Source organism: Pieris napi, chromosome 19 (genome assembly GCF_905475465.1).
Source record: "Pieris napi chromosome 19, ilPieNapi1.2, whole genome shotgun sequence".
Taxonomy (NCBI): Eukaryota; Metazoa; Arthropoda; class Insecta; order Lepidoptera; family Pieridae; genus Pieris; species Pieris napi.
Genome location: NC_062252.1, coordinates 4,002,483 through 4,135,853, shown reverse-complemented (window position 1 = coordinate 4,135,853; position 133,371 = coordinate 4,002,483). Strand labels below are relative to the sequence as shown.

Genomic DNA, 133,371 nt, shown 5'->3' with positions numbered 1-133,371 from the left:
AATTGGTTCTAGTAACCAATTACAAGATTATCTAAATTGATAAAATATCGTGATTGGCATTTAAATATGGAATAATATATTACCTGCAGTCAAACTGCGTAAGCAGTTTTGCGGGGCATGGTTTGATTTAAGGTGTAACTTTTTTGTGAATAAATATATTTAAAATAAAAAAAAAATCTATAAAATGTAAATTTTGTAGTTTGAGTCTTGATAAAACAAAAAGAAGGGTTTCAGCTAGCGCGAGCGCATCATACAATTGCATTAAGTTTAGACATTATTTCCGTTAGCGGGTTACATCTGCCATTAAAGGCAAAAACTCAATAACTTTATTCATTCAACAGTACACTTAATGAATATTGTAAATAAAAATAATACCGATGTAGCCGGGGCGGGGTAATTAATATAATGTATCATGTTTTTTTGTAAAAATTTCACGTTAGAAAAAGTCCCTGGACACAATGGCAGGGGAGTTTTTTTATTATCAATCAAAAAAAATCACTTATGAAAGTCAGAAAAGTTAAATTAATTTTAAATTTACATTTAATACCAGGTTGCAAATCAAGGGCGTAGAACGGGCAAGACTTGTCTATCCTAGTTGACTCTGTGGCTTGGGTTAGAACTTAACGCTGTTTGTTCCATTCACGGTGTTCCAGGGGACCAAGTCTTTTATAGATGCTAAATTGTTTAACAATTTTTAGACAAGTTATTTGCTATTGACGCGTTATGTACGTAAAAAAAGTCTGATTAGTCAAGTTGCTATTTTAAAAATTAAATGAACATTCTGTGACTATGCAGACAATATTGCCGACGGTACATACGGCATAAATTATTACGTAATTCGTATTTTTACATGAATTTTATTAACATTTCTGGAATTTTTGATACATTTTCTTTAATCAATTCTTCAATTTTCGTATGTTTTAATAGTTACTCTGCTATTCGGGACAAATCATGGATTTTGATTTGTTGTTTTGTCTCCATCCCAAAAAAGAAATTTATCAAAAATTCCAGAAACGTTATCAATATTTTTAAGCACTCAGGAAATGGGCTTACTCAGTGAAAATAGAAAGACAAGAAGACGCTTAAGAACTATTGCGTGACTACATATATAATACTTATAGTTTTGTTACGGGGTTTGTAATATTTTAGAATCGCAAATTTAATAATATTTTTCTATTTATTTATTTTACAGAATAATACAATCTAAATCATGGTATATTACATTTTAAAACTACTGTGGTTTGTATAAATGATACAGTCTTGTTACGAGCACGACAAATACATATAGAAATAATTCTTCAACTTCTTTTTTATGTTGCTTAAGCTATATAATAACTGGCCGGCTAGTCTATATTTTAGCCGCGGTAGTAAATACCTCACCTTCTTTCACCATAGACGTTATTTGCCCTCGAATCGGCCGAACCTGCTCAAATGTTCAATCCGTTTTTGTTTGCCATAATAGTGCTATCAAGCAATAATAGTGTTACCCATCTCTAGATGATAGGTTTAAACATCGGCAACCAATGGAATTTTCAGTATTTGTACATTTAAGACTTGCTCGTACAAAGGAAAACATCGTGAGGTAACCAGGACAGCTAAGATCAAGGGTTGTAGCACCACTTGTTTGATATTTTTGCAAGAAATGGTATATCAATGGCAATATATTTTTATAGTCTGTCATAATTTTAAGAGATTACCAAATTGAACACACAGAACTATCAGTGATCTAGAAATAGATAAAATCATTTATAGAATACAAATGTATAAATAACGGTAATACCATAATAACTAACATAATAGTTAAAATCTCCCATTAGATCATGCCAAGAGCAGACCATTGTTGAACAACTCAACCCGTGACACGAAATTAATATATAATACTATATAATAAGTAATAAACAGTGATCTATGTTCAAGTTTTCGCCTATTTGATGAAGCATAAATCTACAAACTCAATTTCAAAACATAAGGCTCTTTCTCCACTGCTCCGGTCCGGCGTCGGAAGCCGGAATGAGTCATGAGAAAAATATCGGAAGGCCGGATTGCGCTTCTCCACTATATCCGCTCGACAATAATCGATCAGTAAAAATAAGCACCCCGTCGCCCCATTTTCTTTTCATACATTATTTAGCGATTATTCGTTCGGATTAAATTATTGTTTTTCGATATTTATGCTGTAGCCAGGCTTGGAGTTTATATTTGGTTTGGTTAGTTGATTGCGTTCGAAGCTTAATACAAATTGTATAGAATCAAAATCCCCCTAAATCAATGTACCTGAAAAAACCCTTGGACATCTTGTTTTCCCCTAAATTTGTACAAGGCATCACTGTCGATCACTTCGGACCGATAAAACACCGCGTTCCGATCTAGCAAGTTATCGGATCGTTAAAAACCGGATGCCGGAGTAGTGGAGAAGTACGTAAGTACTGTTGTGAGTTTCTAAATCGGATCTGTAATTAACGTTTGCCGGACCGGAGCAGTGGAGAAACGGCCTAACTGTTAAATTCTATTCAGCAGGTTTAGTATATGCTTTAACAACACAAACGGTAAACAAATAAACCCTAGGTGAGGGTATAATGTCGGAATAATCCCTTCTTTATTAAGAATCCCCTTTATTAAGTGTTTAGTGAAGCATTAATTGGTAATCATAACAATCAAAAACACATTAACTACAATTTACTTAACCTACGTAGTAATAATACAAAAATAAAATGAAAACAATTTTAAAAAGTTTGGTCCTTGTGGCAGTGTACCGTTAACGCTGGCAGAATTTCCTCGCTGTAGTGCAATAAATATTAGTATTTAGTAATACTCAAACATTTTAATAATGTTTTATCATGCTTGCTTCTTGACAACACGTTGTTAAAATAAGATTGTTATATTTTGTTTTAAAATACATAATATTAGTATATTATGTTAATAAAATAATGAGTGTCTCAAATAAATTGTATTTTCCGTTAACCTTAGGTTATTATTACGTTTGGCAAAGGTCTTTTCCCGGTAAAACAATAAGATTAATGTAACAAAAATATGTTGCAAAAAGGTCATAATTATGACGAATCATCACGCAGACACACGAGGGTGCGGCAGCTTCAATACGTCACAAACATTTTTCAAATAGGATTTTTTCCAAAACAAATAGTATTAATAACTATAGTTTAAAAAAAAATAAAAAACACGCTTTTAAAGCACATCAAACTAAAAAGTTAAAATTTTTTCCTAATTTAGGCTGAAAATGGTAATGAACAAAAAATACTGGTATTATTGTGAAAAAGCGTGACGCGCTCTGTGCCATATTTTTCGTCTATCGAGGAACCCAAATTATTCAGCCTAAATTAGGTATTATTTTTCACTTTTTAGTTTGATGTGCTATAAAAGCGTGTTTTTTAGTTGTTTTTAACTATATTTATTTTCCACTTTTTAGTCCTAGCAGCAATACGTGTTGTCTCAATTTAATCGTATTGCTTTGTGGACTTAAAAAAAAATTCATTGTTTTTTCGAGATAAACCTATGAAATTATTATATTGTCGCTGATTCTTTATAAGTCTACAAATTTTTCAATTAAATCTGTCCGTTTAATGTGGGTCAAAATCGAGTCCAAAGGAGTCGGTTACATACATACATACAGGTGAAGCTAATATAAAGCGTGTAAAAAGAATTAAGTTATTCACTTATGTTATGATATGGACACGTCTGTGTATTACTATTATTGAACACAATTTTGTCAGGACACATCGCTTATTTTCACACCATATACATGTTATATACGCCAGCAAAAAAAACTAAAATAGGCAGCAATTATTTCTGCATAAAAACATTTGAATTTAAAATATATGTTCCCGTGTAAACACTACGCATAATAAACTTCATGGAATTTGCTTTGCGGTTAGAACTAACCTAACATATAGTACAGCGATGGCCTGGTAATGCAACGTGCTATTTTCACAGAGTGCAGTCGTCAAAACTCACTGTTATTACTTAGTTTATTGCAAGGACAATTTCCACACGATCGTAATTGTCGCATTACCACTTTGATAATTAATATGTTTGAACGCATTAAGTTAAACTAGGATATTGATTTGGTTGCTAGGAAACGCAACTACAACCCGAATATTAATATAGACCACTAGGCAATGGTCATTTGTAGTAAAAAATTTAGTTCATAAATAAGACTATTATTATTTTAATTCATATATATCCACTTAATAGTTTGACAGAAAGTAAGCTCAGGGTTATATGTATCCCTGGAGTCGATTACCGGTGAAACAATAACGGGATAGAAGTTATATGTTTATAAAATAACTAGCTGATCCGGCAAACGTCGTTTTGCCATGTTTATCATTTATAATAAAAAATAGGGGTTGATCGTAGAGGGGTGAAAATTAGGGGTTGTATGTATTTTTTAATGCTGTATCATAAAGAAATAAAGTTTTTTTTTATTTAAAATAAAAAAAAATTAGTGTAGACTAGACTACCCTTAACATTTAGGGGGATGAAAAATAGATGTTGTCCGATTTTCAGACATGCCCAATATGCACACAAAATTTCATGAGAATCGGTCGAGCCGTTTCGGAGGAGTTTAACCACAAACACCGCGACACGAGAATTTTATATATTAGATACATAACCGACATATTATGTGTCTCACAGAACAACTCTTCTCTCAACTAGGTTTTGCTGATGTTTGCATATGTTAATGCAAAAATCAGCAAACCTACGCATGTTGCAGTGTTGACAAAACTGACCTATCGAATAAATTGAATCTAGGTCAAGGTGTAGCCTTCACATTTTTAATTTTGTATAATTTAGTAGCCCACGTGACTTTATTATTTAAATACGAAATACATAAAACAGTATAAATAATATTTGAACTGGTTAATGTATTTGAATAATTATCCATAGATCACAAGTATATGACTGTTTAAGTCATAATAAACAAAGAATTATTGTAAACACGTTTAGGTCTAAATAATTAATTATTAGTTTTAACATTGTTTATATAATTCTCATTCGATATATAATCGAACCTCGCTTGGATAGCTTCAGTCCAACGTACCAAAAAGATGGGGTCGCTTGTGGCATGAGTCCGCGGCAGTGGGAAAAGCAATATTCGCATGATTGCAGACATACTGACTGTTCGTTAATGAAGATACTAGTTAGGAAAATATCATCCTCCTTAAATTTAAATGTTATGTCACGTTTTAGATTTTAATCTCTACTGTAGGTTTAAAGTAAATTTTCTGACACCTGCGTACAATAATTTAAATGTAAATAAATAAAATACACAAATGTTTACATTACTGTTTCTTAGTTTCTGTCACTGTAGAAAGTAACAAATATTCAAAACTTCTTACTACTCGAATTGAAATGACTGATCTGGCTGTACCATCTTTGGCGCCTTTTATCTAATTTCTGCCGTTGTCATTGATTTAAATAAAAAACACTACAATGTGTAAGATATGGGAACCCTTTTAAGTAAAAAATACCTTTGTTCCCAGCTCTTCCATAACAAACTTAATTATAAAGTCCTCAAAATATATTTATATATAATTTAATTACATCTTTTATTTTTGTTTTTGGCACGCCTGAGTGTATGAGTGAGTGTGTGGGTGCAAATGTGTGGATGAGTCACTGAGTCAGTGAGTGAATGAATAAAGTGTGTAACTACATATTAGGTCTCAGAAGCATATCTAACACTTCTCTTGATGTATAGTAGTGCAAAATTTACTATAATAAAATATTAAAATATTCGTTCTATTTTAACAGTAATACCGTTTTAATAGCAGTGTAGTTATACATTTTACAAGATAATTAAATAATTAAACTGTTCCAACGTTTTGCGTACTTAACAGCCTATGTAATGAGTCTGTGATTCATTTAAAACTGGGTCTTTTAAAATACTCGTAATAAATATAAAAGGTTACCGTCTATCAGATTTTTTATCAGAAAATATATCAAGCTTTATTCCAATGAAAGGGAAAAATATTTGCCTTAGTTTATTTACACAGAAAGTTGACAGTCACACTTATATGTGTGAATTGCTGTCGCTTTCTGTTTCGCGCTTATGAAAACGCGAATGTCAGACGGTATGGTATGTTTTATATTGTGTTTACAAACTGCCATATCTAAATGTATTTCTAAGTATTACTATTCTAAGTATATTTCTAGTAATATTCCAGTACTTACAAGTTAGCCTAGTGCTTAAGGACGACATTAGAACTGCCTATAAATAAATAATCAAAAAATCAATAATTAAAGAAATAGATGCATAAATCTTAGGTAATAATATTAATAACAACTTATAGTTAAGAAACATCGTATGTGATAATTATGAAGCAAATGATTTGTGGGGAATACAAATCATTTGCCTCTTTCTTCCTTATTCAAGAAAAAATATGAATTTATATGGTAAGAAACCGCACCGAGAAAGTAATGTAGCTATTAGGCAATAAAGAAAATTCTCTTTTGTCCAAGATGTTGTAATAGTTACGACACAAAACGTTCCACGGGATGTCGTAAGGTCATCGTGTAAACGAACTGTTGCGAAGGTTAACACCATTGTTTATGCTTATCGAAAGCGAAACCAAATAAATTTTAAGGCTTTAAAAATTAACTCTTTATTTTATTTTCTCATCAAACTTTGCCAACTTACTACAGCTCTAAGGTTGAAATTCAGAAACAAATCTTGGCGTGAACCATGACTTCTGTATATCAAAATCCATATTTTAGATACATATATTGAATTAAGGTTTATTGATTTTAAATTGTAAATATGTCGTGACGATTCATTGCAAGCATTGTCACCTTGACTCAGTCAACCGTAACCTTCTTGCGTTTTTACTAACGCTAAAATAATATTATATTTGTGACTTTAGTTCCCTTTGATTAGATATTTAAGAAATTCTCTAAATATTATATAGCAGTAATTTCAAAGACAGATTAGAATGCAATAATCATACAATATTATTATTTAGTCTTTCCGTCGTTACTAGTTAAGTTTTATGTGAAAATTATTAGGTTACAAGAATTTCATGTACTTGTTTTGACTGTATCGTAAGAAAAACATTTGTCATATGTCAAATAACAAGTTATAATTTGTTTATTTTATATACACAATTTATATACTAACTATGTTGGCTTGTTTGAACATTTCATTTTTATTACTTAAATTTAGTCCCAAGTAATCTAATGAAAGGTGTCGCAACGTTGGACTGAAAAAACTCAGATCTATTGTCACATAATATCTCTTTTATTTTTAATATAATCAATTAATAAATACAATTATATTACAGTTACTAACTACTATGAAAAATTATAACGTATTTTATATAATATAAAAGTCTGTATAAGTCGATAATATACACGATATAGGACTACGTGTCTTAGAATATTAATGAGTCCAGCTCATTGTCTTGGTCCTGTATTAGATTCCCAGGAAAACAAATATGGTTCTATATGTACGAAGGGCAAATTTTTTCACATCAAATTTGTATATGTTTTGTAAAAAAACTTTTGTAAAGAGAAAATACAAAATTAGTTTTCATACAAAAGATATATATTTTCTATAGTTTCAATTTGATTAAAGTATTACAGAAACATGTAAAAAATTTCATTTCAACATAAGCAATTGTTCATGTATAAAATTACCTCCAAAGTTAGGAGGGCATAAAACGAATTTTACTGCCTTTGTCACAAAGATAAGACATTCTATTAAGTTGCCCAATTTGTTGGTAAAATTTATATATTTTACTGGCAACGAACACACTACAGTGGAAAAATAAAAATGGAACTTTTTAAATTAATTAACTGCGAATCCATGGGTCCCGGGTTCGATCCCCGGCTAAGACGAACATCGATGTGATGAGAATTTGGTGTTGTGCTTAAGTCTTGAGTGTTTAAATATGTATTTATATGTATATCTATCTATCTATAATATGTATGTATATTGTATATCCGTTGCCTAGTAGCCATAGCACAAACTTCACTACAATTGGTGTGAATTGTCTTTAAAAAAAAAATGAATGAATTTAACTTTAACACCTAAACAGAACATACGTCTTAACAAAATAAAACTAGAACTGAATAGTTTATGGACTATTGTTTGATTATCCATCAAAGGAATTAGTTTGTTTGGTTTTGGGAATATAAATATTTGGACTGACGACGGACGAATGCTATTCTCGTTTCCAGACTGGTTTATCCAATAATGCTTGGGTACACTTTCCTCAATTTGTCCCCTAAACATGATAAATTTGTGACAAGGTTATAAAAGTTAGTATTATGTGTGTATTCAAAACGTGTCTCATATAATTTGACGTGATCACTGTCAAAAAACTGTATAAAGTAAACAGTTCATAAAATTGTGAGTTACAATACGCGCGTACATTCCAGCCTCAAGTCACGCATTTATTTTATATTAAGTCGCTTTACCCTAGGTATAGGTACACAATATATATCATATTGTGCTTTAAAAAAACCAATGGCGCTACAATCTTTTGTCTGGTTTGGCCCTCAGATTTCTATATAGGCAAGTAGGTGATCAGTCTTCTGTTGCTGACGCACGCTGTCGACCTTTTTGGGTCTAACGCTCACTATGTTGTCTGTTGCCGTACAATCGAGTGTTAAATGTACACATAGATAAAAAAGTTAATTGGTACACAGCCGGGTTTAAATCTACGACCTCAGGAATGACAGTCGCACGCTGAAAGCACTAGGCCAACACTGCTGCTGCTGTAGTAATAATATAAGTAAGGATATGGCATAAATATTAATATCAATTATGCAATTTCTAAGAACTGTAGAATACTTAAATTTCAATTCAACTATCAGACTTTTTGACATTATCAATACAATCGAATTAATTAATTTCTAGGTATTCAAATAGAGCAGAACTTTGTGAGCTTTGAAACCATTTCGACAAACTTATATAATTTAATTTCGAATAGAATTCGCAAAATTGAAGTATTAAAAACAACGTAACAACAGAAATATTCATACATAATTCCCCGAACTCGCTGTACTTCATCGTATCGGGTACACGATATTGAGATTTCTCGAACTATCTCAAAGTTTCAGTCAAAGTATACATAATTTGATATTGTGTAAATAAGCAGAGTCGGCAACTATTTATTATTAGTAAACATTATTGAGCTCGCGAACCGTTTCAAAGATATGCTTGAACGTTCGCAACACTACGAGTATTCCATCGTAAAATAATTTGGATTCAGTAATTAACTAACGATACCATATTAGGAAGGAACCAAAAGTACCCGAGGCGTGGCAAATTTGTGTCGGTTCTCGTATGGCCAAACAGATATCGAGGTTTTTGTATGGAATTTCGCTGTAGTTCTCGAAATATTCATTGCGCTGATATTGCAACCTAAGGATCGCGCCGTACAAAAACACAACATTGACGACGCTGCACGAAGAAACTGGTAGACGCGAACCCTTTAATTTTTTTTTTTTTTTTTTAAGACAATTCACACCAATTGACCGAGTCCCATGCTAAGCTGGTGAAGCTTGTGTTATGGGTACTAGGCAACGGATATACATACATATTATAGATAGATAGACATATAAATACATATTTAAACACCCAAGACTTAAGCACAACACCAAATGCTCATCACATCGATGTTCGTCTCAGCCGGGGATCGAACCCGGGACCCATGGATTCGTCAGTCAGAGGTACTAACCACTAGACCAATGAGTCGTCAACGTCTATTAATTTCGACGACAGAGATGAGAGAATATGCCATGTATCGCAGTTTACTCGCTACTTGATTTATTACGTTACCCTGTTACGTAGCTGCGTACGCTATACTAACGTAATACCAAAGGAATGCATTCGTAAATTGTGATACAGAAACGGCTTTTTTCTCCTTTTTTTCTATCAAAGGCAGGCAAAAAAAAATCGACTTTACCGCCTTGGTACCGCGGGTATATAAAGATAGCTCTTATTAGCATCGCATGTAATGCAAGTAATAGTATAATATGCTAGCAAATATAACGCATTGTTAAAATTATTGGTCATGATTTTGCGGACTTTATGTCGAATATAATTTAAACAGAAATAAACTATGTGCTTTGATGTTATCTAAAGCTTCTGTGGCAACTAAATAATTTAAAATAAACGACATTTTAAGACGTTTGCTATTCTATAACTATTTATATAAAAGGATTTAGAAGTTAGTAGCTCTTATTTTCCTCCTAACTTATATATAAAGTATGTAATAAGTGTCCTGACCTTTCCTCAGAGACCTTCGGTGTTCGTGATTCATAAATAGTTTATATAAATATCTATTGTGTATGAAAGAAGATAGTTATTTCCAAACAAATATGCAGTATTTACAATATCTTAACCTACATTGTAATAATAATAATAATTAAAAAATAATGTTTTTACACGCAACAAAAATAACGATCTAACAGATGTATTTAAATAATTACAACATACGCTAAATATAAGATTACGTACCTACACAATAACTACCATTAAGGTTACGAAAATTTTTCAATACCTTTATTTGGAACGAAAATAAGACGAATTTTAAGAATTATTATGTGATATTCCGTTTTATGGCTTAAGGTTAATCAAACAGAAATTATATAACTGCGTGGCCTCAAAGTTTTTTCAATAGACAAATTTGTTATAGCTTTTAATTTGGACTTCTGTGAGTAAGCCTAAGTTGAATTTAGCTTATTAGCTAAAAGATATATTTTTCGCCTTATAAGCCGAAAAATATTTATTTATTTATTTATTTATTTATTTATTTAATAACAGCACAATGGCCAAACTTAGACTAAGAAACACAATAAACAATACAATAAAATACAATTAAGATTTACAACGCATTACCCCCTTATCCCCTCCAGGTACACTCTGAAAGCACAGTATACCACCCCCATAAGCTTCCCAAACAGGTCGCTCTCCGGTGAAGAGTCGAGAAACCCATTAAGCAGTGAGAGTAGCCGGGGAATGGGCGCTTGTTGTCGCTGGACAGTGCGAGCCGAACGCACAGCGAAAAGGTTATGTTTCCGGCAGCGGTAATATTTGTCCGGGACGTATAGCCTCATGATCTCTTCCAGCAAGTATGCGCTTTCCGTTTCATTCTTAATTACACTCAAACCAAACCTGACCACCGAGAAATCCCTACGAAGTTCTAATGAATTATACCCTAACACCCCCATCAAGAACTTTGTAGGGTAGAGGTAAGGAAAGAAATTGTATCTTCTTTTATACAGATTTCTCAGGAACTTCTTTTGAACTCGTTCAATCATATCCCCATAATACCTTTCATAAGGGGACCATATGACGCAGCTGGTTTCGAGAATTGGCCTTACTAATGATGAATATAGCACCCTAGTGGCAGTGTCCGTCAGACCAACCGAATTTCGCAGGACAAACCCTAATCTCCTAAAAGCAGCATCCGTAATCGTCCGAATATGCTCCGCAAATGAAAGATCGGGCACGAAAAGGACACCCAAGTCGCGGACTCTGTCTACGCGCCTAATAACTTTCAATCCTATGCTATAGTCGCAGAGTATTTTATTCGGAGAGGCACTAAAGGTCATCACTTCACATTTGTCATAGTTGAATTGGAGTTTATTTAATTCACTCCAATGCAGCAGTTCATCCAAATCAAGTTGCATACACAGACGATCATTGTCAGTCTCAATTATTTTAAAGACCTTAACGTCGTCAGCAAATAATAGTATTTTGGAATATTTGATAACGCTTGGAAGGTCGTTAATCATTATTAAAAATAGCAACGGTCCCAGGTTTGAACCCTGGCTAATACCAGAAATTGTTGGATAAGGCTGCGAAATATATTGTCCATATTTAACATATTGGTTACGATTTGATAGGTAACTAGAAAAAAACTTAAGCAGAACAGGTCCACACCCAATTGCGGCCAGCTTTTGGAGAAGAATGTCGTTGTCTACTCGATCAAACGCTTTGTGGAAATCCAAATACACTACATCCACCTGACACCGCCTATCAATTTCACGCGATACCATGTCAGCCAAAGTCAATAGATTAGTATTAACTGATCTGCGTGGAAGAAAGGCGTGCTGGCAAGGAGTGATGTGGGGAATGCATTTAGGCAACATTAATGAGTGTAAGGACATTTCAAACACCTTCGCCAGCGTACACAGAATCGCGATAGGCCTGTAGTTTTCAGCTCTGCTTCTACAATCAGCTTTAGGAACTGGGGTCACGCGGGATGTCTTCCATAACGTTGGGTAGACCCCTGAATATAAAATAATATTGAAAATATGCGATATAGGCAATATTAAATATTCTGCCAGTCCTTTAATTATATAAGCCGGAATCATATCTGGACCCGGAGGTGTATTAGATTTTAGTTTATTTACACTACGCATAATAACTTCTGTTTCGAAATTTTTGATATCAAAATGATTAGAGTATGCTTTTGGATTATGATTGGCAGTTTCTGGAATTAGTTTCGGGTGATCTGCCAGAAATACCGATTTAAAGTGACTAGCAAATGCCTCTGCCGCGTCACAACCATAATATTCAACATCATTATAAGAAATTGCAGACTCTTTAGCTTTTGGGTTTCTAAGAGAACGAATATATTGCCAAAATTGCGTAGGTTTATTAACCAAATTTAATGAGATGGTATGTAAATAGTTAATGTTAGCTTTGCGAATGTCGTTCTTAATGATTGACCTAAGACGTTTAAATTCTAAACATGCGTTATTATCATTAAGAAATTTCCACTGCCAATGGAGCTGCGCTTTAGTTCTTAATTTAGCGATGATTTCATTATTAAAATATACAGGGTAGACCCTTTGTTTAGTTAACTTTCGAATTTTTCTAGGAAAACATTGATCAAAAGAGCTATATAGAATGCTATTAAAATGTTCCACCGCTTCGTCGACATCATCAATAGCAAGTAATTCTCTCCAGTCTACGTCCTCTAGAATATAAAATAATGACAAAAAATTTCCTTTATTAAAGTTCCATTCATTTACGTTAGTAATATTCGATGGTTCACGGGTTTGCGCAGGCTGGTAAAAATTGTAATTAAGAGTTACTTTTAAGGGTGGATGATGAGCGTCAATTCGGGATAACTCATCACCTGAATCTACCGCTACCACATTCACACTGCTGTAACTCGACTCTTCACCGGTAAGGACTGCATCTAATACCCTGCCGTTCTTATTCAATATTTTATTGAACTGAGTTAAGCCCATTTCAGCAAGGAAACAGTTAAAATTCATTATACAACTTTCACTACAGCTATAAAAATTGAAATCTCCTAATATTAAAATCTTATTGCTATTACTAACTACCTTTACAATATTACTTACATGATCAAACCAGTTTATATACAATTTTTCAGAAGTTGAAGGTGGTAAATAGACAACACAAACGTATACGTACTGGCCCATAAAATTAAACCTAGCCCAAATATCTTCAACATCGCTGCTTTCATATTCAGGTAAACGCGTCAAATGTAAGGGTGATTTTGACAAAAGCATAACACCTCCTCCACGACGCCCACGGTCTCTGCGAATAACAGACCAGTCGCCATCAATGACTTCGGCGTCACATACAGATCCATCCAGATTTGTTTCTGTTATAGCGACCAATTGAACACCGATAAGCGTTATTAGGTTCGTTCTGAATGTTAGTAATTTTGTTTTAAGGCCTCTCACGTTCTGATAATAGGCAACCAGACTTGATTTATCATTCTTATTATATAGTGTGTTTATTAAGGGAGTCCTATTTTTCTTTTGATTTGCCACGAAAATTAGTTTTCCAAGGCTTGACGCATATTTTATCCGCCCAGCTCTCTTCCGCCATGACTAGGTTGCCACACTTGGCAGGAACTCCAATTTTAAATGATGCGTAATTTCCGCGGGCGTTAAGAGCTTCTACAGAGATATCTTTGGTCGTACAGATGTTTTCAAGGTGCTCACGAACCTGTTCAACGTTTGTCCCATATTTTAAATAAAACAAATGGTAATAACTCATTTTCTCTGAAGCCTCGAGAGTTGTTGACCCCGGCAGTGCAGTACCTCGCACAAGATAACGAGTGCTCAACCGTCGACGATTGACCGGCAATTTTACCTCCGTGCAGTTTACATGATTACAGGAATTCGTTGATCTCTCTGTGTTATTAGGTGATTCTATATGTCTCTTAGGAGCTGCTGGCTTGGGCAACTCCTTCACCTCATCGATGGGAGAGGTATGAGTAATTGGAGCCGTTGATGCATTTTTGCGTTTTTGCTTCCGATTTTTCTTGGTTGGTATTGGATGTAGTGTAGTACTTGCCTCGCTTTGCTTATTTCTATTTGAATCAGTTAATATCGGCTGGCTGGCAGTTCCAGATACGAATAGTTTATCTTCTATGATCTTTAACCGATTATTTAATACTTCAAATGAGTTGTTTAGAAGCCTCGAAATATTATCAGTTAGAGCGAAGACTGCACGTTTAATTTCTCCAGAGACAATTTCCTCAATCATTACTCGCAATTCGGAACCCGAAAGAGATGGCAAAGTCAGCAGTTCTCGATGACGTCGCTGGTTAAAAACTATGTTATCAGTAGAAGCACGACTTGGGTAGGACATATTTAAATTGTCAAGGTTATCGTGGTTCTTACATATTGCACATATCCACGAATTACTCTCGCTAGTACCCTCCGGACTGGCCAGTGCATTGTTAACACATCTAATGTGATACTGTCGTTGGCAAACTGTACATTTTAATGATTGGTTTACACCAACTATTATATCGTTACACTCATAACAATTCATATTTCAATACCCTTTTTATGTAGATATCCCAATTTATGTAGGTAGATAATATCAACAATATTGTACCCAAGATCCAAAAGTGGGTAGACTCGGGTCCAAGAATGTTATTATTTATTCGTTATTTAAAGATTCTCCAATTCTGACCACTATCACGAACTCTGTAGAAATATAATATTATTACGCTGTAGATCACTAATTAGCACTTATTTATTGGTTTTTTGTTATACACAGACGTCGAACATTTTACACTTCAAAGCACTTAAATGCACGTTCTTTTGAACGGATAACACTTTCACAGCATCCCGTACGCTAGGTGATAACATAAATGTACTTTAAACTATAAATCTCAAGTAAACAGATTTTAAAATGATTAAATACGCGGACCCGATATTGTTGTATTAAATGTTGGTATTATATATCTTTTGGTAGGTACAGAGAAAGAAGATAATTGAGATACTAAAAACTAATTTGTCTGTTTTATGCTCAACGGGAATTTGTAATTCACTCGTTTTTTTTCTCGAAACAAAAGTTTTTCATAAAAATCGTAGGATATTTAATCTATTGTTTATTGCCCTATTAGAAAAACGATTGTATAGTAAACTGGATATGGTTTCAATAAAGAAATATTTTTCAGTGTCAATTGAGCAATTCATAATAAATTTGTACACAATCAATCAATTTGTAATCCTCTTCATTCAAAATTTCTCAGTGATTTAAAGCTAGCAACGTGAATAGTAATCCGATGGCTTGGAATATATTCAATAATTTCACATTTCTATGAGTTTTTATTGAAATTTATTTATTTGAGATTTGTTGGATTTGACGATTTCAAACAATCAATTTTATTTATTTAAAAAAATATCTTCTGTATAGGCCTGTCAAGTTTTGTTTTCCCATAATATATAAAAATACCTTTTACACCACTTATACTTACGTATCTTCAATTTGTGTTGTCGCCTTGATTGAGAGACTGGAAACTAATAGTAAAAAACGTAACTTCGTATGAAATTTAACGCATACGAACGCAAGTTTTTACATAAATCGACGATTTAGGTGCTTTAACTCTTAACTCAAACTCAAAATAACTTTATTCATAAAGGTAAAGGTAAGTACAATCATGAACGTCAACAGAAAATACGTTAAATTGATTCTAAATTAACATTTACTACCAGTTCGCAAGTCAAGGGCGTAGAGCGAGCAAGAAGAACTGGCAAGAAACTATCTTTTAATCGCCAAGTATTGAGTCACACAAATTGTTTGGACTGGAGCATATAATTATTATAGTAGTGATTTTGTATATATGAACTTTAATATATTTTCACTCCAGTATATCTCGGAGGTTGGTGTGCCTCTTGGCGAAGGCCTCCTCTAACCCTTTCCACTGTTCTCTATCTTTTGTGACTCTTCTCCAGTTGTAGCCTGCTGTTAGTTTCAGTTCGTGCTCCCATCTCTTGCGTGGTTGGCCTCTTCTTCGTTTTCCGTCTCTAGGGTACCATTCCGTCAATATTTTGCCCTCTAACAAAAAAACAAGGATTAGGATCATTTAAATAATCGTCAAATTTATAAGCAGCGTATATTTATAGCAGTCTTCTCCAGCGAGACTGTCAGTCTGCCAGTCACTGCCATACCGTTCCTGACTGAATTACTGCTGATAAGCATCATGTCTACTGATTTAATGTAATATAAGTAGTCTTATTTAAATATATAGTACTTCCATTAACCAATGTTCACGTCTTTCTGGTGATCAATATGATTTGCTTTATGACCTATATTTATTTTATTTACAATATTTAATAATACTGAATTAAATTACATTTATGGCACCGTTTAAAAGATCTTTTTCAGCATAAACAAAAATTAAAATTATATTTTATATAAATTTATTAATATAATATCTCTATATATATACCGTAATTAGTATGCACTCACCGAATGCCTTTAAAAATATATATATTATCTATTCAATACTTAGGATAAATGCACATACCTACTGCGTATCGAACGTTTTAGTTCTTATCTCATGTCAGTGATAATCTAATATATAAAATTCTCGTGTCGCGGTGTTTGTGGTTAAACTCCTCCGAAACGGCTTGACCGATTCTCATGAAATTTTGTGTACATATTGGGTATGTCTGAGAATCGGACAATATCTATTTTTCATCCCCCTAAATTATTCTTTTTTAATTTTAAGATACTTCTTTTTAATATTTTTGTATGATACAGCATTAAAAAATACATACAACCCCTAATTTTCACCCCTCTACGATCATCCCCTATTTTTTATTTAAATGATATACATGGCAAAACGACGTTTGCCGGGTCAGCTAGTATTATTATATAAATTTATTAAGTTGAGATACCTACCAAAACTACAACAACAAGTGCTTTCTATAAATAATTTGGTCAAAATAAACCAAGAGTACTTTCTGGTTTATTGTCAACGCGTATTACGTGATTGAGAAATAACAGAACCATAATTCCTCTCTCATTTTCCAAGGTTAACTAATTACATTAGTAAAAGAAATTTTACTTTATTTACCTGTCTAATTGATACAGTCAGGGATTCGAATCAGGCCAGCATTACAAATGTTATAGCTAATATATAAAATTCTCGTGTCACAATGTTCGTTCCCATACTCCTCCGAAACGGCTCGACCCATTCTTATGAATTTTATGCATATTTAGTAAGTCCGAGAATCGGCTACTATCTATCTTACAAACCCCTAAGTGATAAGGGCTGTCCATCCGAAAATATTTTATTTTTATTTTTTAGACAAAATTTTTTGTTTTTATTTTTTTATGATACAGCATTCAAAAATACATACAACCCTTAATTTTCATATACCCTCTACGATCAACCTCTATTTTTTACTTATAACTTGAACTTTCCTTAAGGTTTATATATGGAGAAAAATCACAGAAAAACCTAAAAAGTTTTCATTCCGGAAAACCAAACAGTTCTTGGGGTAGCATAGCAAAATGTTCCACGTGTGTATATACTAAAAAGGTAGTCTAAGTAAAATCACATTAAAAAGCAACGAACTTCGAGGGGGCAGCTAGTTTATTTATATTAAAATTACTGCTTTCGCTATAGTAATAAAAATCGAATAGAAGATATTCTAACATACACATACACATTATTCGAAGTTTCGAGTGCTTTTCGGCAATCGTCGCCAGTGAGTCTCTCAAGTTTTTCGACGTCCGTCGTTCCACAATTGAGCGTTTTCTGAGGCAGTTTTTGCCGCGCACCACCACTATGTGGAACCAGCTGCTCACAGAAGTATTTCCGAACCAATTCGACTTAGGGTCCTTCAAGAAAAGAGCGTACCAATTCTTGAAAGGCCGGCAACGCACTTGCGAGCCTTCTGGCATTGTGAGTGTCCATGGGCGGCGGTATCACTTAACATCAGGTGAGCCTCCTGCCCGTTTGCCTCCTATTACATTAAAAAAAAAAAGTTATCGAATTATGTAAATAATGTAATAAGAAGTTTTACTTATATATTCTAATACGAAGTCGTAAAGAGCAATATAGGCTAGACACTGCTTGTCTATGTTTTTATTAACCGTTTTCTTTTCACATGTCGGTGGTCAATCTTCTGTATTCTTAACCAAACATTATTGTTTATACAAAATAATTGTTTTGCAGAGAACTACGGTAGCCCACTGCGCAAAATGTATAAACATTAAGCAAAATAAACTCCGTTACAAAATGTTCCGGATTCGAAAATATTAAGTTCGAAGAAATCAATCTGGGGGTATGGTACAAAAAGGGCCGCTTATTGGCCTGGAGATACCTATCCCAGTCACGCGACGTTTTATTTTCCTGTACCTGAGGCGATTCTCAATTCAATTATCTAAATCAATGAGTACAAGAGGACAGATATAATAATATAACACATGAATGTAATATTCACATTACAGTACATTTCCAAGCCACATTCTAGTTTGTAAATTCGATAAGTATTGTATACTACTAATATTACTATGTACCTATATTTAAATAGTAAGTTTGAGAATATTTGTTTTTATTATTATAACATAAAAAAAACGAATGGCACTCGGGGACTGCCGCGGTAAAGCCATTATTGTATAATTATTTTATATTGATGCAGTAGGTACTTTTATTTCTCTTTGATATTAATTCAATCTACCACTCTACCACTCAGACTAACACGCCTATATAGTCTGTCTCACTTTAACGCGTACCGGCTGCACCGGCCGCGCTTACGCTACTTCATCGATCTCGTCAGAGAGATGTGAATACGCAGTATGCGTTCTGTCCCACTCTAACGCACTCTGCGCTACGTCACCGATCACGCTATAGGCGTAAAATCGCCGTAAAATGATAACATCGTGTTCATTAAGTTTAACTTAACCAGTTTTTACCAGTTAAACGTATATAAAAAATTGCATTATAAAATTTTATTACAAGGATGTACTTGTGTTTCTAGTAAAAACAAGAAAGAATTAACCAGTGAGGAATCCCCAGAGATTTCTTAGCGATATTTCGGGAAACAAAATATGTAGATGACGCATGGTTATTTATAGAGAACATCTACCAGGTTCTATTTAAAGCTAAGTTGGTAATCAGCTGTTTGCGTAGATAAAAAAATTATGAAAAAACTGTTTAAAATTTTGGAAATCAAAGCCAGGACCAAGAAACTAAGAAACGAACGAAAGAAGGCGTAGAAGAGTGCGCACCACACGACTATTTAATTTAAAGGTAAGTCGATTACATGACATACATAATTCGACATTACGTCCGTTACATAAATGTTATAGAAAAGAAAAAAAAATATATAAAACATCTTATCATTACTTATAACCGATCAACTCTTTGGTTACATAACCATAAAATATATAAAAACAGATAATTATATATGCATTCTTCTGTCTTGTAAATAATACATATTAAAGAAACTTCAATGTTTGTATCAGAATAGAGGCTATAAACAACAATTATTTCAAAATCCGAGAACTAATCCTGCTAAAACGAAATGTATATTCTAGGTCTACTATGAATGAACATTCAAATATGCTTTTATATTCAGAGTGTTGAATAAGGCGACTGGGAATAGAACAATCAGGACATGGGTTCTATATTTAAAAGTAGAACTATTTGTAGATAATTTTCTTGTAGCTATATTTTTAATTCATTTTATTTATGTTGTCATTATGAAAATATGTTAGATGTCAATCCTATGAAAATATGTTAGAAAATGCATGTACCCGTAGAAAAATTACATGAGGACTTAAGAAGGCGCAGCGCTAACCAGATACATACCACTTCAGTAGCGCGCAATGGCGTAACACAATCAGACTTTTGTGATTAAAATATGTTTTGTGCATATATGGAAAGAATAAGAATTCGGCCGTTTGTTACTTAAATTACATTACAATAACATCCTGAATTAATTACTATATATACAACACAAAGATAATTTTTGAATGTAAACCTGGGTAACTGAGATAAAAGGAGAGAGTATAATTGGATGGAGTTTGGTGGAGGTAGTTCTTTTAAAAGCGCCCCCCCCCTTGCGCTTGGAATTGGGGCACACACGGGCGTCTTGCTCATCCACTGTGGACCGTAGCAATGTGTGCTATAGGTGCGGAAATGCATTCCCCTCAATTAAAAAAAACTGAGATAAGCGGCAAACATTGTCCTGTACACAGGTCTAAATACTAAAATTTCAAATCAATAAAAAAACATGTAGATAAATATAATATATAAATATTAAATATATAAGGCTTTGCATTTTAAGACGAAGTCCGCCTATGGCCCTGAAATACATCACATACTTTTTACGGATCACTAAGTTTTGAATTGGCAATTCAACTTCAAGTCGTAAAAAGTGACATAGCGCGACTCAGAACATGATACCAAAGCGTAATACGTGAGATTCCTTAACTTAGACTTTAACTATTATAGAATATTATTAAATAGAATACAGATAAGTACGTGATGATAGCAAATACAGTTTATAAACCAAATTCAATGGCTTAGTAGGTATTCAATAAAAATGTTCTACTTTTAAAAATATAACTTGAATTGCTTCGAAAATCAAAAAAAAGAATGTTAAATATTTTAAGGAACACATGTACGGTTTTTCCAGTTACCTTCTATTAATAAAAAAATATTTTAATGCTGCTTCTGTATTTGATAATTTTTTTGTAATTGTTTAATGTAATTTCTAGTCTTATTCAACATCCTAATCATGAATTAGATGAAATGGAAATTAAAGTTATAAAAAATAAAATAAAAATAAAAAATATTTTATTAGAATTTGCATAAAAATAAATTTAAAATAAAAAAATTGAAAGAAATTTAAGTTCTATTTATTTAAATATATTTTAGTGTAAGATCCACAAAAATTTTGGATATTATTAGGTTTAGTTTGATTCTAAAAAATATAATAAAAGTAAAAAATCGTAATTCAAGTTGAAGTCTATGTAGTTTACATTAAAATGTTGAATTAGTATTAAATATAAATAAAAAAAGTATAAATAATTTTTCATGAGTATTCCCAGCACCTAGACAACTATAATATAATATTTAATATTTTTATTTATTTATTTACACTTCGTTGCAATAAAAATAAAAAAAACACAAGACATAAAAATTATAAGGGAAGCAACGGGCGGTCTTATCGCTAATAAGCGATCTCTTCCTGGCAACCCTAGTTAAAGAGAAAAACTAAAAAAAAAGGAAACATGATGAGTGCGAGAAGTGAGATTTTTAATGCGATCTATTAGATTTCAAAAGACACAAATCAGTTTATAGTAGATTCGCATTTATAACCTTGCCTACTAAGTAAGTCATGGCTGCATTATTATTCCAATAACAAGGATCTAAAACAGAATTTTTAAACAAGTTACTGGACAAAAAACAATATAAATTATTTAAAGTCCATCTCGCTAAAGTAAAAATTGTTTGAGTTTATCTCGTCTTCGTCACTTATTCAGGAACAATTTTTATCGTAGGCGTCGACAATTTACATTAAAGTTAAATAAAACAGTGTTCTTAAAGTATAAATGGAATATTGATCTATCTCATTTTGCGCCTGTTTTAATGTTTCATTTAGAATTCTAGCCTTCTAGATTTTAATAGGAACTACTGAAAAGCTTCCTTAACTTATTAACGAGAATTTGTTTCCTTGTGACTACAATTGTTTAGAAACATTCATTTTCATAATAATTTATTCTAGTTTGGTTTACTTGCGAAAGTGTCTTCTTAAAAAATAAAATTATTCAAATAAATCAGGTTACTTTGATCAAAATTATCCTTGAAATTTGATTTCAATTAATATTTTGGACCGCGCAATTAAAAAGTCCGTTCTCAAATTGACGTGTGCAACATCAGCGCACAGCGAGTGTACAATAAGTTTTAGATAATAGTAGTCGCTACGCATGCAATGGTACATACTCCTTAGTATGTTTTCCACGCGAACGCAATCCCGCGCGGGCTTGTATAGAAGCCTAGTATACAACATTTTAGTAATATAAACAAGAATTGACAAAACAACATAATTTTAAACATAAAAATAAAATAATATACATTGAAATAAATAACTAACCTTAACATAAACTAAAATATATTATTAAAATGAGTCCCTTTAGGCAAGGTTCCGAAGATACTGGCAGCGTTCCCCCTTTGAATCGCTAGACTAATTCTTTGTCCGAGGTAGCTGCCAGATCTTCGGTCTCCTGTGATGTCGACTAACCTTTTTGATATTTCTTTAAAAAGCCTTAAAGCGCTAGGACCCCACGGACCAAGGGTCTCGACACCGAATGGGATAAAAAAAAATTTAGTAATTCAAAATCTCGACGACTTTACATTTTTGTAACTTAAATGACTTGATTTTGGTGACAGCACTTAAACGTTGTCAGTCAAGTTTTTGTACACTCATCAATTATACTACGTATAACGAGGGCAGACCATAAAGCGAAAGGCCGAACCGACCTGATTTCGTGGACCAAACCTATAGGACTGAGAATCGAGACAAACTACTTTTTTCAACCATTTCTCCCAAAGTCGATGAACCCACAAAACCGAGGAATAACTTTAAAATCGCCAAATTAATTATAATGGACGTCCAGTTTGTATGACCCACTTTTTCCATGAAATAAGCCAATAAGTGCATAGGATCAAGGGTCTTGGTTAACTGGTTGCAGTCCTGCGCGGACGCAATGTATTTCGCAAAGCGGGTGCACGCTTGACTATAGTGCCGTTTCGACGTTTAAGTGAATCGCACGTGGCGTGCTAGTGCAGTATTGGTTTTATGAGATCGATGGATTAACTTTTCAATTAAAAAAAATCAAGTAAGTTTTTTTTTAATTACTTATATATAGTAAAATAATAGAAACAAAACTAACTTGGAATTAAAAATAAAATATTTTTTATCAATTAAAATGTTAAAATATTATTTAATTGATTAACTCAAATTTATCGCAATTTTACAAAACAGTCTTTGACTATTATTTAAAACTAAATAACAGAGATACTAAGTAAACTTTCCGAAGCTATATTAAGAGACCAATCTATGTATTTCCCTAGTTTTAGTGAGTAGACTTAAAACCTTTACTTATTATAGTTTTAGAATACTTATTTTAAGTTAGTAACTAAATAGTTTGTTTTCTAGCACTTGAAATATTTTGACAATACTAATATGACGGTACTTATCTTTCTTAATAGTTCAAGTCAATCAGCTATCCAATCATAAATAAAAACTAATAAAGTATAATCGTGATTTGAAAAGATATTAAAAATCTATTAATTTTAACATTCGTGGCTATATAACATAACACTATAATAAATAAATATTTTATAAAATTTCATTATTACACATATTTTGTAAGATTTTTATATTTTTTGATGGCTAATAAATAATTTACGTAATACGATCAAAACCGATAAATTAAAAGAAAATACACAATCAGAGGATTTGTCACAATCCTTAAATTGAAATTAAATCAAAATATCATCTTAATATTATATAAAACAAAGTCGGGTTTGTTCGATAAATCAAGAGCTGCTGAACCGATTTTCATGGTTATTTTTAAAAATCCAATACAAAATACTTATGGGTTTCGTAACTGTCAAACATTTAATGTTGAACCCGTAAATTCTCCCCTCAAATTAAAGAAAGAATTTAATATGTATTTAAGAGTAATGTGAGCAATGAAAAAGGATTGAAATATATTGGTTAACATTTTTTGTGTAAACTAAGGCTTTATATATAAATATACAACAAACCAAGGCACATTATAAAGTTGAGTATCGCAATTCGGTGGTAGAAGTGAACTTAATTTTTTTGGAACGAAGTTCCTTATCGCGCGTTATGAAAGGGGGCTAGACGGAATAAATTCTTACGAAAAGTTGTCACGACACTTTTTTGCTATTTGCTATTGTAATCCACCGGTTCTCGTCCGATCACCGAAGTTAAGCAACGTCGGGCGAGGTCAGTACTTGGATGGGTTACCGCCTGGGAACACCTCGTGATGTTGGCTTTTTTTTTTTGGTGTCGAGAAAATCTATCATACTGTTATGATACCAATTAACATATAAATTAATCGAAAGGAATTTCGTTCCATCCGGGTGTCCCTTGACACCTCTAAATTTTTTTTAATATAATACTTTCATAAAATCATAATTTAATTTTAGCTAATCTGTAACACGATATTCATGGACGATGGGACAGCTACTTTATTGATGTAGGTAGCTTATTGTAAACTTATAAACGTCGGTTAGTTCTCAAATCAAGGGCGTAGAACGGACGAGAATAACTGGCAATAAACCCTCTGTCACTCTGTTAAATCGCCCATATTTTTTTACAAAACGTTTGTAGCACCTGCAACCACTGTATAATGCTCTTCATACATTAAAGCAGTTAATTATTGTAATTAAACAATTAATTTACAAATAAGAAAACCAAACTTTACACCTTTATCAGCAAGGCGCGGTGAAATAGGAGCATGCACTCACATTACTGTGGGAACAACACGCAATTAATTATAAATATTTGAGTAAATATTCAAGAATTTTTTTTTATTTAAAAAATTATCGAATGAGTTCTAGTTTTGCTACTAACTTACCAAGGCAATAAGTGTCTATGGGTGGCGGTGACTGTGTTTTATGACTGATTCTTGGGCAGATCTGTCCCTATCATACAAAAAAAAAACAAAATAGATCTTAGTTATCTAATGGAAATAAATTATTATTCGTATTATGTGGTTTATTAAAACCTCTACGCCTTATAGCCGGTGTAACGTCACTGCCCCATCTTGATACCCTCAAGAAAAGTCACCATATATATATTTTTTTTAATATTATAGTTATTACATTATTTCTTCATAGAACAACTACATTTGTTCGATGAAGAAATAATGTATCTTAAATAACACCATTGGTAATTTAATACAAACAATTATGTCTCCTTTTTAATTAAAAAAACACTATTACACATTACACGTTATAATTTTTACTATTAAAATATTAATTTATAAAATCATAGCAGTTATTCGTAGCTTAAATAGAGAGACTTGTGTTGCGGCTACGCACCTTGAAATTCCGCATAATTAGCCGATTTGTGCAAACTTCATTTACATCGAAATCATTACTATCACATCGATGTATCATTTGAACTCGGTGAACGACGAATATAAAACCCTGATTCATAAGACTCGTTGTTTTGCGTGAATCGGTACTTTAAAAATTGGTTTAAATTCATACATACGTCAAATAGCGAACGGTGGAAACTCCCGGTAGGGTTCTCCCTCAAAGGCCGGCAAGGCACCCATTAAAGTATCCATGGGCTGCGACAACCGCCTTTTTTGGGCGACCCGTCGAGTCGTTTGGTAATACACCATCATAAATACACCATCTTAAAAACAGTTTGCGCGTAGAATCTTGCATTCTTTGCTATTTGTTTCTTATGATTAAAACAATATCGATTTGTTTCGAGATGCTTTTTAAACGTTCAAAAATCCTAAGAAGGAGGTATACTGTTCAACGCGTATGTGTTTTTGTGTATATGTAGAATATCACCTTCGTCTAAAGACTGACCTGAAAATTAAAGGTGTTAAGTGTCGGATCTACGAATTCCATAGTGAGCGTTTCATACTCCCTTGGATATTAATTAAAATGGCCACGCAATTAAAAAAGGCAAAATTAAACAATCTCTTATTCCACGTCATTAAGTTTGAATAGGTAGACATCCCTACTCATCGGTAAAGCAGACAGAGAGTGTAGGCTGAGATAAAAAGCTGGCGTAAAACACTTTCGGTACTCTTTTAAAATAGCAAATCATCAAACAACACTTATTTTAAAATAAATATCGCAAATTAATTAGAAGTAGCCTGTCTAGCACTAGTCCCAGTCCCTTTAACTAGAAAATCGTAAGCAAAAGCATTCATAAAAGTTATATTATAGCGCAAATAAATCTAGCGGCCTCTACCGCTTCAACTTTAAATTATAAACTGAGAGAAGAAAATAACTCTGGTCTAAGTTACGTAAGCGATTAGGACCTTTACCTTTATTCTTTATGAATCACCACTAAACAGGTGACCTTCAGACTCTTCTCAAATTTAGTGTGAGTTTGTATGACTCAATACGAATATGTTGTATTACTGCGTATCATAAAAACGATAAAACATCAATTGAATATTTTATTCACACAGATAATGCAATAAAAATGCAAATTAAATTCACTCAAGTAATTTTAATGCAAGTTAAATGCACAAAACATGATCAACGACCCCAATATGTCGAGTCCTATTTCAATTTATATCTTTAATTTGTATACCTGTTTGTTTCATACATAATTTAGATATCTTGAATAAAACAACCACTAAAGAAATGTCTTCGATATACTTCTGGATCAACGAGAAAACATTATAAGCTGTCAGGGCGGCAGTCTAAGGCTATGTTCAGATGGCAAAAACTTGACGCGCGTTTTCAAATCGCGCGACTAGACATTGTGGTATTTTCATACAACTGTTCACATGAGCGCGCGTTAACGCGGCTCTCAGAGAAAAAGTCTCTAGACGCAGGTGATCGCGCGTTGACGCGCGCTTTGATATTAATGTAATGTCCGTATGCTGTTCAGTTGAGCACGCGCTTTCATCGCGATCGCATGTAATTTTGTTAATTTTCGTATTTATATTTATAACAAACTGGGTCTATTTTTCAAAATTGGATGAACCCAATGTGTACGTTTTCTTTTTCTATATTTTTCTTTATAATATAACCACTAAATAATAGCCTCTTCCACGTCCATTTTCTACGTTCTACCGAACTAAACTGACGAGTACTCTCGCAACGCGCATTAGCGCTCATCATCTGAACTCTCTTCAAATTTGATCGCGCGTTGACGCGCGTTACATGTAAACATAGCCTCACTGAGACAACGCGGTTCATAGCGGGATTAAATATAAAACCTGCAACATTTTAGGCCTACGCCTCAGGTTTCTTTATCTGTTTCGTGATCATTTATTTCTAATAGGCAAATAGGCATCAGCCTTCTAAGACATGCCGGTTTCCTCTCAATTTGCATTTAAGATATTCAATAATCTGATTGATTGCCCGAACCTCCTATCTAAATTTAATTTTCGTGTACCCTCTCGATACCCCAGGCATCCCATTGTTCCATTTGTCCCTCCTTTCCGTAGAACGCGCTTTGGTCAAAGCTCACCGATGTCCAGATTAAGCATTCTTATAAACGAGCTAGGTCTGGATATACATAGTTGCTCACCTCACAGTATAAAATGGATTTTTGTTTAGTTTTTTGTAATTAGAATTTTTTCTTTGATAAGTAATTGTTTTGTTTTTTTTTTGTTTTGTAATGTTTGCTTTGTTTAATAATCTCTATATGTATGTCATGTTTGCCTTTAAGTGCTTGTCACATTAAAAATTGTATTTTGTGTTGTTTTTACCAATGTCTCAGTGTGCCAAGCGTTGGCAAGCTTTTTCTCAATTAAAAAAAAAAATTTTTTTTCACCGTACAATCTTGTGTTAAATGCACACATAGACACATATCCATTGGTGCACAGCCGGGGATCGAATTTACGACCTGAGAGATCATCTCTCGACCATGCGACCCTCATGGGTCGCATGATAAAGCGACTAGCGCAACACTCTCTGCTGATAATGCGTCATAGACCCTGGTAGAATGCGAGACTGGCCCTAGGCCCTACTGCAACCATGTTGTAACTACCCCAGGTTGTAGGGAATAAGTAAGTAAGACTAAGGGAAGACTGTTATAAATATTGCGAAAGTATATACATATGTACTATTCATATCAACACGGCGTGTTATTTTTCATGTTATACAATTTATTTCTTATTTTGTTTGGGAGATTGATTTTTGTAGTAGTGTAATTTCACACTCCTAGAAACTGCATTGTATCACTGATTTCACTTATTATTGAAATTTAACCATGTCACAATAATCTATATAAATAAAAAGAAATCGCAATATTTGTTGCTAAGTACAAACCGTTTCAAATTTTTTTTTATTTATTCCTTGAACCCTGAGAAAGCTTTTTATTAAGAGAAAAAATGATCGAATAGATAAAAAGGTTTTATACAGTACTAAGGTTATTATTCCGGAAAAGAGAATTCGAACGTCTCTATGGAGACGGTAATAAATAAAGGTAGGCTAAGTTAGCTCAATCTCGTCTTTCATTAAATGCTCAATCAATCCAAATTGCTATTGTAAAAATGGCACCTCTACCCAGCTCTGGTTGGTAATTCGGACCATTATTCGAATTCTTAAACTACATAATGGTTTGATGATATGGTATGCTATGGTATCTCTGCTTACCCGGACAATTCTCGGATTTCTAATTTCGGGACCCTTCGAGTCTTGGCACATACTATCGGATTAAAATTGCCTGACGCAACCACAAATTTATCTCCACACTATCGTATTTAATTAACCTATATAAAATTCAATATTAATTACTTGCGAGAAGGCGATATCTTGAGGTTAACATAGCAGCCCCACGGGACCACGACTGTTTATAGAAGGACTAGGAATAAATTCAATACACTCAGACTCAGTGATGAAGTGTTAGCTTTACTCGTCGAGAATGCGTCATTCCATCTTTTTCATTATATTACAGTTAAATAATTATTGTCGTGATTAGTGAGTTACATAGCGATAACCTTGTCAGACAATTAGGGTGCGTTTCCACTGATGCGGAGACGAGCTGAGGTCATAACTGGCTGTGACGAAACAAATATGATTTGCTCTATTTAAAATACACGTAAAAGAATAGTTATATTATAACACTTCGAATTAAACCTATTAAACAATGGTATAAAAAATAAGTGCTCAAAAAGGAACATTGTTTAAATTTTAAATGCAATCGTGATTACTGGTACCAAGCATAAATAGGTAAAGCTAAAATACCAAAGATATAAAAATAAGAAAGTCACTCTTACGGGCCTTATCAAAATCGTATTTCATTTGAAATATAGTCTTACTCCTGACACTGGTTGTAATATAATGTTAAATTTTGTGATAAATAGAAACGAATGTTGAAAATATTTTATTTTTATTAAACATTCTGTTAAGATATCCGTCACCTATAAACTTACCGTAATGGTAGGGGAGCCCACGATGCTAAATGGGGATTTACTCGAGCGTCGTAGAGACCTATTGGGATGCAAAGCTTAGATAAAAAGAAGAAAAAAATGTTATATGATAAATTCCATTTCATCGGTGGGGGAAGCGGCTATAGATAGTTAAATATGTAAAAAAAACTGTTGCATGGACATCCTCGAGCGTGTCAGATATTGAGAGCATCTATGCCCTACGTATTTTTAATAATGTACGTATGTTAATCTGATCGTTTGCATGATGCGGGTGGTTGTATTTAAGGGTTGAAAATGAAAAAAAAAAATTTTTATCGAGCGCGTCAGATTTTCTAAGGGAGTGTTAAGTGCACCAAAAAAAAGCTCTCATTCACTAATCTGACGATTTCGATGGGACGCAAACCCACGGCCATTTTCATAATATGCAAAAAAAAATCGCAATTTTGAAATACTCAAGCGCGTCAGATTAAGATATATGTGGTTCATCTTTATGTTCTAAACGTACTGTCTCATAATCTGACGATTATCTAGAGGGATTCGCCTGATCTGACAAAAAAAATTTAGAAAACGATTCACCGAAAGGGCCATTCCTGCAACTTCCCGCTACTTCCATTCCTGGGCGCTTAAAATTGATATTTTGAGCTCGCTGAGTTCAAAGAGATAACATGTCTATGCATTTGAGCTCTCCCAGCTCGAAAGTCTGATAGAATTTTCATAGAACACTATTTTTGGAATTTTCAAACCGCAATAACTTTTGAATGGATCAAGCAATTTTCACGAGGTTGGCGGCATTCGACGCAGTTTTATCATCATCATAAGTAATTTTGCAATTTTAATTGATAGAACCACAAATTTCTGAGTAATCCCGAAAAAACACTTTTTGGGGTTTCTTTCGTTCCCGATATCTCTCGAACTAATCAACCGCTTTTGACGAGCTTGGTGGCGATCGACGTGGTTTTTCAAGCTCAAAGGCGGATTAGTTTTTGAAGTTGATCAATAAAGAAACCACTTTAAAAAAAAATATTTCTTATTTTTTTAAGATTTTTCAAAATTTCTCAAAATCTATCGGTCCGAATCGGTTCAAATTCACAGGAAATGTAATTTTGAGGGAAATATTTAGAACGCCGTTTAGTAGATTCCGATCGGTTAAAGGAAATGTAGGCATCACGCAGCTGCACGCATTTAACTTTATCGACGATTTTTTGTTATTTCGGCTTGCGGAAATCGTCAGATTATATATTTTTCATTATTCTTGAATTATTTCCTTCAAAATAAAAAAAAAATTAGCTACGCTCGAGAATGTCGAGATGACGGTTTTTTTTTACAACTTTGTTGCCCTCCCCTTTTTTTCCGTCACTCTCAAATTGTCAGATTAGTGGAATATACACTTTTTAGGATGTAATTAACTCACCCTACCTTGATCTGACGCGTTCGGGAATTTCTGATGGTCAATTTTTTTTTACTAATCTGATCCTGTCTCCTTCACGGGCGGCCTTATATATGGGCCTCATATTTTGTGGAGGTACTTAACCGGGTACAAGGTATCCCCCTATATATTAATCTGCCGCGCTTTAGTAAATCCCGAAATCCCCTCTTGGGCTCCCCTACCATAACTTCCATTTCAATTTGTGTTTTTGTACATACTTTTAAGTGTGAAATCGAACAAACTGCATTGAAATTGGGCTCCACCGTTAAATTAAAACTGTTATTTCAACAATCGTTCCTATTTACAAAAATCACAAAATGATATTACAAGTGTCAGGAGTGCGACCATATGTCAAATGCAATACGTTTTCGACGTTCGCCGTTTTTGGCGCCAAATAGCAGAATATGCGCATCCTTTCGCATTAATATTCAACATAAATATACAATCTGTGCGTACATGATTTTATAAATACATAAACTATTTTGTCACCACCTTGTAGATGAATCGGTAGGTTTTATAATCGCTGTGATGTCGAGATTACAAAAACGTCGCCAAATGATGAATTCGGTAGGATAGTATCGAAATCCATAGAAGTACCAACTTCCTACAATTATATTTAAATTTTTAAAGAATTCATGTTGTAAAATCTCAATAATAAAAGTATAGAACGCATGTAAACTATTTATTATGACAATAGCTAATATGAAGAAACGCAAAAAAATACAACTAAGATGAGTTCTTACAAGATTTTCACACGTACCTAATAGTTAAGTATGAACTATGTACGTAATACAGGTTAGTGGCGCAAGAATATGAGTTTAATGTGAATTGTTTGTTTTATGTTTTGTAGCCTTTGTTAATTCATATTATGACGTATACATTAGTAAATTATACCTTCAAATTTGGAACGACATCAAATTTGACGTTATTATAGGTATACTTAGAATTACAACCTTTTGAAGAATTCTATATATTGTATGTTTATTTATATATATATTATATATTATTTAGTATGTTTTTATTGATAACATTTACCATATAAAGGATGTTTTATTTCCGCGGTCATTTATTTATGTATTGAATAACTTTTTGAGTAAATTTTCATAGTCGTCGATTTATATTGGTTATATCTCTTCTAATATATACTTTGAGCTATTAGTTACGTAAAAGATATATCTACCTTAACTGATTTTTTAAAATTTGAATTGAATATTGCTTTAAATGTCAGTTATCATGTTCATTAATTCAAATTATTTCGTTTAGACAGTCCGGAATTTTATAATTCAACTACTTTCGTGTCATAAATATAATTAATAATAAAAACTTAATTAACTTTATTGACTAAAAGTAGTTGTATACGATTCAGCTGTAATATTTATATAATGATCTAATAAGATACTCATAACAAAACGTTTGAATTGTGACGACATTCTATGTTCATTCATGGAGTACCATGACTCATTGTATAGAACCTTGCGCCGACCGGAAAGGCTTTTAGGCAATACATAATGGCACTTTCGGTTTTAATTTACGTTTGAAACGAAAGTGTTTCGCTATGGACATATAGTTACGGAATAAATATATCTAATGTATAATATTTTTATCGCCTCCACTGCTTGCGGTGAAACAGTTTTTATTAAAATTTAGAAATGAAAGCGGCAGAGAATATAAGCATAGGGAGCGTTCAAGTATTACGTAACGCAATTTTTGGAGATTATTGCCCCCCCCCCCCCATGTAACGCGCCGTAACGTTTTTCTGTACTCAAGTATAGTAAAACGTTTCGTGACCACCTAGTGACTCTTTATACCTAAAAGTCTCCATTATGTGGCGTAAAGTACTGGAAAGTCGAAAATAATATTAACATTAACGCATAATTAAATCCCCGTCCCGCATCGTAACGTTTTACAAAAGGAGTCCCCCCCCTCCCAAAATTCGTACCCAAAAGCAGTAAAAACTTACATTTATTTAGTGTAATAACATAATGATTAACAGTTTAAATATCTTTTTAAATTACCGTAAATCTTTTACATTCCCGTTTTATCCTTTAAGACGTTTTTCTTGTGTGGTAATTATGTAAATCAAAAACAGTTTCTAAAACGTACAGATGGCTTCTTGTCTATGAAGAGCATGATAATTAGCTGTCCGTGTGTTCTTTGGGACTTCAAATCGTCAATGTTTAATTTTAATACAAAACAAATATTTTGCTATATCTTTGTTAATCATTACGAAAAAACGGTACATGTTTTTTGAAAGGAGTTTGTTTACCTTCAACATTGCAGTAACAAAATCTGCATGACTCACACTCTTGGGCAATTCCAAAACAATTAATGATTCATTATCATATTTTTTCTTATAAAGTTAATAGTATTGGAACAACCCTGTATAGGTTTTGGCATCTGCATACGTTTCGATAAGAAGGTTTGCATCACGATTGTTATCGATAAGTATTTGATAAGTTTCCAACGTACGAAAGTATTTATCTACTATATAAAAATAAGTCGGGTTTTCCTTCCTGACGCTATAACTCCAGAAAGCACGAACTGATTTCCATGGTTTTGCATTCGTTGGAAAGGTCTCGGGCTCCGTGAGGTTTATAGCAAAGAAAATTCAGGATAAATTTCAACAGAAAAGCGGGATCACCAAACGAAATGTTACATAAAACGAAGCCATCTGGTGGCGAAACGGAGTTCGCCGAGTTTGCTAGTCAGATATAAAGAAAAATATTGGTGCAAAGCTGTAGTCCGAACGCACGACCTTTGGGGTCGATAGCTTCGATAAATGGTTGTGCCTATCTGTCTTTATATCAAAACGTTATTTTAATTGCTTTATTTAATCAGTTTATGTAGTATTATATAATAGTTTCTATTTATATAAAGTATAGGAGACGGAAAACTGCTATAAGTTAAACTGCGATTTGTCCCTACGTTCTGTTTATTACCTCGTAAGCGTAAGTTGGTAGAAAGAGATATACAAAATTGTAGGTTTTAAAGATTATTTTCACATTTCACATTACAGGGTAAGGGGAGGCCTTTATTAAACAACTCATAACAAAACCTTATTAGAAAAAAATGTTTTAACTAGTAGATACGAAATATTCATCTCTGTCAAAGTGCTTACGCTTAAATTGCTTAAATAACTGTTACTGATTAAACCTATTTAACAACATAAAATTAACTCAATGCTTTAATTCTGACCGGATGAGGTTAGCTTTAACAATATCCGCATGACATAGTAATTCCTTATTTGTCTTGCAGAGTGCAACATACGGCATTAACGTACAATTAACACATAAAGTCGAAAAGTTAACGTAATGGTAAAAAACAGTGAATTTATTGAAAGAGCTTGAGAAGCGTGTACGCTATATTAAAGTTATTTAAATTACTTTGTTCGGAACTCAGTAACGAAAGTGTTTTGTTATCTGTATCGCGGAATTATCGATGTTCATAACTATTAAATCTCATATCAGCCTAGTCTAAAATTTAAGTCTTAATTTGTGACAAAAACATTTTAAGATATATTTTTCTATTATATTGCTTCCAATTTTTTCCTCGAATTTCTGTTGTTACTAATGACGTAGTCTGACGGTATAATTAGAATTTAATGATATTAGCCTAATAGACATCAAAGCCATTCACTATTCAATGATATTTCATACTATTGAAGAATTATGGGTTTGTGTTACGTATATAAATTGATATCTAATGAATCCTATCGATAAGTTGATTGACCTCAATCGCCATCGAATATATATCCCCAAATTTCGTAACATATATTATCAGATACTTTTTAAAAATGCGATAAAAGAGATATTTCGTAATTCAAACTTAGATTAATTTATATACACATAAAGTAATAAAAAAGTTTCATTATGACAATTTTAATATCATTTATTAATAATAGAATAAAACTGTCTTCACTATGAGAGTGCCGCATTTGTAATCGCATCTTCACTGTTTCTTACTTGCAGGAGACCCTTTAGCGTTGGATTCATTAATCATTTATATGATTTATAGGCTTTTGGCTGAAGAAACTAGTTTTTACTGTAGTTTTTCGGAATATTTCTAATTTCGCACAAAGGTGAAAAAATTAGGTGCAAGAGCGAGGTTTGAATGCATGACCTCAGAGTTGAGAGGCGCATCTTAATATTTTGAGTATTTTAACTCACTCTCTTTAAAAAAAAAATAACCGAAATGCAAACAATAATGATCCTTATTTGTTTTGATTGGATTTGTTTTAAGTGAGTTAAATATATTAAGCGATAAGTCATTAAATTATACACGAAGGTTAAAAATCGTATTAACGTAATTTGACATTAGAAACGTCGATCATCCAGATCGAGCAACGGGACATCCAATCCTTCTTCGGATTTTTTCAAGTCGGTTAAAAACTGTCAAAACATTTAACTAATGCTTAGACTGATATATACGTTATTTTATGTTATTAAAGCTTTAAATCGATGCAATTTTAGATACAAATATAACAAATTTTTTGTATAATTTTATAATTGAAATGCATTGAAATTCTACAATAAATTTACTCTTAAATATTATTAAGTTGAGAATTAGCTACAGTTTAAAAGCAAAGCAATATTGGATTCGTTCTTTACTAGAGTAGCTACTAATACAAAATTCTCTTTTTAATTAATTCCGTTTGTTCATTAATTTAATACTACTTTAAGTAATAGCACTAAAGTGAATATCTTATTTTGCACTCCTAGATTAAACTACGTATGGACATATCATGAGGTCTCGGGTTCAAAACCCATGACTGTGATTTTGAAAGCTTTCGTAACAATGTCTGGAAGAAGAGTTACATATCTATCTTTTAAAGTTTATTCATTAATACCTTTATACCATTAAACCATTTTTTCGTTAATTGAAAGGTGTTCTTATAAATTTGTTGTTGTCCCACATAACTATTGAAATTGCGTATCATACATATATTTTTGCGTACCATACATATATTTTTGACTGTGGTACAGGGGTAAACGTGTAAGTGCGCAAGTGCTAATAACATTTTTTTTCTATACAATCGAACCTAGGACTTCCAGTTTAGGGATATGCTCTCACCACTAAGCTAAGTGGTCCGTTAGCTGTACATATTAAACTATTACCCCAAATTAAGTACTAAAAATACATTACCTCTAATTACTAATTATTTAAAATAGTTAAATTATTTAATGTTAGTAGTACATGGTCGAAATGTATGAATAATGAATGCCTTCTTTAGAACCGGTTTTACCAACACCTTCACTGCGGCTGTGCTAGATTAAGTCTGACTTCCAGTGCTATACTAGTCACATACTTCCCTTATCAAGAATGCCTGATATGCGTTACGACGTCTATTTTCCCGTAGGTAGTCCTGACTTCAAACCTCCACAGAGACCACATGGATAGTCCACAGCAGATTTTTTTTGTTTTACCAATCAATAGGTTACATCCTTGTGTATACACAGCTGCAGTCGCACGGGGTTCTAAGTAATATCTTAAAAGTTACAGGTATTTTTTAAAACGGTTGATTTTACGGGAAACTACTTGTCGTGGCGCATGCAACAGTCATATTGCTAGGGATGGGGTGTAATAAGTAAAATATTTTTCTGTTTCAATTTTATAATTGTTTATTCAGGTCGTACAATCAACGGAATCAATTTTTTAACAAAATTAATAATTAACTATGTTAACAAAAACAGTAACTTCTTATTTTATATTACTATTTATTTTACTTATGGTCGTACACAAACAGCGAAAACTATTTTTTTTTAAAAATAATAAGTAAATAACTATATTTATGTTAACTTTTTAACAAAATCAATAAATTCTTATTTTATATTATTATTTATTTTAGGTATTATAAAAGCTAAATTACAAAAAAAATATCTGATTTATTTATCTTTTGATTTTTGATATGATTTAATTATTTATTGTTGTCCAGAGATAATGAATCAGGATCAGTCTTTTTATTTTCATTAATTATTCCTTTTTCTAATAATCTAAATTCCCTTCTTGTCGATGGAAAATGAACTGGGTTTTTTTGTACTAGATGGTTTGGGATTCGATAAACTGCAACCACTACTCTGCACAATAATGTTTCTAACCTCTTCACCATCTGTCTTTACACCTTTTCCCATAATAAGTTTTTACGTGAACGTTTCATTGTTTATGTATGTTTAACTACATACACGTGAAGAATAAAATAGCGCGTTCTGTAAAAACGTATTATCTGGGCACAGCACTACGCCTAGCTGAAGCTCCGCGCGCGTTCAGTGCGGTACGGGGTTTAGAATACGGCCAACTAGTTCCCGTATCGCACTATTGTAAAATAATTACCTTTCTGTGCGTTACGAAAAAATTATTCCCGTACATTTTTATTCGTAAATTTTAATACACTTCAAGTAAAGACACCGGCAATATAGGTGTCTCTTTTTTACGTGTACGAATACTTGAAAAAATCACCTCCGCACGCAGGGCAAAACTAGGACAACTAGCTGCCGCACAGAACGAAACTCAATTACAACCAAATACTTCCCGTAACGCAGTGAAGGTGTTAAAACAACTTATTATTCGCTATGCAAATTGGGATGCATTCATTGTCTTGGAATAATATCTATCTATTTAGATAACCCCCACTGGCTCAAACTTCCAGTCTGAAACTATCTAAATTAATTTCTTTATCAACACATAAATAAGTTTTCATTTTTAGTTTGTAATGCATCAACACTCCACGACAGATCTCAAATGTTTCATCAATATAAAGTTAATTGAAGAAATTGCGAAAACGGCACACAATTTATTTCCTGTTAAGAACTCCCCTTAGTTTATTTGAAAGCACTATCTAAAGATCGATCTCTGGAACTACGGCTCCGAATGAATATACATTTTTTTGCTGTTTAGTTTTATGGAAGGCCTATTTGCTGGCGCGTTGGAGTATGAATTATTTGAACTACGGGAAGATCAGCAATCTACATGCACTAGTTGTTCGAGGGGTAGACTGCATGGACTCCAACATGGGCTCTTTGTTTCGTAGTGTTTTTGATTTTGTTTGTTTGCTGTGTCAGAGCTCACGAACTATCCTCTCATAATTCTTAAAATTAGGTTTTAGTTTTTTTAATTTAGTTAGTTTTGTAATTTTATTTTTGTTATTTTAGTTATGCACCTTTTGCACTTTACCATTAGTCTTTCTTTTTTCTTATTACTTACCCTAGTAAGTAATAAGAAAAAAGCCTATAATTGCCTATAATTTATGTCACTTGATTATATTATGTACTATTATTTATTTTACATTAAAGCGGGCCATAGACGGACCGCATATTGCAGTCGGTCTTGGTTTGCTCAGGAACTGCTCGAGCGGTCCGTGTATTGCGAATATGAATTTAGTATGGAAACTGCAGATCGCCGTGCGGCGACCGTATATTGCAGTCGGTCTTGACTGCAACATGCGGTCCATGGCCCGCTTTAATGTAAAATATATTTTGTTATTGCTTTATAAATAAAAAACAATTGCAATGCAACATAATAAGCGCGAAACACCACGGCACAGCTCGTTATAATCCTTTTGTCTGTTGTCCCTCACCGTATGACCAACAATTACTTGTGGAAATAGGTGCAACAACTATCCGACACAAAAAGGTCGGTAGGGAGCCCCGATTGACTAACCCGCAACGAAGCAAACGCGGGAAAAGTCCATTCAGACCGAGCTACTATCACCAAAAGCCAGCCCAGCCGTCAAGGCCAATCAGGCCAACGGCGAACATTCAAAGCAACGCACGATCACAGGGTTGCTAATCACACGTCTAACCATTAGGCTAAGCCGACAATATTGTTTTCATGAATCATTTACTTTAGAATGCCATTGAAGTTGAATGAGACAATCTACTAGTTATGACTCATATTTAAATTGGCCGTTTAATAAGTTCAAATATCTTACATATTTTGTTTTTCTACGTATATTTAAGTTACAATTTTCTGATTGGACATTTTATTAACCGAGAATCGGACTGAATGGGATCCGTGCCTCGTACACTTACTCGATATAGACCACTTGTTATTTATTAAAGGAAAATACTATTTTCAATCGGGTTCGTATATATTTCGCTTTTTTAATATAGTTATCTAGGATACATTATTCAGGAATATGCATTCTAATTGTGAAATCGGTTGTGTAGTTTGCGAATTTATTTGTTTCATACAAACAAAATACATATTCCTCGTTTTTCTAATATTAGTAAGGATTACTACACATTATATATCTAATTGAAATTTGGTTTTATAGCTTGTCAATAGTATCGAATACTGAAAAGTTTTCATCGCACTAGACTTCAATAATCCAATCAAATAAATATCACAAGTTACAAGACGGTTATGTAAAAAGATTCTTTGTTCTCCTTAAACGAATTACCGCAAACAAGTCATTTTCTTTCAAAGAACGCGACAGTGAAGTTATGAATATAAAAAAATTCAAATTGCGTCCGTCCTGAAACGTTTTGTAAAGTCGGTTAAATTCAAATACTTGATGCAATGACAGTTAAGTATTCATCGATACCGAATATATAATTTATGCTATTTTTATGGACAATTACTTAAAAACCTGGAAGAATTCGAAGTACAAACACTTCTGTAATGTGACTCAGTTTATATATGTTTAGGTCTGAAGTAAATAGCTGAGCTTTCAAGGTAAAACCTCTCACTTCGACACGATTGTTCAGATAAGCGTGCGGGTTCTATTGCGTATTATATCACAATTTACAGACCTATGGAGAAAGTAAAAGCTAGTTGTGGTTGACATTTGCGACCTATCTCATGTTTTATAGTGTATTGGTTGTCGAAATGATATTAGATATTTGCGGTTTATTCTGATTAGCTTCAGCCAGTATAATTTTTGTCTCTTTTTTAGACATGAGATCGATAAGGACATAACATTGTATAGCATATTTTTAATTTATTATATTTGGTATATTGCGTAACGCCAAGTTTCCACGGATTCTTTTATAGTCTAGTCGACAAGTTGAAAATGGTACAAAATAGAGATACTGCTCTTAAAATTATGTGCGATAGCTCATTGGATCCGGAATGACGTCTAGAAAAATGTGCCAAAAGCGTGTATTAGCACATAAAAAATTGCAAAAGTTATAAACAATTAAAGATGAAAAAAAAATGGCATTTCGTCTTTTGCCAATATTTAACAAACTATTAATATTTAAGAAATTTCAATAAAAAACTCTTAGCTCTCGGAACTCTATCTCTATTATTTATAATTTTAATTTAACGCTGAAAATAGGTCTGCGCGTGACATTTTTAGGATTCGCGCGTGGCGTAAAAGCGACTACGGCACATTAATTAATTTATTTAAGGTATTGCATATTTTTTTTTAAATTTGAAAAAAATATGGTGTGTTCTGAACACTATAATTAATTTATTCGCGTTGGAAATTTTACTTAAAGTTAATTTTTCAACAAGTTAAACAATTGTTAACTAACGAAATTTTCTCGAACTACCGTCTTAATTGTAAGTGAAAAAAAATGTTTAAATAATGGTCGTAAAAAAATTTCGCTTCGTAGAGCCTTTCTTACATTAATATTTAACAAGATCGTGCCATAAAAGTTAATAAAATATTTATACTTTGTTTATAACAATTTTTTTACTTTAAACAACTAAAGTAGTAAGGTAGTCATCTTTAATTGTTTATAACTTTTGCAATTTTTTATGTGCTAATACACGATTTTGGCACATTTTTCTAGACGTCATTCCGGATCCAATGAGCTATCGCACATAATTTTAAGAGCAGTATCTCTATTTTCATCTTATATTTTAAAAGGTTAATAATTAGTAAGCTTTTAAAGTTCGCATTACACTGCAAAATTTATTTGTACGAATTTGTCTGTAGCGAAATTAATTAAAATATACGTTCCATTTGTTTACTATATGGATTTCTATCTGTTTTATATAAGATTCACGTGTAATTAAAAAGTCTATCGGTCTAGCGAATTGTTTATGATAAGATTTGTTTCTATATAAGTCAATGATTATTGGCTATAAAGTGAGCTATTGACTTGCTTACAAATTATTATTTAGGTCCATATATACAAATACAATAATAACGATATTTATTCGCCCGCACCAAGGACGTCTATTCAATCTTGAATAGCACTGAGTGTTTTGAATTCTAGAACCGATTAAACCTCAGTATTGGAATGACCTAAAACCTTGTTTTTTGGTTGGTGGTTAATTGTTTTTAGGTTTCAACACTAATTAAAAATTAATTAATAGCGCAAAGAAATTCGGAACATACCTCATATCTTGCTTAAATTGTAGGTTTCAGACTTTTCATAGAAGCGGATACATTTTTGTCTCCACAAGCCTCCACTATACGTTACAGGATCTGAAAAATCATGATTTTTTTCCATTATGTCTGGTCTTAGTTTCCTTTGCTATATTTTAGTCGGTCTTTTTATCTATGTAATCTTATCAATTACTTAACATATTACGCTTGTACACCTTCCGCACCTATTATCGAGGCCATACATTGGTTCTAATTTGTATAACTTGTTCCTTTTTTTTCTCTTACCAACACAACAGCCTTGTTAGTGCCACTACCCCTACTACTAATTAATAAATATATTTGTTTACCCCTGAAATTGGTGATCACGCTGTGCTTCGTCAACCCAATATAATACTCATTCAAAATCAAGCCGGTATATCACTACAGATTATTCGTCGTGTAAGCCACACGAGACACTAATAAAAAGAGCGTTTTTTAGTAACAGTAATGAACTTTTTAAAAATGAGGTTTTTAGTAATACTAGTGGATCGGCCAAAGGTTCATAATTAGGGGGTGAGACTAAAATGAAACCGAAAAATTCATGTTTTAGTCCAAAAACAGAGAAATGCGAAACAGCGAAACAATCTATCTTTCGTTTTAAGTTCAATGAAATCTAGCGATTTACGTAACAGAATTGTACTATTTTACAATAAAACTTCATATAAACAAATTAAAGGCCAGTATTGGTAATCATTACTTACAAATACTTTTGACATGAATGCTGGATTTACGTTCATAAATTTTATCAATGTATAATTTTGTCTAGCTTCATTCGCTCTAAAATAATATATAAAACCATAGCGAAGCGAAGGTGTAATGTAATGATTGATCGTTTTAGAACTATACGTTTACAAGGTATATTTTAACAAAGCGGATTTAACTCTTGTTACGGACTTTTCGCTGTCCTTCTGATCAGTGTACCCAACCGTATAATAATCGTGCATGTGGGATGATTGTATAACGATGTACACCAGTCAACTGCGTAAGCAGCTTGTAAAAAACATACATACATACATATAAAAAGCAAAAAACTAGACATAATGAACGAGTGTGTATTTTTAGGTATAACTATAGATAAATTTTGTAGTTGAAAAGCACATATTGAAAAATTTCAGAACAAAATAGACAGTTTTGTTTTTGTGTTAAAACGACTAAGGGAAACTGTTTACCATACTACGGTATTTATTAGCTGCTTATTATGCATGTTTCATCTATACTTAGATATGGAATTATAGTTTGGGGAAATTCGGTCCAAGTAAATAGGGCTCAAAAGAAATGTATTAGAGCAATTAGTGGACCAAACTGTCTTGATAGTTGCGTACCTTTATTTAAGAAGCTAAAAATTTTATCTCTTCCATGTATTTATATTTTAGAAATACTCTTATTCGCGCACAGAAACATACATATTTTTAAGTCGAATGTAAAAGTCGAAGTAAGAATGACATGGGGAGAAATTGGCTGTGCCAAAAATCAATCTGGAACTGTTTCGCAAAAACACCTTTTGTTTGGCAATTAAACTTTACAATAAATTACCAAAAGAATTAATAGATCTTCCGACTAGAGTCTTTAAAAAGCGACTTCTGTATTACTTTTGGAAAAAAATGTACTTATCAACAAACGATTATTTGCGTGAGACACTGTAATTGATATAAATTTAATAAAGTATGATATGTACGATACAGATAATATAAGAATTGACTTTGACTAATAATGTAAAATTCCTTAAGACAAATTTGCGTGCCATTGTGTGTGGCAGAATATGCGAACGATTTACGATTATACCACCTTAACATTTTTGTACCATATTCTTGCAATAAAGAAATTATTATTATTATTATAAAATAATTGTTGAATGTATGGATACATAAAACTGGTGTACCCTTGTGGATACGATACTTTTACGGTCCTGGTCGTACCTGGCGTAAATTCGTTGCTGCCTTCTAGTTGTGCACCCTGTATCTTTATGCCTGTCAAGAATACACAATATAATACACAAATATATATATATACTCATTATACATCATATGGTAGTCAGATAATATTAAGACTATGGGGGGGGAGTTTTAAGGGTAAAAAACGGTTTATCTCGATTTTCCGCCAAAACTAAAAGTCCTATCGAAGAAAATTAAATGGCAAAGTTGTAGGCAATAAAAAGATCTACAACTTTTTTATTTGCAGATTTTTTACATAACCTCAAAATTTAGGTGAAAAATTCAAAAAACCAACTTTTTGGTTTTTTATTTCTATCTTTTACAAAAAATTTTTTTTTTTAACGAAATTTGGTGAAAACTTACCTTATTATGTCCCAAATATACTGTAATTTATTTGATTAAAATATTTATTTTTTCACCTTATTTTGAATTAATATCGAAAAAACACCCTAATTTTCAATCGACTATTCTGACGTCAAAATTTCAGCTTTTTTCAAAAAGTTGATGTGCTTTCAGTGCGTTGAAATCTCTACTTTCCTATGGTAAAAAATATATATATATTACCATAGTAAATCTTCTCAGAAAATGCAAAAAATCGTATGCAGTAACGCCCAGACCCGTCATCCCCTTCCCTACTTCTCTATGAAATACGAAAATTTTAGCCCATCTAAAGGCTAAAAAATTTTTTTAGGTCACTCAGGTATATATTACTATATAAGTTATCTTAAAATAGTAATAAATAGGCATCTAATTATAATTTAAAGAAGATTCATAGATAATTTGTAATGCGAATATTAAAAGCTTAATATTAATTAAAAATTAATTTTTATATAAATTATTGTATATTATAAATTAAAAATTGGTGCTAGCCGTGATTCGACGACGGTTAACGGCATGCTATAGCCTAAACAATTACTTGACAATCACTGCTGTATTTTTTTTATTTTTTTTTTGACAATTCACACCAATTGGCCTAGTCCCATGTTAAGCTGGTGAAGCTTGTGTTATGGGTACTAGGCAACGGATATACATACATATTATAGATAAATAGACATATAAATACATATTTAAACACCCAAGACCTAAGCACAACACCAAATGCTCATCACATCGATGTCTTGTCTCAGCCGGGGATCAAACCCGGGACCCATGGATTCGCAGTCAGGGGTACTAACCACTAGACCAATAAGCCGTCAAATATCACATAAACGGCGATTATTGCTGGTCATTTGACGAAGTGATCAATTTACGATCTGGCGACAACATACCAGGCTGTTTTTACATTCATACCATTGAGTTAATAAAAATGTTTCGATGCGGAACTCCGAGAACTACATCATCAAGATTCTCTGGTGTAACTGTGAAAAAGTCAAGGTTGGTGGCAACAACTTGGTTGTAAATGGCCTAGATGGCTAAGGATTATTATACACGTATTGTGGTTCTGTTTTATAAATTTACTAGCTGCCCCCGCGAACTTCGTTTCTCCTTATTGTGATTTTACTTAGCCTACCTTTTTAGTACATACCAACATGGAATATTTAGCAGAGACTGTTCGGTTTTCTAGAATTACATTTTTTTAGGTTTTTCTGTGATTTTTCTCTATATAAACCTCAGAGTTCAAGTTATAAGTTCTTAACTAACAAATAAAAAATAGGTGTTGATCGTAGAGAGGTGAAAATTAGGGGTTGTATGTATTTTTGTATGCATATCATAAAAAAAATATTGGGGTGGACAACCTTTATCACTTAGGGGTTAGAAGTATAGATAGTAGCCGTTTCGGAGGAGTATGGGAACGAACATTGGGACACGAGAATTTTATGTATTAGATAAATCGGACAACGGGCAACCTTATTGCTTAAAAGTAATCCAGGCAACCATCATAAGGAATAATAAAAAAAAAATTATCAAGTGTACGAAGTCCTACAAAGAATTCAACAAGTACAAAATAAATGTAGTTCGCATTCGAATTAAAAACTATTTTCCTGTTGGATGAAGGCTATATCGCGGTTTAACCGAATTAAGTCACAGTCGAATTGTAATACCCCATTTGAATACCGCAGTTGAGAGCTCTGCAAAAAAAATAGGAAGAATATAAAATTTAGTTTTAAAACACAAATTCAAAGTCATTATATACGACCTTACCTCAACAAACTGCATTGTTTGCTTTTAGTTTAATTATTGTTTAACAAAATTAATGTAGCTTTGTATTGTTTTTTATATTTTATATAAATTAATGTCAACCAATTAAGATTGAGCATAATATTATTAAATTAGTGCTTTGTTTTTATTCATTTTGTTGCTTAAGGTCAAATTTGTTTTTATTATGTATTTAGCTCTAATTACTTACTAAAAATAAGTAGTTGACATATCTTTAATTATTAATTTTAAAATATACACACAAATAGCAATTAAATAATCAGAAAAAAAACTAACATAAAAATTAAAAACCCTAAAACTAATTTTTGTTTAAAGTAATCTCGTTAAATTTGTTACTTAATAGATTATGATGCCATAGATTCAATGAATAAAGTATCACAAACTAGACATTATATATTCAGGAGAAATTAGCTAAATTTGCAGAGATTGATAAAAAAGGTTTTTTTTATTTTAATTATCCAGGGGAGTGGCAAAATCTAATTCCTACCAAGCTGTTTAACCCAGTACTAATAAAAATATAAAATAAAAATATAAAACGGACTGCATGTTAAAATATGAAAATTTGCAAAGTGATAATTTCAACGAAACCTGTACATAGATACGTACACAACAAGTTTTCAAATAAACAACAATATATTACAAACTTTCAACCCATAGTCTCCTGTGAATTCTTTTATGAGAAGTTCATAGGAATTTATAGGAAAAACTATCATGTGTGAGTGGAAACATACGCCACATGCCACTCTAAAAGGTACCTAACATTCACCAAGTTCCACTGGAACTGGAAATCTTATAGAGTTGAATAGAATAAATTCATTTTTAAATTCATCAATATATACAGAAAATACAATCTAACGTTGATAAATAAGTTTAAAGACCAACTCCATACGATTGGCTACCTCTCTGTCATCTTTTAAAACTCTTCTGTATGATCATTTCCTAACCTTATCCTATTCTGATCAATCGTTACTTGTGTAATTCTTATGTTTCCTTTTGTATCACTATTCGCTGTTCATGAATTTGTAAGATTAGCTTTTAAGTTTTTAGTCTGTTATTTATATATTTTTTTTGTATTACTTTAGATTAAGGTTCTATGTATATATATTTTTATATAACATTTGATTCTGCACTTCTCGCACGCATCATGTTTCTTTTTTTTTAGTTTTTCTCTTTAACTAGGGTTGCCTGGAAGAGATCGCTTATTAGCGATAAGGCCGACCGTTGCATCCCTTATAATTTTTATGTATTGTGTTTCTTTTATTTGCAACGAAGTGTATATAAATAAATAAATAAAGGACGGTTAAAAAACTGTGAGGGAATGATAAACTACTAACTTAGTAAGACACATTGCATAGTGTATTTAATGTCGTGTAGCATCTGTCAAATTAACCTTCGGCGCCTCCCATCGACCTTTATGTTTGTGGGAGATCTGTGCGTTTAAATGTAAACAACTATAAAAGTAAAGGTTTCCGAGAATTCAAATTATGTATGAACCATAAGCCTTGATAGATCTTTACATAATGACAAGGATCTATGTAGTCATCAATTTCAATACCGCGTGTTCTTCCGCATACAATAAAACAAAGATTAGATTTATATGTTAATTTGTATAATATATAATCAAGCTGGTCTAGCGAAAATCTTTTTGTCTGCAAGTCCTTTGTCAGCGAAGCGATTTTTGACGTGACAACGTCTTATAAATCGGAGCCGGCTGCACGCACGAAAAAACATGACTCATGCGGCGTTACCTCGCTCTGAGGCGTTCCATTTAAGGCTTTCAGCGAGAGCGCGAAGCGACAGAGAGGCACAATCGGACTCCGTGCTCTTCAGCGTTCGACATCTGTCTCTCTCCTACTTGAGTGAGCGATTCGTGACGTTGTCACGTTCAACTAGCGTCAGTAAACCGACTTTACAGACAACCGATTTTTTTATAGTTAAATGCGTTTTTATTATTAAAGTATTATTGAATTCTTTATTATTATTAATATTTTGTGAAGTTATGTGAATATTTGGTAAGAAAACTTATTGGTGAGTTATAGATAAAACCGAAGAAAACTTTCTAAGTCAAACTACCTCCATACATGGCGGCAAGTTTCCTAGTATTATTTCCATTTTCATATAGCTGCGTAAGACCGTAACTCATTTGTTCCCGTACTGGTTCGGTAATGTGATTATTACGTTAAATAAACTAAAGCGCAAATACACGCGCTTCCCTGCTTTCATGTCAACTAACACTTTAAAAGTCTTCATAAACTCCAGAATTTTAAATTATTGTCGTTCAAAGAAAGGAACCAATTGAGGACCTGATAACTTGACGGATTAGCTCAAAACGGCACCTTAGAAAGGTTATCTAAAAATCCATCAAGTGGCACTACCGCCCTTTATGGGTTCTGGCCTCCTCCACGATAATCCTCCACTTCCAATTCGTAAACTTTCCATTCATCATTCTTAATCCTCTCATGTCCAGCTCTTGGCATTTTCTGCTGTTGTGTTCACTGAGTCATCTTTGCAGACTAGGGCAGTCTCCAGTTTTCTTTGAGCTCAATTATCCTTCTCAGAACATTCCTTTCAATAGCCAGTCTCCGCACTGTCTTTTATAGCGTCCACGTTTCACAGTGATAAGTAATTATGTGAGTAAGTAATGCAAAATAAACAGGAACCAGATATGTAATAAAACCGACCTACTTCAGATGCTGCCACTATCATGAGCTAAGAGAGGGGTATCAGGTAGTCTCATGTCATTCATTGCCATGCCGATAATCGTTAATACACGATCAAATATGTGTAAGAGAAAAGCCAGGTTTTTCAAAAAGATCGGGATAATCGTACACTTTACCACCTTGATTGTTTATAATTAATTTCTCTTGGAAACTATTTCTTTTAAACATCACGTTGCGTTTTCCTCGTTAATCTTACAAGCACGGCTTGTATTTTAAAAATCTATGAACGTGATTTTAACCCATTTTTCTTACCGTTCATCATAATAAAATAACTGTTAATATTTAACTCTTTTCTGATTAATGCTAAAAGTAAAAGTACTCGTACTTAAGAAATATGTGATATAAATGTATTGAATTATGAAGATATTTGAAAATAGCCATACAATAAAGGCAAAATTACATAAATAAAGAAGATCTTGTGATCGGTTTCTTCAAGAACTTTGAGGCTTTGTATCCCGCCTCTGGTGGGTGGTGAAAAGTCTTCCAAATGTTAACCCTGGCACGTACCGTGCAATATTAGGTCAAATATGTCAAATCCAATTCCCTTCAGCAATTCCCTTATCAGTCGTAGACGGGTTAAAATAATTTAGTTTTGGTAGTCCAATACCCAAGTCGGAGGCATAATAACGACATGTGTATTACATATTATTTTATTAAGAACATAATTAATGGAATGAACGAATAATATTTAAATAACACTAATTTTTAACGCTTTCGTTACGGACAGAACATCTGCTGTTTTATAGATTTTCCGCTAATGAATATTCAGATGGCGCTGAAAGATTTTGCTTGTGAATATAATATTTGGGATTTTTTTTCTTTACCAACGATTATTTTTTACACTACTACATAACGGTAAGTTATGCACTAGTAAAGAGATCTCTTTCAAAAAATATCGAGGAAGATTTTATGAACCGTTAAATATAAGTAGTGATAACATTAATTAAAAATGGAATAGATTTAAAGGAGTGGTTGTATATTTTACTGATACATCAACGGCTTGAACTTATTTAACTTTGATGTTAATTTATACATACACAATGGCAGCTGTAACTGTAGCACTAACGTTTTTGCTGCGACAAAATAAATTATTTTTATAAATAATTATTATTAATGTAACTTGTTATTGAATACACAATTTTGGATTTTGAATTTGAATTTTTGAATATTATTTGGTTATTTATAATTAAACAGCTGAATTAAGTCACTTGTGCTATCAAGAATATACCTAAACTTGTTAAGCCTCGTTATCTAAATAAAAAACAGGAAAAGCTGAATACCGTTTATATATGTATATAATTTGTATATTAATTTAAAAATAAAAAATCTACATCCATACATTTATGGCTTTAAAGAATACCGAGGGGTCAATCGACATGTAACTTTTAATGATAAAATAATAATAACAGTCCGGTGACGACAACAGCGCTACAACCTTAGATTGCATCTTTTACTTTGATCATATTTTTATAGACATACTTTACGGTTTCCTCGCAATGTTTGCCCTAACCGTATGAGCAAGTATTAAATGCGCGCATAGACGTAAAATTGCATTGGTTCCGTGATTCGAATGCCAGGCCTGAAAATCATAAGAAAAAAATATTTAAAAAAAAAAAATTTCACATTCACATGTAAATTTAGTAATTCAGACCCTAGTCAGTCATAGTATCAAATAATTATTAACTTAATGTGGATCTCGATCGAGATTCTGAAACTCTAAACGGTAAGTTATGCAAATAATTTGTGATTAATTCTGACAATAATATTATTAGTAGCGCATATGTTAATGCCAGATAGGTCTAAACCGAGATTAAATTAAAACCAAAAAAAATGAAACAAATTACTATACATATGCCGTTGTTAAGAAGAAACATTAGGATGAACAAAATTATTTAGGAAAAATAAAAATAGGAAAATATGAGAAAGCCTACGATTGTCTAGCGTCATCGCGGAAAATATTTAAGACGGTGTTGGATTTTCAATGGCTATGATAATAATTGTTAATTGTTGTATTCAAATTACTTAAAACTTATATACAACGATTAACCCTAATTGACGGATATAACTTTTCAATGTATTATCAAAACAGGACATTCTTACATTCAATTATACCTTTGGTATATAAAAATATAAATTAGATACCTTAATAAAACAAAGCTTACAAAGAAGGCCGTTTATAATTACGTTTTATAATTGTACTCATGTCAGTTTATTTTTCATCCTACCCTCATTCAATTATTGTCCTAACTAAACTTACTTTATGAGTCTACCCACCTTGAATATGAATGAGTTAAGTCAACAGGCTATTACATTTGTGGAACCAAGTTCGATTTACCTTCAAAGAAACCGTTTACGTTCTAAAATTCACGAAAAATATTGAAATAATTTGATTTGTTGATTTAAAATAGAAAAGTACCAAAATGAAAAGGTTTCATCAGTCAGAAAGGCGGTCCTCTGGCTATTGGAATCATCAATTGTAATGGGAAGTCTTCGAAATATATAAAATCCGTCAAGTTGTTGGATATAACGACTACGAATAATCCAGTCTATTCTTAATTTTACTAAAACAGCATCGTTATAATATTTCAATTTTTTAATAACTAGTTTCCCGGAAGTTTCTCGAATATTTTCAAGAAATAGTCAGAGGAAAAACATGCCTTCAATGTTTTAAAAGTCTAGTATTTCTATCTAAGTGATCAACACATAGTAGCTAGAAATTGTATTCAAATTGTAATTTTAATCTATCGTATCTAAAGGCCCTTTTACAAGGTGGCCTTAATTTTTCATAATTATTATATTGTTTTAATAATATTTTACCAATAATAAATTAATTTTGTTTCCAGATAGAAATATCAAAATGGGACACGGCGAGAAAAAGGGCACTATAATTCTTGACAATTTCAATTCGACGTAAGTAACCTGTTTTAAATTTATTAAAGTTATATTGTTGAGTATGAAATTATTTTTTAGTTTTTTTTTAGAACAGGGTGCAAACGGGCAGGAGGCTCACCTGATGTTAAGTGATACCGCCGCCCATGGACACACTCAACGCCAGAGAGCTTGGGAGTGCGTTGCCGGCCTTTTAAGAATTTTTACGCTCTTTTCTTGAAGGACCAAGAAAATATCGGCTACGGTGGACTGCGTTATTTTCTCATAAGAAAACGGGAAAAAACCTCTTTCAATAATAATATGATGTTTTAAAACAAATGCCGTCAATTAAGTCGTTACTTCTGAAGAAATATGCAATGTAGAATGCATATAGCTAAATGCATAGTACCTATATGCCAAAAATTCAAACAACAAAATATGTTAATTCCTTTGTACGTCTATTACTTATTATGGCTTCAACAAATTAATCCTTGTTGCCAAAACAATAAATTTATTGATAAAGATTAGAAAGACCCTAGTTAGTTTACGGGAACCACTGTCACCCCTTTACCCGCCGTACATCACTACGCCACAGGCCATTAAACAAATTTGGTAAATGAGTACATTTTATTACATTTTATACATATATACGCGAGAACTCGAGAGAACTATAATGATTCTTGTGAAGTCACCGTATGAAAACGTATTAAAAACCTGAAATATATTGTCTCCCCTTTTTAAGTATCTTTACATTGACGTTCATAAGTGTACATAGTAACCAATATAAGTAACTCAATATTCAATACATTTGAAGGCTGTTTCGAACGTTAGGCTTTCATGAAATATTGCCAATAACAGATATTACCTGTGGTTTTTCCGAGTAACACACATTAAAATACTTCTTCTTTAGCAAATATAAATGAATAAAGACTTCACATAATTTGAGCGTGTACTTCGCGAATGTCGTTGTAAAGCCCTTGAGCCGAGATATGTACAGAATAAATAGGCATTAATATTCGTATTTAAATGATGAAAACATTTCATAGGCGTTAAGGCTTATTATCTTTACAGTCAGCAAGAAGAGTACCACGTTTTATTGCGAACGTCAACCATGAAGCAACACTCAAATATATACACTTATGTTTTTTCATCGAAGCAATACGTGATACGTCACAGTCTTATAGACTTGGAAATGTTCTTGAGTAGTTTCGATCGGTTTGTTCATTTGTACAAGGGGTCAGCACTTATTTATCATTTCTTGCACTTTGTTTTTACATTTTTCATATATATTTTATTATAAATTAAAACGAAAAGAAATAAAGTTCTAAAGAAATTATTAACGCCTAACGTATTGTATAACGCAAATAACGCGAAGTAAGGAATAAGTCTCATTTGTTATTATAGAAATCTACATATAGATTAGAGCTGTCATTTTTCTATGATTTCCCAGTCATCACAGATATTTCACGAGTTATATTTACTGAATTTTTCCGTTTTCTTGGGTATGGGCAAATACCATGCATAAAGCTAATTAAATACTTTATATTTTCAGTTCCAACCTCACATCCAACCCTGGTTTCCAGTCGACGTTAACTTTGGGATCAAAAGATGCTATTAACGAAAAGGCTTATAATCCCTTTGAGCACAGAAAAGTCGAACATCCAAATTCGTGAGTATTGATATTATACTAGCAGACCGGCCAAACGTTGCTATGGCTAAGGTTTTTGTTATAATAATTAGTAGCAAACTATTCAAGTAATAAACAAATATTTATATATATATATATATATATTTATTACGGGTATAAGCTATCCTATCTTTTAAGTTAGATCAAACGGTGTGCAAATTTGATTGAAATCGGTTAAGTAGTTTAGGAGTCCATAGCGGACAAACAACGTGACACGTAATTTATATATATTAAGATTTAGGTTAGCAAATTGTATGGCTCGTTTTAACTTGTACGTACTTTCATATAAAATTGGTAAATTTATTTTATATTTCTTTAAGAGCTAGTAGACAAAGAAGAGCTTTAAGAGAGTAAGATTAAGAAACGAGACATAGAGAAAAGTGTGACTTCCGTTAGTCCAATGTATTGGATTTTGACATACTCGAATCATAGTTAATTCCGTCCTGTTGCTGAATCATGCCTCTACTGTATCCTGGCTATTAATGTTTATACTGCAAACAATAAGCACAATGTTTATTTATTTATTTTATTTATTTATAAAAGCTTGCCAACGCTCGGCACACCGATACATTGATAAAAGAAAAATAAAATACAATTTTTAGTGTGTCAAGCACTTACAGGCAACATAGCATAATATAAGAAACAAAATAATTTAAATAAACATTAAACGAAAATCGCTCTTAAAGTGTGAGGGGAGCAACTATGGATGTCGAGATCCAGCTCGTTTAACAGAGTGCTCAATCTGGACATCGGTGAATTTTGGCCAATATTTGATTAAATTTTTATCCATTTGCTTGATTGCTCTATTCACTTACCATATTAAATGAACAATAATTAATATGTTTTTACAGGAATGTACTACCTAAAATATTATGACAAAGTTAAATACCTTATTTGTATACCTACATAAAATTAGGTTAATATTGCGTCTGTGTCACTGAACAATAAGTGTCCGTAAAACCGATTCTAATTCTCAATGACTATAATTAGCTGGTATAGACATTCTAATAAAGTGCCATTTAAATTATTATGACATCATCTGACGACGTAACCATCAAAGTAAGCCTTTCAAATTCTGTAGCTCTGTCGCAATTTTGATATTGAGGTATCAAAATTACACATAAGACTCCATCAACAAATCTAGTTAATAAAAACTATACCACAGTGATAGCTTATATAGGTACGCTTAAGAAAGAGAATGGATTACCACTACTCATAGTGCAAACATAATATTGAAATTTAAATTGCATTATCACTGGTTTTCTGGTCTTCTAAGACGTGTTAACAATCTAGATAACAAGTACGATTTATTTTGACTGTTCTGAAAACTCTATAAAATACGTTTAATAGCTTTAAAAGTAAACATAAAACTTCCCAACGCCTCGACTAAGAGCAATCTCGAAGTTCCAAGACGTTAAAACACTTTTAACTTCCCTAATGGTGATATATTCTCCCACATTGCAATAGCTAGAAAATAAAGTTTATATAACAATAAGGAATTTATAAAACACCAGTGAAAGTATACAAAGCAACAAATTATAAAACTTTAAATAAAAAACATTATTTTGAATCAACAATTAATGAGTTATACATATAGATCAACTGCATGATTTTATTATGATTATATTAGGCCTACAATTTGACATTTCACTATTTGATATCAAGTCCCAGGTGTATAGAGCCGTTTAAATATGTATTTAAAACATACAACATTATTAAAAAAAAATTTTTTTTTAATAAATACCAACGTGATTTTTATCTTAACAACTTATAATCTATGAGCAAAAACGTTTCAACTGAATTTGAAGCTTTATTCACAATACTTTAAAATACTTTTCAGCAATCGTGATCAACGACAGACTGTTCCTTGTGATATTTTGATTAGATCTCAGGAGCTGGAGAGTTTTTGATTAATTAAAATTTATATTAAGCCATCCTATCGTGTTTCTTATACATTTTCACTATTATATAAATTATTCAAAAGAGCATTCGATGCTAACAACAAATATCATGTCATACTATAAATTGAATTAAAAAGATAAAATTAGACGGAGACCAGAAACCAAATTAGGGCCAGTGATACAAATAAAAACACTAAGCTTAGACCCAAAATGGGGACGGCGTGTTTGTCAGGCATAGAAGACTGATCTTGTTTAATAGAAAACAAATGAACACGAAACAGATACAGAAATCTGAGAACCAGATTTAAAAAGGTTTTTCAAAACAGTTTCACAGCTTAACATAGTAATAAGAAGTTTACTTTTGCAGGACAATTGGTTCTCTGGCGCACCTTTTGAAATCCTCACTCGGCTCGGGGATCTTGGCTATGCCGGCTGCCTTCAGGAATGCTGGATTGGCTGGTGGGGCCTTTGGAACGATTGTCGTTGGATTTATTTGCACGCATTGCGTATATGTACTCGTACGTAGTTTTTAATATACCTATTAACTCACTGATTATTGAAATACGATATGATGTAAGCTAAAACGACAACGCAATCGCAAGGGTATGCCTTCACAGTCTTCGTGGGCAATGGGAATCATAAAAGTTCAATCTTTTTTGGTTATATATTTTTATTTTACACCAAGACAAATCATTACGTAATTAATACACACAACAAAAACAATATATGTAGTAAAGGTTTCATAGTTCAGTCCTCAAATCCCCGAATTTCCAATAACATTATTTTTTTATATGTCTTATCTATATAATAAATGTATGGCGCAACCAACTAGCTTAATTAGCCGTTCAATCAACAGCCTAGCTTCTTAACTAAACAACAACATATATATAATGATCAAACCACATTAACCACGTTTCCTAAAGTTATTAAAAAAACAAAATCGAAATATATATAGTATACAAAAACGAACCTTAACAATAAATTTTAAATGACAAAGCTTTTTAACGCTAGTACGAGTCTAAATAGATTGATAAATTTACATATTGACATAGATGATTCCTTAGAATATTACAAAAAAACCTTTAAAAAAAAATATATTTTACCTTACACGTATACCGCTATAGTACCTACTTGAATTATAACGAAAAGCACAAACCTCGTGGAATAATCTTTTTACAAATTCATTTACATTATTTTTCTACTTTGGTTTAAAGAGAAATGTAAAAATTCTATGCATATTTTACGGTTTGTTCACGAATGTATTTAACTTCAAACGTATTTAAATATAAATCGTCTAATTTTCTTTCTAAATTCATTGATGAATATATATTTTATTCATATAACACTAGACCGGCATCGGGACGTGACGATCGCATCGCCCGCTGGTAAAATAACCTGTGAGAGAGGTTATTTCACCAGTGCAATCACTCAACATCCTTCCTAATAGGAGTGCACTGCTGTTGCTTTCGAGCTTCAGCCAAATGGCTGGCCCGACTGGGGCAGTACCGCTGTCTCACGCGTGAAGTGATGCAATAGGTCCAACTTATTGTACTCGCGTTTCGTGGGGTGAGAGTGACTCCTGTAGCCCATCACCAAAAGTATGAAAGTGCAGTTTGAACAGAGATTACCCCAGGTGTTACCCTTGTTTAGTTTGCCCCCTTTTCTATAAAAAAAAACTAGATACGAAAACCAACTGTCTTTTTATACATAGAAGTATCCGTAGAGCAACGCCATCAATTGGCGATATTTAAAAAGCTGAATGATAAACAGTTTACCCATTCATTACATGATATGACATTTGTTCTTACAAAATAATCTCTTATATAATCTTGTATCAACGTCGTAATCGACCGAATATAATTTCGTTAGACACGCGACAATCAAAGTCTCTCGCAGACATAGACTTCTGAACGTCATGTAACAAATGAATCGCGTTTATATCCGTTAAAATTGTTAAAGGGACGTTAGGCTAATGATGCAATATCTTAAACAACGGAAATATAAACTAATATGAAACACGAATCAACTTTTATGAACCCTGAGAGCCTTATTAAACTATGATGTTAACAAAGTTGTTTTCAGAAAATTCAAAATTGTGTGCTGGATAAATTTATCTTGGCTCTTTCCAACCTACTGTTTTATACGTTTTTTTCTGAAGACTGCATTAATAATGCCTCCCGCTAGAATGATGCGACATTATTGGTGTAAATAATATATAATACTTAATTATTATTTTTAAACCTTAAATTTTTTTCTGGAGTCCTGTTGTTTTATCAGGAATATATACAAGGTAGACACTCTACCGGGATCACATTGGTGGCCAGTTACGTCTGGCCTTTTTGTGTATTACGCACTAGATAAATGATAGAGAGACTGGGCAGACATAGCAACCAAACAATTATAATATATTACTAAAGAGTTATTCTTTAATATGTTTCTCACTGGATTTCAGGTAAAAACATCACAAGAAGTATGTGTAGAAGCAAAGAGGCCTTCAATGGGTTTTGCGGAGACTTGTGGAGCAGCCTTCGAGTTTGGTCCTAAAAGATTAAGACCGTGGGCGAATTTTGTTCGGTGTGTATTTTATACAAATTCAAATACATTACCACTACGACGATGCTTTACGTTTGTGAAACTATTTAGTCATTTTATTTTACTTTAAAACCTGTTGATTTTTGATTTCAAAACATGCCTGTTTTTTGGGAAGATTCTATCTCACATACTAAAAAAAATCCTTTCCATCTGTTTTTAGAACATCGGGGATCGAGCTCACGATATGTGGTATTAAAAAAAAAAAATATTGAAACATATTGGTGTGCAAATTTAACTTAACGTTTGGTTTAGCCAAAATATTTACTATTTCAACTATAAACTTTATATCCATCGGAAGAATCAGTATATAATAAAGTTTAGTATTCCTAAGTTTATTAACAGGAAATATAAACAAGTTCAGTTACCGCTATCATAATTATTTCATCTTTCTAATCGTTTTTCTTCACAGGTTTTTATATTTAATAGTGCCTTTATATTTATTATCAAAAAACGCCTAGGCGCTACAACCTCTAGGCATCTGACTTCTGTGTCTGTTTCGTTATAATGTTTTCCTTTAATTGGAAAGGTAAAAAACGTATTTAGCCATCACACGATTTCACACGCAGATTTCACACGCAGCTGAAAACTTATATATTAGCAAATGTATATATATTAGCAAATATATATATATTAGCAAACTTATATATATGCAAACTTATATATTAGCAAACTTATATATTAGCAAACTTATATTAGCAAACTTATATATTAGCAAACTTATATATTAGCAAACTTATATATTAGCAAACTTATATATTAGCAAACTTATATATTAGCAAACTTATATATTAGCAAACTTATATATTAGCAAACTTATATATTAGAAAACTTATATATTAGCAAACTTATATATTAGCAAACTTATATATTAGTAAACTTATTAGCAACTATAATTTAGTATCTAGTACCCATATATTATTATTGTTCAGTACGCATTTTAGAGAAATAAAGAATTATGTATTGTTTTTGTTTCAGAATCTTCATAGACTGGGCTTTGACCTGCACATATTTAGCCGCACTCAGTGTTTATATTGTATTTATCGCAGAGAATTTTAAAGAGGTAAATTTTATATTTTTTACTAGTTTGTGTTGACCTGTGATTTCGGGGTGCGACTCTAATTCGTTAAGTCGTGGGTTCGATCCCCAGCTATGTGCGCATTAACAATGGCTCGTACGGTGAAGGAAATCATCGCGAGGAAACCAGACTTGTCTTAGACCCATAAAGTCGACGGCGTTTGTCAGCACAGAAGCCCAATCACTTCTTGCTTATTAGAAAAAACAAATGATCAAAAACAAAAATAAAGATATAACTGCACTCACTACGTATTCTACGGAGACACTCAAATACTTTATCATCATCAAAGCGCTAAATTAAGCCCATTTTGTTAAAATGGGAGAAGTTTTGTTTGTAGTTGAAGTTGAAGTTATAAATTAAAGGCATGACAATGCCTGCACCGATACTCTTTAATTCTTAAAAGCAATCGCAATCCCGAAGAACTTATGAATAAAACGATTCTATATTGACGCAGTCTATACACAAACTACTGGAATTAAAATTAATTTCGTTTATGACCAAGAACTTTTTCTTTATTATATTATCCTAAGGGACAAGTCTGTGGTATATTACAACTTATCTCTGCAGCGCCATCTTTGCGCGTTACATTTATTCAGTTACGTACGTCTATTAAAACACTCGTTTGATAACCGTCATTATTCACTAGCAATTTCAAATTGGTTATATAAGTAGTTCGAGTTTAAACTTGAATTGCAAACAACTGGTTATGTACATTGTTGTGATCCCAACTATTTCAATAGGAAAACAAATTAATATTTAATATTCAATTCCTGTTCAAAATCAAGTTTCTAGTGCTATTCCGCTTTGATGTGGCAAATAGCGAGCCTACTATGCAAAACCACTATTCTAATAAATGCCTGGTACTTATTCGTTACAAGGGCTGTACATTAAATATTTGTATTATTAGGGTAACATTACATAAAAAAATTATGATTAATACAGAATAAATTTGTCCGATCGCACAATGTTCAGGATTATCCTATCCATAAATTATACCGTACCTATATATCATTCAAAATGTCTAATTATTTATTTGAACGTACGTGGGAAGTCCTGAGTGCGACCCTAGTCTCTCGCTAAAGAAAGTCGAAAAAAATTATCATGAAAATATTAAACATTATTTCCCGTAAAGTCAAGGTAAATTCTATGTCTACCACTAACCCCAAGAGACATTCTTGGGGTTAGTGGTAGAAAATGAAATTCCTTAGTTAGCTTAGAACAAACCAAATTTGATTTTAAAACATAACTAAACCATGGATAAGAAAATCTATTTTGGTTTAAATAATTATATTATGGCTTTGATAATAAATCACATTTAAAATAAAGTTCTTAATAACTTAAAAAATATGATTACAAAGTCTTCAAGTCGGCAGTAACATTAATAATACTTTACTTCCAATACTTTGCCAACTACGAGTATAAGATCTTATTACTTATACAGTGTAAAGAAGTGAAGTTGTAGAAGAAAGTAATTGTAGTGTATATATTTGTGTGATCGGGGTTTATATGCAAAAGAAACATAGGTACATAAAACTTATTTATCAGGATACATTTTTGTTTCTCAAAATTATTTTTTGACCCACAATAACGAATTGCAATATTTTTGGATAAAGCAAGATTAATTAAATTGTGTTTATCATTTAATAAATAAGGAATTAAGTTAATTTTACCATCCCTTAACAACTGAAACATTTAGTGATATTTGGGGAACTAATACATGACATACATCCCGATAACTTTATTCCAATCAACAATTCTATCGAGTTGATAGATACATTTTTGCCTACACATATATATATTAAAGAGGTTATTGGACTAGTTTTTGAAAATAATCTTTAGATTCGATATTTACATTCCTTAAACTGTGGAAAAACTAAAATTGAACAGTTTCTCCATAGCAGTAACACAGAAAATATTGTTATTACTTCTTATCTGTGTTAACAAGTTTTGAACTCTATTGCAACTATTTTCAAACTACATATTTTCAATTTTGGAAACGAATATTGAAACTGGTGAAATTCGTGCTAGTCTTCGATAGATTTGGTTTGGTTTGATCGGTATGTAATTATTGGAATGGTATAATGTAAATTTCTCGAAAACTTAATGTCATATCGCAATTATTCATTTAAAGTATATTTCATTCCATTTATACACATTGCTGGTTTAATATAGATAAATAACGTTGACAGATGTTTTATGGCAGTTGTTCTTTTCTAAATTATTTGTTTTGAAAAATATACAAACAAAACAATAGGTACTACATTGTTTTAAAGCAATTCTGACTCAATTGTATAAGAACAATAGAAAACCATAACAAACAATTGGAAAGTCTAAAGTCACCTTACGACTTAAAACTAGTTAGTGCTTGCAACTTTATTGTATTTTAAAATAGAGTTATTTTCGTACTAGTAATTTATGCGTCAGAAACAATTCAAAGTAAGCTTTTACAGCGGTAGCAACACATACAATTGCGCTTACAAATCACTGCTTTAATAATATAATTTAGTTATAACAAAACTTCAATATTTATATAACTAAGTAATAAACTAATGCGTATTTCATTGCGAAAAGTTTTAACAGGGATCCATGAATACTATTTCTAAATTCTAAATTTAAATTTCAGGTGCTCGACGCGTACATACCGGCGTATAAGTTATCTGTGGAAACCTACTGCGCTCTTACTCTATTACCTTTGGTGCTTATCTGTCAAATTCGAAATTTAAAATGGCTGGTGCCCTTCTCCGCGATCGCCAACGTCTTTCTCGTCATCTGTTTCGCTATAACTATGTACTATATATTTACTGATTTACCTAGCCCCGTAGAAAGGGAAATGGTTGCTAGTGTTTCTCAATGGCCTTTGTTTATAAGGTAAGTTAAAATTGTTTCGTTAAACTTAACTAACTCATATATTTGTGTATTCAATTAGAATATAATAAATCCCGCTCGACTTAGGTATAGAATAAAAATTTGGTTTGATTGGCCCACAATCTTTATATATTATACTAGCGGACACGATTATGTTGTACACAATTAGAAAAAAAAACTAATTGTAAATCTAAACCATTATTGAATCCAAGGAGGAGTTTAAATACAAACACATGCACAGAATATGTATACAGAAATAACTCACACAGAAACAGATCTATATAATATATTCATAATTATTACTAATATAATTAAAGTATTGAATATTGTAGTAAATAGAAATTAGGAACCTGCCGATGTTAAATATTGACATCCATAAGAGTAAGATACCTATATGATTTTCATTTGAAATAAACAAAAATAATTTAAAAACTTTAAATACTTCCTGATATTAGCGTTCAATCAATCACAATTTATAATATTAAGATAAATTAGTATCGCAATTGTCAGCACGTACAAAATAGAGTTAATTTATGAGTGGCCATCGTCAGTGGTAATCAAGTCACGTCCAGAACGTCCTTAAAATATTATAAAACTTGTTTGAACGAAGACATCAAATTTCCTTTCTAATTACATAACTTAAATCTAAATTTATTGTTTCTAAGTTACTTTAAGGCACTTTACTTAAGTTCTGGACGACTTGTAAAAGCTTGATGGAGCATAATTTTCTGTTATACCTATTGTCTTTTAGTTAGGCGCCTGGTGTTTTTGGGTACACCATGAGTTAAATAAAAAAACTAACGGGATAACAAATTAAGATTGATTGATTAACTAATTTTATATTATTAATAAGTAAGTCGAGTTTATTCTAATGCCTACTCGAGAACTGCTGGATGTTCTTGGTTTTTGATTTGTTGTATATATGTCTCCGTCCTGAAAAGAAGAATAACTGTTCAAAATATTGATAGATCGAAACAATAATATAAAAGAAAAAAACGTATGGCACTCGGCGACTGCCGCGGTAAAGCTAATGCATAGCATTTTTATAGCACTTATGCAGTTATAATTATTTATTAATTTTTTATTTATGCAGTATTTGTTTTTCTTTGATATGAATTCAAGTTTTTTCTTTGATATTATTTCAATCTACCATTCTACCACCTATATAATCTGTCTCACTCTAACGCGTACCGGCTGCACCGGCCGCGCTCACGCTACGTCACCGATCTCGTCAGAGAGATGGGAATGCGCAGAATGTTCTGTCCCACTCTAACGCGTATTTGCCGCACCTATATTACGTCATCGGGTGTTAGGTTTTTTTCGTTACGGAATTTCTTAATTCGGTCGCCGCGCTCAAAGCCCGCGATTAAAATCTATGCAATAGCTTAAAAATCCAACACTAAATGTTCATGGATTTCGTAACTGTTAAAAATTTAATATTCACCCCGTCGATACGGTAAACTCTCCTCTCATATTATAATACGTATTTAAATAAGGTTAATTTATGGATAATGGTGTATTCTATATTTTAAAAATTCTAAATAATGTCTGTAATGAAAAAGGATTGCCATAAATATTGGTTGTGAAATATTTATGCGTTCAGAAATTATTTTGTGTAGACTAAGGAAAATATATCAAGCTTTTTAAATCAATTCGGTGATTGTAGTGATCTTATTTTATACACGAAGTCCAATTACTGTTAGGCGGTACGAAGTTCGCCGGGTCATTTACACATAAAAAAACTATGGCTCATTCCTAAACCTCAACCTAGATTTAAAGCTTTGCAATTGATTATTATTATTATTATTATTATTATTGTTATAATAATTATTATTATTATTTGTTGAGAAAGATTTACAGCTTATTACTGACTTACTTACTAAATACAATGTTCTTTTACGCCATTAAATAAATCTTTACAAATAGTTAAGTACTAATAATATTAACTGGATTGGTAACAATAAAATGATTTTATTCAACTACACAAATATATTTCAAAGAAAGTAATAAACTAAGTAATAATTGGTTAAGTAACACTTAACAGTTTAGTGTAACTTATACACATATAAAAACTTATGATTCACCAATTATTCCACTGAGGAGCTCAGATGTCATAGCTCTTCTTGCCAACACCACACTTGAGGCGAATAGGTCAATATCACACCTTACTTAAGCTTAGGTTTCCTAGAAAAGCGGTGCCGTTATCTAACGGCCGTAATGTTAAGTTGGGTGACGTCACCCATACGTTGTCTATAAATAACATCGGAGTAGGTTTTCTAGAGAACGTCGAGTGTCACCGTAACGTCAAATAGCGGTGCTGTCAGTTGCATGACGGCCGTCATAGCGGTGATAAACATTAGTAAAACGTTTTTCGCGTGTAGCGGTGCCCATATTTAATTAATACAATGAGTGGAAACGACTTGGCCGAGCGAAAATGATTGTTTTTTTGCATTATGTTAAAAAGTAAAGACGGCTGTTATTAACAACCGTAAAATGACGACCGTAAGTTAACGGCACCGCTTTTCTAGGTAAACTAAGCTTTAGTAGCTCAGGACAGTCAACTTTACATGTAGCTAAATTTATTAAATATGTAACATCTGCTATCTCACGCCTAACAGAGAGGAAGAATGTGGAAATGGTTACATCTTTTTAAGTAGTCATTAGAAATGTGTGTTCCTTTCAGTACAGTGATCTTCGCGATGGAAGGCATCGGTGTCGTGATGCCAGTTGAGAATGAGATGGCTAAACCAGAACAATTCCTGGGATGCCCTGGTGTCCTCAATGTGGCTATGACAGTCGTGATCGGCTTGTATGGTATTGTCGGATTCTTCGGATACATGAAGTTTGCTGATGAAGTGAGAGGAAGCGTTACTTTGAATTTACCTCAGGATGAAATGTGAGTATTCATCAAATTTGTATTCGAAATCGAATTAAATCTGGTACCCATTTTATATGTTAAATTCACTGCACTAAAATGTTCTATAAGACAGAGATTTTCAAAGAAAATCTTAATATTACCTGCATGACTAGGTTTACGTTATTATAGGTTATTCTTTTAAAATAAAACAAAATGAGTACAATATTTGTAGTAGTATTTATATAACCACAATCAAGTAATATATAAGTATACAATAACTAAAAGAAACTAAACTAAATATATGTTTTATGAGGTAATCTTTACCACATAAACAAATTATTATCTACCCTATAATTGACACCTAATTTGGGGGTATTTCCTAAGCATAAAAGAAAAACATTTCAAATAACTTCAATAAAATAAAAACTGTACCCTAAACTAATAAAAGAAAACATACCCCTCACAAAGTTATAAAAAACTCCCAAATTTAATATAACACACGAAACAATTTATAACTCAAGAACGTCTAATACACAGCAATCACTGTCCGTGTCAATCTTTTTCCACTACTCTCAACATATTATAACGTGAAAACATATACGGATGGGAGAAATAACTTTGTCTTATAAAAGATATTGAGCTCGACGACAATTTAGTTTACGCAAGCACCACATTTTATATAAATTCTGTATAGTAAGTTCCTCAATGATCAATTGTAGTAAGATCAGTTACGTACATCGTGTAATAAATTCGCGTTTATTCCCATGACATAATTCTTCATAATGAACGATTCAATTAGTAAAAGCAGAAATATCTCCCTGTAGTTAGAATACGACAAATTCTAAACGTAAAATTTAACTAAATTTTCATCTGAAATTGAAATTATTTAAGCTTTCGACTACTATATTCACAATCTGACTATATTTCTGGGCGTGCTTCATTAATCTTCAATCTAAAGTTTTCGTCACGACTTTCATTACCTTTTTTGTTTTGTTTTTTGTAAATGACAATCAGCCACTGTGTATCAGCTGTGAAAAGTTTTTATTAAAGACGGCAATTTTTGCTCTGGTCGAGCAATTATTTAGCTAAGCATATAAAGAAAACTTAACGGTGCAAATGTTTTCCCAATTAAAAGTTTGCGATATTTCACTGTAATTACCAATATATCGAAGTGAAATATCGTTATTAAACGGTACTTTAATGTTGATTCATACCACACGCTCTTAGAATTAAAACTTTTAGCTGTTTAAACGTTTCATACTAAAATACCATCCGTACCTCGACGTCCGTCGTTCCACAACTATGTGGAACCAGCTGCCCACTGAAGTATTTCCGAACCATTACGACTTAGGGTCCTTCAAGATAATAGCGTACCAATTCTTGAAAGGCTGGCAACGCACTTGCGAGCCTCCAGCCCGTTTGCCTCCTATTACATAAAAAAAAAGAAAAAAAAAGTAAAGTCCCTATTTTTAAACTTATCTTACTTAATTATAAATATTCTTCGTTGTTTACAGGCTCGCACAAAGTGCGAAAATTCTCATGGCGTTAGCCATTCTGTTCACATACAGCTTGCAGTTCTACGTACCTATGGAAATGATTTGGCGGCAACTCCATCATAAAATTGCTGTCAAATTCCATAACATCACACAGATTAGCATACGCACTGTTTGCGTCATTGGATCAGGTATATTTTTTATTCGCTGATTTATCTTCTTTCTTTAGTCAGCATAAGGTGTTTGGGCAAACCAAAAACAGTAACTAAGATATATTTTCGAAAGAAGTTGATGATAATGATGGTTAATAAACTAAAAACGAAAAGTCAGTGAAAAGAATTACAAGAATCCATTACGCGCCGTGAGATTCATTTTAACAATTACCTGCCACTGCATATAAACCTTGACTTTTGTTACAGTCGCTCTCGCCGCAGCATTCCCAGATCTAGAATTATTCATCAACCTATGTGGAGCCATCTTCCTCTCAACACTCGGTCTTTTAACACCAGCCATAGTAGACAGCGTTCATAAATGGGAGCGTGGACTTGGTATCTTCAAATGGATTCTTATAAAGAACATTGGTATTGCTTTACTTTCACTGGTGGCATTATTCGCAGGATCATACTCTTCTATACATGCTATGGTGGTAAAGTTCAGTACTGTAGAAGCGATGAACGGAACAGTTAGTTTTAATGATACTTTGACAGTATGAGATGCATGGGACATTTTTTTAAACAGGTGTAATTGTTGTCTATAATAATTTGAATTTTATAATACAACAGCCGGACAGAGTCGTAAATTAAATTATTACTAATTGTATCATTACTTTAGATAAACGAAATGCCCGTTTACTCAGCAACTGTTGAAATTTAAACGGCATAAGAAAATATAAAGCTTTAATTTACAACTCTAGTATGGCTGTATGTAACATAAGTAAAAGTAAATATAAAGAACACGTTTCATTAGCTAATTTTATATATTTCTTTCAAGAGTACAAAATATTTGCAAATTTAAACATACAAAATAGCTTTTATTATTTATAATGTTGTCTAAGTACAGATTGATAACCGATTTGACCGACCAATTGATTGATTGATGACAGCTAATATTAAAATGCTAATAATTTTAAGTTGTTTAAGACGTAGGAATTTGAGTATAGACAAAAAATTGGTGCAAAGCCAGAATCTCGCACTGCTATACATAGCGTAAAGTAGGTACGTTAAAGATGCATCTTTTTGCTTAACTTACACATAAGTACGAAATAGAACGAATTGATAAAATTCATGCAACCTACCAAATTTCATTATTAATTTGGAAATTGTCAACAATAGAGATGGAAATTTTTTTTTTTTGCTGGAATATAAAATAGAACTTAAAACTTTTTATTCATTAAGTTTAGATGTATGATAAGCTAAAATTGATAGGATCAAACTTAATGATAAGATAAAAATCACAACATTGGATTAAAAATTTAAATTGAAAAAATTCTTGTACTAATATTTAGTTAGATTGGAGCGCAATCCAATCCGGGAAAATGAGTGTTTAATTATATGTATTTTCCCTTATTACAATCAAATGTTCTTCCGAATGAATGTATAATTTTAGAAAATGAGTATACTTCCTTAATTAAAGAAAGTAATTAATATTAATTGACAGTATAATTAATATTACGATGACATAACAAAATAATATTTTACTTCAATTAATAGAGTGGCTGTGTTAACAAAAAATTAATTAAATATAACTCTTTGTCAAAAATTTGAATGGTTTGAAATCTGGCGAACACTCGCTATAGAAAGAATATTAGAAAACAGTTTGACATTCTTATTGTCTTTTTATGTATGATTCTACTGTACGTGTGTATGTCACTGAAATCCTCTTAAACGGCTGGACCGATTTGAATGCATTTTAGGTTGCAGATACTATGTATATATAATAAGGTTTAGATTCACAAATCAGTCCGGCAGATGGCGTTGCAGGCGGTACTTTCATACTTAGTTTAATGTCCTAATCGCTTGAAATATTATTCTGGACAACGTCTGTCGGGTCCGCTAGTATTATATTTTATCATTTATCTTATACCGCATTAGATTAGGCTTGAACTGTTATGTCACTTCACATGTTACCAAATATGAACTTTAAATTAATAGCATACGGTCGAATTTTATTTGGCACCAATTCGACAACTGTTGCATAATCAGATTCAGACGCTCGCTTAGCATGCATCACTAAATATATATTGATGTTAGTGCATTATCACATGGCAAAAGTTAGCTGAACTACAAATCTATTCAAACTCATATTATTGATAGATGTTGCTTGGACAAGTCAAGGCTCTAAAGGCTCTTTTATTCCTATTAAAAACAGTTTCACCAGATCTCAAACCATGATGGCCATATTTCTAGTATTACAAAATAATGGTACGGAGGCGTGGCTCATACCGATATTAAAACATACATATATATTGACTATAAATTTTTGTGAGATAAACTATTAATGTATAATCTATGTTTACCTAGCTAATTAATTCTAACCATCTGGCATAGCTTACAACTGTGTAAATGAAGTAAATTATTGACAATTCAATTGGATAAACGAATCGAAATCTTTTAAATATTGGACTCTTTAAATAGTTTCAATTTAAGTTGTACGAGAATCAATTGACAAAACAATTTAAATATGACCTAACAATATGTAATTAAACTTTTATATAAAACCGATGACTTCGGTATTGTATGAGTAATATTTCTGGATAATTGTATAAATAAAGAACTTAAATGTGTTTTTTCTTTATCCGGTGTGACTACAACAAATTGGTGTAAATCATTATTAATTTAATTTGTGAACTCTTCAAAATATGCCCAACCTATAATGTAGCCGAACCGTGTTAATTTAATTAATAACGATATTTTGTTGTATATTTTAGTTATTTTACTATGAGTTGTGCGGAATGTGATATTTAATATAGAATAGAATGTAATGTAATTTTTAAGCAATTAAATGCAATATGGTATAAGTGTCTTTTTATTTGATTAAGGGTCGTTCAAGACTAACCTTCTGGCAGTCTTTGTCCAAGGATGATATCACTTGACATCAAGTGAGCCTCCCACCCCGCTCTATAAAAAAGTCATTAAGGTTAACATTCATGTTTCTTTTAATCTAACGATTACAGTTTCAGTTTTTTAACTAATAAACAGGGTTTATGTGAGGAATATTTAAGATATATTTAAAATGCAGTAAAAGAATTCAACTTTCTGTGAAGGTTGGAATTTAGCGCGAAGTATAGCATGCTTATAACAGAGTCTTCAGTAATACTCCACTTTGAATTTTATCCTCAATCGTACCTTAGTGTGTCTGCATCGTAAAGTTAATTACTTCATGAAATGAATTCTACTATCAGTCTTTGTGATTTAGTTAATTATAAAACATTTAAATCTCTCTAATCTAAAACCTGCAAAGCTGCTAAGCCGCTATTAAAGTTTTATTGGCGTAATAAATTCTTCACTTATTTTCTAAAATGGATGGTTAAAAGGAAATCTGCATAATTTGTTAATTTTAAACTTTATCTGATGAAAAACTATCTAAATCGTCAATTTGACTAAATTATCAAATACTTTGTAACAGTACATTTTTAATGGTGTCAATTTATACATACAGTATTACAGGTGCTTAAAATATGAGTCCAGACTAGTAACAAAGCTTTCTTCCATGTCTACATAAGTAGTGGGGTATTTTTTGGGTATAATGTGTATATGGGTCAGAATGTGTGTAATACTATTGTCCTAAGGCCTTTATTCTTGCGGCAGGTGACACTCATGTTGATGAAGACTGGTAAAAACTACAGAAAATTGCCAACGCAACATTGAAACAAAACTACCTACTTTGGTCTAGTAATGATAACCGTTTCTAAATGTATAGTTACATTTTTATGTAAATAGGACTTTAAAACTGCTTTAACAATGTGTTTACACCTTTATGTAGTAATAATACTACATAAAGGTGAAGAAAGCCTATTAAGATTTAATTCATCCATGGAAAGATGTGCCAAATTTTTATTTTATTCGAGTAAAAGCGCAACGAAGATACCGAAGATTTAACACTCTCCGGATATATATATATATATATATATACATATAATTATATATATATATATACAGCGAAATGATTCAGGAGAAAAGAATGTATACAGGGCGTCCCAAAGTTACGGGACATGAAGGAAAGTACCTTAAATATCGTAGGGTATTTAACTGAAAGAAGACTTTATGTTATTTTTAAAAGTTAGTAATTCTGCATTCAAAGATTTTCTAAAAATTACTTTCCACGTCTGGGAATCGAACCGACTTAAATGTAAAAAAAATACCCCTACTATTATGATGCCAATCGAAAGAATGACCAAAAACTAATAACCCTTCTTAAGTAACATAGTATTTTAAAAGAAAGGAAAAGCGTTAAATTTATCATTTTAATGAAATTAAAAACATACATGAAACTGCCGTAGTCATTTAAGTGCGTATTTTTTTGTAAATTAAGTAGAGCGGGCAATAAGATCAGCCCTGCGATTCTGTAACTCACTTTTCGAACTCTGCGGTTTTCGCAGCGGCGGTCGCTCTCAAATCAGTCGTGAAGCAGCAAGATACTCTCCGCCACTAATAGCGATTATCGAGTATACTCGTAGAACAAGGAGATATTTTGGAGAATCATTTCTGACCTTCAGTAATTAGAGAGGCATCACAAATTGACACCTGCGAACCCGGATGGATCCTTCCCTCGAAACATGAATTCATCATGCTGGATTTCCCATCGACGCAATAGTGTTGAAGCTTTCCAACCAGTATATATATAAACACAGTCAAAGACCTTTGACAGGTCACAAAACTGTACATATCTATAAATAAATTTTGTTTTGATTTGATTCTGAAACATATCTGTGTGTGTGCAATAAAAAGTATTCAATAAAAATGCTTTATTCTGCAAAAAATATTTATCAATGTCTGCGAAACAAAGTTATGAAAAACGTTCAATATACTTCAGCAATATTGGTGTATCACTTTTCGGAGTAAAATCAAACAGAAATTTCGCTTTGAAAAATTAAATCTAGACAATATTCTAGGATTTGTAATAAAACGCTTGAAATGTTTAAACATTGATACGATAAAATTAGGTTTAAGTGGAATAAATTTTTCATTCACAAAATTCCGTGAGCAATATGTACATAATTTTACAATTACTTTACAAATATTCTTAAACTGATTATATTATATATTCGAATACACCTACATACATCAATTAGCTGGCCTTTGACTTGCGGAATGTCAAGATTCTATACGTATTGGATATACCCTTAAAGTTGATTACTCAACATGTTTTCCTTCATCGTACAATCAACTGTAGTGTGTGTAGAGCATTTTTTGTTTAGTAGCTTACGCATGCTCCTCTCAAACGTGAGGTCGAGCGTTCGAATCACGGCTGTAAGCCAATGGATTTTTCATTTATGTGCATTTAACACTCGTAGATACATTCCATGACTACATACTCTATTTGCCAATAAACCCAAGCCAAAACCTTGGTAGTAGCAGTAGTAGTACAATTACCATTGGTACTTAAATTTGGCTAATTGGGCACATTAAAAAACGGCCTATCTCATGTTGAAATTCGACTTAAACTAGGTTAACAATGCTATTATTATAACTTGAAACAATCGCTAAATTCTCTTTGACAGTCAGCGGGGGAAATCAACTAATTGAATGTCGTTTTATAAGTAATTAAAATACTTATCTACTATTTCGAATCGAGAACAATGTTTAAGTGATATTAATTAATATATTTAAACGTAAATCTGAGTAGGGATGATTTGTTTTGCTTATAGAAAAACGACGTGATGCACTCCGAGAGTGCCGGCAGAAGTGAAAATTTACAACGTACCTATTAACGTTGTGATTTTTGATATTTTTGAATGGTTCTGGAATAATTTTGCGCGAATTTCTATAATTATCAGTATAAAAGTACTATCATTTACGTGGTAGAATACAATATATACGTCGCACCAGCTGTCTACTCTCCATCCGTCTTACGAATTTTCGATCAGGTCACGTGTCCTGACGCGAGCTTAAAATTTTTTACCCATTCCAAAAAAAGTGTACAACGCCGCTAAAGAACTTTTCACTTCAAAAATTACTAATATTGTTAGTTAGGTTTTGAGGATGTTTAAAAAAACATAATTTTTACTGGATATAATAAGCTTTTCTTATTTTGTTTCTGTAGGGTAAAACCGGGATAGATGAGTTTTAAAATATGCGTATTTAAATCAAGTTTTACCTCACCTCTGTATATTTGTGTTAAAGCAAGGGAACTATGATATATTAAGCGACTGTTTTACATCATCAATTGTGAACAATCAATACAGTGATATATACAGTGATGAGTTAGTTGTGATCGAACAATTTGTTAATTGCGTTGATCGCGGGAAGACGTCCCACGACTAGCGCAAGGGCGCCTGTGGGACTCAGTCCTCGGCTAGGGCCGTCGCGGGTTTATCAATCGCCTGAAGGGCAGGGCGGAAGCTCACTGGAGTGTGCAAAGTACGAAGCAAAGGTCCACGCCATCTCCGGGGAAGGCGGTTTTTTACCCTAATCTGATTTTGACTTTTCTTTTCCGCGCGGGCGGCTATTAATTTGTCGTCAGCTATCGTGATTGAATTATTCGGATCCGTTAGTGCATGTCGGAGTCTCCTACGGGCCTTTTTTGTCGGAAAGGGGTAAAGTTGATGCTTTTACGCACCAACGGGTTGGGATAATGTTTAGAATAAAAAAATCCTGGTAGAGAACATCGGTTATATACTTTACTAGCGCAATTATCAGTTCGCGCCATCTATTGTAAAAAAAACTGGAATAATATAGAATAATGTACGTTAGTATTTAATATTGACAAGTATTTAAGTTTATATTTATTCGAGTTTATTCTATTTCGGTTCAAAATTAAATTACTTTTCGATAACGTCAAGTATAGTTAAATACTGATATCATATGTATATTTATTTACGTTTTCGCTTTCAATTTAAAAAAGTTATGTATAATGCAAAAAAAATTATCTATTTAAAATAATTTATTCGTTTATTATAACATTTGTCTTTAACAAAATTGAATCATAATGTCTTTCGCTTCCATGGCTTAGTCATTGTCATATAAACCCGGTATTCCTGGATTCGTTTCCCTGACAAACAATAGTTGTTCGTTATTATATAAAAATTCTTTATATACGATAAAAATCATAAGTGCATTGATAGGTTTATTTAGGGTGTTTTAGTTGAATTTTGGACTATAGACAGCAAAGATCACCCGCAATTTTATTGTTACAGATGATGCTGCTTCAAATTATGGTACAATACCATTATCATAATAGACCTTTACCCATAAGTAGACAACACACGCGTGACTTGTACGCTGATCTAATTTATTAATCGATTAAGAGCGTGATCTTATTCCGAGAGACCATTGTATACTGGTCTTCTCAGGGTGATTGCAATGAATGTTTTCTTCACCCAATGTTTTCTGAAACCGTGAACAGTGCGCACGCGTTGAATAATACAAACACTATTGTGAATATGTACAAAAGTTAAATAGTGATATCATATATTTTTGTAAGTATCTGTTATATATTTAATTATAAAATAAGGGGTTTTTACTTTCCTTTTACAAAATTGAAAGATTTTTTGAAGCACAATAATTCTTTTCAATATTTTTTCTTATACTAACACACTTTCAGCCTCTCTTACTGGAGGTTTTCTGGAATAAACTTTACTATGGGTACTCTTGGTAAAAGCAACATCCAGTTTTGAAAGGACTTGGCAAAAATCATTATCCGCATCTAAACAATTCTTTTGTCGTTGGCGTAATATATATGGCACATATTTTTCTGTTTTGTTTGCTAAGACAATAGGATATTGTTTAGAATGTTATTTTTAACAGATGCATTTATTGTAAAATCTTGTCTTGAACCGTGACTACTGACTATATCACGTATTTCCAAGAGTAAGTATTACTACTTTGTTGGTGCAAAATAGTAATAATAGTAGCTCTGATTTTTTCTCGCTACATTATTTTATTATTTCTCATTACTTATAAAACTTTAATTATTATTTAATTGATAATTAATGAATGCAGTTCAGACTTGTTGGTATTGAGTGTCAGGTCTTGAAAACGACCGGTTTCACAAAGTAATTTTAGCCTCATTCTAAATATATTAATGCATTTCCGTGTAAAGGCATTTAAAACAATATACACTTATTGGATTAAATTGTCTTTACCTTTTTTTAATTTCGATTAACGAAACTAGCAATAAAATTAACGTATACACCAAGGGTGTATTAGTGGCATACGAACCGCGTTCGAGTAGAATTTATGTAGTTTGCTAAGATCTGTAATCAAACATATACGACGCAACATAGTATATATATACTAGCTAACCCGGAAAACTTCGTTTTGCCATGTATATTATTTCTAGGAAGCATTTTTTTAGTTCAATAAAAATAATATGTATCAGTCATAGGCTTGAGAGTTCAATATGGACGTTCTTAAACATAATAAAGAACATATTGATCTTTGGAAGTAAATTCTTTATCCAATTAATCCAATAATATTGCACTATAGTCTTTACGTATATAGAAATAACCGTTACTGGCAGAAACTTACCGATAATGAGACGCCAAAAAGGTATTTTTGGAGTTGTGTATTACAAACACAATTCGAAAAAAAAAACATTTGACTTTTTAAATTGTTTGGACTCTCGTACGTTGACCTGTATGTACAGTCTTTAATATCTCATTGTCAACAAGAATAACAATATTTATTAGAATGCTAATAGGAACCGTTCAAGATTCAACTTAGGAAGTTATTTGGGTCACCATAGGAACAATGAAAAAAAGATTATTCATGTACTATCTTACTTCAAATCAATCGTTAATTAAAAGAACATATTATGGTAGTTGAGTTTTAGTAATGTATTTTTATATATTATAATGATTTCTATTCCGTACGTAACAATACACGCTCGTAATTTGAAATGAAAATAAAAACAAAATATCGTGAAAATACCCAAAAGTCGGCGTTTTAGAAATCACCTAGTCGTTTATAAATAATATGATTAAAGTATCAGATTCTTAGTATAAAAGAACAAAAGCCTTACAAACTGAAGCCATTTCAGAAACTTGACAGATAAACAATGGTTTTACAATGATCTGATGAATCAATTTCAAAGAGCTAAAGCTCCCATTTTAACGAGTAATTAATAGTTAATCTAAAGGGTCGGTCAAAGCGTACGTCAAACCGAAGTGGTATTTTAGCTTTACAATTACTAATTACGACTATGACATCGTCTGCTTAAAATGCTATGCAATTCTCTGATTTAATATTATAAAAAAGAAAGAAATTAGGCATTTTTCTGTTAAAAACGAGAAAAGTTGAAGTAGCTTAGATTATCGAATAAGACTAACTATTCACCTATTTTACTTCTATTTTGTATAAAATTAAGTTAAGTATAGAATTTTATAGTATATTACCAGTTTTAATCTTGTTGTAGACCATGACTATAGTTTTTTTCTGTTTTATTCAACTATAATATTTATAAAACAACCCATTAAATTTATTTATAACTAGCTGACCGGGCAAACGTCGTTTTGCCATGTATATCATTTATAATAAAAAATAGGGGTTGATCGTAGAGGGGTGAAAATTAGAGGTTGTATGTATTTTTTGATGCTGTATCATAAAAAAATAAAAAATAAATAATTTATCTAAAAATTAAAAAAAAACTTTAGGGGTGGACTACCCCTAACATTTAGGGGGATGAAAAATAGATGTTGGCCGATTCTCATAGATACCGGATAAGCACAAAAAATTTCATCAAAATCGGTCAAGCCGTTTCGGAGGAGTATGGCAACGAAAACTGTGACACGAGAATTTTATATATTAGATATTATTATTTAGTTGCTTTCAAAAAGTGTTAATACATAAAATAAATAAATTGTAAATCATTTTGATAAGAGAATGTAAATGCATGCATAATTGATTACCTACATAAGGACAATCTAGGAAGTATTTACCATATAACACAATACCTGCACAAAGAACAAGTCATTTGTAGAAATATAAGAATTACAACGGACGCGAATTCAATTAATATTAAATGTAATCCGCAAAAACAACACTTAAATGTTGAAAAAGAAATTAAATTGTTTAAAATTAACAAAAACGGAATGAGTAGGTAACTCGCGCACAAGAAACAAATGACGTCCTGAACTATCCTGAACTTATATGAAAATAAAAGAATGTCTTTCTTTACCAATCGATCCATATAAAATATTGACGCATAGTCATCAGCAACAGACATTTAAAATGACTCCTATCTATATTTTTTTAGCACATGACCTAGTGAGCGTACAACCCGGATTCTCTGAGGTCCTCGATTCGAACCCCGACCATGCAATGGATTTTTTTTATGCGTGCGCATTTAACTCTCGCTCGTACGGTGAAGGAAAACATCGTGAGGTAACCAGCATTTGGGCCACCTATTGTGGGCACAAAAGGCCGATCACCTACTTGTCTATTAGAAAAACGAACCACATACTGAGGCCAATTTATCTATCTATATTTTACAACAAACAGATGAAAAGCCAATTCGACTTAGGGTCCTTCAAGAAAAGAGCGTACCAATTCTTAAAAGGCCGGCAACGCACTCGCGTGCCCTCTGGCATTGAGAGTGTCCATGGGCGGCGGTATCACTTTACATCAGGTGAGCCTCCTGCCCGTTTGCCCCCCGTTCTATAAAAAAAAAACATCTCTTAAACATAAATGTTTAAATATTTTTGTTAATTCATAAACCTAAATCACACGATCTCTTGGTCTTTATTATATAAGAATAAACATTAAGAAATGAAAGGCGCAATTACCGACACGAACAATTCAACAAACCAAAATTGTGAGGAAATATATTACATTGTTGTTGCGTTATCTTACTCAACATTCTTGGCTTAAATAGCCAAGTCTACTTCCTTTGTATGGGTCTTTTTTTTAATAACATAATATTTTACGGTTGGTTTTAACATTTACTTTGTGAAAGCTTATTTTATATGAACAATCTAACATTGCATGCTTTAGTTCGTCATTATATAGTAATAGAAATCACCTATACATTGAATAGAAATATTAAAGGCTCCTTAGACGTAACTGGAACTAAATTTCGGATAATACGTGTCTATTGAAACACGATACATCTGTATCTATAAAAACGGTAATTAACATGTTTAACTTAACACTTTATTAAGAAAGATCCAAGCTAACGTCCGTAAAATAATTTTCTTTTTACTTTCAGATAAATTGATAATTTCTCTATTTTCTCTATTACTCAATTTTTCAAAGCGTTTCAATCAATTCAAGTGAAAATTCTGAAACGAGAAATACCTTTGTACCACTACTTACTCACCATTCGCCACTTTACAAAATAAATGTGCATTTTCGGAATGTTTTATGTAACTCTTACTCATAAAAGCTGACTACTTGAACTTTTACCAAAGTACCCTTTATTCTTTTTGTAAAATTGAGCTGACAAAGAGAGAGTGGGCTATGATGAAAAGGGACTGATGAGTAGTAGTAGTTCAATTAAATTGATTTATTCATGATATAGGTCGGCGACGGTGTTAATAAGTTAGTTAAACAATCGCCAACACTTGATGTCGAGCTGTCAATCTCTTTTTTTATACACGCAATAAACATTTGTTGGTTCGGTGACCCAAAAATCAATACATCAAACTAACTATAAATAATTTACTTACTATGGATAACTTGTAGATTTTTAGGATTTAATTAATTTCTTGATTTATATATTACAAGAAAAACCTTACTATCGCGCTTATTACCACAATTAGTGCTAATTTATAATTATTCTTTCATTTATTGCCTATCATTAAATATAATGATAGTCGGATCTGGCTACGAACTATCAACAATTACACCAAAAGCTGCTCAGTAGTTACTATATATTCATTGCAGTCATTACAATCTAAGTTCTCTACTACGGATAATGCTATTTCAACGCAATGCTGTTTTGATGTATTATCTAGTTTATGGCATGTTATATATTTAACTTTCCGTTCTAATACCTTGAAAGATACAACGATTTCAATAACAATTTCATTGAAACTCACACTTATACAGTGCTTATTTAGAAGGGCCAGATGTAATAGAAACCTTGCATAACTCACGTATATGAGATACGTCTGTTACAATAAATATTTAATTCAAGGAATCAGTCTTTGATTTGTATTTGGAAGAATTATTTTCTAGTCCAGAGTCGAACCCGATGCCTCCAAGCCTAGCGTTAAGCACTTAGATACAGTAGTATTTAAAGCAATTAACCAATGCTTACCTAGTGATAACATTCATATTGTTTATAGCAATTGCACTTACAAAAAAGGTTTTCTGTTCATATTAATAGGTTTTATAAAATATATTTTAATCTATTCTAATAATTTGATTATTTCAAAATGGTGCTAATGGGTGCTGGCCTAAGTTTATTTTTCGATTATTTTATTTATAGACGAGTAGTCTTCTATGTCTGACACGTCATTGGTTTTTGGGATTAAGGGATTGCTAAGGGCGAAAATGCCATTGGGGCTGCCCTAAATGCCTCTAAATTTAGTTTTGCCTTCATATGATTTTTTTAGTTATCCTATCTTTTTACAATTAACATATGGAACATTTGTAGTGGTTGCCTGGAAGAGATCGCTCAAAAGCGATAAGGCCGCAAGATGCCCTCATTTTTATTTAGTTATTTTTATTGTACTGTATTTCAGTAGCAACGAAGTGTTAATAAATAAAATAATATGTCAAAATGGTTATTTTATAATAAAATAATTAAATCAACATTTTGATATGCTAACCCATAAAGACCATTCCGGAATAAAAACCTAAATAATGAACAAGACTAAATTCATTTTTTTTTCCAATTTTTCTCTCCATAAAAACCTTCCTCAGAGTTCATTTAAAAAAAATAAAAAAAATACTCGAATTGGTCCAACCCTCTTCGAGTTTTTTCTTAGCAACATATTGTGCGATTCATTTATTCAGATATTGTAAACCATTTTATATACTTGGATTTAATTAGTCATATCAAAGGAAATCGTAATAAGATTTAGGAATTATTTCCACAAACTGAACTTTTATCTAAAGACCAAAACATTACGTAAATTAAATAAAACCTGTCTCGAATAACTCAATACCCCGAAGCGAGATAATATAAGAAAGTAAAATTCTGCAGCAAATTAAAAAACGTTTTACATTCTGATAATACATACAGCGAAATTGAAATAAAACCTGTCTTGAATAAAGATAATATTGTTGCCAAGGCCAAGACTTTGATGGTTCAAGGTCAAGACCTTGAACCATCAAACAGCAAGAACCTCTAAATTTCACCAACATCACCTTGATGGCTAGAAGTCTTCCACAGTCCGTTTCACAAGGCATTTTCTTTTGCGAACTAGCGAACTGTGGAATCGACTCCCGGTGGGGGTCTTCCCTGAGAGTGACGACCTCCAAATCTTGTTCAAAATTCGAGAACACTCCCTCAAAGGCCGACAACGCACCCACTAAAAATGGGTTTCTATGGGCTGCGATGGTGTATTCAACGTGGTATGGACGTTGGCGATAGCTAAATCGAAAATGTAAAATATAACAACTATAGCAAAAAGTGTCGTTACAACTTTTGGTCTTAATTTATTCCGTCTAGCCCCCTTTCGCAACGCTCGATAACTTCGTTCCAACAAGACTAATTTAGTTAAGTGATTCCAAAAATAATTTTCATTTCTTATCCCTACAAAAAAAAGCCAACATCACGAGGTGTTCTCATACGGTCACCCATCCAAGTACTGACCTCGCCCGACGTTGCTTAACTTCGGTGATCGGACGAGAACCGGTGTATTACAATAGCAAATAGCAAAAAAGTGTCGTGACAACTTTTCGTAAGAATTTTTTCCGTCCAGCCCCCTTTCACAACGCGCGATAAGGAACTTCGTTCCAAAAATTGTTTCTCATTTCTATGTAATATTTCTTAGGAGTAAAGCTAGTTTCTTTAACATGTTTTTCATAAGACAAGCTGTGTATGCACTGCAATAATTTTGATAATTAGTCAGGTTTCAAACCAACGGCCGGAGTTAAACTTAATACGTTTTATAATTAAATTGCACGCTTGTATTTTTTAATCTAGTTTTTTTTTTACTTTTGATGTTTAAGTTATTTTCTCTTTATCATTATAATGTTTCCCTCTAAATGTTGTGCACACTTGTTATTGATGCACATGCATGCATCTTGTTTTCTATGTCATGTGTTCTCTGTAAGTGTTTGTATGTGTTTCATTAGTGTGCCTTTTAAAATAAAATAAAATAATTAGTATAACTACTGTACAAAACCCAACTTGTTGTCTTTCAGGATGAAAATGCGGTTTGTCTCATACGGAATACTTGGCGTTAAGTCTCGAATCTAAATCTGAGTCTCTGAGAATAACCATAATAATTAATTAAATAAATAAATTGCTCATCATATATATTACCTGATATTAATTAGCTCATTTAAGGATAACTGATGGACAATTCACAAATAAGGATCAAAAGAAATAAAAAAAATGTTGACAATTGAAAACGCTTGAACAATTCAAGTAATCTTAAAAGGCTGAATGAACTGGACTTAAGTTAAATATCTTTTATTCAATTAGAACACTTTGTGCGATGAAGTATTTTTGAACGGAATATCCTCTGGGCTCACTAACCTCGCAGAAATTCTGACTTGACAGCCCATTAAATTTCTTTTTTCCTCCTCAAATAGTATAAGATGATGATTTAGCCATCAAAGTATTTAAAAAGCATTTAAACTGAAAGCATAGATAATAGTTTAATAACAGAATTATACATTCTTATAGGTTTTTTCGTATAAAAAGACATCGTTTAATCGATTATTCTTTGAGTGAAAATTAATGTAGTAAACGTTCGTAAGTATGTGAAATTCCCGAATAACAATTTATAACATATTTTTCGATAATTATTATGTATTTTTTTTACTATCAACATATAGAACATTTGAAGTGGTTGCCTGGAAGAGTTCGCTCAGAAGCGATAAGGCCGCCAGTTGCTCTCGTTTTTGTTTTTATTATTTTGATTGCTCTGTATTTCTGTATACTAGCAGTTAATAATTAAAATAATATGTCAAATATGTTTATTAAATAATAGTATAATTAAATAAACATTTTGATATGCATTGCATGCATTAACACTTTTCGCTTTTCCGGAATAAAAGCTAAATACTGAACAAGGCTTATTTCACTTATATTACTTTTCCAATTTCAATTTCTCTAAAACAAAAACCTGTGAGAAACACAGTTCAAGTAAAATAAATAAAAAATACTCGATCGGATTGATCCAGCCCTCTTCGATGTCTTTTCTTAGCAAAATATAGTGCGATTCAGTTATTTAGATATTGTAAACCATTTTAGATACTTGGATTTGCTTAGTCTTATCAAAGATCACTAGAAAACCGTAAGATTTAGCAATGATTCCCACAAACCGAACTTTTACCTAAAGACAAAAAGGAAACGTACCGTAAATTAAATAAAACCTGACTTGAATAACTCAATAAACCAAAACGAGATAATATAATAAAGCGAAATTCTGCAGTAAACTCAAATTTAAAAAACCTTTTACATTCTGATAAAACATACAGTTAAATTTAAATAAAACCTGTCTTGAATACAGATAATATTGTGGCCTTGTTCCACTTTCTGAGGTCGCTGAGTCACAACGACAATCCTTATTTTGACCATCAAACAGCAATAAACTAAAAGGATTTAGTTCCGTTTAAGTTTAGTTTAGAGGACACCGTGAGCCATTTCTGCCAAAACCCTCCATCTTTTAGTCGATACCAACGCCGGGGAAACAAATACAGATAATGCAACTTTTTCTACAGCTGTGATACTTTTTGACATCCAACACCTTTTGTCTTCAGTCACCGTGACCACGCACGCTGTAAAGCACGTCGGATAAATTTAAAATTATGTTAAATAATTGTAAATTTATAATAATACATAACTTTAATCCTGTTAAAAAGTTTTCTTTAAAGGATTTAGTTTCTCATTTCTACGTAAAATGAATTTCTTCAAAATTTCTTCCTACTCATAACGCATTATGTTCCGCGAGTATTTCTCATCACAGTCACACATATGAATACTTCCTGGCTGTAATAAACCCAAAAATTGTCACTTTAGAACATTAGGAATATTGAAAATCATATTTTTTTTAAATTAATGAGAGAATAGAGATGAATACAAAATCACAGTAAAATATCCATTTAATGCATATAGAATATGCTTTAAATAAGATAATTTTAGAATAATAATAGAAGAGTAAACACAAGATTTTTGTTGTTGTATAGATATTTAGATTATTATATACATTTATCAAGAACAAACCTAATTTAAATTAATATTTCTGTTACACATCGAGGTAGCGTAGATTTTCAAAGTCAGCAATAAAACTATTCGTATTACATTCGAAGTACAAAAGTCCCCAATGGGCTATACGGGAGATGGTTGTGATCATGATTTTTAGCCTCTTCGTTCTTTTAGATCCATCGGATCTTGTCCATGCAAAGAACACACAAACATTTATATTTTAAGACTGTTGTACCGATTCATTAATCTTTAAGAGTAAAACATTCTATTTTCTTCAACATGTTTTTCACTAGAGGAAGCTGTGTATGCTCTGCAACAATTTTGGTAATTAGTCAGGTTTCAAACCAACGGCCGGAGTTAAAATTAATACGTTTTATAATTAGCATAACAAAAAAAAATCCAACTTATTGTCTTTTAAGACCATAATATTAAATGTTATATTTAATTGCTTATCTTATATATTATTTGATATTAATTAGTTGCGTTTATTAAGGAAGAAGGTTATATCAATTAATTTAAGGATATGTTTAATGGCTATTAACTGTGCGTATAAACCTAGCAAAACAGGAAAGGAAGGTCACGTTATTGCTTCAACCTTGCCCTTTTATTTACCCTTAATTATTTTTCCATTGTCTGTATTTAACAAGGCCCTTCGAACTCTAATTATTACTGAGAACAGGCAAATATCTTGATATGAAAGGAATTATTTTTATAAATAAAGCTTCTATTTTATATGCTGCATATATGTAACGATAGTATATAGAGTATTTTCTGTTTGAAACAGAATCCTACTAAAATATTATCTTACTTATAATTGAAGCCAAGGGAAGTTGAATTTTCTAATTAATTTAGAATTACCAGCATATAATTATGGTCGCGGAAAGTATGCTCAATATGTTTAACTTAAAATCCTAATCTTAAAATCTGGCTTATTGCTCTGTTGATTATTTTCACCATCAAGGTAATTAGTTGCATTTTGAGAGTTCGTAGGCACGAAATTACAAACTTACGAGTTGGTACTCGAATTATAATTGTTTCATCAATCCAAGACTTAATTATTTCATTATTTACTTCGTTCTCAAAAACGTAATAAACCTCTTATTTAAGTTATTTCGTGGAAGCGCTTTTCTATTTGAATTTGTAATATTATTAAAGAATTCACGTGGGTAGGCATCTATAATATACCATTATATTAAGGTTTAAAAAATTCTTATATATTTTTTCCAATCTCAAACTGTCAATCATAGAAATTGATTCTCAGAGAAACTAAATGTGAAATTGGTTTATGTTTAAGAGATTATTGCTATGAAAATTAAAAAGTCAGTAACGATGTCTCGCAGCGGCTCCAAGTCTTCGATAACCGATGCCTCCGCCTAATGCTGGGCATCTACTAGCCCGCGAAGATCTCTAACGAGCAACTATGGGTGCGCTGCTAAGAAACCTCTATTAACCAGCAGATCAAGCGACAAAAATGGAACTGGATAGGCAATATATTCCGAACATATTTCAATCATATCCCCAAGCAGGCGCTTGATTGGAACCCGCAAGGAAAGCGGAAATAAACCTGGCGACGTATAGTTGCAAATGAGGTAAAGAGAGCCGGATAACTTGAATGCGAAGCTCAAGTCAGATAGCGATGGCGGCTCAGTGTGGACGACCTCAGGGGTTCAGGGGCCTTAGGACATAGGTCGAATTAAACTTACTTAATTTAATAAATGTGTTTCCTTCTTCATACTGAGATGGATAGAACAAGTTTCGCTTCATTGATAACCGACGAGCATGCATTGTGAATGTCATGAAAGTGCATGAAGCGAAAGAGGTATGTCAGCATCGTAGCAGTAGGAGTGTCCTTTCTCTTCGGGAAAACTCAGAAGTGGAGGAAAAATTAAAGACAAGTTTAAAGACATTTAAATAGTATATTTCATTACGAGTTCGGAAAGGGAACGCACGAGTTCGGAAAAGGTAAAGAAAAAGCTCGAGTACCTATGTAATAGTCTACATCCCGAACGCTATACGTCCCTGCACTTTTTGAGCAACTTTATTAAAAAATAGTTTTAACTTATATTTCACCACTCGCCAGCAAAGATTTGCATAGCAAAATCTCATTTAAGGATAACAGAGGGACTGTTCACAAATAAGGATCACAAGAAATCAAAAAAAATTTGACAATTGAAAACGCTTGAACAATTCAAGTAATCCTTAAAGGATCAATGAACTTAAGTTAAATAACTTTTATTCAATTCAATCACTTTGTAAGATTAAGTGTCTTTTGAATGGCATCTCTACTGGGCTCACTGACCTCACAGAAAACTCGCCCATTAAATTTATTTTTTCCTCCTCAATAAGATTATGCTTTAGAATTAATGAAAAAAGACAATAGTATCCTGATCGAACTATTTAAACTTAACGCATTGATAATAGTTGAATAATAAAATTATAGATTCTTATAGGTTTTTTCGTATACAAAGACAAGAAGGGTAAATTGCTCTAAAATATATTTGGTATAACAACCGGTCATTTGCATACGGTTAAGTTGATTATTCTTTGAGTGAAAATGTAAACGTTTGTATGTGAAATTCCCGAATAAAATTGCAACGAAAAGAAATTTCAAACATTTTTCGTCGGGGATTGGTAACGACATATTGGACGAGACAAGAAAATTCTGTCATTTTAAATTTAATGCTTTTCAGGCTAACACTAACCAACGTCGGTAGATTTTATTAAGGCAATAAATCGTTCTTTTCATAATATGTCATGTTTATATTGAGAAACACTCCTATATAAGTAGAATAATTTACATGGTTTATTTTATATATAGCGGTCAAAGATATTAATACCCGCAACTTATTACTATTATTTTCTTTATTTTCGATATTGCATATATTTATCCATCATAGCCATTTTCGGAGGTAAGGGATATTTTGTGTATGTGTATAATAACGTTAATTAAAACTAATTTTACGTATTATTGGAGTGTTTCCATGTCCATTTTCCTCCTTCGATGTTACCGTTCACATTAAGTGGGATAAAAATCAGTACCGGGAGTGGGAAAGGAAAATGAGAAAGATGATAAAGGAAATTTTAATCATTCTTAGGATTCGAAACGAGCGGTTGGTTATTCGTTTGTAGACTTAGTTTCAGCACTTATACTCTTAATAGGTCCGTTGTACGTAAAGTCCTTGCTAACTAAGCCAGCCTAACTCCTTCCAAAAGCACAGAAGCCTCCAGGGTACTTCGCAGGCTTTACGGAGTGAGCACTTCACTGTTCCGAGGATTTCTGCAGTCTAAACAAGAGATAAATTGTATAATTTTACACCCACATTCGCAAGTTGATAAAGGTGACCCGGCGAAATTCGTACCGCCTAACAGACACTGAACATCGTATTACATTAGCTGAATTTAATTTATAGTTTTATGAAAGTATAACAATTAATAACACATAATTAAGTAATGTGCACAAAAAGAAATAAGTGTCTTAACGCACGCATAAATATTTGATAACCGATATATATATCAATCCTTTTTAATTATTGACATTATTCTACATTTTTAAATCTAAAATACGACACTTTCCGAATATTGTGGACATATACTGTCAATTTAAAACCTTTATTTAAATACGTTCTTAGATTTACCGTATGGATGGGATAAACATTAAATATTTGACAGTTTCGAAACCCATGGCCATTACGTATTGAGTTTTTTTATTTTATTTTGTATTCGTCAATTTGCCATGAAAATCGGTCAAAACGTTGTCGAGTCATAAGTAGATAGAGCTGATTTTTGTATATGACAATGACATACATTATAAAATACCATCACTGGTGAGGTGCGTGCTAGGACCTAACTTGAGTCATTGCAATTGACTGCACGTGGCTACGCGATAAAAATGAGTGTGTAATTTTGAATTTTTATAACTGAATATACTTTGAAACTAATAACCCAATGCACGTGTAATTTACTTAATTAGAGAAACGATTGTAACGGTCGGGACAAGCTTTGATTTACATTTATTATTTGCAGGAATTTTCATATAAAATTCAATTTTATTATTATATTGTATACCTTGCAATCAGCAAAGTTTATTACATTTATTATTTGCAGGAATTTTCATATTAAATTCAATTTTATTATTATATTGTATACCTTGCAATCACCAAAGTTTATCGACCATACCGTCTTACGTTTATATCTTATGTCATAACTCTTACTGACTATAAAATATTTTTTGTTTTATATTCCCCTTTCGCTGCGGCTAGTCTTACCATACCACAAATATCACTAATTTAATAGTCTCGATAGAAAAGCGTCCTCAGCCCACGATTATTTGTCAAATATTTTATAAATGGCGCTAAAACCATCAGGCCCACAGATAATAATTCGAAATTGGAACATGGCAGATATAGCACGTCTTTTCAGAATTCATACAAAGGATTATGAATAATTGCTAATAAAATTTATAAGTAACAATAATAACCTCCTATGTTCATAACCCCTTCTATAGCTATTGAAATCTTATCAGTTGCAAAGTGTGGCACCACATTGTACCTATATTATGTGACATTCGCGCTCAAAGTAAGGGCTCTGATAAGACCAAATATCAGTCAGCAGGTTAGTTATTTTTCTTATTATATTTCATAATAAATATATTATTTTAATATTACGTTAATTTAAAGGAAAAGTTTATTTTGTTTAGCGTTGTGACAAAAGTTGTTTTTTCATTAGAAAACTAGAAGTTCAAAAACCTACATAGCACCAAGGGTGATTACATTGTCTTTGGTTTAGACATCATCTAAATAAATCGTGTTTAATGGATAAAAGCGAATTTAAATTGTAATATGGAGCCAAAATTTAAATGAAAATCACGTTAGTTTGATCTGCTCGAGATCCAGGGATTTTATTCAATATTGTATTTTTTACTGAACATGATTCCTATTTTATTATACTTGCTGCTGTTAGGTGTCAATAAATAGATAAAACAAAACAACTAATACTAACTATAATTAAAAATATTAGAGGAAACAAACTTGTTTTTGTATATTCTAATCATTGATATACAAAAAACCCAAGATGCACACTCAACGTCAAAAAAACGTCCTCAAAAAATGAGCGCAACATTCTAAATTGTGCGCTCATTTCAAATAGTCTCGCGTCTAATAAGTGGAGTCGATGTTATTTATTTGTGTTTTTTTTATAAATAAATTTATGTACTTTTGAACTTTTTTGTGTGTAGTTTTTGACAAATATATTTACGCTATATAAAGTGTAGGTCAGGAGGTAGCCAATTTAACATTTTTTTTTTAATTTAAAGAAAAAACTTTTTAACCGGATTAAAGTTATGTATTATTATAAATTTACAACTATTTAACATCCAACACCTTTTGTCTTCAGCCACCGTGACCACGCACGCTGTGAAGCACCCGAAAAGACGGATAAATTTAAAATTATGTTAAATAGTTGTAAATAAAAGTCATGTTCGACTCCACTCAATACCTTGTCCTACCGACCACGGTCGGTCGTAAAATTTTATTGCTTTAAGTACGTATACACTGCGTTGTAATAACAACTTTAAGCAATTCGCGTAAGGTTGATTTTGCAATAATATACGCTTGTAACATATACTGTTATAGAAAGGGACAGAAATAGTGTTTCGGGACACTTTCGAGCGTTACTTTTATTCGAGACTGTGCATCTTGGGTTTTTTGTATATCAATGATTCTAATAAATAAAATTTACTCACAGACATTATCGAAAGAATCTTTAGAATCGGTTTAGTAGTTACAAACAAAAAACATAGTTTTTTTCTATAATATGTATTATATATAGATAAAATATGTAGACTCCAAATTTATATTCTAGATACGTCTCGCTTACGTTACTTTTCACTATAATTCATGACACAAATCACAAAATAATACGTATAACACTGTGAAAAAAATTAGTTAATTTCCCATCTACAGCTTAGAATTTTGTTGGTATTTATTCGTGCAATAGATTAGTAAAATCCCTTTTGGGCTCCGACAGTTACAAAAAATTTACACTTAGGCGCGTGTCACCAGGCGCCATTGGGCTCGTATAATTTGCTACTCTTGCCAAGTGGTTAATCTGGGAATTTTTATATTAACTATCTCTTGTCCTCCTATTATTTAATCTAATTGTATTGCATATACTATGCACCGTACAAAAATGCCCTTTGAGTGACTCGACTGTGTGTGACTTCGCATGTGGAGGAATACACATGGGAATCATAAATTTTGCTAACTTTAGGCGCATCCTTAAGTTGTTTTTGGAACGAAGTTCCTTATCGCGCGTTGTGAAAGGGGGCTAGACGGAATAAATTCTTACGAAAAGTTGTCACGACACTTTTTTGCTATTTGCTATTGTAATACACCGGTTCTTGTCCGATCACCGAAGTTAAGCAACGTCGGGCGAGGTCAGTACTTGGATGGGTGACCGCCTGGGAACACCTCATGATGTTGGCTTTTTTTTTTCGTCGTAAGATTGGTGTCGAGAAAATCTATCATACTGTTATGATACCAATTAACATATAAATTAATCGAAAGGAATTTCGTTCCATCCGGGTGTCCCTTGACACCTCTAAAGTTTTTTACTTTATTTTTTTGTAAAGCTGTTCCACAAGTTAATTAGCAAAGCTCATGGTGCAAATGCATTGAAAATGCAAATCGTCTATTAGTAGTGCTTAGCAAAGCAATTGGAATGAAAGTGTTCTATCAGGTGTTCAAGTATCTAAAAAATAATTAAAATTGCTAATACTCTGCAGGAATCATTCGGAGTGTCATAAATGTAATGTATTTATGGGTCTCCAAAAGTTCTCAATCAAGGTAATCAAATCTTTACACTCTGCACAAAATGCTGAAAACTGACTTTTCTCCTATCAGTGAAAAGTATTTGTTAATCATGATACTTGTAATCTCGGATTGAATCCTTGAAGAATCTTATAATAATCGTCCTGAGAAAAATCGTATTTATCGGCTTATTAAACAAGCTAAAATTCATTTATTTATTAATTTATTTATTGGAAACTAAACAGATACATCACTACAGAAAAATAATATAAATGTAAAACATAAAATAAATACACATTGGACATATCCTCAAAAAAAAGTTTTACTAATAAAAAATACAATACTAAGTAAGACAAGACAAAACATGACAGCAAAATTTAACACCAAACTAGACACAAAGCTTAAGATATTAAGAGTTTTAACTTATTCTTAATTTCATAATTCATTCTCATGAATAGCTGTTAATCCAATCTTAGCGGTTAATCCACATTGGACCCATTACCTTTTTTATATCTTCCTCCCATCTTCATATGCTTGCCTCTTTTTCCTTTGCCACTTCGTACCGCTCGTATTCGGTTCGTTCTTACCTCTGCATTAGGATTGTGTTCATTTTTGTTTCTTTTCTCTCATCATAAGACTATCTCCAGTTTAGTTTTAGGTATGTTTCTTTAAATTTTATTTTTATTTCAATATCGCTTGATTTTATATTATATTACCTTTTTACTCCTGTTATATTTCTTTCCATACTGTTTTGAATTTAGAAATTTAGTAGCTCTCAGTAATATTTCATCGTTTCCGTAGAGTATACGTATATGCAGACTCAAGCCAAAAATCAGTCATGTTTATGGTTCTGAGAGTTCTCTAGGGAGTTTTAAGGACAACTCCTAAACTTAGCACTGACTACCATTGCTTTTGTGAGACGAAACAAAATGGCGTTTTTGTTTTCAGATCCACCTGGGAATGATAAATAAGTCTAGAGTCTAGACTTACGTCAATACCATGTATAATTCCACAAGTCTTTAGTTTACTTGATTACTTCAAAGATTCATTTAGCAAGTATAAAATTAGTATCTACTTTGATAATTGAGCCTTATAGTACGTACGTATATGTATAAACTCTGTTTTTAACATACCATAATTTTATACAGAGATCTCATCAAATGTCATTTCCGTTATAATTTGTTTTTGGAACTAATCTCCTGTGTACAATATAGTAGTGCTGACGACTATGAATGAAAGCCGCTTTAAAGTTCCAAAACAAACCCACTTCGCAAATGCCATATTTAACAAATCAAAAGTGTTATACCATAGTACCATTTGTCTTTTGAAATAAATAATCGTATTTTACTCAGACTACAACAATGTTTTCACAAAACGAATAAAAAAATTAAGCCCCGGGAGATGAATGTAATCTTATTCAGCAACAAGATCGTTTTTTATTGAATGAAATGAAATGAATAAAGCAACGACTGATGATTTTTGTTAAATAACGAAATTTGTCAATTAATTGATTAAATAAATTATTGTTACACCGATATTTTAATTACACACACACCTACGTGAGCATTTTTAAAGGTACGTGTTTTTTTATTTTTTTTACATTCAAGGTATAGAAACAGACATCAGATTGGTTAAATACATACAGTTATTACACACTAAACATTATTTGTAAACCTGAAGTCCAATTAGATCTGTACACAGCATTTTGTGGAATCTTCAGTGCTGGTTTACCAAATACTAACAATTACATACAGTATATAAAATGTACATATTATATTAAACTTAATGACAAATAAAATAAAAAATAGAAAAAATTCAATGCCAATAAAAAAAAATATTCTGGCTACAAGTCTGCACCGCGAATAATCTTTCTAAATTCATAACTACTATTGTGAAAAATATCAACATGAGAACACACAGGCCAGTGTATCGGCTGAAAAGGGCAACACTTGCCGCAGTCTGACACTTTACGAATTACGGAGGGAATAAAAAAAATTATTGGATTTGCGTTTCCTAATTGCCATTATTTATTATATAATCTGATAAAAGCCATGAGGCTGATTGCAGATGGATTAATAATTTAAAAAAAAAATGAGAACACACAGAATTATAATACTTGCACATTCTAGCGAGCGGACCATTATTGTGGGATACATTGTGATATATTTTAAGTAATACAATAGTAGAACAAACATAATATAATGTTCTATTTCACGGTTTTAATAATTTATCGACATGATATATAAAAAATTGATTTATTCATCGATCTGCAATCGACTGCAAACTGGGAAATGTTATTTCAATGTCATTTACATTGAAACTATATATGTCAACTATGTGTTGAGTGTGTAATGTTCTGTGCTAATTACGCTTGCCTATTTATTGTTGTTTCGGGTTGACAAAACCTAGAATTTAAAATAATTAAAACGTTTTGTGCAGTTCGGTTTAACGAATAGTATTTATCAAATAAATAAAGAATTACGTAATTTGCATAGACGAATGCTCATTATTTAAGTGTCATTTTTGCGGGGATTGTTGTACAAATTAATTAATTGTCATACAGAAAATAGTCGTAAAGTGATGCCCTCTTCGATTTTTGTGGACTTCAGTACCATAAGGAGGCTTAACTCTAATATCATTGCGGTGCATCACCATCACGAAACAGCTAAGCCAGCCTTGGTTTTTCTGAACGAGACCCCAAATTTCCCCTACGGGCAACCCCTGCTTCCTCTCTTGACCTAGTTACAAGTTAAAATATTCCTTTGTACCTCGGACTGAAGTGTGTCTATACGTCCGGGAGGATATTTGCTATTTCTGTAATGAGATCGAGATGCTTGAAGGCAAGGACCTATCAACTATTCGGCTGCGCGTAGACTGCGATGACCATCAGCGATACTACGCTTGTTTGTATAGGTCCCATAGTGGTAATACCTTAATTAACCGGCTCAAGGATCACATTCAATCGGCTACAGACTCCTAAATATTCTTATAGCTGAAATACTTTGCCTTGGCCTGAAACAAAGGTCCTCTCGATCACGAGAAACCCAGATGTTACGGTCATAAACCAAATGAATGCATTTTTACATGCTGGCGTTCTACAGACAGCATTATAGATTTTTAAGCACTCTCTGCCGCGCACTACTTCTTTGTAAAACCAGCAAGAATAGAGCGTACCATTCTCTAAAGGTCGACAACACACCCACTAGCCCCCGGCGTTGCAAGTACGGTTAACACTTTATTTAAAGTTACCCACCTTGTCGTTTGCCTTCTGTTTCGTAAAAATAAATGCGACCTGAACTGAGTCCAAAAATAGTGTTATTTGTGAGTGTCCAAAAATAGCGAAAACCTGCAATGTTATCGCTGATCTGTAGAAGAATTCTCTCGGTAAGTGTTTTAAGGTCATAAAGCTGTGTGACAATAAACAGTTTATGATGAGTATAACTGCTATCTGAATAACAAGAGGTTTATATGTATTAGATTTATTACTGATAATTTTATCGCTAGAGGGTGCAAAAATACAATACCGCCAAGAAGTGGTGACCGTTTGGTATTTCCATTTACTATGTTGTGTCCTCTTGTTATCGTTTATGTTTATTATTAATAGGAATAAAATATTTAGCGAACAGTTGGCCCGTATTTTTGATTTTCAAATAAATAGATCAAGTCTTTGGACTTTATGGCTATCCCAAACAGTAGACAAAATTCGTTTACTTTTAAAGAGAGCTACATCTTGGGTCCATTCCGATATAAATACCAAAAAAGTTAACATCATTTATTAAGATTTTACTAAAACATCAGACTGTATATAGATACGGCATGTGACAGAGTCGATAAGAGATTCTTTAATGATAAGGCAAACATCACTAATTACTGCCAACGGTGAGTCAATTATAACTTACTTTTTAAAAATATAAATCAGAACAGAATATGTTGCAAACTATTTTTTGTTTCCCGACCAACACGTCTATAATGCTTACGTATTGAGCAAACAGAACAAAACTATCTTAAACTGTTGTGTTTAACCTGTACTTTTTGTGAAATTCAAAATCTCTTCATGCTTCATATATGCACTAAGGAGTACTTATTATGTTAGTAGTTGGTAAGTGTTGTATTGTATGGTTATGTCGTTGAACTTGACTGTCTCGGACGACTGTTGATATCTTTTTTTAATTTTAAACATCCACTTACATCCACCACAAAACTATCTTAAACTGTCGTGTGTTAAACGTGTACTTTTTGTGAAATTCAAAATCTCTTCATGTTTCATATGCACTAAGGAGTACTTATTATGTTAGTAGTTGGTAAGTGTTGTACTGTATGGTTTTGTCGTTGAACTTGACAGTCTCGGACGACTGTTGATAACTTTTTTTAATTTAAAACATCCACTTACATCTGAATTGAATTCTGAACTATGTAAATAGAACCATACGAAAAAGATATTACTTACTACAAATTAATCATGTCTCAATGACTTCCTATATAATTTGCAAGTACGCTTGATAAAGAACGCGTGTAACTCGATTTTCTGTATTTACAGTTAACTTTGACGTCTTTATTTTATAATCGGCTTAACGACTTGACGAAAACGTCTCTTGTTGAAATCAAAGGAAAAGGAGGATTATCTTATTAAGAAAATACATTTATGTGTTTCTTTTACTGAGATTTTATTAAATCGTAGATTAGAATGTTTTGCAAAGTACGTTTAGTTTAGTTTACGTTATTGTTTTCAGTACAAAGTAATTAGAATCATTTTCTTTTTCCATTGCGCTACCGGATGCTTCTTAAGTCTTTATAGTGACACCAGAAACGGCCCTTACTCTGTAACTTCCAATGATGATATCTTTTTTAGTTTTAGTTACGCGCGTTCTCAATGTTACGACATCAGCGTTGTGATATTCTGAAAAATACACCAGAAATGCGTACAAAAGTGCCGAGATCTTGTATTAAAATTCAGTGTACGGGAGCCCCGCGCACCATACGACAGTTTTTTCAAGTTTTCTTAAACGGCTCAATTGTTTTTTTATAGAACAGGGGGCAAACGGGCATGAGGCTCACCTGATGTTAAGTGATACCGCTGCCCATTGACACTCTCAATCGCTCGCGAGTGTGTTGCCGGTTCAACTACTCTACTAATACTACTCTACTATGGCTACTCTAATAATAAATCTATATATATAAAAAGAAAATGGTGTTCGTTTGAGGCTCTTTCACGCTTAAACCACTGATCGTATCGACATGAAACTACCACCATTCGATGCGAAATTTTTCCTAGATGGTTTATGGCTATTTATTAATTAAATTAATTCCAACGTTCCTTCATTTTTTTATTTCTGTTTTACTTTTATGAAAATTTTTCCCGCTAATAAAAACAAAAGAGGCTTCCTAGAACCGCAAAACGTCAACATCTGTTAAAAACTCGATTTTCGAAATATTTCAATTTTCTTAGCGGGAAGTTAAAAAGAAGAATAATAAAAATATGAAAAAAAATAAAATAATGAAACATAAAATTTATTTTAATTCGTCCAGCAAAGCGGGCGCGAAACGGCTAGTAGTAATATATAAAGAATGATTTAGTTACTAAAACTCGTCAATTTCCCATTAAAGTTTATATAGTTTACTACACGGACAATGCACCTTCGTGCCTCATTTTCATGTTTTCTACGTAAAATATCGGCACTACGATACCTCGATTCTACGTGCTAAGTATCTCTGCTAACGTGGTATACGCCTTATCATTATAGTAAAAATTATAACAATAAACCCAGGTGAATACCCGAACAAATTAAAGGGAAAAACAATGCGACGTCAATAATCAATATAAATAAACTCTTCAAACTCCAAACGAGTGTTTGTTTTGATGTTAATCAATAAAAGAGATATATACAAATGACAGTCGCGTACATAAACCTTTTCATACGCGTTCATCATTAAATTAATGTAATTTCCACACTATCATATCTCGGATGTATGTAATAAATTTAATCTGAGGAGGGCAGTAAATACAAAGGCTAGGATATCCGCGACCAATGTTAGCTTCAGCATGCCACTCTCACCCTTGATATCGCGCGTTTGAATCGCGGCTGTGCACTAATGGACATGTGCGAAGTTTTTCACGTACGGTGAAGGGAAATGTAGTGAGGAAACCGGTATTAGACTCAAAAGTCGACAACAAAATAAAGACAAAAGAGGTACAGAAATCTAAGGCCGATCTAATCTAGACCGAGGGTAGTAAGGCATGGCAAGGCAAAGTAATGGCGTTTTTCAAGGCAGTTTTTGCCGCGAACCACCACTTTGTGGAACCAGCTGCCCATTGAGGTATTTCCGAACCAATTCGACTTAGGGTCCTTCAAGAAAAGAGCGTACCGATTCCTGAAAGGCCGGCAACGCACTCGCGAGCCCTCTGGCATTGTGAGTGTCCATGGGCGGCGGTATCACTTAACATCAGGTGAGCCTCCTGCCCGTTTGCCCCCTGTTTTATAAAAAAAAAAAGTAAAATAGTTTTAAAAATATTTATTATTTAATTTCTATCGAGTCATTTCTTTGTTTCTTAATTGAAGCGGTATTAATATAAGTATTTTTGTGTGTTCTAATATTTAACACTACTAACCCTTAGATTTAAGTTATTAAGTTGTAATTACTAACATAGTTATGGAACCTTGTTTTCCGAAATAAACAATTTTTTATTTATTTATTCCTAATCGAGGACCGAGTTCTTTTTAATCGCGGTTCATTTTTGTATACATTTCTTTATATATTAAATAATTTAGCTGGATTGGACACAAAGTTCTGGTAACCAAGATTCGTACCAAATATCACAACGCCAGAAGGAGATATTTCTATATTTTGATATTTTTTTCTTATTATAGTATGCATGATATTTTCCCGTTACAGGATCTGCCGTGGCGATGCAGAGTGAAACATAAATTGAAATACTATTCTCAAGATCGATTCAAGTTGGAGAAAATGGATAAAATGGCAACTGGACATGAAAATGGGAAAACTGATGCACCCATTCCGCCAGTTCGAAGTGTTCTTGACCCGTACAGCTCAAAGTAAGTGTTCCTCGTTTATTATGTCTTATAAAATATATTTCTTATACGTTTATTTGCTAAGAACTGAAGGTGAAGATAATAATAATCTTAGGTCGCAGATTGTATCCATTTCTGCGATCTTTTTTATTTTTTTATAGACAGGTAGGTGATGAGCCTACTCCCTGTCTGACACATGTGTCTGACACAAAGCCGGTTTCCTCACGATGTTTGCTTTTACCCTTGAAGAAAATGTTAAGTTTTTACATACAAAAATCCATTGATGCGCGCCGTGATTCGAAGGGCCGACCTCAGGGTTTAAGGTCGCACGCCTACTAGGCTAAGGCTCCTTTTACTGTAGTAAAAATGTATGTTAAATTATCCCGATTTTTTAAAAGTGTTCAGTGTCAATAGGTATAATCAAAATGCAAGTTAATTAAATAATAATACTTACTAATGTGAAATTACAAAACACACATATTAAACACTTTTGCCATAAAACCAATTTGCGAGTTTACCCTTATAGTCCAATCATTCAAGACAATTAATTCATTATGATTCCAAAAGTTTTCAAATTTTGATGTAAGGTCGGGAGTGGTATTAAAACAAACTATAAAATTTTGCAACCTGCTCTGCGGTCCGGAACATTGTTAAAAATGCAATAAATGATAATTTGCTCAGTTCTTGAGACCAAAATTCCAAAAGTTCTGCAAAGTTGGAGTGGTGTTAAATATATTATTTTACATCACGTGTCAAATTTGCAACCAATTTAAGTGTACGGAACATTTTTTGTTATTAAAAATTAATGTTTTTCTTTATTAAACTGAAGGAAAACGTTCCAAAAGTTCTGCAAATTTGACAGATATATCGAAAATAAAATAAATAACAAAAAATGTTCCGTACACTTAGGTTGGTTGCAAATTTTATACGTGATATGAAATATTATATCGAAAACTTCCCCAAGTTTGCAGAACTTTTGGAATTTTTTTCACGACCATACAGCAAAAATTTAAATTTAATTGCAATTTTAACAATGTTCCGGACTGCGGACAAGGTTGCAAAATGAGATTTATTGTCGTCCCAATGTACCATTCACTTGACCGAAGTTTGAAAACTTTTGGAATTATTATCAAATTTTCGATTTTGAATGTCTATAATGACTGGTGTATTAATAGGGCGGTAATTTGTTGAATGTTCTGACATCCGTAATCAGATGTCTCCAATACTGATAAAATGAATAATTTAACCTTTTACCAACATTCTGATGATGTTGCTGATGCTGATTCCATTTGAGGGTATTTCCAGTTTATAAAAAAAAGTAAGTGTATCAAGCCAAAGTTAAAGTAAATAAGTACTATATAGTAAAATATAAGTAACGTACTATTTATTCATCTTTTTACGAGGCAATAAAAGTTCAAAATATTTTTAAAGCTTTAACCCGCCATTGGCTGCTGACGTCATTACTTCCATTTCACATTTTGCTTTTCGAAGTTACTAAAAGTCGAATCCTATTTTTACCCATTTCTACCGTAATCTCTTATCGGATACTGGCCTGATTCTGGTTTCATAGAAATGATTTAAAACCTTATAGTTCCCTCTCCAAAACTTTGTATTGTTTAGATGGGGACCATATCGTTCTGGATTTCGATCGATAAGTTAAAAGTAGCTATGTATGTGAAAATTTTTAAAGGCTTTAGCGAATGACCCTCTTCCCTGAGGTCGTAGGTAGGTCGTCTTCCTATGTGTATGTATTCTGCCTATGTGTGCATTTAACAATCGTTCGTATGGTGGAGGAAAACAACGTGAGGCAACCGGCGTGTCCAAAAAGTCGTCCGCCTGTATCGAGCACAGAAGATCACCTACTTGTCTATTAGAAAATAAATTATATGAAAAGAATGACGAAATCTGTAGCCCAGACCTAAAATACCATTTTATTTGTTAAAATGCGCTTTGAAAAATTAAAATGATTACATAAATTATAACGACTAGATTATATTTTACGATGTTATTATCTTTCATTTCATTATATTTAATATATTTTTTTTGTAAATTCCTAACCAGTCTCATTTCTATGCACCAAGTTTTTCATATTATTGCTATATTGCATATTATGTTTTTCTACATACCCAAATCTCATTTCTTATATTAATAAGTAATACGTAATTGACTTAATTTACGTTAGCTTGTAATAATTCAATGGTAAAAGGCTCGTTACGTGTATATGACACGGAGACAAGCATCATTATTACTAAGACCCTAAAAATTTGTACAAATATCTACAGTTAAAAAAAACCAACACCGCGCAATCAAGTAAGATTCTCTAAAATTATACTTATATTTTTATGTACATCAGATGAATAGGTAAAGAGTAACACCGCTCAGTTGTAACAACTTTAAAAAAAACAGACAATAAAACCTTTTTTTTCAGTATTATCAAATAAACAAATAGGTCTTATTTCTACAATAAATACTTAATATAGTCTAGAGAAAGATGTTTATTTTTTTATAATTTTTAAGAAGTAGCGTTACGAAGGTTTTACACTCTCGGGTTTTGGCTCTGGTTTCTGTTTTTAATTACTTAAGCTAATTGCACTAGAAGCGTGTCGCAGAAACTAATTAGAATAATAAAAATGCAAAATCACACGTTTAAAATGATGCAATGAAAAACATTTGTTTCATCACCCTACGCGCTAAATTGGGATCAATTTCATTCAATATCGATGATATATTGTCACGTTTAGCTTAACGTTTGGAATATTCGACATGACAACTGAAGGGACTACTCGTAGGGAACACGTGGATTTAAAAAGGTCAATAAATGACAGAAAAAATCATTAAAAAATAGTTGAAAACTTTAAATTTCACCTGGCACTCATTTCTAACAACGAAACCAATAAAAAAGTAAATAAAAAGTAATAAAAAAGTAATAAAATGATAACACAATTGTTCGTAAAAAACGTTCATATAAATAAAAGTGTCATAAAAACGCAATAAATAAAATAAATCAACAATTTATTCACGCTTTGTTAATTTTAATGCGTACACGTGTTTCTAAATGAAGTTGAAGTGCAATTTTTTTAAATCACGGAATTCCTATCTACCGTAATTTTTATTGATATAAGTAAATAAAACATTTTAAAACGTCAATTACAGCGTACTGTAAAAAATATAAAATAATTGTTTTATAAAGTTGTTCATTTATGTTTTATTCTATTCTAGGATAGAGTTAACTTGCAATGGCTCTAGAGAAGACTTGGACCCGTACGTACCTGCACAAAACAGACCATTGGAATCAAATACATCGTAAGTATATAAAAAATTACTATTTAAAGAAAACACTGTTTTACCGGATTAAAATTATGTATTATTATAAAATTATAATTATTTTACATAATTAAAAAAAAAACGACGTTTCGCGTGCTTTACAGCGTGCGTTGTCACCGTGACCACGCACGCTGTAAAGCAAAAAAAATATTAATTATGTAAAATAATAATTTTATAATAATACATAACTTTAATCCGGTAAAAAAGTGTTTTTTTTTATGTGTAAGAGTTATGTTAATAAACGACAAAATTTTACTAATTAAATATATCAATTCAATAATGGATTGACTGGCAATCAAATAGATTTCATGTCATAGACGATTTAAATAAAAGGAACGTCAACGACCGGACGGAATATTACGGAATCAACTGGCACTTGATTCCGTAATATGCACCTTACAGGTTATATTTTTGTGTATCTAAAGGAAATTCTTAAAATTCCTAAATTGACGTAACAATATGGCGCAAAGTCGATTTAACGTTTGTTATAGATAAGGTATTGTCATTTTTCTAAACTCATTTTTTTACCGAATAAAAAACTCGAGTTAATTTGACAGTACCAAGTCTGCAGCAAGCAGGCTTTTATAGGAGAAAAATATCGTATATTGACAGATACAGCTCGTCGTCAGACATAAACATGTATTAACTATTTTTGGAAATAAGGCCATTAAGCGGGATAAAGTTTTACTCAAATTTAAATGATTTTAATTTTATAAAACAACTATCAGACCGGCCAAGCGTTATTGTGGCTAAGGTTTTTGTTATATTACATAGTAGTAAACTATTCAAGGGAAACGGTAGGAGAACACCAGTCATGGGGACCACCATGCTGTATTGGTGGTTATGTCATTAAATTGTAGGTTATTTGAAACGTTGGTACTTTCAACACAGCGCCATCTGTTAGAATTGTGACTATAAAATAAGAAAATAATATTGCGGGTATAAATTGAGATGTCAGCTATCCTATCTTTTAAGTTGGATCAAACTACACACGGTGTGCATATTTGATTGATATCGGTTCGGTAGTTTAGGAGTCCATAGCGGACAAACAACGTGACACGTAATTTATATATATTAAGACTAGCCGTATCGCGCCCGCTTTGCTGGACGAATTAAAATAAATTTTATGTTTCATTATTTTATTTTTTTTCATATTTTTATTATTCTTCTTTTTAACTTCCCGCTAAGAAAATTGAAATATTTCGAAAATCGAGTTTTTAACAGATGTTGACGTTTTGCGGTTCTAGGAAGCCTCTTTTGTTTTTATTAGCGGGAAAAATTTTCATAAAAGTAAAACAGAAATAAAAAAATGAAGGAACGTTGGAATTTAATAAATAAATAGCCATAAACCATCTAGGAAAAATTTCGCATCGAATGGTGGTAGTTTCATGTCGATACGTCAGTGGTTTAAGCGTGAAAGAGCCTCAAACGAACACCATTTTCTTTTTATATATATACTAGCTGGCCTGGCGAACATCGTACCGCCTAACAGTCGATTCTTTATTTTTTTTTAATACTTATTCTGCTTTTCGGGACACCGGTCTAGATAGTAAGATAAAAAAAAAAAGTTGATAATACAACAAATACATTATGTCAAAAAATAAAAATTTACCTTCCCGGAACTCCACTAACACTTGAACTTTATTACATGGTATTAAAGTTCAAATTCCCTTTAAATATTATTACGAATATTTTGTATGGGAATATAGAAAAGTGTTGTTTTTAGTCTTTTTAACTCATTTTTTATTTATTTTTCTCTCGGTAAGAACCGTCCTCGTACTTCAAGGAATATTATAAAAAAAGAATTGGCCAAATTGGTCCAGGCGTTATTGAGTTATGCGCTTACCAACACATTTTGCGATTCATTTTTATATTATAGATAAGATTATCCATTGGGAGTTAATTATCATACGCTTCTATACGTTTCTAAAACAGTTACACTCACGGTATTATTCTAAAACTATTAACTAAAAGATAAATTACTATATTTCACTATAGAAAGTTTGCAGTTAAAGTTAAGTGCATTAATATACGATTATAACAATCGAAAATAGAAGCTTAAGTCATAAAAATACAATTTACAGCATTAATTATGAAAATTTAATCTATATATCTTATCATCTGTGTTAAATGTAGTGATTTTTTGACACGTCTTAAGTAAAATTACGTATTGCAGAGGCCTTCAGATAAACATAAGACTAAATATGACTGCCGTGAGTCAAATATGTATTTGATTTTACATATAGCCATAGTTAGAGGGTAAGATTTAAAGACGTTCTTTGTACGGTCAAAGTACGAGCTATGCTGAGATGCGGCCAAGACAAGTTTACAATCGTATTCAGAAATATTGTTTTTGTCCTGAAGCACGTTCTTAGAAGTCTGGTTTCTATTGTTTTTTGATAGAGCAAAATTTTCTACTGTAAAGCCCTATAAAATTTAATAATGTAGGTATTCATTGCTACAATATATTTAAAAATATAAAAAAAACATCTGAGAGTGATCAATTTGAGTGTAGAGGAGAAAACAATTTCAAGTCCTAAAGAGAAGTTTTGTTCAGGAAAATATTAATGAATTACTTTATTTAATATATTATTTTAATGTTTTAATTGTGTAATGTCATAAACAGTACATAAACATTGCCTCCTGCCCGTTGCCCTCTAATGTATAAAAAGTCATTAATTTTTATTTTTTATTACATAATTGTCTGTTTGGTGGCACATTTTCTCATACCGTAATAAAACAATGGCCTAACGTAATGATGTACTCGGAAATAATGAAATATTAAGTAATTAGTCACTCATTAACGCATACACACATATACCACTATGTTCAAGGCATGATTTTCTGATTATACGTTTAGATTTTTTTGCTATTACTACCTAAATAAATAATTGAAATGAAAACGTGACGTCAATTAGTGAAATTATTCACTGTTGCTACCTAAATAAATAAATAATTAAAATTAAAATAAATAAATATTGATTGCCTACGACGTCAATTAGTGAAATTATTCATAATTATAAAAGTAATTGTTCTTTCTGAACATTTAAGTAGTGATCGCGCTGGTAAATTGTCTTAATTAATTTGAAAAATGGGTACGAAAGAGTCTCAAAAAAAAAGTATTCATAAAAGGAAGTAAAAGGATTGTATTGGTATTAAATGTCCCAAAATCGAGCATGTGCACATGTAATTTAGTTACAACACTCTAGTAGAAAATTTAGGTGTTCACAGTTAAAGGATCCAATTATTTTTGTCGAATCCAATATGGGATCCGGACTTCCTCCAATAGCTGTAGTGGTACTTAATGCAAGCTACAATTATTGCACGCCTGGCGAAAATTATGGGCAAAAAGTGTGGATTGGTAATTTTGAATAGATATTTTTACAGAAAGGAATAAAAAATTTTTTTTTTCGAATACCTAATCTTGCCATTTAACATTTTAGTTAAACCAAGTAGAAAAATCGCTGTTACGCAGCTAATTACAATTTTCAGATTTTCTGCTTAATGTAAACGTTATATTATAATCTAATTAAATTGTGATTCGGTGTTCCAAAATTCTCAATCAAAACAAGTTTAATACTTAATCAGAAATCAGCTTAAGTGAGCGGAAATGATTGATTTCACTCAATTTCCGAAGTTACCAGGAAGTTGACACAAGCCCCGTTTTCTGATAATCTCGATTGTAAACTCATCGAACTCACCCTACGTTTCGTCTATGCGGAAATAACTTTGAGTCGAAATGTGTACGATTTGTACCGAATAGTTACTTAATTAATTTGACTACGTTTCAAATATTTTACAAAACCACAAGTGCCTTTATTATACGACACGACATAACGTATGCGACATCTTTAATTTCCGCCTACAAATACGATGACGTCCCACTCTGAAACGCGCTAACAAAGTTATTCTAAGAATATGTACAACTGGACAACTGCCCTGCGATTCTGTAACTCACTTTTCGAACTCACACAGCGGTTTTCGCATCGGCGGTCGCTCTCAAATCAGTCGTGAAGCAGTCATTTTATGATTTGGCATTCTGAAAAGGTGGGAGCTTGTAGTTTATTGTTTATTAGAATGCCAAATCATAAAATGACTGCTTCACGACTGATTTGAGAGCGACCGCCGATGCGAAAACCGCTGTGTGAGTTACAGAAACGCAGGGCTCTACTGGACTTTATCCGCTGGGCCCAATCAGTGGTTAGATCCTACCTTCAGTCCACAAAGTTAAAGTAGCATTCAGATGTTATTGTTCCGCCGTAAATAAGATATTACATTAGCAAACCGTTTACCTATAATACTTGCTGAAGACTTTATTATCAATACAAAGAATATCAGCCCGTGGAAAATATTAATTAAACTTTTGTTGCAGGAGCTTCGGAGCGCTGGCTCATCTTTTAAAGGCTTCTCTTGGTTCTGGAGTACTTGCTATGCCCTTGGCTTTTAAAAATGCTGGGCTTCTTGTCGGATGCTTTGGAACTATTATTATTGGCTTTATTTGTGCTCACGTCATACATGTTTTGGTAAGTATAATTGTTTCATGAGTAAAATAGAAAAGATTGATTGAAATGTAGCGATTACGTGCGCAGGTATTACGAGTCTTTGTTTTTATAATATGTATAGCAGTATTGACCCAGTGGCTTAAGCCTGCGACCCTCACCTCAACTAAGGTCGTGCGTTCAAATCCCGACCAATGGATTTTTTTCTATGTACGCATGTAACACTTGGTCCTACATCGATGGTTCCTACAATGGAACGTGCGAAATCCGGCGTGTGAAACCCAAAAATCAATTACTTGTGTCTGACAGAAGGCTGATTACCGGGTTTTCTATTAATTAAAAAAGCATACCCATTAAGGGTTGTAACGCTACTAGATTATTCTTGTATATTATTATTAATACATTTGTGATCAAACTTTAAGAAAAACATCGAAATATAAGATTTTTCATTTGATGATCCTTATCTAATGGTTCTTGCGGATTAATTATAAACGTTTTTATTGTTAAGATCCAGTGCAATATATAGTTTGTTTAATTACATACTTTATATGGCTTACGATAAATGTATAAGCAAGTCTATAATACCTCGTCGTTGTTAGAGTTCCTAAATTCAATGGTAGAGGCATAGCTATACAATTACACAAATACACACACATTTAAACACCGATTTTAAGCATTTGTTGACGTTTAAAAACAGACGATAAATACATAAAGTATGTAAATTAAGATAGTGAATGTGAAATATTAGTTAAAGTTTCAATATAAAAATCACTTAATTTGTAGAAGTCCGAAATTTTGAGTCCTGTTGTCTTCGTACCATCGAATAGTATCTGTTTTATCAAAATACCTAAACATAACGCATAAAACAAGCTTAACAAGAATTAAACATGAAAGTACGAAAACAAATAATTAATTACAGAGTTTGAAAAGCTTTCATTAATTAAAACTGTCTACAGGTTAAAACTTCACAGCAACTTTGCATCGAGGTGAAAAAGCCATGTTTGGGATATGCCGATACTTGTGATTTAGTATTTCAGAATGGACCTAAAGCCGTTAGGCGTTTTGCACCACATGTCAGGTATAAACTAATTATGAGTAAAAAGCTTTGGCAATTTGTTTTAAATCCCACCCAAAGAGAATACATACGCTACAAAGGTCGGCAACATACGGCTATAGAAACTGCCTTATAAGATTATCCTTTTGTCTTCCTTCCTTCCTTAAGATTCTGAGCCATTTAAATAATATCTATTTCGCCCAGAACTCTATAACTCTGTTGTAGGGTTTATAACTTGTCCCTAGAGTAGACCACTCTTAGTCTGTTCGCGCTTATTCTCATCAACCATAAGCCCTTTGTAAACACTATAGTATAGTAGATTTTTTTTGCCATAACATCGTGTGTTGAATATTGTAATTTTTCTAACCATTAACTTTAAGAATTAAATTACAAATTTTCTGTTTTTCAGAGAATTAGCAGATTGGGCGTTGGCTGTTACTCACCTGGGTGCTTGTTGTGTGTACGTTGTTGTTATTTCGGAATCATTTAAGCAGGTTAGTATATTATGCATTGATCGTTACATTTATTAATAACTAGCTGCCCCCGCGAACTTCGCGCCTTAATTTTATTTTTTATCCTTAGACTGCCTTTTTAGTAGCTTGGTATGTACCAATATATGGAACTTTTGCTATGCTATCTGTAGTCTCTAGGCAGTTATATTCCAAAATAAAAACTAAATTTTTTAAGTATTATTTTTATATTTTTCCAATTTTTCTCTTCATAAAAAGTTCACAGTTCGAGGAATAAATAAAAAAAATAAAAGGTTGTCAACGTCCCATCAACTTGTGTACGTCTGTTTATATACGATATTATAATATATAAGAAAATATTTTTAATTTATACTACAAATATTTTTTGCGAATATTCAAATATAAAATTAGCTAAACCTGAATAACAATTTCATTACACTTATTATTTATGAATTTTATAAGTTCAATTAACTTTGCGACTTTTACGAATAGAATAGAAATACGTTTCACAATCTATTGTAATTGAAAGTGTATTTTATTTTATATTAAATTCAGGTTAATAATGAACTTTAATAAAGTCTAAATATAAATGATGTTCTAAGAATTGAATAAATGTATTTTTAATTTTATTTTAATACTTCTATTCCCAAGGAACAATTAACAAAACCTATCATCTAATGGATTTTGTAGTACCTTTTAATGTATCCCTGGCTGAATTGAATTGAATTGAAAACTTTGTTTATTAGTTATGTTTGATCTAAAAGAAAAAAAAACAATTGTTTCGTATGGAAAGAGCAAATCTCGAACACTACTTTCAGCAGAAATAAAAATGAATAATTTTGAGTTGTTACACAATAAAGATATTATGTAAGTATTTAATACTATTATTACATATGGTAATAATAATATTAAATACTATGAGCGCTAAAACCCTGTTTTATGCTAAGGAAATTCAATGCACAGCCTTCTGTCATTGAAACATATTTTTAGGTTTATGACAAGCTGGTTTCCTTAGGTAGAGCAACTAAGCTTTTTTTTCACCACATGTACAAGTATAGTTGCGAACATAAAATGAACACAAGACCTCTTTGTTCAGATTAGCTTGATTTAGATTTGTAATATGACTAGCTGACCCGGCAAACGTTGCCATGTATATTATATCTAGGGAAAAAATTTTTTGTAAAAAAAACATCTACAATAATAAAAAATAGGGGTTGATCGTAGAGGGGTGAAAATTAAGGGTTGTATGTATTTTTGTATGCTGTATCATAAAAATTAAAAAAAAATGTTTTGGGGTGGACATCCCTTGTCACTTAGGGGTTACAAAGATAATAGCCGATTCTCAGACTTACTGAATATGCCTAAAAAATTTCATATTAATCGATCGATCCGTTTCGGAGGAGTATGGGATGGAATATTGTGACACGAGAATTGTATATTATATTAGATACAAATATCATTTCAAATGTTAATTTAAATTTTGTTTAATTTTAGATATCAGATGAATACGGAGGTCCCAAATGGTCGGTTTCCGCTTTCTGTGCTCTGTGCCTCGTGGTCCTGATACCACTGAATCAAATAACAAAACTGAAGTACCTCGTTCCTTTCTCAGCGGTCGCCAATTTTGTATGGCTTGGTTCCATTTGTATATCCATTTACTACTGTCTCAGAGACCCTCCACCAATATCATCAAGGAATTTGTCTACTTCAATATCTGGTCTGCCAAACTTTATAAGGTATCATTATAGTTTTACCTGATAAGTGTAAAATAATGCCTTAGAAATCTTATAATTACTTTTTTCTCATAATTTTATATCCAATGAAATTTTACGCCGATAGCCGTTCCATTTATAATAAAATTATATTCGTGGAACTTTTTCCTTTTAAATGGTAATTAATATGATTATTAAATTAAATTATCTGCTGATAATTTCATGTAAATCTTAATTAAATGAAATATTAATCAATATGGAAAATTTATTATAACGTAGTTCTTTGCTTTCTCGTCATATAATTAAATTTATTTTTATTTTGAATTTTTTTGACACAGTTTTCATTTTTTTCAGTACATCCTTATTCGCTATGGAAGGAATAGGCGTGGTTATGCCAATAGAGAATGAAATGCTGAAACCACAGCACTTCCTTGGCTGTCCTGGTGTCTTGAACATTGCCATGAGCGCTGTAGTGGCATTGTATGGGTTTGTGGGCTTTTGTGGGTACCTAAGTTTTGGTGAAACTGTAAGAGGAAGCCTCACACTAAACCTACCGCAAGATGAAATGTAAGTCATCTTTATATATCGAGTTAACGAATCAAAGTTCTAGGTTCACTTTACCTAAAGAAGGGATTAAGATCAAATAAGGCCTTAATAAAACTTTTACGCTGCGTCGATTGAATAACTTTGTAATCCAGTGGCGCCCTAAATGGGTTTTAGATAAATAAATAAATCAGCGGTGCTACCACCTCTTTAGGTCTTGGCCTCAGACTTCTGAATCTGTTTCATGATCATTTTTAAATCTAATAGGTAAGTGATCAGCCTGCAGTGCCTGACACGCCGTCGACTTTTTGGGTCTAAGACATGTCGGTTTCCTCACGATGTTTTCCTTCGCCGATCGAGCAAATGTTAAACGCGCACATAGAAAGAAAGTCCATTGGTGCACAGCCGGGGATCGAACCTACGACGCTATTTGCCCTCGCCGTAGAATCAAGTGCTAATTGCGGACATGAAGGAAAATTCCATCGGTGATTCAGGGATGAGGGTCTCACGCTGTAGCCGCTATGCCAATACTACTTGCCAGTTTTAGTAGGCACGCATAATTTATTATTATGGTTATTTTTAAAGTGCATTTTAAAATCGTAACCCTTCATAACTGAGTAATTAAGTCGTTTTACAACTTACTCTGCTGGCGGAAGTAAATCTGGCCACCGAAACTAAAGAACGCCTTTGTAAACCGAGCACTTGGGCCTTCTCCGCGGCCTCCAGCGCTATCTAGGCCTGCCTTTGCTTATTTAACACACGGATCTTCATGAAGATGAAGATCTCCATGATCTCTGGTCATGCAAATGACCAGTCCAAGGGTGTTTTATAACATTGTTTATTTTTCATTATATTTCTTTTGCAGCCTTGCTCAGACCGCTAAAATCCTGGTGGCGTGCGTGATGATCCTCTCCTACGCTCTCATATTTTACGTGCCAGTTGACGTCGCTTGGAGGCGGATATGTGATAGGATACCCGTTAGTAGTCATAGATGGGCTCTGGCAGCTCTCAGGCTATTTGGAACTTTTTTAACAGGTAATTTTATATACGTAACTGTTGACAGATTCAAAAACACGATATTGAAAAAATACTATTGGCAGCATTTTAATACGCACAACGGACCGAGTATGAGTCTAAGTGAGGAAATAGAGTCCACCAACCATAGTACACCACAGTTTTACTACGGTGAATGTATATTTTAAAATATATATCAATTACAGTGAACCTAAAATTTGGATAAAAATAAACTTACAAATAAGATAAATTAAGCACAAATTATAATTCGATATTATAAGGAATTTCAATTTCTAACTTTCACTTAATAATTTGAAAGAAATTCCTTATGCTGATTAGAGACATAGACCGTGCTTAACAACGCTCTTTTTAATTTTATTGAAATTATTTGGATAAATAATGATGCAAATTCACCACCCGACTCGAATTAATTAAGGTCAAAGGACAAAGGATATTATTGTAGTTTGCAATTGTATAAAGGGTGAATACATCATTAAAATATTTACTTATTGGCGTTAAAAACTGTTAACTTGAATGAACCAATCAAGTGTGGCTGTTAGTTGAGCTTGAGCAAGCTTTTTCAGTTCACAGTTTTAAGTAAGCATACCTAAAAAGTTTACTTTTTAACTATTATAATTGCCATCAGACTTTACTCGTCAAGTTGATGAAGTACTTAAAGCTCTTCCTTGTGGTTAATTAAAAATAAATACCTAAGCATACATCTGGGAGAGATTTAATGTATTTTAGAAATAGTATATAGAAGCTACATAAATAGCAATTAATGATGATTAGGTAGGTTATGATATACATTAAATATCCTAGTCATTTTCGTGAGGAGGCCTGCCAAACAGACCTTGTCCTCAAACATTCCACCTACAATTAAGAGATTTTATGGTGACAACACTTTTGCATTTTAAAATAGCCTAGAATACCGAAAAGCGTTTTGTGCGCAGGAATATCGTTATGTCGAGATAAAAGGTGCTCTTCGTTGCTTCGTAGCTCACATGACAGCGCCGCAAGCCAATACTTAGCCAAGTCAAATTGTGTAAATATCCCCGAAGTAAATTTAAAAATCCGCAATTGTAACACTTACGGCCTGGCCAATGGGATCGGCGGTGCGAACCGCGATGCGGTAGGCGAGGCGACCATTCGCGCGGGGCCGTTTGCAGGCCACGGACCAGTCACGTTTGCCGCCGCGACCCGTAAGGAAGTTCGACAGCGAAATGTCTTTATCGAAATCATCTCGATATTGCTTGGAAAGTAATAGCTTTTGGTTCAAGACCTAATATTTGGAGAAATTGTGGAGAATTCCACAAGAAGTATGAGAAATTCAGAATATATCCAGAATTATTTTTTTGAGTATACCAGAATGAGTATTGAAACCTTCAATTATATTCTTATGAATATTCAACCAGAATTGGAGAAAAAAGTTAATGCAAATAGAATTTTAAGTGCCGCTGAAAAATTGTCTTGAGATTAAGGTATATTAAATTAATGCTGTGGATGGCCAGACTTCCAAATAGCTGGTCTAGCCAGTATTTCAGTAACAAAAAAACTCAGTATTCATTTTTCGCCGCGACCACGACTAAACTTATTTATTCCCTTCTCTATTCGCCGCGACTGCCGCTCGACTCCGTGGCTTGCACCGTACTGATTCATGCATTTGTTTCGCTCGCCCGTCGCGACGTCAGTCGCCCGCGCGATTCGCTCGGTACATTTCGCTGGTCGCATCGCTGGTCGCCGTTGCGCGTGGCTTGATTAGTACATTGCTATGAGTTTATTTCAGTCGCTAGACGCATCGCTGTTCGCACCGCGCGAATATTCGCGTCGGCGAATGTCCCGTGGCCAGGCTGTTATGCCAGTAAGAGAGCGAACATTCCAAAAAAAGTGATTTCCGCGATTAAAAAAACCGTAAATAGTGATAAAAGTGCGGTTCGCTGCTTCGCAGCTCGCGTGGCGGCACCATAACCAATACACACACAATAAATACACAACTCAGCCATGTTAAAAATAACGTGCCCTAACATTGCAAAAAAGGTATAGGTATTTTGCTATCGGATAAACGTAGGTAGGTACCCCATACAATAATTTGCAAAATAGGAGATATCTCCTTATGTATATATGTATATCTATCTCCTTAAGTTAATATGTATATACATATTTAAAAAAACAAGACCTTCCAACAGATTTTTTCTTGACAACGTAATTGTCATAAAAACACAATTGTGACATCAAAACGGGTAGATTTGATACGTTTTTCATACAACACGGTCTAAAGTAACATTTGAGGGAAGATGGGTGTAAAAAGATGTCGCAACAACAACTCCTCACTCCCCTGAATGACATTTGGTCGAACACCAACCAAAACAACTAAGTATCACCACCATCCAGATATAGTTGAAAACCGCAGTGAATTCCATGCATACTTTTTGAGTTTATCGCAAACAGATAGATTGACGCGATGCAGGACTTGTTTTTATATAAAAATTAGATAAATGATACCTACCGCTGACCTTTATAGAAGTTCTCATCCATTAGCCAGCGTTCATAAGAAACGTAATCACTCAACCGTATTTTCTTCGACACCGCTTATATGTAATATAGTTTTTAAAAATTAAAACCATTAAACTTTTCATACATGACAACTAAATCAATGCAATACAAACAAATGCAACGAAAAACATTTAACAAATTTAAGGTCAGCCGTCACAATGTACGGATAAAGTACCAAACAGCTATGCAATACATAAATTATTTGGAATATAAATTGTGCTATTTGACACTTCATCGGACTCATAGCTTATGATGGACTGTATGTAACGAATAGCGCTATCTGACAGTCGTGAAACGCAACAATAGTGTTTATCCTACCAATAAGTAATAAATAGCTAATTTGGAACTTATGTACAACTTATCCGTACATTGTGAAACAGACACTAATACTTATACAATATCATGTTTTATAAGGATGATGTTGTTTTTTCAGTTGGCCTGGCCTGTGCAATACCAAGACTGGAGCTTTTCATGGAGTTAGTAGGTGCCATCTGTTTGTCCTGTCTTGGCCTGTCGCTGCCTGCCATAACTGAAACCGTCTGGCGATGGGGCAAGGACCTCGGCCCTTACAAAATAGTGCTGATAAAAAATGCCATAATAGTTGTTATATCTCTGATAGCTATGGTCTCTGGTGTGACTTTCTCTATTAAAACTATGATAGACAGCTTGTGATATTAAGACTTATTTATTGTTAGGTGTAAATATTAAAGTATTAATTAATGTAATGTATTTTTCATTTATTGATGTCGTGGCAAGTAGGTGAAGCGTCCGGCTTTTGGGTTTAATCGTAAGATTCAGTCGCGACTTAAAGCTAAGTATGACACCTTGTGTATAACACTAATACGTTTTAGTCATACGGAAGCCATACTTACCTGGAATCTCGATTCAGGATCTTACCATTATACATGCAATCATCCTTTACCGTACGAGCAAGTATTTGTATTTATTAATAATGGTATAACAAGAATGGATTATTAAAAAATTTAATAAAAACGTCGGGTTGCACTCCGTGAGTGCCGGCAGAATTGAAAACTTGAATATTAACGTTGTGCATTTTTGGTATTTTGAAATGGTTAAGGAATAATTTTGCACGAATTGCTTTAATTATCAGTATAAAAGTACTATCATTTATGTGGTAGAATACAATATTTATTTATTGCGCTATCGTACACAAACATGAAAATTTATATTACATTAAATACGCCGTGCCAGCTGTCTACTCTACATCCGTCTTACGAATTTTCGATCAGGTCACGTGTGCTGACGCGATTTTAAAATTTTTTACCCATTCCAAAAAAATTAACAACAATAAAGAATTTTTCACTTCAAAAATGAGATTTACACTCGTCACTAATCTTACTACGTGATAGAAAACGTAAAGTATACGTAAAAGTTAATGGTTTTTCATATAAATACAACGTCATTGCCATCTTAACCCAGAAACTGCACAAACGTCCAAAAAATAAATATGTTTATTGCAAAGCTAAAATTATTCTCATTTCTCGTTAAAACGCCAAATTATTTTGATTGGAAATTGGAATGAATAGAGCATCGAAATGTAATAGCATCGGAATGTTACGCTGATTTGAGCTTCCAAAGGATCAAGTGGATTATTACGATTATGATTGCAACCGCAGCAACGTCCTCGAAAACTACAATAATAACACTCGATGCCTACAATAATAACATTTCCGTTTGTTATTATTACCGTTTCTAGGAATATCTTGAATATAATAGATATCTGTGATGTACCGTAGCCTGTTTTTCTCCTATTTTTTTAAAAAAGGCGATAAGAAGATCTGTTCTGCCTGGGACTCATCCAATAATCACGAATTTAAATTATGATAGCAAATGTTAAAAACATGTATCAAAATGACAGGAAATTGTTTTTAAATTTACAAGATGACCACTCGTTAATTTAACGTAGTCATTTTTAACGACATATGTTTTCGTGATTGTGGCTTTAAAACATATTATCTTAAATTGTAGTGGCGGACGGAAACATCGTTAATAGCTAGCCTTGATTTATGAGATTCATTCCGAAACATACATTTTTCTATGACCACTTAAAGTCATTATGTTTCGATGTTGTGGTACGTTTTTGTAGTCAAACATATGCATAGATAGGGATTATAATAGTACAGTACACACATCTGCTTACATAAAATTAAGACGGCAGTAGCTTTGGGTAAGATTCAGAAACGAGACGGGAACTTCCGTAAGCCAAAATCTAATACATTTTCAGCGTCATTTGTAAATCTTACTAAGGATAAAGATGTTAGTTTGACATCAAAAATAAAGTCTGCTGTGTCTGTATGAACGCGATAAATCCAAAAACTACTAAACATATTTTATACGGTTTTTGTATTATTAATAGTAACACCCTTAAACAACAAAACGCAAATTTCATTCGTTTTATGCATATTGACTGAAATGTAATAAACATAGTCGTAAAAAATCTTGCCAAAATACATAAGGTCCAGGTGAAGCTCCTGGCGGAATCTAGTAGTATATAAATAACAAGAGATAGTTGAAACACATGCACAATGCTCTTATAAATTATATATTAATATCTTATTGAAATGTACGTAAATAATAAATTGCACGTTCTGTTATTGAATACCTACATTGTTATACAAGTTCGAACATTGCAGACTCGAGAGACTTTAAAATCGCATTCTTATGTCACTAAAGTTTTATGTCAAGTGAACATAAATAGTATTATATTATTATAACGTTGAATTCAGCGTAATGCAATATTTTCCTAGTAATAGAAATGTTAGTTTTTTTTAAATATTCGGAATTCCTTACGAAAGAAGATACTGTATCTATTGCCAGGAGAAAGGCTTTATATCAATAATATATCAATATTATATATAAACTGTAGTTACATTTTATATTGACGAGTTCCTATGCTTTTCTTTATCCGCTAGAGCCTCATACATTAATAGGTCACGCATGTTGCAAAGTATTTTTGTTCCTATTTAGAAATTATTTTACGGCACTTCTTTTACGTTGAAAAATTAGTCAGGACTAACTAAATTTTTATAACTTTGTTATTAATTTACTGGGTACATTTTTTACTCTATTAATACTATGTGTTACATTTGTTAATCGCAAGTGTAGTTTGGCCCTTAACAATAACCATTATTCAATGGATTAAATTCAAACAATTATCAAAGGATTAATTTTCATCCCTAATGCAGAACAGTGTTAATTTCATGATTGTTGTTATAGCATTATCACATGAGATACAAATAAATTTTGCACAAATTGCAGTTGTGACCAGATACAATTTAATTTAGAAAGACAAAGGTATTCAGAATCATACTGACTCTCTATGTACGCACTTACGCAGGTAACATTTGCCTACCTAAGTCGAAGGTATAACATGTGTTTCAGACCCGAAATTCTAATGAATATTTATTACATATTCTTTAAAAACAATGTCAAGTAATCAATATGTAGTGCAGGGAAGGTACTGCTCTTCTGCGAGTATCCTAGACCAGTATATCCACTGACTGGCTCGTAGGACCAAATGGCTGAAGTAGTTGTAAATAGACTTTGCGGTTGGAGTAACTTTCTTAGCGCGTTTCCGGGTATGACGTCATCGCAAGCATAGGAGTAGATCATATAGATTGTAGGTGTCGCTACTAAACAAATTATTATAAACCACGAACACTGTGAGGCGGAGGTGTTTCAAGTACTTCTGCTTACTTATAACTACAAAGGCCACCGTACTTCGATCATTCAACTATCCTCTTTTGCTTCGGCCCCAGTAGCACCAAAACGTAACTAGGAATAAAAACAATTAAGCCAGATATATTTATTTTATTTTATTATATTATAATCAAGTATATAGGAAAAAAGCTTACATTTACAAAGATGACTAAATTCTATTGGGAGAGTCAATCAAATTATTTATGTATGAAAATAAATAATTTAAAGATATTTTTAAATCTAAAACTAAAATCTAGTAACTGAATACTTAGACAACTACTACTGTAAACTTAACTATCTATAAAAAACCTACTAACGTTACCTAATAACGCTAATGAGGAAACGAATAAAAGAATTGACGTACACAAATACGTCAATCTAAGAATTATTTTTCATAATAATAATTGCGTTTATAATCCAGTATTCTCAGTTATCCAGTCTCTCAGTAGAGGCGAGGCAATATTAGCGAACGCTGATGGTGAAAGCGCCTGTCCACAGCCTCGGCCAAAGGACACAATACCAACAGCCATGCCATCTTGAACAGCAGCACCACCTGAATCACCCTAGAAACACGGAAAATTTTATTAATATTAATTCAATCTGCCGTGTCTGATATAAACATTTCGGATGATTTATCTGGATGTTAGATAGAGATTCGGTCTGAGTGTTCCGAATAAAAAAGGGTGCGTGTACTTATGTACGCGCGTAAGAAGTTATACTTCTTTGGTATTATTAAAAATAGTTTTTGATTGCATGCAAATAATTAATTACAATTAAATAATCAAAGACTGGAAAGAGAATCAATAAAGTTCAGTTTACTTTTGAAAAATTAAATAAATAAATATTTATTATTATTCTCTTACATTAAGTGTACCTAACATAAATTCTATTATTATTCGAATGTTGTTTTTAAATTATTTCCAATGCCGTAGCATCTTCCGTGGGCAACTTCATTCTGTTAATTTTGTGTCGCGGTGCGCGCGCATCGTAAAATTTCACTCTCATAAATTTTTCATGACGCGCCTAAAGAAGTATAGCTTCAAAAAAATTAGATGTTGGAGATTGTATCTCGCGCTCACTCTAAATTAGCTGGCCGGTGGTGACTGGTCGTACCGCGATCAGCGTGGCTATTTATGATTTATTTGCTGATTGACCTTGGAAATAATTTGATTAATTTGATTTCATAGAGAGAGGCATGCATGCGATAGGGTAATAACTAATGTGTCTATGAAAGTGCACCTATTAAGAACTGCGGCTGAATTTACGAATGATAAAATATAAATAATTAATAAATTGTTTAGCACAGAGGTTAATCGGTTTGTTAGACACATTTCTGTTCTTATTTCAAAATTTGTGAGTGATTAACGTATAATTACACCCAAACATAAATACTCTATTAATACCTGACAAGTACTTTCCCCTCCCAAGAAAAAGTTCCCGGCACAGAACATATTCGTAGTGAGTACAGTGGGGTAGACAAGAAAACATTGATAATAGTTCACTACAGGCAATTTCACGGACATAAGACGATCTGGGATGGATGATGCACCTTGCTGTAACAAATACATTCAAATTCAAAACATAGAGACGGTAGGTATGTGAGCGCCTTTAATTAATTTTTATTTTTTGTAAAATTACTACAAACCACAGTGGTTTACAAATGTAATATATTATGATTGTCTGTTTTTTTTATGTAACAGGAGGCAAACGGGCTGTAGGCTCACCCGACGTTTTGTGATACTACCGCCCACTCACTGCCAGAAGGCTCGCACGTGCGTTGCCGGCCTTTTAAGAATTGGTACGCTCTTTTCTTGAAGGACCCTAAGACGAATTGGTTCCGAAATAGTGGGCAGGTTCCACATGATGGTGGTGCGCGACCAAAACTGCCTTAAGAAACGACTCGGGAGCTTCCGCGCAGAGGTGAGAACAGTACTCCATGTGCAGGCTGAATTTGCGCTTTAAAAAATGGTGGCCCGGAGTGAAGTACCGTCTCGCCTTGCTGAGTACACCAAGCTTCTTAGAGGCTTACTTAGCCACTCCTTACAAATGACTGCGAAACTGCACATCATTCGCTAAGTCAACGCCCAGTATTCTGATGCTAGCTGCTATAGAGAGTGTCTTCGAAGAGATGAGTAGCGACAAAGGGTGATTTTTAGCGAAAAATGTCCAAACTTGTATCTTCTTGGGATTAAATTGCACTAGATTTAGTCTACCCCAGTCCGAGACTCCACGTAGCAGAGTTTTGACTTCAGACACAGGTTTGTTTCGGTTCTCTTCGACGACTGCCCAAAAAAATACTTCAAACCTTTTCGTTATTTATTTTTGATTGTATCTAAATTACATGTCCCTTCATTTATATGTGTAAGATGGATGAACTCAATATTAGTTATGTCCTACCTTTGTCTTACTTTAATAAAAATTCCATGTATAAATATATATTATTTATTACGAGCGATAAGACATTGGTTGGATCTAGACTAGCGAACATGAAAACATTACAAACAAGGCAAACGGTTACAACTACTACACACAAGTACAATATTATTGTGTGAGTTAATATGATGTCACTACATATGGAATTCAATATTTAATCTAAGAAAATTGTACGTAAAAAAATACATACCCTTGTCCTTCCCCAACCACTGACAACTATTTCCGAATTTCCACGCACCGCCCTATTTCTGGGAGGTAGAGCTACAGGCTGCATTGTTTCGCTAAATTCAATAGGTTTTGTAGTTTTCATAAATGCTACATCTTTGTCAAAAGGTGGATCGTCATATTCTGGGAAAGGAGTGACTTCTGCTATTTCAATGATGGTTCCGTTCTTCCGAAACGAACTTCCGGCTCGTAGGACTACTGTTTTTGGATCCACGCTGAGAAGGAAAATGTATATAAAAAACATAATTTATCTTAATTAAAAACTATTTAATGCGTAGTTTTAATATTTAAATTGTCAGTTAAAGATCTAACCCTGAGACTTAAATTAGATGCGTATATTTAAATGATGAATTAAGCACTCAAAAATTTAATATAAATTAAATACACATTTTGGTCACTGATTTGTATGGCGTAAAGTATGCGGAAGTGTTTGACACTTTCACGTACATCAGTGATAGGACTATGCAAATGTAGACTATTTTTATCCTAGTAGCCACCTGGAGTCACTGGTCACCTAGTCTAAGAGCCCAATGTGCAAAATTATTCTATCATGAACTGTCTTACTTACTTTTGTGCACAATGTGCGGCTGTCATAATATAATTTTCGCTGACTATGAAACCTCCACAAAAGTAGGAGTTATTCACAATAAACGAAACTTGGTAAGGATAATCCTTTATGTCAGCTTCCTGTCCGTTCACAATTCTATCATCAGTCACACTGGGAACGGAAGCAACATCCTTGCCATTCACAGGAACCTTTTCCGATAATATTATATCGGAAACTAGAATATTTATCCCTAACACTGAAAAAGGGAATACAAATATATATTACTTGTAACCGGAAAAGCGTAAATATCTTCTTTGTGATCCACTAATAACAGTAATTGTGGACCGATAAAATAACATCATATACTTATATAAGTAGTATTTTAGAACGCTATGTCGCTTGCCCCGAAGCACAAAGTCGTAAAAGCAAAATCTATTTTTTCTCAGGAAAAATAAAAGAAGGTAATGCTTATATTACTAGGATACTAAGTATGTTACATATATATATATCAAATTATAGCAATTTTTTCCTATTCGACGATTTAAACATTGTTGTTATGTATTTAGTGTAAATAGTTTAGAAAATCACTAACAGTAAGTCATCTAATTAGAATTACTTTCACTGTACGTACATTAAACGTAATAACGGAGGATTGACGAAAGTTTAGATCTTAATAATCTATTACCAATCTTTTCGCGGACATAATATTACTTTGGTGAAACAGGGATATAATATTACCACTGTTAAGGAGTTATAGTTGAGAATTGATCACTAATTGATTGAGGGTCTTGAAATTAAATAAACTGCAATAATAACACGTGCGAATCGTATGACACTTTTATTTTAACTAAGTAAGAGTAGTGGACTGTATATACATATTTGGACATGCCGCCCACCAAAGGACGCAGTCCTTTAAAAGAAATAACATAAAAGAAAAAATAAACACTTAACAAAATTACAAACTATAGTTCAATACAATTGTTTCACGAAAGACACAATAGTATGCATCAGACATTGTTTTTCATCATATTTAAATGGCTTATTGACTATTGTACATAAAAATAAGACAAACCGCCCACCGTAATATGTCTGCATACATAGTTGGATATAGCATTACACAACAATTCACATGTTATAGTCTATTAATATATGTATATTATAGCGTAGTATAGTAAGTACACAGGCATCTAACACAGTATATAATAATTTTTAAAAACATACATAACAGGTAAGTATTACATAGTTTGTATATTTTGTTTATTACATATTTCCAAATAAGGTTTTTGTTAACAATAGTAAGTTGATATATAAATTGATTTTCACTTTTAAATGACTAATGAACATTTATAATAATAAAGTAACAATTAAAAATAGACTAATTATTTAGTTAAAATGCATATTTTTGATACAGGTCTTTTGAGCGTTCCGCTTCTACATTTGATCGATACTACCCGGGTCACATTGTCGGGACCGATATGCTTTTTAACTATTCTACCCATAATCCAGTTACCAGGAGGAACATTATCCTCCTGTATAACAACTACATCATCAATTTCCGGTTCTAAGTTATTTTTAACATTCCATTTGTACCTATTGTTTAGAATTACAAGATATTCTTTAGACCATCGGTTCCAGAAGTCAGTGACCATTTTTTGTGTTAACCGCCAACGATCGCGATAACTGATGTCTACATAAGCATGACTTTGGTCAGCTACATTAAGCACAGGTTCGCCGATCAAAAAATGTCCAGGCGTCAGTGGGAGAGGATCATTAGGGTTGTCACTTAAGACAGTCAGAGGTCGTGAGTTAAGGCAGGCTTCTATTTGAGTCAGCATAGTTGTGAGCTCCTCGTAAGTTAGAGTGGTATCGCCAATAACCTTTTTAAGGTGTGATTTGTGCTACGTACGCCAGCCTCCCACAAACCTCCAAAATTAGGAGCGTGTGGGGGTATGAAATGCCATGTAGTACGCTCTAATGTTATATATATATTATTTCTGCTATTTCACTAGGCACTGAAGATTTGGCACTGTTAAACATTGTCGTTAATTGTTTTTCTGCTCCTACAAAGTTTGTGCCATTGTCACTATAGATATCTTGACAGTGGCCTCGTCTTGCTGTAAACCTTCTAAAAGCGGCGATGAATGCCTTCGAAGTCATGTCTGTGACAGCCTCCAAGTGTATAGCGCGTGTGGCCATGCAAATAAACAAGCAAATATATCCTTTAAAGGACTTTGCTCCTCTACCTGGGGAGAATCTGATGTTAATAGGTCCAGCATAGTCCACACCGACCGACTTAAATGGTCTATTGGGAGTTACACGCACCTCTGGTAATTGACCCATTAACTGTGATGATTTACATTTCGAATATCTAATGCAAGTCACACACTCACGGTAACATTTCTTTGTTTGATCCTTAGCTCGTAGTATCCAGTATTTTGTTCTCAAATAATTTATCATCAGTTGTGGTCCTCCATGCATTGTTTTCTGATGAGCATCCATAATTATAAGTCTGCTAAGATAGTTTTTAGCAGGTAAAATTATAGGATGCTGTGTGTCGTACTCCACGTGTGACTGTTGTATTCTTCCGCTGACTCTTAGAATCCCATTTTCATCGATAATGGGCGTAAGACTTCGCAGTTTACTCCTTTTAGAAACATATCCCAGAGTCTTTAATTGTTTCATTTCATCCTTAAATTCAAACCCTTGAACTTGTTTAATGCAAATATCTAAGGATTCATTAATTTCTTTTGTTGAAATATAACTTGTATAACACCGACGCTTATCTTTAGTTGATTTTAAATTTAGCCATCTTCTACAGTATGAAATAACTCTCAATAACTTATTTAAATTAGAAAACTTAGACCATATAAATTCTTCTTCGGATGTACATAAAGCAGTTAAAGATTTAATCTTCTCTTCTTCTTGTGTATCTTCGATGTCGACCATACTCAAATTTACATCTAATAAAGATAGCCAGGCGGGTCCATTCCACCATAGCAAGTGATTTGATAGATCTAAAGCTTGTAGACCTCTTGACGCACAGTCGGCCGGGTTCATCTCAGAAGTAACGTGTCCCCATTGTTCGTAATTTAAAATATTTAGTATATCAGATACACGGTTACTTACGAACGTGTTCCAGCGACTAGGTCCTCCCCTTAGCCATGCCAGGACTATGGTTGAATCAGTCCATGCATGTAAGTATTCGTTAGATATGTTTAACACTTGTGATATTTCAGAAATTAGCTTGGCCGCCAACACAGCACCACATAATTCCAGTCGAGGTATTGAAATCTGTTTCGTAATTGGTGCAACCTTAGTTTTGGCTGATATTAAATTCACATAAACCTCATTGCCTTCAATGACTCGCATGTATACTGCTGCACCATATGCTGTCTGTGAAGCATCTGCAAAGACATGTAACTCTGCTTTAGATGTGGAAGAATAACGTAGCCACCTCGGTATATTAATGCATTTAATATGTATCAAATTTTCTCTAAATTGTAACCATTCCTTCAGTAAATCTCCTGTTATAGTGCTGTCCCAATCTAATCCAGTTAGCCATAACTTCTGGATTATTAACTTTGCTATAACAACAACAGGGGCTATCCATCCCAAAGGGTCATACAGTTTTGCTACTTCTGAGAGAATCTGCCGTTTAGTTATAGGTTCTTTTACTATAGGCACATTTAGAGTATATTCGAATTTGTCTATGTCTCTATTCCAACTCACTCCTAATACCTTAACTAGGTTATTTACCTTCAGAGGCAGTTCATGATCATCTCGTTTATTTTCACCAATATATTTTAGCACATTTTTACTATTACTGCTCCACTTTTGGAGCTCAAAACCTCCTAAATTCATTAATTTACTCATGTCATTATATATATTAATAGCATCAGCAACTGTCTCACATGACGTCATTAAATCATCGACGTAATAATCACGTTTAGTTATATGAGCAGCAACAGGGAACTTCGATTGTTCATCATCAGCTAATCTCTGGAGTGACTTCACAGCGAGATAAGGCGCACATGCTGTCCCAAATGTTAATCTTAAAAGCTTGTAATGTTTTATTGGCTCACTCGGATTAAATCTCCATAGAACTCTTTGGTAATTTGTATCATCTTCTGACACCCTCACCATTCTATACATTTTAATTATATCTGCAGTAAGGCAAATCTTATAAAGCCTCCATCTCACCAATATGTAGCGCAAATCTTGCTGCAACTTAGGACCAATATGTAAATCATCATTTAAAGAAACATTATTAACTCCTTTGCACGAAGCGTCAAAGACTATACGAAGTTTTGTCGTCTCCTTATCTTCGCGAAGTACCGCGTGGTGCGGGAGATAGACTGCAGTGGGACTATCAATTTCTGCATGTATAATTTCAACCATATGATTTAAATTTATATATTCGTTTATGACCTTGTGGTATTCTTCTTTAAGTTTCTGGTTTTTTAATAATTTTCTTTCTAATATTTTAAACCTCTTGGCAGCAATTTCTTTAAGATTTCCTTGCCTACATTGTGGATTTCCAGTCTTGAATGGTAGTTTAACCACAAATCTTCCTTCTTCATCTCTTATAGTTGTACTGTCATAAAAATGTTCACAAAATTCCTCTTCTTTTGATAGTCTCTTCTCTATAGTATTTGGTTCATTCTGGATTTCCCAAAATTTCTTGAGCATCTCGTCATCTTTAAGTTGAACATGCAAACTTGCAACATTTGTGTCCGAAGAACCTGTTTCTTGAGGCAGCTTTCCTGATAGCACCCAACCTAGGCATGTTCTCTGTGCTAGTAAGTTGCCCCTAGGATGTTTGATTATACCATCTAAAATAATGTTACTGTATACGTCTGCTCCCAAAAGAATGTCAATTTTTCCAGGTGTTTTGAAGGCTGAGTCAGCCAACTCTAAAGATTCTAGGTCTGACCATTCAGGAGCACTAAGTTTGGTAGTAGGCAGAAGTGTTGTTACTGAACGCAATACATATGCATTCACTCGTATTATTGTCTTAGGATCGTGGCGAGATTTCACCTTAAGTGAAACCATGTATTTGATTCTCATTTGCCCCTCTCCCACACCTGACACCCAACCACTTACTGATCGGCGCGAAAGATTAAGTAATTGTACTGTAGCTTCAGTTATAAACGATGCTTGCTACCCTTGGTCTAACAATGCTCTAATAATATGTTTGCAACCATTCCTACTCTCTACTAATACCTCAGCAGTAGCTAATAGGACACTATTTTGACAATTTTCCTTGGAAAAGTTAGTTACAAAGTGTACATCGTTTGTTATAGAATTAAGCTTACCTTTAGTTTGTTCAGTCATGGTACCTGTCAACGTGGATTCCCCTTCACTCGTAGTCACCGTGTTTCGATCTCTCTCGTAGTGTAGCAATGAATGATGACGACGCCCACATTTTCTGCAACACGTTGGCTGGCGACATCTGATTACTGAATGTGATGGGGCAAGACAATTAAAACATAATTTATTCTGCTGGACGAACTCTTGCTTTTCTTTTGTAGACATGTCTGCGAACTGTTTACAATAATAGATGTAGTGTTTACCACTGCATAACACACATTTAACTTCCTGCTTATTCACATCATTGTGTATACCTGAATGAAAGGACTTAGGTTTAGCAATAGGTGTAGCAACAGGCTTAGGGTATGGTGATTTCACTCTGTGACTGTCTATCATTTCTAACGATCGAAATCTAGCTTCAAGAAAATCCCGCAGTTCTGCCCAAGTAGGTAATTCGGTGTTACTCAAACTAAGTTGTTGTTCCCATCTCTTTATCGATTCATTGTCCATCTTTGATATTACTAAATAATTAATAATCATATCCCAAGTGTCGGTTTTCACACCGAGATTTTGCAACGTTTTTAAGCATACCGACGTAGTGTCTACTAATTGTTTGATTGAACTCGATGTCTCCGTACTTATAACCTTCTGTGAAAATAATGTTCTTAAAATTGCATAGCAATTCAACCGTTTATTATTATATCGTTTCACTAACTGGTTCCATGCCTCATCGTAGTTTGCATCCGTAGTCGAAAAGTTGCGTATTAATAGTTCTGGGTCACCCGATAAATTACTTTTTAGATAATGTAGTTTTTGCACCGGCGTTAAAGACTTGTTGTTATGAATCAAGGAGCAAAATAAGTCATAAAAAGTTGTCCATTCTTCATATTTACCTCCAAACTTCGGTATTTGTATTGACGGTAATTTAATATCATTTAATGACCTCTGTTCGTCGCCACCCGCTATTGAGGTATGTGATAAAGGAGACTGTTTGGTTAAGTTTTGAAAGTCCTCCTTCATAGTGGACTTGTACTGAATATATAGCTCATCAAAAATATCACTAAAGTTTCCTTTAAAATAGGTACTTTCCTTTTCTTCCTCTTTAGATATTTTTAAAATTAAACTTTTGTGTCCTTCCTTAAAGTCCCGCCATAATTGTTCTAACACTTCTAATCGAGTTTCTATATATGATATTTTTATTCTGTCTTTCGGTGATTTCCTATAATTCTTTTCTGCACTTCTTAATGTCTCCAACAACTTAAATTGATACTCAAAAAGACCCTCCATCGTACACTATGACTTTGAGCGTAGTTCGTAATTATCCGATTACTCAGACCCACTGAAAAAACTGAACACAGCCCAACGTAATAGTACTTCACAGTATGGTGTGTATATAACGTAATTTATTTCGTTTTTATAGGTTAATTTCACTTTTATAATGTTATTATAACACTGTAATGAAACACTGATCACACAAAAATCCTTCCAACTATTCCTTATCGCTTAGGAATGTGAGCATCTATTGTTCTCACTGTTCGCCAACTATTGAACAATAGCGATGTTATCCGGTTCGATTTTGGACCATATGTTAAGGAGTTATAGTTGAGAATTGATCACTAATTGATTGAGGGTCTTGAAATTAAATAAACTGCAATAATAACACGTGCGAATCGTATGACACTTTTATTTTAACTAAGTAAGAGTAGTGGACTGTATATACATATTTGGACACCACTCTTAATTTGTTTTTAACTGTCGCATTAAGTTTTAATGATTATTTGGTAGAATTACAATCTAAACTATCTATCTTTATGGCTGTTGCGATCTATTCCACGGGAGGTAAAATGAGGTAAACGTGTATTACTAACATTGTGCATAAGATAATTTCTGAATGACGGGTAAATAAACTAAAATGTTTTCGAAAATTCTGAAAAAAATAGTATATATCACCCAAGGAAATCAAAAATGAGAAAACATTAAAACTTTCAGACTTTGTACTCGGGAAAGCGATATAGCCATTAATAGAACGCACATACATAATACCCACACGATAAATCTTTAAAGTGTTTAATTTATATTTAACAGTTAAATGTATTATTTTTTGTTTTGTTTTTGAGAATAACAAGCATAAAAATTTAAAGTTTAAAAAATTACTAGTTAAAAGAATGAGAATATTTTATGATACCTATATTTTATTTTGATACTATTTTGTTCTATTTTTCTTACCTGCTTGAATACAAACCGCCGAAAGCGATACAAAGCACATAGACCACATCGTTAGGAAGTTGGCAAGAAAGTGTAATACTTAACCAAGTGTACGAGAAATGAATTACAATTAGCAACTACCTTTTTATATTGCTGTGTCTCATTTGAATATCGCATTGTATGGCCCCTATAACCTATTGTATGTGATAATAGCACAACTAGACAGTATGTCATTTTACGATATACGATGCTTTTTTTACCTATTAAATTAATTTTGCGCGCATTTGACACGCTAACTTAAATATATTTTATAGAGCATAATAATTTATAGTAGGCAAAAAAATATAGTAAGTTTTATTATAATAGCAATGCCTTAACTTACTACTATTTCGTATCAGTACGTCAAATGTGACGTTGATACTTTGTATCATAATGACGTAATTAAAATATCTCAAAAGGCCGGAAACGTACTCGCGAGCCTTTTGGCATTGAAAGTGTCCATGGGCGGCGGTATCACTTAACATCAGGTGGGCCTCGTGGCTGTTTGCCCCCTGTTCTATTAAAATAAATAGCAATTGTAACTCTCTAAACTCACCGCTTTTTTTAACTGAACTAGATAAAATTTTTACCGCAATTCCAACTGATGTTAAGTTAGGTGCGTATATTGGAGTTCACGCCTGCCAGGAGATGTCTACTTAGCCGCCGCTTGACCCATGTTGTACTCTTTGGGAAAGATTGAAGTGGGCAAGGAATTTCATTCCTTCGCTGTTTTCAAAAAAATCCAAATCGTGTATTGCGGCCCTTGGAGTTGTTAACGACGAAAGGGTGAAACTCCAGCTACTAGACAAACGTAGTTTGAAAGGGGATGATAGAACCATCCAAGGAACATTCTCGGAGGTACAATCTTTAGAAGACTGAAAGGCAGGCAACTGAACGGCGATGGTAAAGGCTTCGGTCGAAATAGTTTAGATGTATAGGAACTATAACAGAGAGATGCTTACAGCTGGGAAACAATTAAGATGGATGGATATCATAAATTAGGTAACAAATGCTCAAGCTGGCGTTTAGCTAATATTATAATAAATAAATAAAATACATTTAAGAGGAATAAATATGTAACTTTTACTGCTATAGTCTTGTTAGATGAGTAAAAAAGGCTAGAATCGTTGACATTATTTGTGAACCTGTTTTCTTGATATTTATATGCAAGTAATTGATCAAACGGGTGTGTTTGCCTGAATTGACCTGCGCTTGTTAGTAGAGCAAGCAAGGCGAGGTCTGAATGCACAACCCCGTAGTCCGAGAGCCCCGCGTTTTGTTGCGCACTTCATTTATCAGGAGCCATGACATGACACTAAGGAAAAAAATCATGTTCGTGTACATAATACTTTTAAGAATTTTTAATAATTTAATTCCTACAACATGAATGTAACAAATGACACCTCTTTTCTCAAAAAAATGATGGTTTCATGGTTAAATTAACATCCATTATCACTTAACTATAGTTTACGCGAGCGGAATAATCTAAGTGCTACCTGAATTTCTACTTAGTTTTTATCTAGAATATAATGTTGATAGTGCGTAGTTAAGTTGGATGAATACAAACATTTGAATACCCCTATATTGTATTTCGTATATATAGCTGTCGTTTCTACAATTATTTTTTAATGTATTTTAATTCTATTACTGTCAAGTTTATTTAAATTTCAAATTAAGATTATTATTTATTTAGTCATTTGTTTTTTTTTTTCATACAAATTTCACGACCATTCTTTAAACTTGTAAATCTTTACTTGTATTTCCCAAACACGGAGGAAAATGATCATTTTTACTACTGGACCGATTAGAAAAATTTTATGCCATTAGAATCCTACATTATCCCAGTTGACCATAGAATATGTATTTAAAAAAGTTAGGAATCCGAATGGAAACTTAGATAATGTAACACAAGGTGTGAACAAAATACCAATATAAATCCCTATATCGCAAATGCTGCGTAAATTATCGACAATAGAATACAATTTAATACTACAGTTTTATAGTATGTTAAAAACACTAACTCACCTTCATTCATGTTAACCTTGGTACGGGATGTATTAACATAAAATAATAAAGTATGCTTGATGAATTTTGTACTTGTACCCGCCTTCTTTTTTTTTCTTTTTTTTTATGAGGTGAAAATGCGCTTACGCAGGCCCGCGCCAAGGATGTCGAGCTTGATGCGGGGACTGAGGGGCTGGGTCTACACTTAAATCCCTCTGCTATTCAGAGGGGTAGCGAAACCCCACCCACTAAAAACACCTCAGCCCTTCACACGACTTGTACCCGCCTGGACTACATGCCCATATCATACAGTAACCGAGGTCAGGTCTCTAGTAAGCAATAACAATGTTTCACTGAAGGCTTAAAATAAACTACGCACTGGGTGATTCATCTTCACTAGATATTAATTGTGGGAAGTTTTCAGCCATTCAGGTATTACCTTAATTAAAATTTATATCTACAGAGCAAACACATTTACCACCCTGCCTCAACACTTTTAAATTAACCTCCCAAGCGACCTTTTAATAAAATACGTGATCATATTTTAGCTAATTATTATAACATAAACCCATAGTAGTCTTTTTACGATGACTAATGTTTAATTCCATAAACAATTAATTTTATTTAATTTTTTTTTATTTGTCAGGTTACTGCAAAATAATAAGAACATTTTTACACATTACATAACGTTTATCTTGTCTTGGTTAAGTCAAAGTGACTGATCATTGTTTAAAAGCACAGCTTCCATACTCGAAGTAACCATAACAAATATCATCATACTAAAGACCACCACTATGTGGAATCAGCTGCCCACTGGAGTATTTCTGATCAATTCAACTTAGGCTCCTTGAAGAAAGGACGCGTACCAAATCTTTAGTCAAGTCATGTCAAAAATCATTTATTCATGTATGTAACACGGTTTACACTTATGAACGTCAAAAAAATAAATTTACATTAAATGGTTCTAATTTTACTGCCAGTTCTCAAATCAAGGGCGTAGAACGGAAGAGAAGAACTGGCAATTAACTCTCGCCGCTTTAAACACCGGCAACGCACTAACGTTCCCTCTGGCATTGAGTGTGTCCATGTGCGGTAGTATCACTTAACATTACGTGAGTTCTCTGCCCGTTTGCCCTCTGTTCTATAAAAAAGTCAGTAGGGAACTAATTTTATAGTAAATATGTTAAATAATTTCATCTTAATAACTGTTTTGAATTATCAATTTTATGTAAAAAATTAAATAAAAACAAATCAGTGGCGCTACAACCTCTTTAGGTCTTGGCCTCAGATTTCAGAATCTGTTTCATGATCATTTTTATATCTAATAGGCAAGTAGGTGATCAGCCTCGAGTGCCTGACACACGCCATCGACTTTATGGGTCCAAGACATGTCAGTTTCCTCACGATGTTTTCCTTCACCGTTCGAGCAAATGTTAAGTTGCGCAAAGAAAGAAAGTCCATTGGTGCACAGCCGGGGATCGAACCTACGACCTTAGGTATGAGAGTCGCACGCTGAAGCCAACAGTGCTCAATTTTATGTATAATCTTAAAATCCTATGTATAATAACGAAAGAAGTATAATGTATTGATTAACCTTCACCTCGATTAGCAAGAACTTAAACATCTCTGAGTTATCAATTTATCAAACAACACGGTTCGTCTTTCATCTCATGAAATATTTTGGCAATAGGCCGCTTTTCTTCCTTGTTGGCTTTTTCTATACCTATTCATCGGCCCACGCAATTGTTATGAAATTTTCGTTAAGGAGAAATTTTCCATATCGGTTTTTCCCGTCATAACTTGGAACTTATACTATGCGACATTGAACTACTAAGAACGGTAATGTAACCATGGTTATTAATTACCAACCATGAAAATAATTTACGATATTTATACTCGATAAAGTCTTTTATCAATTTATTATTAGTAATTAAAAAAAACATTTAAATTGGGAGTCTAGACATTGCGATTTAAATGTATCTACCATAACCTAAAATCTAAAGGTACTGAGTAAGTAGGCATAGAAGTCTGATTACCTGCTTGCCTTAAAACACACAGCTGTATCCAAATTTGACAGATTATACGAGAAAATAATAAACGGCTCAAACGGGTTCAAGTACACAGGCGCTAATTAAAGGTTTTAGTTGGCTGGTACATAGAACCGGTGACCCCAGAGCTCAACAAATAAGTGGCACAATACAGCGAGGAAATGCTGCCAACATTGAAGGTACACTGCCACTTTTAATAATTATTTTTATTACGTAGGTTAAGAATATTGTAAATGCTGTATATTTGTGTGTTGGAAATAAATATTTTAATAAAGGTGAATAATTCGTTATTGAGATTTATAAAGTCATTAAAGCGTAACCTTAATTGGTAAATTTAAAAATAATATATGGGGTCGTTAACATCATACTCATAAACAGTCATTACGAGTACTAGAGTGTAGTACCTGGCAGTCCAATAAAGGTAAGCTATACCAATCTTTCGTAATATTTTCTTTTGCTACTAATAGTGTACGTTACATTAAATGACAAAGACGAATAGTAAATGTTCTCCTGACTAATCACAACAGAGATAGAGAGAAAGAGAACAAAACTTAATGCATATAGCAAAATACATAATTAGATATTTTATACACACAATCGCGGTTTCACTTTCAAGGTCAATCCGTCCCGGATTGCATCACTACGGCCACTATGGAACTTACAATTGTCCGCAAGAGTCTGTGCCGAAAAAGAAACATCGTGGGACTTGAGACTTTTTTGTTGTTGATAACACTGTTACGTCAATGTAGACATTAATCACCTTAATACTAAATCTGAATTTATTAAAAGTATATTCAATAATAATAAAGAATATATTTGTGAATAAATGATAATGAATTTTTTAGTTATCTGCCACACACGCTTCCTATACAGATGCTAATGATATGATTGTATACAATCTCACCCGCAGTGATGACGCAACCTTCATAACAATTGTTTTATTAAAGGCAACGTACAACCTCAAGCGTTAACAATTGCACTTTTTAACTTCTTAGTGGGGAAAGAGTATCTAATCCTAATTCTATAAAAATCCAACAATAAAACAATTTAACAAGAACTTTAAACTAGCTTAATTTTGTTGGCGTGGAAGAAGCTTAGTTAGAGAGAGCTAACGAACAAACTGCGAATTTTGTTCTATACTATGTACAAATTAGTAGAAACAAACTTTTTATAAATATGGCGAAAAGCCACTGACAAAAGTTCTTATTTTGCTTAAAAAATCGAGATTTATTTCAAATAAATTTGAAAGAGAAAAGTAACACATTTTTGAAAAATAATCTTTATTGATTTTATACCATTATTAAATTTTATTTTCCATGACGATTACAAAATCAATCTGTATCATTAATGTAAAAGGTTACTTAATGTTATATTATGACCATAAAATAAACGTAAGTTTTACCAGAGAATATTATAATTAAAAAAAACTCAACATAGTTATGAATTCCGAAACATATTATTATTTAGATAAGTACTGTATCAAATATATATTTACACTTCGTTGCAAGAATTACATTATGATTAAAATAATAAAATTAAATTATAAGGAGGGCGACAGGCGGCCTTATCGCTTTCGAGCCATCTCTTCGCGATATGAGCGCAAGGAAGGAGAACACGTGAATCACATCATAACTTCAGTTAGTTCAGTAAAGTACCTTATGAAACATTAGTACGAATCTAATTACTAAACAATATTATTAGAAAAGAATTAAATTATATTTTATGAACTCGCACAGATCACAAATCATTCTTCACTCTTGCAACGGTAATGGAATATTGAAATGTCAAAATGGTATTGAATCTGTATTTTTGTATTATCGTTGTTTGACGATTCTGTGTATCATTTTAAACTTTAAAATTCATGTTATTTTCAATAATCTATAGGATTAATATAGTAAACAAGTTCGTAAATCATAATTCGTATAGAAAAGTGTGTGGTTAGTGATAAAATCACCATACACTTTAAATTATTTCAGAATAAAAGGACTGAACGTAAGTGTAATGCATAAAGCATGTTTTCCAAAGTATTATACAGTATTGAGTATATATCATTGAAACATGGTTGGATAAAACGACGGGTTGCACTCCGGGAGTGCCGGCAGAAGTGAAAACTTGAATATTAACGTTGTGCATTTTTGATATTTTGGAATTATTAGAGTATAATTTTGCACGAATTGCTTTTATTATCAGTATAAAAGTACTATCATTTATGTGGTAGAATACAATATTTATTTATTGCGCTATCGTACACAAACATAACAATTATTTATATTACATTAAATACGCCGCGCCAGCTGTCTACACTTCATCCGTCTTACGAATTTTCGATCAGGTCAGGTGTCCTGACGTGAGTTTAACATTTTTTACCCATTCCAAAAAAAAGTGTACAACGTTTGTAGTTTTCACTTCAAAAAACTAGGATACGATAAAAAATTATAGAAAATTACATTAAATGACGACCTGCGGATATAGAGCTGTATAAATTTAATCTTCGTGAACGGTCTAATCACCCATAATTGTATCATTATTAATGTCATTTGCGTGACGATGACAATTACCGTTTGATAGGTGGTCTAATTGTCTGGAACAATATTTTCATTCAGTTCATCCGATTATGTCCATTGTAGTGTTCAATCTATTTGAATATAATAAATTTTTGTTCACGCATACGAGTGCTCAAACCACATTTAGAATTTTTGATTTTGTAACTGTGTCCGGTAATTCAAATAAATATAAATCTAATATATAAAATTCTCGTGTCACAGTTTTCGTTGCCATACTCCTCCGAAACGGCTTGACCGATTTTGATGAAATTTTTTGTGCTTATCCGGTATCTATAAGAATCGGCCAACATCTATTTTTCATCCCCCTAAATGTTAGGGGTAGTCCACCCCTAAATTTTTATTTTTATTTTTTAGACAATTTTTTTTATTTTTTTATGATACAGCATTAACAACCCCTAATTTTCACCCCTCTACGATCAACCCCTTATTTTTTATTATAAATGATATACATGGCAAAACGACGTTTGCCCGGTCAGCTAGTTAGGATATAAAAACGTGTTCCTTTTTCAACATTTCAAATTTGTATTTCTTAATTATTTTATTATATTAAATATTTATTTCTTAAAATCGGGATGTTGTAAAACACTATGCGTGTGGCACTAAGGCAATCATAGCTCTGCTTTTTATCCGATCAAGCTTAAACGAGTAGGCGCTAAATTTAAGTGCTAACAGTTTTCCATGAACAGGCGCTGCCACAAATGCAAACCACATATATTTTCGTGTTGAATTATTTTTACCAAAAACTATAAAATATATTATGATATCCACTATCATACAATTGTTGACATATATTCGTCATAGTGCAAAATCTTTTTATGTGATAGGTTTTCCTTCAACTACTATGAAAAAAGTTTTTTTAACTTTAGGTAAAGTGTGGGCGTGTGTGGTGTGTGGGCCTGGAGCTGGAAATATTTTCGTATCGTAGTATTGAGTATTTTGGGTATGTACGTATAAATATTTCTTTATGTTAATAGATTTCGTCGTACATAAAAATAGAAATAGTCTCAATGTTGATGAATATTTATACAGTACAATTTTGTTAAAAATGAATATAATATCATGCAATAAGTGATATTTTTACGCCTCCAGATAGCAATTGAAACGGTGTTATTATAAGAACAATAATTTAAGTTGGCAACTCCATCTATATATTTAATTGATTTATGGTTTATCTTCTTATTGAGCTTTTTACCTTGCCAAAGAAGTCTGCAATTTACCGTCTCTACCTTCCCTTGCTAGTCTCTTGCTTTAAAGTCATAAGTCCGTCTGCTATCATACCTATTATTTAAGTTTTATGTACTCTTAATAGTCTTGATAGAAAAATGAACTAGTTTACGAAATAGAAAAATAACAATATTTTTTCCACAGGCAGCGCCAAGTGACTGACAATATAAATGTGACTTAATAAATAACAAAACTAAAAAGTTTTTGCTGATCATCATTCTGTATTATTCAAGTCAACTAAATAAACAAAGGTAATGACAGTGACAATGTGCGTCTAAAGTTTAAACTTTA

General features: G+C 32.7%; 3 protein-coding genes across 6 annotated transcripts; 2 read left to right on the top strand and 1 right to left on the bottom strand.

The window, feature by feature from the left end:
- The first annotated feature begins 22,989 nt into the window (after positions 1 to 22,989).
- On the top strand, positions 22,990 to 68,289 carry LOC125059301 (proton-coupled amino acid transporter-like protein pathetic). Of its 2 annotated transcripts, XM_047663673.1 has the most exons (11): positions 22,990 to 23,110; positions 50,779 to 50,845; positions 51,875 to 52,018; positions 52,356 to 52,472; positions 54,759 to 54,909; positions 56,844 to 56,965; positions 57,959 to 58,043; positions 60,682 to 60,926; positions 63,607 to 63,819; positions 65,295 to 65,464; positions 65,693 to 68,289. In XM_047663673.1, exons 2-11 carry the CDS (start codon positions 50,793 to 50,795, stop codon positions 65,983 to 65,985), a joined length of 1,593 nt encoding a protein of 530 aa, XP_047519629.1. In that variant the 5' UTR covers positions 22,990 to 23,110; positions 50,779 to 50,792; the 3' UTR covers positions 65,986 to 68,289. The 2 variants fall into 2 exon arrangements, with proteins under 2 accessions (XP_047519629.1, XP_047519630.1); XM_047663674.1 differs by lacking the exon at positions 51,875 to 52,018.
- A 4,484-nt stretch (positions 68,290 to 72,773) lies between these two features.
- On the top strand, positions 72,774 to 111,486 carry LOC125059356 (proton-coupled amino acid transporter-like protein CG1139). 3 transcript variants are annotated; one of them, XM_047663750.1, is made up of 10 exons: positions 72,774 to 72,909; positions 95,456 to 95,616; positions 98,812 to 98,895; positions 103,289 to 103,439; positions 104,372 to 104,493; positions 104,879 to 104,963; positions 106,434 to 106,675; positions 107,006 to 107,218; positions 108,060 to 108,229; positions 111,195 to 111,486. In XM_047663750.1, the coding sequence occupies exons 2-10, from the start codon at positions 95,528 to 95,530 to the stop codon at positions 111,431 to 111,433; spliced, it is 1,395 nt and encodes a 464-aa protein (XP_047519706.1). In that variant the 5' UTR covers positions 72,774 to 72,909; positions 95,456 to 95,527; the 3' UTR covers positions 111,434 to 111,486. The 3 variants fall into 3 exon arrangements, with proteins under 3 accessions (XP_047519706.1, XP_047519707.1, XP_047519708.1); XM_047663751.1 differs by lacking the exon at positions 72,774 to 72,909 and adding an exon at positions 92,764 to 92,865; XM_047663752.1 differs by lacking the exon at positions 72,774 to 72,909 and adding an exon at positions 95,335 to 95,353.
- Positions 111,487 to 114,612: 3,126 nt separating this feature from the next.
- Positions 114,613 to 125,350, bottom strand: LOC125059224 (trypsin-3-like). The gene is made up of 5 exons (XM_047663537.1): positions 125,223 to 125,350; positions 117,708 to 117,942; positions 117,105 to 117,354; positions 115,885 to 116,034; positions 114,613 to 115,044 (listed from the first exon to the last, which is right to left on the bottom strand). Exons 1-5 carry the CDS (start codon positions 125,269 to 125,271, stop codon positions 114,892 to 114,894), a joined length of 837 nt encoding a protein of 278 aa, XP_047519493.1. The 5' UTR covers positions 125,272 to 125,350; the 3' UTR covers positions 114,613 to 114,891.
- Between the last annotated feature and the right edge of the window lie 8,021 nt (positions 125,351 to 133,371).

Excerpts from the sequence above, each read along its gene's own strand:
- LOC125059224 (XM_047663537.1), bottom strand. The coding sequence starts at position 125,271 with ATGTGGTCTATGTGCTTTGTATCGCTTTCGGCGGTTTGTATTCAAGCA. Across the intron at positions 117,943-125,222 it reads GGCGGTTTGTATTCAAGCAG|TGTTAGGGATAAATATTCTA; the intron begins GTAAGAAAAATA and ends TCCCTTTTTCAG. Across the intron at positions 116,035-117,104 it reads GTGGTTGGGGAAGGACAAGG|CAAGGTGCATCATCCATCCC; the intron begins GTATGTATTTTT and ends TATTTGTTACAG.
- LOC125059356 (XM_047663750.1), top strand. The coding sequence starts at position 95,528 with ATGGATAAAATGGCAACTGGACATGAAAATGGGAAAACTGATGCACCC. Across the intron at positions 103,440-104,371 it reads CTCACGTCATACATGTTTTG|GTTAAAACTTCACAGCAACT; the intron begins GTAAGTATAATT and ends AACTGTCTACAG. Across the intron at positions 107,219-108,059 it reads AACCTACCGCAAGATGAAAT|CCTTGCTCAGACCGCTAAAA; the intron begins GTAAGTCATCTT and ends TTTCTTTTGCAG.
- LOC125059301 (XM_047663673.1), top strand. The coding sequence starts at position 50,793 with ATGGGACACGGCGAGAAAAAGGGCACTATAATTCTTGACAATTTCAAT. Across the intron at positions 50,846-51,874 it reads CTTGACAATTTCAATTCGAC|TCAGCAAGAAGAGTACCACG; the intron begins GTAAGTAACCTG and ends TTATCTTTACAG. Across the intron at positions 60,927-63,606 it reads CAATGGCCTTTGTTTATAAG|TACAGTGATCTTCGCGATGG; the intron begins GTAAGTTAAAAT and ends TGTTCCTTTCAG.